At 48.6% G+C, this 143,395-nt stretch overlaps 4 protein-coding genes and 1 long non-coding RNA gene across 9 annotated transcripts; all 5 read left to right on the plus strand.

The window, feature by feature from the left end:
- The first annotated feature begins 251 nt into the window (after positions 1–251).
- LOC135378955 (solute carrier family 22 member 3-like) lies at positions 252–26,802 on the plus strand. 2 transcript variants are annotated; one of them, XM_064612142.1, is made up of 11 exons: positions 252–356; positions 2,714–3,112; positions 4,424–4,527; positions 5,346–5,500; positions 6,432–6,600; positions 7,385–7,532; positions 7,690–7,787; positions 13,236–13,441; positions 17,824–18,011; positions 18,177–18,310; positions 26,457–26,802. In XM_064612142.1, the coding sequence occupies exons 2-11, from the start codon at positions 2,750–2,752 to the stop codon at positions 26,689–26,691; spliced, it is 1,800 nt and encodes a 599-aa protein (XP_064468212.1). In that variant the 5' UTR covers positions 252–356; positions 2,714–2,749; the 3' UTR covers positions 26,692–26,802. The 2 variants fall into 2 exon arrangements, with proteins under 2 accessions (XP_064468212.1, XP_064468213.1); XM_064612143.1 differs by lacking the exons at positions 4,424–4,527; positions 7,385–7,532.
- An 8,077-nt stretch (positions 26,803–34,879) lies between these two features.
- Positions 34,880–53,031, plus strand: LOC135378957 (beta-alanine transporter-like). 2 transcript variants are annotated; one of them, XM_064612145.1, is made up of 11 exons: positions 34,880–35,077; positions 37,239–37,637; positions 39,324–39,427; positions 40,233–40,387; positions 41,216–41,384; positions 42,190–42,337; positions 42,503–42,600; positions 46,024–46,229; positions 50,030–50,217; positions 50,370–50,503; positions 52,702–53,031. In XM_064612145.1, the coding sequence occupies exons 2-11, from the start codon at positions 37,275–37,277 to the stop codon at positions 52,934–52,936; spliced, it is 1,800 nt and encodes a 599-aa protein (XP_064468215.1). In that variant the 5' UTR covers positions 34,880–35,077; positions 37,239–37,274; the 3' UTR covers positions 52,937–53,031. The 2 variants fall into 2 exon arrangements, with proteins under 2 accessions (XP_064468215.1, XP_064468216.1); XM_064612146.1 differs by lacking the exons at positions 34,880–35,077; positions 37,239–37,637 and having other exon boundaries at positions 39,389–39,427; positions 39,507–40,387.
- Positions 53,032–71,386: 18,355 nt separating this feature from the next.
- Positions 71,387–96,629, plus strand: LOC135375508 (solute carrier family 22 member 3-like). Its single transcript, XM_064608203.1, has 11 exons — positions 71,387–71,501; positions 73,298–73,696; positions 74,969–75,072; positions 75,895–76,049; positions 76,987–77,155; positions 77,924–78,071; positions 78,229–78,326; positions 84,846–85,051; positions 89,429–89,616; positions 89,783–89,916; positions 96,320–96,629. The coding sequence occupies exons 2-11, from the start codon at positions 73,334–73,336 to the stop codon at positions 96,552–96,554; spliced, it is 1,800 nt and encodes a 599-aa protein (XP_064464273.1). The 5' UTR covers positions 71,387–71,501; positions 73,298–73,333; the 3' UTR covers positions 96,555–96,629.
- LOC135375507 (uncharacterized) lies at positions 79,351–80,859 on the plus strand. Its single transcript, XR_010417259.1, has 3 exons — positions 79,351–80,007; positions 80,149–80,255; positions 80,630–80,859. It is a non-coding gene; the product is annotated as an uncharacterized LOC135375507 (long non-coding RNA).
- Positions 96,630–105,564: 8,935 nt separating the features above from the next.
- Positions 105,565–120,372, plus strand: LOC135378958 (beta-alanine transporter-like). Of its 3 annotated transcripts, XM_064612147.1 has the most exons (11): positions 105,565–105,711; positions 107,873–108,271; positions 109,915–110,018; positions 110,847–111,001; positions 111,841–112,009; positions 113,068–113,215; positions 113,381–113,478; positions 115,375–115,580; positions 118,150–118,337; positions 118,512–118,645; positions 120,115–120,372. In XM_064612147.1, exons 2-11 carry the CDS (start codon positions 107,909–107,911, stop codon positions 120,350–120,352), a joined length of 1,803 nt encoding a protein of 600 aa, XP_064468217.1. In that variant the 5' UTR covers positions 105,565–105,711; positions 107,873–107,908; the 3' UTR covers positions 120,353–120,372. The 3 variants fall into 3 exon arrangements, with proteins under 3 accessions (XP_064468217.1, XP_064468218.1, XP_064468219.1); XM_064612148.1 differs by lacking the exon at positions 105,565–105,711 and adding an exon at positions 109,762–109,823 and having other exon boundaries at positions 108,193–108,271; positions 109,915–111,001; XM_064612149.1 differs by lacking the exons at positions 105,565–105,711; positions 107,873–108,271 and having other exon boundaries at positions 109,859–110,018; positions 110,085–111,001.
- The last annotated feature ends 23,023 nt before the right edge of the window (positions 120,373–143,395 follow it).

The following is a 143,395-nucleotide window of genomic DNA, read 5'->3' on the forward strand; positions in this document are numbered from 1 at the left end:
GGTCGTAGAGCTCACAACATGGAAGGGGTAAGAAATGAATGTTCTTAAAATGCCCATTACAACTGGACGGCACGGAGCTTGTGCTGCCCACCTTGCACAGCAGGACGAGAAGACGGCACAGCCGTGTCTGATTGAGGTGTCTTTCGTCGTGCTTGTTCTTCAGGACACCCGGCACGTGACTGCAGAGAGCGCTCAGTGTCTTGGATGTGCCTTAGTGGCCATCACCTCCTTGGAAGAAGAAGTAAGTGGTCCCTGCGGGTTACGTGCGCAGGCTCCCTGGCTTATTCGTCTTCCAAGGTGGACCGTCCTTGCGAACATCTCTCTTCTGGTAGCACCCTGCTTCAGCATCAGCCGTGGTAAGAAACAGCATCAATTCTGTTGTAGCACTCGTCTTGAAGGGTTCATGAAGAGTTTCCTAAAGTCTGAGTTCTCATTGGGGGACGGCTCGCAAGGAGGCCTATTAACTGAAATATATGCCGTATTGCATTCAACGCGGACATAGTTCACGCGAAAACGAAAAAAAAAAAGAAAAAGCGTCGAATGGTCACCCGGCACACCCTCTGCAATCGAACAGACGTCGTGCACCCTTTACTCACTCCGAAGCCGTCTCTTTTCTCGACCGTAGTTTTTTGGTTAATATCTCCGTAATTCAATCCAATATTGGGTTGATGTTCCACATTTTCCAATGGAATAAACGGTTATAGTTGTTTCACTTATGAAGGATAGGAAATCTAGTCTGTCAACTACACATGCTGTTGGAAATAAGGAGGAGCAATAGGTGCGCCGGTTCTCCAGAGAGGGATGAAAAGCACTCGTATAGGCGCGTTTCCTCACCTGACTTATTCTTTCCTACTGGCTTCATTTTTGCTGTCTAGTTACCTTGTTTTTCTTCTTCATTGTACTCTTTAAAATATTGCCTAAACTGTTGGGCTTTCGGAGCCTCTTCCCTATCATTTTGTTATTATGTCCCCCATATGTTTTTCATCGGTATGCATATACGTCCTTTTAACCTCCTAGTGCCTTGGGATGTAGTTCCGTATCGGGACCACTGGCTTTTTTTAAAGAAAACCTAATAAAAACAAAAATCAAACGCATTTACATGAAAGAGGAAGTAATTGGTAACGAAATTAAACTGGAATGACCCTCGTATATTGCGTAAACCGTATAAAAATTGAATTGTAACGCCGGTTTCTTGATGGTGGCCGCCATCTTGGCTGAGGACCTTACTGACCTAACCCGAGGCACAGTCTCGACGCCCGCACCGCCTAGTGCGTGCCTGGGGGGCGGCGCCCCCCAGACCCCCCCCCAATCTGTAGAATTTAACTTAACCTAACCTCACTAAAGTGAGGTGATTTAGCCCATTTCAACGGCCCTACCTTTCGCAAGACGGCAAGTTTCGAATCCGTTAGGCTTAGCATTCCCGTGTTTCTCCTGCGCTAAAAGTGAATCAGATGGATTTGTTCAAATGCATATAAAAAACTTCTAGTACACAGAATTTTATAATTCTTACATTTTTAGATTCAGTATATGATCTTCTTCCACTTCTATCCAATATTTACTTTCCTAACCGTTTCACTAATTTTTAAAAACGAATGGTCCCGATACAGAACTACTACCCGTGCCTTGAATTATTGCCTTACTGCCATTTCCTTTAAATCATTAACGCGTGCTACTGTATACGTGTACATTACTGTAATTTGATAGTGCGCCACACCGAGGCTCTTGTGGCCGTTCATGGTTACAATTGACTCATTCACATTCATTTGCAATAAAGGACGCGACACGGAATTGAGAACCCATGCAATGTTCGCCATCGGAACTCGCAAAGACTCCCTTCAGGTCACGCTATGTTCCGACGGCTACGTCTTTAGTGATCTCTAGAAGAGTGTGGTGGAAACATTTAATACTGACCTGCTATTTACCAAACCTGTCTGTATATTGCTAAAGGAAGGGCGTCAGGAAGAGAGCGTCCAACATTTCTAGCAGAGGCTATCCTTCTGGGCACCTTCCCATTATTGGCACGGTTTTAAAGGCTCAGGGATGACGCGTTCAATGGGTATTATATAGGACGACTGGAGGCAGCGGCGTAGCTAGGGCGGTCGTCCCCTTCTTCAATCATTGGAGTTGAAGAAAACGCACCAGGAGTGGGATTCGAACACCTACACTCTGATTGCCGGTCAGAGATGGTACCGTACCCTTGGCAGTACATATGGGAGAGAGAGAACCATGCTGAAATCATCTCCTCCTTGTACCTTAGTACCCATCCTGGTGTATTCTTCTGGCTGCGCTACTGACTCGGGGGTACCGAGAGGAAAAATAGTCGCTGTTCGAAATAGCGGCGGTACACTCTTAGAAATGAACTTCACCACATTGGACGCTCCTAGCCAAGCGTCATCCCGAATGACGACATTCTCTTCCCTGATTTGTAGAAAACGGTAGGCGGGGCCTATTCTGTGCCGTGCATAATGGCCACAAAACAGGCTCCGCCTCCGGTTTTCAGCAAACCAGAGGCGAGAACGTTGTCATTTGGGTTGATGGTTGGCTAGGAGTGTGCGATATGGTGAAGTTCATCTTTAAGAGTGTACTTTTCCTTAACGTTTCCTCACCAGTTCGCTCGATTTTCTACTTTTCCACCGTCTCGATACGGTAACACTCAGTGCTGACTGTTACCTGTGCGTCTGTGTTTCAATGTTGATAACTCTTCCCTCTGCAGGAAGTCGAACCGCCTTCAGCGCCACCACCAGAGAGAATGGTGCCGCTTACGAAGGAACTAACTCCGATTTCTCCATCAACTTCTCGTGAATTTGGCTTCGTAACCAAGGACGGCATCTACCAGCGGATGACGTTACTCTATGGAAGTCTAGCAGCATTCGTAATGGCGGCAAACAACATGATGCCTCTGGTCGCCTCTCCTGGTGTGAACCATTGGTGCGCTCCCCCTGACGGCGTTCAAGTCAGTGAAGAGGACTGGAAGAACATGAGCATCCCCGTTGACGAGGACGGCAAGTACAGCCAGTGCCAGATGCTCAACGGGACGGACAACAGCTCCGTCGTGGCTTGCACGAAATGGCAGTACGAAAGCTCCCGCCATTTTGGAACCATCGTGGAAGAGGTGAGCGTAGGATCGACAGTGCTCTCGATCTTACCATATGGCGAGACATAAACAAGAGATCACAACAAATCCGAGGAGACATCGATGCCATTCGGGATGATGGTTGGCTAGGAGCGTCGTAAGCGGTTAAGTGAAGGTGGCACCCGCTGCTTTTCACGGAGAACGCTGTGCATTGCGGGCAGTTTTAAAGGCGTACTACACTCTGCACTCTACGTGATGGAAAACCGCAGAGTTTAAACCCACGACTGCTCCCAAACACGCCAGCAACCACGGTGTAGCAGCCCAGAAGAAAAAAAAAAGCACCTTTTGCCGAGGGCACAGAAACAGCGTTCGAAGGTAGGCTAGAAACGTCTCTGAGGAGAGGAAAAATAGGAGGAAGGTGAATACGACTTCCATGTAGTAGCAGATGAAGAGGCGCACCCACTGGGGGTGTCATCGACTGCCATTCTTTGATCGAAATTGTGGCATGGGTTCTTTCTTTTTTTATATTTGCATAGCATGCACACGACACCTAGCAGACGGTCATTGAAAATGTTAAGGGGTAAGCAGTATTTCAACGATTTATGCGCAGAAAAGAAACTTAGATTGGATTCGATTCGATTGGGTAGCAAGAACGGCGAGGCGGACAGGCGCTCATGCTGTAGAGGAGGTGGAGTTCCTCTACGTGAGTCCCGACCGACGGTGATGGCATGCCACGGAGAGGCGATGACGGTGGCCTATCTCCATGGCCGCGCCGGTGAGACTTCGATGCTGGCAGGAGGTATCGCCTGTGTTCAAGTCCTTTGCTCTCCTTCCGAGCAGTATATGTTGATGGACGAGTTCGCGAATTGCAGTACAGAAGATAGCGCTAAGAACAGGCGACCACAGATGTTGATGGGAGGAGAGCTCGTCCCGTCTACATCTTCCCAGTGGTCGTCTGTTCTTAGCGCTATCTTCTGTACGGAATCTTTCCTTCTGACTTCTTTCCTTAGGATTTCTATGGAAAGTGGAGGCCAGCGTAGCGTAGTGGTTAGCGCACACGACTGGCCAGTCGAGAGGTGTGTGATTGGACTCTCGCAGCTCTCTAGCTTTCTCGACGACTACTGCATTTCAATTGCTCATGTTCTTAAGCACCGTTGAAGCTCCTATTGTTTGTGTTTGTTAGTGTGTTTCAGCCTCAGAGCAGCTACTTTTCACCATGTAAACTAATACATCAGGATAGAAACCACGACAGATCATTAGCGAACTTGGCAACTCATACCCTAGAGGAACGCGTGCTTGCGGTCCGTACAGGAGGAGACACCAAATTTTGTTTTTGTTTTTCTTTGACAGTGGAACTTGGTATGCGATAGAGCGTGGTTCGTTCCAGCCACCACTGTCGTCTACCTGTTTGGAACAATTGTGGGCTTCATTATTTCTGGCATTCTATCGGACAGGTAGGTACACCAATAACCTGTCGCTACCGACACACTTTATGAAAATTGGCCCGACAATTCTGCAAGTGGAGATTCGCAGAATGACGCTCTGCAGACTTTCCAGGTTCGCTGCTCTTGTCAACTCGTGCTGCGAATATTTGGCTATAGAGATGCATTGGATCTTATCGCTGGAACATACCTTTTCTGGTAGAACACAATATTTATCTTCAGAATACATTTTTCATATCTCTCTAGGTGCGAACTTTTCACTCCGATAGCACGCGATTTCTCCTTGAATTATAAAATAAATTACATTTAATTATTACCTAGCCAGTTTGTGAAAGCTATTTAACGAGGGAAAGTCCTTCCATGGACCTTGATATCACATGGGGTACGCAGGGAGTCTGTATTCGTTTGCTCGATAAGCTCTCCCGATGTAACTCCCGACCGATCATTTAAATGAAGTTGTTAAATTTAAAGCGTTGAGCAGCGTCGGCGTTGTAACCGGCAGAGCGAACGAGGAGCGAAGCGAAAGATGAAAGTAGGGGGGAGCCTGAGGAGGAAACAAGCGGGGAACCGTTCGGGCACAGTGAAGAGGGTGCGAGGACGAGGGCACGTTTGGGAAGGCGGAACCCATCTGGATGCCGTTTGGTCAGCCGGGCTCCAAATTTGCGACTGGAACCGTGCAGCTGCAAAGTCGCGGCAGTTAACGAACTGGGATAGGAGTGCCAGCCGAAGAAAGTACTATGTGTGCGGATCTCAAGCTCAACAGTTGCACTCAAATTTCGCATTGCCGCTTACCATAATCGTCCACTGCATTTTTTCTCTCACATTTTCAGTATCGGCCGGATGCCAGTGGCCATGGTCAGTTGCATCGCGGTGATTGTGTTTTGCATCTCCATCGGCAACGCCGCCAACATCGCCCTCTATATTGTGCTTCGCTTCTTCGTGGCAAGTGCAGTGAGTGCCCTCACACTCCCTCTCTACGTGCTACGTAAGTTTCCATTCTGGTATTACTCGTTCATCTGCCACTGGTGTACCAAAAATGTTACTCGTGACCTCCTTTCTCATATCATGATAGAGCAGGATTCAACAAACCACAGAATGCAGCTTTCTTTCGTTTTTGCCCAATCTTTCTACAAACAGCACTAATAACCAAGTTATGTTTTCGGTTTTATAAGATCGTAACCATGCTACCTGTTTCGTCTATGCTCTGTACCACCCTAGCTCAATTGTAGCTTTCCATCGGTACCAATATCTTGAAGAACAGGCATAGATGACCGGCATAATGCTGCTACAAAAAAAGCCCGGTTCCAAGGGGAGGAGTGGGAACGCAACCCATGAGCGCCCAAGTGAGCCCACATGATGCCTTTACTATGCTAATCTGAAGCCTGTGTCTGTAAGTGTGTACCAAGTACTACCAAGTAACACTACGTACTCGAAGCAATTAGACCTGAAAAAATTCTGCGGGGCCCCAAGTTGCGAGCGTCACCTGACGGCGCGTTTCAGAGCCCTGTTGTCGCGTGCGCTGTCATGTTACATTTCCAGGCCATTCGGAGCTCCCACACACTCACCATAGTTTTGGCGCTGTATGGCCTTTGTTGCCTTTGTGCCATCAGACCCATAATCTCTCTCTCTCTCCCTATTCGAAGCCTTCATTTGAATAAAATACTCCGCGAGACATCTGTCAACATATTTCCTGCTGTGTAATTCTTGTATAGTATAGCCGTCATTTGTCCTGATGCGTAATTTACGTACGACACCCCGTGTACGGTTCCTATTACTTGTCTTTGAACAAAGTAACAACAACTTCCCCAATTCAGCTGCTGAGTCAGCAAGAAACAATGTCAAGCTCTTACAGGGCGTAAACGAGGGCGTCCCGACCAGTGTCCATTATGAAAGTATGAGTCTTTCACTACCTGCAGTTATCGAAGTGGTGGCAGTGTCGAACCGAGGGTTGTATGGCATCATCATAGCGGGAGGTTACGCTGCGGGTACAGCCTCTGTCCACGTAGCCCAGAGTGTGAATATTGGCTGGCGCCTCTTCCAACTGTTGCTCATGGTGCCGACAACGACGCTCGTCTTAGGATTACCGTAAGTGAACAATCAAACATGTTTTGCCCTAGATCTATACCGTTTTGACGATCCCGTCCAAGATACCATAAAGGCCCAGCCGCGTGAGGCGTTTTCTCAGCGGCGCAACGGCTCCGTTTCGTGACTGCGGCCAAGCCCGGAAGGACGCCGTCCTTGACGTTCGAGACAGACTGATCGCGATCGCAAGAGATGGAAGTGTCGCCCAGGCTTGCCCAATCAGAGAGTAGCATCAGGCTAGCATCCGGCCTGTGCACTATTGGGGTGCCCATATGGGGTGCCCCAGAATTGCCCTGGTGGATCGCGTTCGACAGAAAATCCCTGTGTAAGCGTCCATAGTTTAAGCATACAAAACACAAAGGGGAAAGTGTGCAGCAGATGGATTAAGACGTAAACTAAAACTGTACATTCGCTTCCCGTGTTTGGGTACATTGTGAAGTTGAATATCGGAACAACATTCACAGCAAATGACTCTGTAAGTATAGTACGCGTTGGTGCAACATCCTGTTCGTTATAATATGTCTTCGGTCAAAACCACCAGTGATGCTTGACATTTTCATTTCAAAAGAAAGGTGTTTATCAGGAAGTGAGGAGCTTCTTTCATTGAGAGACTATGGAAGCTCCCCGCCTTCCCGGAAGCACTGCATGCAGTTACCTTTGGGCATTTCTCACAACAGCGTCGCGTGCCGCTGGAAGAAGTCAGGCTGTCTGCCGCTCGAAAAACGCAGCCTGGGGTTGGGCCTCAAAATGGCGAACTCCTTCGTAAACCGTTCCGTCTTTGCAATAGATGGATCCAAGAATCTCCACGGTGGCTAATATCCCGTTGGAATCTGAGCAAAGCCGAAAATGTGGTTCTCACTATTGGCAGGATCAACGGAACTAAGCCCGAACGCACTATGGAGCTCTGGCGGAGCATTCGCCTTGATCTGGAAAAGGTGAGAAACGGGTGTCTCTTTTGTGCTTAGACACCTGCACAGTACACCTCATGATATGGAAAGGAATATAGTGTCGTATATGGCGTCTGCGAGGGGTCGAGAGGATTGTCAGGAACATTCACTTAAGCATACAATGAAGATGAATGTGCAATTCCAGGAAGAAGAGAAGTACTCCGAAATGTTGAGAGTGGAATTACTGAGCGTTCTTCTTGCCCCAAGTTTAAGACGAACCAACGTAATTCTTTTCTACTCTTGGTAAGTGCATGGTCTACTTTCTACTCTAATCATTCTGCCCGGGTCATTCTACTCGAATCATTGCCAATATCGATGGAGCGCTATATGTTAGTCGGAATAGCGGTAATGGTAATACATTAGGAAGACCGCAGACATTATTTGACACGCGAAATGTTCCCACACCTTCATCTCGTCACAGCTGCTCGGTATAAAGCTTATTCTACTCACTATCTTACAAGCTAAATCATTAAAGGTGTGAAACCATTTTAATACCTATGAAGGAATCACATTGTAAACATCGATTTATGTGTATTGATTTATGCACGTCAAAACACTATGCTATCCCGCGTTACGGAGCTGTTGTACTTTGAAGGTCACAGGCTGTACAAGCCCCTCCTTTCCTCTCAGATCTTCACCGCCTTCCCCGTTTTCGTACTGATGTTTTCGAGACCTCTACCCGAGAAACGTCATTATGACGTTGGTAGACAGACTGAAACCGAAACAAATCCCTAGTAAAAAAAAAAAAAAAAAAAACAGCCTGGATCCACTGTGGAACCAGCCTGGAAAAGCCATCCCAGGCTGGGGCTAGGCTGGCCAAGGCTGTTTCCATGCTGGGTCTAGTGCTGTTTGAATTTCCATTCTGAAACCATCCAACTTCCACTCGGAAACTAGGATGGTTCCCAGCTGGAGCCGAGCTGGAAATGGGATATTCCAGCTCCTACGCGACTATGCTGGAGTGTGCGAGATTGTTCACTCTGAACACCGTGAATATAATATTGGCTTATATACTGGAAAAAAAAAGCTGGAAATTAATTTCACAAATGTGTGCAAATAATTTATGCCCAAATATAATCGAATAAATAAATAAAATAATAAATTAAATACCCAAAGGTATGCAAGGTTATGCACATAACTCCACGTACATGAGTAGATTGCAAAAAAAATATTGTGGATTGGCTTCACGCTGCGAAACGTGAGCTTTCCCGGTTTGTCAAACCGAAACTTTAGCCATAATGCTCTCATTGTAAAGTGCGACCAACCGTCATCGGCATTAACTCAGAATCTGCTTTGAACTGGGAAACGTCGGTTGTTGTGTTGGCGTCTAAGGCGCGACCTGGTAATTTAGGTGTTTCCTCCTGCATTTCACCTTCGCCGACCATATAAAAGTGTGAACGTCTTTGCATTTGTGTAGTCGTGTGCTCTGTTATGCATTTTGTTCCTGAATCCGTGCACGAGCTCTATTACGACAAAGGGTAAGCGGCGGTTGATCCGCAAGTCCTAAATCTGAACCAAGAGGTGCAGTAGCGACCCGATACTTATCTATAGTTATCTGAACTGCCTTCATGATATGTCATTGTCCCGCTTGCACGGGACGGACTTTGTCGGACAGTTAATGAAAACGAGCGACTGAGAAGTGACCTTTGTGATTTCACACATGCCAAACTTTGCATCAAACTGTCACATTATCGTCTCATAGTGTTGCCAAGGGGATGAAACTCGCGAGTTCCTTTGCGGACTAAAGTGAGGCGCCGCGAGCCTTTCGCGTCATCAAACGTCATGAAACGTCAAAATTTTTACGTCGAAGCGCGAGTTCTCTACCGAGAGCATCCCATTGGCTCCTGCGGCCGCTCCCCTGGTATGCGAGCGCTCATTGGTCGGTTTGAAATTATAACCTTTTCGTGGCGCGGGAAAGCGGGCACCGCCGTGTCTGGCTGGGGTGCCGGAGCAGTTCGCCGTAAAGTTTCGAAATATGGTGCAGCAGGGACGCACGCAAAGCATCTTTGCCAGTACCGCTTTGGATGGCTTTTAGTGCCCGACGATACCGACTCTGCAAAACTCGAATCCTCTTGGATACTTCTGCAAGTAAATTCAGTGATAGATAAGTGGAAGGCGCAGGTCTGCTCCGCTTGCTTGGCGCGACAACGATTCAAGGAGGATCAATACTGTGTTTTTCCACTCGATGGCAGGTAAGTCAGTTCCTATTCCATTCTGCCGCTTAGCGTAGCATAGCATAGCACCGCACCTGTCGCATATACTCAGCATTTCGGCCGGTAGAATTTTAAGTTTTCACGTTTTCTGATCCCTGTTCTGGTCTTTCTTGCTCAGGTATCAACTAGGTACTGCTCAACTCATATCTGCTTCAGAAAAGCATCGGCATGGACGCAATAGAATGGATATGCCACTCTGAGTGGTTGGAACATCATCTTTTGGCTTAGCAGCTGCACAGGTTCCTTTGTGACGGGTCAGCCTTGGCATGTGACACTATACAAGCAGCAAAGGGATATGGACATGTTTCCTGTCATGCTGGATTTGTGAATGTGTGTGCCTGTGCAGTGAATTTACTGATCTACTGTGAAGTCTTACTCGAACTTCAGAAACAATGTTCATGTCAAGTTCGTGTTTGGCGCAGATACAGAAGACTGCATATGTGTGATTTGTAAATACCAATCCCGAAAAATAAAGCACCTTGTGCAACAGAAAGAGTCAACGCTTCCGCGTTTTATTTATTTCAGTGGATGCGAACGAAAATCCAGAACCGCCAAAGCGGGGAGAGAACAGAGGGGAAAGGGAAAGAGAACCCCTCGGCAGCGTGGCTTTACGTCACGCGTCACCCATGGAGACAAAATAAAATAAAGCAAAAAAACTACTCTACCGAGGCCCAACGATTGGCCCGACGTCTGAGGTCACGTGAGTTTTTCCCGACAATAGAAATATACTACACGTTCATTCCCCTGGTGTTGCCACTGGTGCTGCATGTACACTATTTGTAGTATGTCTATTATCATACCTGTTATGGGGTGTTAGTTATTGTTGTTAAAATAAATATTTGAATTTATTGCTGATTGTCACTTTATTGATTCGTTATAGTGTTTTTCCAGTTTCTGCTTTATGCATCAATTTATCTTGTATAAGCTGCTTCTACTTGAGCGGAACCTCCTGCCTTGGAACATAAGTTCCAGCAGAAGGTACAGGCTGAAGTGGAAGCACTCCTACATCGGGACCCGATAATCCGGCTGGAAACACGCTGCGTATCCAGCCTTGTTCCGGCCTGCGTCCACTGTGAAACCAGTTCTAGACCAGTCTTTCTCCGGCTGGATGCAGCCTGTTTCTAGCCTGGCACAAGCCCGTTTACAGGCTAGATCCAGTCAAATTCCAGGCCGGAACCAGCCTGTTTCCAGGCTAGATCCAGTCATATTCCAGGCTGGAACCAGTCCAATAATCCAGCAGGAATTGCCACTGCATTTCCAGCTGGAATTTTTACTAGGGATCGGAACAGGAGGGCTGGGTCCCACGAATGGCACTTGTTCTCTGCTTCCTTTCGGTTGCGTCCCTATCATGAACCATCGTAATCCCCACAAGACCGTGGCTTTCAGACGCGATGTTGTTCGCCCCTAGCTTTGAGGGCAGTCGAACACTATGACATCGTTTGTTTACGAACGGGGAGAGGTCTATTGCGGAGAAAGGAAGTGGGTAGCTTTCTGTTTCCACGACGATCGTAATAGCTTGTAGAGACGGAAGCGTTCACTGTGGAACGGGCATGCACGGATAAAACGTCACTTCCTGTTGTCTTCCCCCATTTGGTCAGCGCTGGTGGACGCCACCATCAATGGTGGCCCGAAAAATTCGCAGTTTTAAAATCCCAAAGTAAAAAAGGAAAACATTAGGAAAACGTAGCGAATCCAATGCCCTGCGACGGTGTACGAAACACAGCCATACATGTAGTAGGTTACATGGGGTCCTAAACTCTTTAAGCGTTCGTTTTCTATAAAGTGTGCTTTGCCGTTTGAGCTGGAGCCACAATCCTATGGTGGCCGCAAACAAGCGGCTATCATAGTGATATGGTCGTGGAAGTAATCACTCAATCGATAGATGGTTTCAAAAAAATTCCCAGAGCTCCATGCGCGCGCTTTGCATCGTGGGAGGTTATTATCATGGTGAAGGGAGAATTGTCCTTCATGTTCCGTTTTGTCTTACCTTGACACCTGGTGGACTGTAGGCCGTGAGAGGAGAAACCAAACAATTTGGATACCTTCTTCTCCTCCTGAGTTCCTGCTGAAGTTTTCCTCTGAAGTTCCTGCTGAAAGATTTTTATTTAACGAACCATGTCGTACCATATATACCGTCCTTTTTTAGGGAGGTTTGATACTACAAGATGCCTAATTACCTCAGAGTCATTAATCATCTCTGTCAAAAGTGAGAGTGCAGAAGGGTTCACAACTGTCGTTGAAACATGCATGTGCGTTGAAATATTCATAGGCGAATTTTGCAATATGCAAATAAGCCGAAACCGAAGACCCACGCGCCTCTTCGGTTTTCGCTCCTGTCGAATGTCTGCGCTGCGGCGAATGTCATGCACTCCTGACATTCGCCGCCGTCAACCTACCAGGGCTGCATAGCGTTTCCCTGTCCAACAGATTAGTACCTGCTCCAATAATCTCCATCGCTTTAAGGCACGTGGTCCCCTGATGTCGAACAAGCGCTGTCCTGATGGTTTCGGTGTCGCTACATTTGCATAAAAAATTTCGCGATGGCATATCAGAATATGTTTTCTTGCCCAACATTTTCATAGATTAAAACGAAAATTGGCTTTCAAAGACAACTGCTTCCCATTCTGTTATCTCAGTTTCGCCGAAAGCCCCTAAGTACTTGTCTGCGTCTCCTTCGTCCAGTGCGTGCTTTTGTTGCACTCACCCTTATGGAATCCCCTAATAAACGACTTAGCTATCTTTGGATAACGAGGTCAAATGCCGCAGCTACATATTCACTTAGAGTGAATGTCCGCATGGCCGCGTAACGCGTATGGACACAAAACAGCACCTATGCTGATCTCCAGCTTCTTTTTTTTTTTAAAGTGATCTATAATGAAGGTCATGGTCGGCTCATTGGTAAATCCAACGGAAATGCGTTAGCACTAAAACTTGAAAACCGTTTTGGAACTCCCATTCACAACGCTGCGCAACCCCTCAACGACTATTCACAAACGTTACACAAGCCTTGATACGACCATAGACAAAGCTGTCGCAAGACAGTATCCGCAGCCAAACGAGCCTTTCGGGCTTCCTCCGATTCAGCTTGGCTGTCTCTTGGAGGAGCCTCAGCCTTCTTTCGCCGCCGCTCCTCCGCTCCGCTTTCGTAACCCATTGTGCGCCAACGCAGGCACGTCTGAGCCTGCCGACCACCACAGCTGCACCGCCGTGCCGACGCGCCGCGTCGCGTTCCCCACGCGTCCTCTCTCTTTCGCTCCCTCTACATGACAGCGTATGCGTGCCGCGCGGTGGCTACAGATAGACCACGCCGCGGTTCTTTCGTAGCTAGGAAGCTAATGCTAACGAATTTAAAAACACACACCTCGTATGACATCGTTTGTAACGGTCCTGGACAAACTCCAGCGTGCTGCCGATCATATCCAATCATTAACGGCAGCAGATAACCGGCGATGTAATAATTTGTTCTCATTGTCCTTGCAAGGTTCACCGTCTCACTCACGTACTACGGCATTCACGTCTACATGATGATGAATCCCAGCACGACGATGATGGTGACCCTCCTCACATTCCTGCCTATTGCCATGTTGACATACTGTGGAATGGAATGCCTGGGACGCACACGGACCCTGACCTGTGCCATGTTCCTGAGCACCTTCTCCTGTTTGCTGGACGTATTCTTTCGAGGCGGTGAGTTTCGTACGCTTAGTTACAAAAAAGTAAGAACAAGAAACGCTAAAGCGATTGTCCACGCGAAGTTCTGCGCTTTTTCGCGTCCGCGTTTAGAGGTATGCGCGAACCGTTCTCGACCCGCAGTGCACGAGTTTTGGTGGAACTACCCGTACGCGAAGGTCGTTTGGGTATATCCGCATACCCGCACTACAGGGGCGGACTTGTGACACAAGTCACAAGATGCTAGAGTACTGCAGCGCAAAGAAGAAAAACACGAAAGCGTTTGTGGACGGTTAATCGCACTCTTATTTCGTACATATCAAGTGCATGATACATAATTGCTGGAAGGACGATCATCAAATTGTCATAAAACGCATTGGAAGTCCGGGTTTTTGCGCTGGGTTATTTCGCTTAAAAGCCACGGGAAAGAGGGACAGGGAGGTACATACAAACAACACATAGCCTCAAAGTGAGCATCTAGGAGTTTTTTTATCATGGACACTTATCACTCCCTCCATTGCTACCTAACCATTCTCTAAGTAACAAAGACACACTACGCTGCCTACAGGGCAACATTGTCGGGCTTTAGTCAGACTTGTGCGTAACGCGTTACTAGCAATTGCGCTACTTGTAATCAATTAGTTTTTCGAGTAATTTTTCGAGTAATCAGTTACCTTACTGTCAAAGTAGTTTTTCGAGTAATCAGTTACATTTCTGAGTAATCGATTACTCAGTAATTGATTAGTTTTCCCGCAGAGATTACCTTTCAGATGTTCTGCCCCATGTCAAGCCCCCCGTGCCGTCAACCTTTTTTTTTGGGAGTCATTACTATAACGTTCCGGGATTTCAGGGTCTCTCTCCCTAATCTCTTCCTACAACACCAGTGTGGTGGTACCTGAAGATTCGGAGGCTGAGTCATGAGGAAGATCACGTAGAAGATTGCGATGATTGCAAAAAACAGCCCCCAGATTATCGCGGAACGCAAATTCTTTTTCACGGGCACGGAAGAGGGAAGCTTCACGGGGCCCTTCACGGGGAGGGAGAGGAAGGGGATAATTCTGTTAGTAATCCGTTGATTTTACAAAGAAAATCGGAGAATTTATCAAAGCACGAAAACAACAGACAGGCAAGCAGATTTGGAAGAACTCGTTTCTGGTGTATAGCGCTCTCTTTGGTCGGTTTTTGCGGGGTGAGAGGGGTGTCACGGGTTTGCTCGAAAAAATAAAAATAAACTTCACTTGGTTGCAGTTCAGTTCCGGTCCCTGTCCTTTTTTTTATCCTATGTTCTCGTCCTACCCAGCACTGGGGTTTTTTAATTGTTTTTAATCCAATATGAACCAACCAGCCCAAACGCTTGCTCTGCTGTCATGGGGAAGTTCCACACGAGGTTCTTTCACAATCTGGTCAACGTTTTCCCGGGCGATAAATACGGTACACGTAGAGATGTACCTGTCCCGTGGTTTTGGTTTTTGTGTTGTTTTCGCTCTTTCCCTGTTTCCCCGAGGCACACAAAGACGGGCATAATTTGTGCGAATACAGAGTAACCAGGGGAGTAACGCGTTGCTTTTCTGCACCCTTAGAAATGAACTTGACCAGATAGCACGCTCCCAAGGGAGGCGGAGCGTATTCTGTGCCGTGCATAATGGGCACAAAATAGGCTCGGCCTCCCATTTTCAACGAATCAGGGTCGAGAACGTTGTCATTCGGGATTACGGTTGGCTATAGGGGCGTCCAATGTGGAGTAGTTCATTTTTTAGAGTGCACTCGTTACTCAATTACATTTGGAGTCGAGTAATTGGTAACGATAATCAATTTTCTCTTCCTAGAAGTAACGGTAATCAATTACTTTTTTCGAGAAACGAGCACAAGTCTGGCTGTGGTTGATACAAGGTGCCAACTGCGATCAGGATCGTTAAAAAACAAAGAAGTGTTATTATTACAATAATTGGATATACAGGTGCTTTTTTTTGCCTTTACAGAATTTTAATAAGGAAGCCATGAAAGGCAGCTAATAGCTGTTTTTGCAGTAGAGTTCTACGGCCAGGTGGACATACTCTGCAAGAGAGTATGTAACCAAAAGATGAATAATAACCACATATTTGATTAACTCCATGATTATGAAATTTGGGGCTAAAGCGAGATAGCAGATTGGGAGACTATCTCGTTGAACACAGTTCCACATTTCAAAAACCCTGTGACACGTACGTGCGTTAAAACATATATCCCCGAACTTTTAGAACGCAAATCAGTCGAAAGTTCTGTGGACGCTAAAAAACGCCCTGTATATTCTTGGGTAAGTGGTTCTCCTTATGGCCGCACAAGGAACCTTCTGCAGTGCTGCCCAATTCGAATTTCGCTAACGAAACTTTTTCATTAAGACATATAAAACTTTGTCCCACAGTGACAACATGTGTTCCCTCTGGTGTGCTGGTTACGTTGCCATATTAAGAAACAACGTTCGAGCCGGTATAGCACGCCACGTGGAAATTGTATTCGGAAAACGACGGATTTGAAGGCCATTTTTGTTGCAGAAACGCCCTCTTCACTTGCCGTTAAAGGGATTATCGCGACCGGAAACGTGTGTATGAGGCCCACACTTTAATGTTCCGGCGTGGTTTCACAGTCTACTTGACTAAGTTTCTCCTCTGAAAACAGATTACGTGTTAAATAAACGAGTTTTAAAGACTCGTACCTCCTCTGCAGCTAAAGGAGGCCCCAGTGATATTAACATCATGTTGATTGATGACATAAGCCAGGCACACGAGTGGGAGCGCACCGCAGGCGATTACCTCCGAGCTGCTCGGCTTCGCGTTCCCACCACAATATACGTCCCAAATGAAAAGTCATGGATAAATACGCCTACTTGGAATACAGTGTTGCGCTCCTGGCTGTACGAAGACGTCCCACGCTGACCATAAACAACATTCCACAAGCCGATCGCGGACTGTCCGCGACCTGCAGAGTCCGTTCGTCCCCTCACGCCGGCCGGTTGCAAAGTACCCTCCGCCCGCTCCCTGATATTGCCTTGCTCGCGCCGAAGGGCGGTCACTGATTGGTCTTGTCCGAGTGCCGTGTTCACTGATTTCCAGAAAGGTATACTCTCAACATCCGTAGTCTGGTCTTGCCGTGCACTGCATCAAATTGCGCTGAAAACAAAATAAAACTAATTAAGCCAACTAATAAACTTAACTAACTCAACTAATAACGCTCAACTTAACTAATTGATTATTGGGTTTAGCTCAACTCAAACTCAGAAAAGCTAATTCGCGATTTTCGACCTCATGGAACTTTTTCACACACTCATCATATCCTACCGGCTCTACAGCGAACAATGCTCTGCGTGTCAAAACAAATCCACGTGTGTAGCACAAACGACCAAAACAGCTCCGGGGTTGGACCGACGAGCTCGCGCCGACTGCGCGGTCTCATCACCGGTCCCCACTCCTGTCGTATACATACTGCGCCATCCTGTGACGACGCAAACCATCATCTCCGGCGCCTCAAGGTCATGCACATAGGTCATTGCGAAGTAGGTCCATTAACGATGAGAACCGAAGAGTAGAACGGCGCTCTAGTTTAGGAATCAAACCTCGAGGGATGCGACAGTCCCTTTAAGTCGCGAAACAACAACAGTCTCTTCATTTATTTTCCTGAAGAGCGTATTTCTTTGGGAGCCACAAAAGTGACCTCCAAATCCGAAATTTTTTTTAGGCCATTTCCGCGCGCCTTTTTCTTTTTTGCTTGACCTTTTTTCTGAAAAAAGCAAACTACAGAAATCGCAATGTACTCTTTCTATCTCACTCTCCTTCGCAAGAAGCACGAGAGACCTCTGATTGGTCTCCTCAAATGATCTACCACACGCGATGATTGGAGAAATCGTTCGTGGAGACCAATGAGAGAGCGCTCCGGCGGTGGCCCGCTGACTGTGCGTTTGCCTTGGGTGTTCGATCTCCAGACGCTGTAAGGCAAATGCCGGCACAGTTCTCCCGTAAAGTCGGCCCAGAGCGCACGGTCTCCCCCGAGCAATGTGCAGTTACAGCGGCAGGCAGATCGCTCGGTACGAACACACCACCGAGAGAGAGCGCTCCGCATTATCGACTTTTTTCGAGAAATGGAGATGGAGAGAGGAGGCAAGAGAGGAGAGGGTGATACGGGGTTAGTACAGGACCTGGTCCGACTGGGGTCCTGGAAAAGTGCGGTTCCTTTCTCTCATAAATCGTCGAACGACGCAACGGACGAATCTCGTTCGTTTTATGCCGGTTTTAAGGTAACAGCACCTTGTCAGAGCTGGCAGTTCGAAATGCCCCGGAAGCAGGAGGAAATGTCTTCGAGCAAATCCTCAGAATCCTAGAAGTCATCGAAGCGGAGCAACTATAAGCAGGTTTTGCCTTTCATTGCAGATGAAGGAAGCGCCGTTTCAGCAGCTCTGACAGACACCCTGGAAGTGTTGGGGATCACCGTTGCACAGACTGTGGTGGTGCTCGTTATCGCCGAAGTCAACCCCACAGCCGTGAGGACCATCGCTGTCTGTTGCGGTTTTGTCTGCAGCAGGAGCGGAATGATCTGCGCTGCTCTCGCGCAACATCTGGTAATGTCCTTCATATCTCCTTAAAGGTCTATATGACTTTCATTACACATGTTCTAGTGGTTGTGTTTGCAAGCGTCTATAACGTGATTGATGTGCAATTCTGAATACCGAGGTGCTTCCGTGTAAGCGAGAATGTATCCAGCAAGTTCTTTTCTTCCCGTATAGTGGACACTGCCTAGTGTCGGACCACCAGTCCTGTACGGTGTCTTCTGTCTGGTCGCTGGCATCCTCGTCACCTTCGTGCCGGAAACGAAGGCAGCCAGGTTACCGGAGGCTGTCAAGAAATTCAATATGTTCGAGTGAGTTTTCGCACCAGCAGTGGGGGTCGAACCCAGTAACCGCCGCATTCACGTGGCGTAGTAACGCGTGTGATGACATTTCCCGCAAATAAACATGCGCGTACCGTGTATTTAATAACCGATAAGCTTCTTAATTACAATTATGCACTTTTCTTAAAAATATACCTGGCGCTTGTGTCACAGTCACGTGATCACTGCTAACATGTCACAAACTCCAGTGTGACAAGAACAACAAACAAGAGTGGTTAGGTGGTTAAGAGTGTCCGTTAACAAGATGGTTAAGAGTGTCCGTGTGACAAGTGTACATATTATTCTGCTCTCCGTTCGTTCACTCATGCTTATTATTCTGCTCTCCGTTCGTCCACTCATGCTCCAGCTCAGTCGCTATATTGAGTGAGTGAGAATGATCAGGAGTGAGCTCTTGTTGATGAATGTTGCTATAACGAATTCAAACATCCCAGGGAAAGTGCTGACACCAGCAATCGAACCCGGGTCTTCTAAAGGCGAGTTCCCACATACAGCGCTTCGCTTTATAGCGCTAGAACATCGCCCTCAAAATCTTGCGCTGTTTTTCCGTCTGCCGTTCTCACATACAGCCAGAGTGTCGAACCGAAACGCCGGTTTTCGTTCCGGTTCTACCATAAACGGTCCAGTACCTGTTCTGCTCCGGAGCAAAAAAAATAACGATTCATACCGGTTTTAACCGGCTTCTGGTGGGCATATTGATTCCCAGAAAAAAAAAAGTCGATGTTGCGAAATGTAGACCCATTTATTCCGCATACATGATATTTGATACTAATAGGCAGCTCTTAAAATGGTAGTTCCTGGTTCCTGTAGGTGACTGTCTCTTCAAATAGGCTTTCTCCTTTCTTGAAGCGCATGATAAAGACGGATAAAGACGGACGGCAAACAAGGGACGCGTTGCGCGACATTACCGATAGAGAAGCCATTACGCACCCCGTTGGGTCGTTGTTTAGTTGAGGAGAGTTTGGGCGGATGAAATTAACTCGAACACTTTGGTAGAGAGCTACAACCGGTCGCATGTACCTGTAAGTATATGTGCGCGAACGATAAAACGTTACAAAGGGAGCCTAAGGGCCATAGTATACCGACATACATTGCACCGTAACCGTAACCCTCGTAAAGTACCAATGACATGACTTCAGAACGCACGACGTCAGTTTAATTCGCCTACTCGTAGTCCAAACCGGCGAAGTTTTTGCTTGGACCGGAAACCGTTAAATACATTTTTCGGTTTCCCTCCTGAGCGAAAAAAACGTATACGGTTTCGACTCCGTTCCGGTTCGCTCCAAAATAGCGTTTTTTTTTTTTCGGTTTTCGGTTCTGGTTTTCGGTTCGCTCCGATACTCTGCATACAACCGAGCACATAGCGCTGTAGCAGCAGCGTCATAATCATCACCAGCACCGCCATCGGTTACGCGCATCACTGCGCGTGACCCGAGCTTTCGTTTTCGGTTCATCGCCATTAACCGTCATTAAACCCATCAACCTCAGTAGAGCCTGGTCGCCTCATTTCTCGCTCTACAACTGGTGACCCGGACGTGATGTTTTAGCGTTCCACCATCGTGAACGGTGACCAGCACTCCACCAGCTCTTCGCCTCCCAGCCGGCCACCGCCACTTCCACCGCTTGAGGCTTCTGTGGCACCGCTCCGCCTGCCGCCCTTCTCCATCTCCGACCCTCAGCTGTGGTTCGCGCAGGCGGAGGTTCTCTTCGAAGCCGCGTCACGCCGCGTCACTTCTCAAGCCTCAGCGAAGATGGCGGACCGTATTATGGATTTTGCTGGCCTTCCATCTCCAGGAGCCGTTGCCGCCCTGGCCCCCCGCACCTCCCCTCCACCGGTAGACGTTGCAATCAATGCCATCAGCACGTCGCTCCAGCAACTCCAGACTACGGTGGCGGCCCTGGTGAACCGGGTGGACGCCATTCCCCCGCAGCGACCACGTTCCCCTCGGCGCCCGTTTTGCCGTCGCTGCTCGCCATCCCGTCAACGGTCTCCTTCGCCCTCTCAGCACCACTTCTGCTGGTATCATCGAAAATTCGGCGATGCCGCAAGGAACTGCCAGGCCCCTTGCTCGTGGCCGGGAAACGCTCCCCCCAACCATTAACGGCTGGCATGGCTGGGGGCGACAACAGCCGGCTCTTCCGGATCACGGACCGCGTGTCCGGCTGTCGCTTCCTGGTGGATACCGGGGCTGACGTGAGCGTCGTTCCACCAACCCCCGCAGAAAAACGACACCGACAACCAGACTTGGCTTTGCAGGCCGTCAACAAGTCCACCATCTCAACTTACGGTCAACGCTCCGTCACCCTCGACCTCGGCCTGCGCAGAGTATTTCGTTGGGTTTTTACCATCGCCGACCTCCCCTTCGCAATCCTTGGCGCCGACTTCCTCCACCATTTCGACCTTCTTGTGGATATTAGACGCCAGCGCCTCGTCGACAATACTACTTCTTTGCACGTTTATGGAGCCCCAGCGCATATAGCCGCCATTAGTCCCACCATACGGCTACCGTTGCCCACTGCTTTCGCCGACATTGTCACGGAGTTCCCCGCTGTCCTGCGCCAATCGCACGCCTCTTGCCCACCTCGCCACAGCGTCACTCACCACATCGTGACACGAGGCCCCCCTGTCTTCGCTCGCCCCAGACGGCTGGCTCCGGAGCGCCTCGTCATTGCCAAGAGGGAATTTGAGCACATGCTCGAACTGGGGATCATTCGGCCTTCCTCCAGCCCGTGGTCTTCCGCTCTCCACATGGTGCCCAAAGCAACACCTGGTGATTGGCGCCCATGTGGGGACTACCGTGCACTCAACATCGTCACGGTACCGGACAGATACCCGCTTCCCCATATTCAGGACTTCACCGCGAATCTTGACGGAGCGACCATCTTCTCCAAGATAGACCTCATCAAAGTCTATCACCAAATTCCCGTCCATCCCCCTGACATCCCGAAGACTGCTATAACCACCCCTTTTGGCCTCTTTGAATACGTGCGGATGCCCTTTGGCCTGCGTAATGCTGCGCAGACATTCCAACGATTCATCAACGAAGTGCTCCGCGGCCTGGACTTCGCATTCGCATACATGGATGACATCCTCGTCGCAAGTCGCATCTCCGGAGGCTCATCGCGCCCATCTGCGCGCCCTGTTCTCGCGCCTGGAGGACTACGGAGTCTCCATCAATGCAGCGAAGTGCGAGTTTGGCGTTACCACCCTTACCTTCCTGGGACACACCATCACCCCGCAAGGCATCCGGCCACTCGCATCCAAGGTCCAGGCCATCCGAGACTTTCCTGCCCCCACTTCTCGCAAAGGACTTCGTTCATTCCTCGGCCTCGTGACTTTCTACCGACGTTTTGTGCCTCGCTGTGCTGCCTTGCTCCAGCCTCTCTACGCAGCTCTCGGCGCTGACCATCCGAAAGAGGCCCGTGCTGCCCCTCTGGAGTGGACACCGGCAGCAGAACGCGCGTTCGAAGAGGTCAAGCAGGCCCTGGCAGATGCTGTGCTGCTCCACCATCCTCGTCCTGACGCCGAGACAGCGTTGTTCGTCGACGCCTCCACTGCTGCTGTCGGCGCAGTCTTGCAGCAGCGTCAGGATGGCCACTGGAAACCTCTCGGTTTCTTTTCCCAACGCCTCTCGCCAGCCGAAACACGCTACAGCACCTTCGGGCGTGAGCTCCTCGCCGCCTACCTGGCATGCAGACACTACCGCCATTTTCTCGAGGGCCGCCCGTTTGTGCTGTACACCGACCACAAGCCTCTCATGTTCGCCCTGCGATCGGCCTCCCTCAACCACTCGCCTCGTGAAACCCGCCACATGTGCTACCTCTTGGAGTTCACGACCGATGTGCGACACGTCGCAGGCGAAGACAATGCCGCTGCCGACGCACTCTCGCGGCCGGACGTCAATGCTCTCCATCCGCCCCCCGCGGTCGATTTGGACGGCATCGCCCAGGCGCAACAGGCTGATGAAGAGCTCGCCGCCCTTCGTTCATCCCCCGCCTCATCCACCACTTTTCGGGAGATCTCGCTCCCCGGTTCGACGGCAAGTCTATGGTGCGACACCTCTACTGGTACCCCGCGCCCTTTCGTTCCCCTGGCCTTCCGCCGGCATGTTTTCAACGCCCTCCACTCGCTGTCCCACCCTGGCGTGCGCGGCACGCAAAAGATCGTCGCAGAGCGCTACATATGGCCTCGCATGAATGCCGATGTCCGTGACTGGGCGCGGGCCTGCCTAGCCTGCCAGCGGTCCAAAATCTACCGCCACACCATCTCGCCTCCATCGCGGTTCCTTCCGCCAGATGCACGTTTCGACCAGGTCCACATCGACTTGGTCGGCCCGCTTCCTCTGGCCAAAGGCTACCGCTACCTGCTCTCGTGCATCGACCGCTTTACCCGCTGGCCGGAGGTAACGCCGATTCCTGACATCACGGCAGAGACGGTGGCCCACGCATTCCTCTTCTCCTGAGTTTCCCGATTCGGCGTCCCGTCCACTGTAACCACGGACAGAGGACGCCAGTTTGAATCGGCCCTCTTCGGTCACCTGTGCAGCGCCCTCGGAACCCATCACATCCGAACCACGGCCTACCATCCGGCTGCCAACGGCCTGGTCGAGCGCCTTCATCGGCAGCTCAAGGCTTCCCTCCGCGCCACTGACCACGGCGACACAACCTGGCCCGAGCGTCTACCCTTCGTCCTGCTTGGCCTTCGCGCCGCGATCCGCCAGGATGACTGCAGCGCGGCCCACATGGTCTACGGCTGCCCGCTCCGCCTTCCCGGATCATTCTTCACCCCCTCGGCCCCGCTCGTGCACGACCCTTCCTCCTACATCGACCGTCTCCGCCTGCTCTTCCGGGACCTCAAGCCCACGCCTACCCGCTCCGGTCCCGCAACACGCGTGTTCGTGAGCCCCGACCTTAATCAAGCCACCCACGTCTTCGTCCGCCGGGACGCTGTGCGCTCCAGCTTGCAGCCTCCCTATGACGGCCCCTACAGGGTCATCTCGCGAGCCGGGAAGTTTTTCCGCCTCGATCTTCCGCGGGGACCTGACACTGTGGCCATCGACAGGCTCAAGCCCGCATTCTTGGAGTCGGCACCTCTGGTATCGCCCAACCAGCCCTCCCTACGTCCGTGCTCAGCTCCTGTCTCCGGCATTCCTTCCCCTCCACGTCGAGTGCATTGGGCGCCGCAGCTCGCACACTACGAGCCGCCCGCCGCCTCGGGTCCGGCTCCTGCACTCTTTGGCCTCGGCGCCCGACCTTTCCGCCAACCTCGGCCCTCCTCGCCAGCCTTGTCATCCGCCACGTGGGGGAGCCCTGTAGCAGCAGCGTCATAATCATCACCAGCACCGCCATCGGTTACGCGCAGCACTGCGCGTGACCCGAGCTTTCGTTTTCGGTTCATCGCCATTAACCGTCATTAAACCCATCAACCTCAGTAGAGCCTGGTCGCCTCATTTCTCGCTCTACAGCGCTATCCTGCTGGGGTCACGGGATATCTCATTGCGACGTGATGCACCGGTGCTACCGTGATTACGTACTGTCGGCGTCGGGTATCCGTAGCATGATGGGCGATGACACTTTCGATGCTGTGATCGCGATACCAGACTATAGTAACCAAACACCCACGCATTGGCAAATGAAACTCGTGGCCATTTCCACGTCGTCGTCGTCGTCGCATTCCTGTCTTGCTGCTTCGAGTGATCGGAAGCAAAACAAACCCCAGCTTGCGCGACGTCACGGCTCCAGGAAGCTCACGATTGGCCAACACAGACTCACGGCTCAATATAGCGCTAATACCTTTACCCGGCTCTACTTCAACAAGAGCGGTTTTATAGCGGTTGGTAGCAATGCGAGGAGGAAAATATAGCGCAATTTTCTAGCGCTATGTAGCAAAGCGCTATATGTGGGAACTGGCCTTAGTTTCCTGTCAGGTATGCTAACCGCTAGATCACACCAGGGCACCGTTTCCCTCAAGATAGTGTGCATCATAGTATGAGCTACTACTATACTAGAGACGTGGGCATCAGCAAAGCTCCCTGCACGGAGATAATAGTTCTGGAAATCGCCGCTTCGCTGTGGGATTTGGCATTAGCTAGCGCTATTCGTTACCACGTGCTAAACTGCAGGCAAGGTATGGTGGCCTGTGTTGACAACGACGAGGTAGTACGGGAGTGGCTTAACGCCTGCTTAGCAACAACCTGTGTGGCGGACGAACGACGGTGACAATGATGATAGTAGTGGACATGTCATTTCCTCTCCCTAATAATGGCATGTGGCACTTGCAGCAGCCACTAGCGTAACTAACCAATGACCCGGGTCTCCCATAGGCGACTGCCATTCGGGTATTCGTATCGCACTTCTGGTGCTTTTTCATCGACTACTACTCGTAATGGTACTTAGCCTCCCTTTCTTGTGAAACTACGAAGTTGTGGAAAACATTTAACCAGAGAAGGCCAGGAGTAAATTTAATGCTGGCACTTGCAGAATAGACACCAGCAATGGAATATGAACTAGCACCCTCTGGTATACCACTGCGCTAGCTGCCATCTCTTCAACGCACCGAGTCACGCTAGGAAACAAGGAAACACGCGCTTTTACTCTCAACACATTTTCTGTTACATTGTTGCCAATCACACCCACATTCACGCGGACGCACACGCTCGTAGCATCTTTCTCGGGTAAACGTAGCAGTCGATGAGCCTCTTAAGCATTGAAAGACGCGCACAAAAGATGCCTCAGAACGGCCAGTTGCAAAATTTAATGGCTCATTTCCTAGGGCAGCTCGATACTAGCTTCCTTAGCATATGAAGATAACCCCGTCGTCTGCTACCAAATTTACGTCATCTTGACTCCCACGCACAGCTCGCGATGCGCGCAGACGCGCCGCAGAAGCAGCTCTGTCGTCTTGAAGATGGACACGTAATGCGCTGTTGAGAGGAGGTGGTCGGTCCGTACTTCGACGCCTCGTGACTCCTCCGGCTACCCGCTAATGAAACGCTGACATTCTACCCCCAGCCCCCAGCCATGCTGAGCTGAGTTGATCCAGCGTTCGCTTCCCACACCTCGACATATCTCTCGTCAGGATGCCGCATTGGTTCATCGAATGCGCCTCGACGTGCCCTTCGCAGCGCAGTTGCTTTACTGCTTGAGGAAAGTTGACTCTCCCCACTGCAGTCACTGCGGTGTTGTAGAAAATCTAGAGCACATACTTCTCCATTGCCTAAACTACCAATCTTCCCGAGCCGTACTCTCCGGATCCTTTAACGAGCTAGACTCTCACCCCTTCTCCCACAAACTAGCTTGGTCCCTCGCCACATCCAGCCCACTAATGCACTTAACCTTTTTGGATACCATCGGAGTTCGATACTTTTTGTGAAGGGGCTCATTATTTAATTCCCCGCATCACCACCAGCAATGGAGTAGAGTATCGCCGATGGAACTCCCCAGTGGGGAGTTCGATGAAACTCCCCACTGATGAAGTTGATGTTTGAGTAAAAAAATAGCAGAGGAGGTTTGAAAAAGTGGGTGAAATCGGCGCACAGCATTTATGCGTGGCAAGCGTGGGAGTCAATATGGTGGCTTTGCTGCATTCGCTTCTGGAAAGGGTGACTCCACCCTACACAAAGGGAGCTAGTCTTCAGGCACCGTACCGTTTTCATGTTCGCGTCGCCCCTAGCGGCGTAATGTCGAACGCCGTGCTTTCCTCCCAGTAATCATGCCGACGCTTACAAGAAACTGGCTGAAGAAACTGGCTGGCAAGAAAAATGCGGAAAAGGTGAAAGTCATTTAGGAGTAATCAAAGCGTGATCAACTTTCGACTCCGAAAGTTTGCGTAACCTCGAAGCCCATTATCTCCCCCCAACTAACATGGCGGCATGCTTTAGCTCGCTGGGCATGCGCGTACGTTTACTCGAAAAAAAGTCCATTCAATAACGGCAGTTGAAGATAACTACCATTGCTGGTGCCTCCTCTTCAACTGCTATCATTCAATATTGAAGGATACAACTGCGCGTCGTGAGGCTTGCGTTTTGTATACGTTCCCCCACGTTCAGTTGCCTCATCCACTGCTACCTTTCATAATTCGTTTCAGGCCCCATTTATTGTGGATATATTTTTGGCGCAGGATAGCCCCTCTTCCGCTTGGAAGAAAGTCGCACAGAAGAAAAGCAGAAGCAAGAAGCCCTCGTCACAGCCCCGTTCATGTGGCTCGCAGAAGTCTCGAGCCTGTGCTCAGCAAGTTGGTGGAGATATATGGATCAGAGACGACCACCCTCTCGAGCTATGGCATCAGCGATGTTCTGCTCGACATCAGAGACGTCATACAGAAGTCGTCGGACACTAATCATTCCGCACTATAATAATGATGTATGACATATAATATAGACGTGTATACCGAGTGTCGGATAGACATAAATTAGTAAATTCGCCGATTCTGTGGTATTAAAAGTACAGTAAAGATATGTAACCTATTCGATGCTATGAACCCTCGACAGAACACTGCACGGGTCGCGTTTTTAGACCCGGCCCGAGTCCGGCCTTCCCTTGATTTACCCGTCCGGGCTTGGCACGACGGCTGCATACCTAGCCAGGGCACGACGTAAACCCGAAGGATCCCAAGTTTCTCGGCCCAAGCCTGGCCCGAGCCCAAGGCCCAGTGTATGTGGCTGTAAAATTTGACCGGGGTTATCTAACAAAGGGTCAGACCTAGGCCCGGCAAGGTACGGGCCCTGTCCCATAATAAACCCGGGCCGGACCGCTGGCTGTGCTCTGATTTTCGGGTAGGCCTGCAGTGGTCTAGCCCGCAATACCGTTACATAATTCGCGGGGAAAGCAATGGCGCAACTCTGGCGCTCGGCTTCCGGATAGCCTCACAAACGCCATTAAGTGGAGACACTAAGGGTACGTTACCCTAAAAACCCGGGATACGGCGCTCGGGAGCCTGCCTAACGCGCCCAATGTATGTACGAGAGGTGTTCAAGTCAAAACTGAGTGTACAAATGGCTCGCGCTACTTCACATTTCACACGCGACAGGCCTCCGCGTTCACCACGTTAATGGTCCAAAGTTTCTGCAAACAGCAGAAGACATGTGCTGGACAAGATGGCCGACAAGAGGTGAGCGCGCACATCGAACAGCGAATTGTCATGAAGTTTCTCGTAAATCAAGGCATACAGTCGTCTGAAATTCACAGAAGACTTCAGGCACAGTATGGCAATCGATACATTGGAGGATCGCATCGCATGTATAGGATCGCATCACAAAATCGACCCTGAAACCATAAGAAGAGTCCTGACGAGTAACCACCTGAATAACCACCTGAAGGGTTTCAAACCCCAGGGGGCGATGTTCTACCCCGTTGTTTGCGGTAATGTGATCAAATCTGAAATGTGATGTGACGAGTCGCCTCGCACTGAGGACCGAAGCCATACGGTGTCCAAAAACTTGAGAAGTGACTTTAGGGCAGAACCACGGTCCTCTCTCACGGATACTCTCTCTGGTCACGAAACTCCGCCGGAGAACAATAGGTCAGGTTTGCCTAGGGCGAACCTCTGCCGCGCGCAGGCGCGGGCGTCGCTGCTTGGGGAGAAAACGCCTGCTGATACGGTGTCCCCTGCTTCTGCCTGCGTTTTGACCAATAGACGCTTCTTTCTGAAATTCACGTACGCCCTTAGACTGTGAATAGATTTCGGCTAATCTCTGCGTGCCGCGGACGTGCTGCGTTCTGACGTGCCGTTCGGGATATGATAATTCGGATGAAAAGGTCTCGTTTTTCGCGTTGCCGACCGATGCCACCGAGCGAGAGAAGTGGAAGCGTTCGATACCTCGGACAGTGTACTCACGTTTCAGCTTTGAGCCAAAGTGGACACGTGTGTGTGAACAGCACTTTGACACATCCGACATCGCCAGAGCGAACGAATTGCTAGTGACACTGGAAGCTTTGAATGGCACAACAAGCAAAGAGAAGGTCGCATTGCCTCGCGACAGGCCAAAGCTGCGTCCTGGGGCCGTGCCAAGAATTTTCGACCGTTGTCGGCAGTACATGAGCACCCCAAAACCCTAAAAGTCGTGCAACGGGGAGGCAGCCAGCAGCGAAGCCGTCCTCGAAAAGAAAACGGACGAGTACTGGCGGTACAAGCTCGGCGCCTCTCATCGACGTTGGAACAGGAGAACTCGGCGTTCAAGACCAATTAACAGCTAGGCACATCAGGTGAAACAGAAGATGCGTTCCTATTCATAGAAACCCGTTGAAACTTCTCTGTTGTACTTCACTTGACTGTAATGCAGCCAACAAGAGGCCATAATAAGACACATTCATGAATTTGCCTTTTCTAGCCTGTAGTGAAACTTGCAACAAGTCATGTCAGACTGATTCACATGTCTGCACAAAAGCACAATTTGACCGAATAAAACAGAAGCTGTGGGACACACAAAAGAAGCTGTACATCCCGGAGAGAAAGTTTCTACACGTCCGTGCAACCTGCAGGATGTCACATATACCTCACATGTATATGTCACATACCCGGGTGCTAGAGTTGGATGCAGTACGCAGTACATCCAGAAGCCAGCTGAAGTGCATATTTTCTTTCTTTTTTTTTTCTGAGATGCCGGCTGCAGTTATTTTTCCGTGAAAAGAACAAGAAGCTTAACCTGGCTACACCCAGATCACGCCGTGCCGCAGGTGTCAGGAAAGATTCACCACTGACAGCGAACAGTGCAAATAAGTCTGGCCATTCACGGCCGTAAGACATTTAGTCATTCCATGAGTTGTGTTGGAACATTGTTCTTGCCCTTTACCATAATTGATTATGAAAATTCATTGTCATTCATGGCCATTGATTTCTGCCAGTGCCACTGATTGTGATCACTGTTGTTTCGCGATTCGTAAAATGTATAATAAAATCATAAAATGTAGTTAATTAAAGCCTCCATGGTGTAGGAACCACCCTGCAATAGCGACATTGTTGAGTTCTGGTGTACCTAAAATGGTAAGTCTGCAATAAATGATGATTGGGTGCATTGCTGTAGCGCAGGTGTAGTCTTCATTTTTTCAGACATCAAACGCGATCAAAACACGTACAGATAGCGTGCCGATGAGATAATTGCCTAAATGTCGCGGTTGCAACAAAGCGACGTACCGAACGCTGCAAATTTGTGCTCAGTTCGATTTGGACATCGGCATGTGAAAGCCACTGCTCACTGAAAGTTATCTTCCGTCCGCAGCCCATTATACTGCATAGCTATATATCGTGCACCCGTGCACGTGCAAAATAAAACAAAATTCACATACCCTGAATAACCTTATTTGGTTTGTTGTGCTCAAAACCACCCAAAACGGCCAGCTCAGCCCACGCGCGAACGTAGGCTACGATGCGCCAGACGCGATCGTCACCCCCTGCTGCTTATGCGCGCGCCGCCGCGCGGCAGTTCCGGTTCCTAGGCTTACTTTCCGGCGGAGTTTCGTGACCAGGGAGGGTATCAAAGGACCTTGGCAGAACGTTGGTGGATTGGATGAATGGACCAATGAATTTTGGCATAGTGAAAGGATGAGAGGGCAAGAGTCTCGACGATTTAGAGGCTATGTAAGTGTGATATCTGAAAGGTTGCGAAGGTGGCGAAGGATGTGCTCTTCCAGATAACCCCAGTGACGGCATCTTCCGGAGTCAACATATCTCAAGCGGTAAAGCCTGAGTCACGTCTGGCGTAGCGTCTTGACGAGAGGTGTTTCACGGAAAGCAAGTGTTTGGATCAACTTTTGCAAGCGCGAATGTGGGGAGGTGTCTGTTGTCAATTGATGGGAAGCCAGGGGTGCCAGTAGACGCCGGAGAATGAATCCTCTCCGGTGCAACACTCGTTCGTCTCCGAGATGAGTGAGCTCCTTCTGCGGCGTTGTCAGTCTGTTCATTCCAAACGATACCACAATAGGCTGGAACCCAGTGGAGGACCAGCCTAACTGTGTCGAAACAAATAATTTTTTTAATCCAAATTGTTCTCAGGAGTGAGATTACACAGAAGGCTAAAGAGTTACTCGTTGGGACGGAACTTGACGTGTGGAAGTGTCTGTGTGTGTGGGGGGGGGCGGGGGGGGGGACTTTATCTCCTCGACCTTCTTGAGCATGCAGCTACAGAAAGGGTTCTACTGTTTTGGACTGGCTGCAGAGGCACATATGTGCTAAACCCTTCCCTACATGTGTCTGTGTGTAGCGAACTTTTCTCGTTCGGTTTGCCAAGTAACGCTGGTGGTCAATAAGAGTCCATTCAGAAATGCCATACTGTTCCCCTTTGACACCAGGTTCTCTCTCTCTCTCCCGGACAGGAGAGGAGGCCTGCTGAATACCTTCTTTTCGTCCTTTGTTATGTGGGCGTCTACAGTGCAGTCTCTATTTAACGAAATCGCTGTTTCTTTTTCTTTGTTTGTTTTTTTTCAAATTATCGTTTTATCCGAATTTGTCCCTGTTGAAATATATGCGTTTCGGAGCGGATTATTCGACGTACACCGCCAGCTGACTACGTTTAGTGCGAATTGTGAGCCGGCGAAAGCTCGTGCAGCACGTGCTGCGGCACTTGTTTTGTTCAAGCATTCGAATTACAACGCAGTCAAAGTGCTCCCCACCAAGGTCGGCTTGCTAACTTGCATGGGTGCTTTAAATCGGTGCGGTGCTTCCGTGGCTGCTGTCACTTTCTGTCACGCTTTATTACCGAACTCCTGCTTATATCGGCTATTCTCCTGATCCCGTTGATTACGTTATAACCAAGCTTTATTGTAGAGTCAATAACTGAGGACGGTTCGAATAACGGTTCGAAACGCAAAGCCTGTGGCTACGATGCCTCGATGCTACCAGTAAGGGGACTCGGACGTCCATTGCCACAGGGGTGGCGAGCTGAATGTTCTTCGAAGAACTTGTACACTAAGAACTTTCTTTGTATAGAAATATGGCTTAATAGAATGGCACATCGAATGGTGAATGACTCCAAATGTGTTACCGCTTACATAATTCAGTTAGTTAGGAAATGACAAGTGTTGTTCACTTATTCACCTGACGTCACTCGCAGGGGGTGGCAGCTATACGGTCACTAAATATTAGTGACTTACTGGCAGCGAACGAAGGCCGAAACCAGATACCGCCAGTGCTGGTGATGGTGGTGATGATGAATGCTCGCTAAACATATATCATGGCACTAAAATGGAAGAAGGCAGGGTAGTTGATGATTATCCATACCTGCGAAATATAGTAGCCCACACACTAGACAAGAAGGCTACGAAAGAACTACTGATGTGCAGCTGTCCGCGTTAGTAGTTTGTTCGTAACCATATTCTTTAGGGTGCGTTCCTAAACGGACCCCCGGGTAGGCCAAAGTCACGTGACCGTGTTGTACCACGTGGTCACGTGAGTAACTCACTCCTGAGTAGCTTTCGGAACGATGCAGTGGACCGTGACGGTCGGCTTACAAGCGCCATTACAGCGTGCAAACGAGTGTCAGGAACCAGAGAATAGAGAGGTAGCAAGCGAGCTGCTGGTATAGATCCATAACTTAAAACCCGATACTAGGGGAGAAAAAAAAAAAAGAAAACGACAACACAGACAAGGTCTCAAAAGACAAGGTCTTGAGACCTTGTCGGTGTTGTCGTTGTTTTTTTTTTTTGTCCCCAAGTCTCGGGTTTGTAAGTTATTGAGTGTTGAGAGGTGAAGAACGACTAAACGGGCCAAATAATCACATATTGCTTTTATACTGCGTTGTTTGTGAATAAAAATAGACGATTACAAGAAAATAAATGTGTTGTCACAGAAGGAACACTGGTACATTGTTCACAAATAAACCAATTGAAGGGCGCATAGTTGATGAGAGGTACTGGCAAAAGAATGGAAGATGGAGCAGACGACAGCTTCCGTGATGTCATTACTTGCAGGTAGCGACTGGTTATGGGAGAAACGTCTAAGTAGTACGTCGGGTTGACTCGAGTTACTTCTGTATTTTTAATTTTTTGTTAGCGCCGCGAAGCAACTGTAGCTATGTGACTGTAGCAGATGTGGACAGATGGTGAGAGGACAGCAGGAAGGAGTGGGGGGGGGGACATGGATGGGTTAGTATGCCCCCTGAGGCAACTTCGTGGGGAACTGTGCAGACGTTCGTCTGGAAGGTCTTCTGAAAAGCCGGGCAATACCTCAGACAGTACAACTGGCGGTAGGATTCGAAGCCACCATCTCGCAGTCTTCAGCTCGACCTTCCCTACCATCAACGAGTTGGACGCCTTAACTAACACCACCTAGATACAGAAAGCCTGCGCGCTCGTCGATGTGACGTAACAATTAAGAGTCAGCCAATCAGGAACTTGGTTTTTAACAGTGACAGCCAATCACGAAGGTGCCTTCAGCTGTGGTGTCTATGAAGACGAACAACCGTCGTCTGCTAGTTGTGATTGAGCGCCCCAGCGTACTAAATGGGAAAACTTGGAAGTAAAGGGCAAAGCGGTCTCAGTCTTTCTCAGAACTCATTTTCTGGAACCCGTCTTGCGCTTTGTGTCTAAATATTTAAGTCTACAGGTTCCAGGTGAGCTGCAGTCATTTGCGAGTCGTTGAATTTGCAGAACGGTGAACCGAAGTAGCAGACGAACTCTGACTGTTATGGTCCACGTAGCGCAGGAGAGAGAGGAGGCAATGAGCAGGCTTCCTGATCTAGGTGGCGTTGCCCTAACCCAGTCTGTCATGGCGCTGGTGAGTTACTTTTCTAAGATAGGTTATGACGTCACCTGGTGAGTCGATAGGTTCCATTGGTGGGAGTATGTTGCAACAGGGGGGAGGGGGGGTTGGCGCCTACTCCCAAGTCGATCGAGCAGGTTAGGAACGCACCCCGGTCTCTTGAGCTTTGTAGGGCTTTTCAAAGCCTTTCAGGCCGCAACGCAGTGCAGCGCAAGGACTTGATAACCGCGCTATCGAGATTCCGGAGGTCGTCGCGGCCGATGTTGCTGAAACATTCTGGTTTGCACACGTGCACTCGCAAGAGGGCGCGGAGGCGGAGGAACAGAGGATAAAAAAGCCCACACGGATGGTTTGGGGAATCCCCTCGGGAGCCACGGCCGGAACGGTTCCGGTAAGGTTTGCTGTGCGACGTTGAGGAGGAGCTGGCCGCGGGTACAATGGTGAGGTCACCAATAAACCTTCTTTGCTGCTTAATAGTTCTTGTGTAGTTCTTCTGGAGGGCGACTGACTCGGGGAAGCCCCGAGGGTGGGACTGTCTTTCCCCTCAATTGGCGCCCAACGTGGGTCTCGAGTCAGTGCGTTTAGAAGACCAAGTTTTACTTATGGCTTTTGGGTGTGCAGGTCGGACGGTAGGACCGGTGAGGTCTGTTCCACGCGTCGAAGCAGCTTATGTTCTTTTTATTTTTCCGTGGTCAGCTCCCCTCTCCCGATTGGTTGTAGGCCGCGACGCAGCTGCAACCTACGGAGCATGACGAGGTACCTGCAGTTCCCCAGTCCTGCTCTTCAGGGACGCCTGGTCTGGTCGCAGCAGTGCCCGCAGGGCTCATGCGACAGTCCGACGACAACTCGACGAAGTGTCGACGCCGTATCTCCCACACCTCCGCTCAGGTCGACGTCCGCAGTGCACGTGCTATCGCAACCTGATGCCGCGTCGGCTGCGCTGCCGCCACGGAGATCCGCTGCAGGCTTTGGCTGTAGCTGATGTTGAGTCATCGCATGACTGCCAGCAGCGTTAACGAACGAACTTCGCTCCCCGGACTACGAAAGCCGTTTCCCAAAGGAGCTGCATGGGCGTACTCAGCTAACGAGAGCTATGCAGAATTCGTTCGGGCTTCACTTCGGTTGTACGTAGGGTTGGTTCCTCTGCGAGCGGAGCGCGGAAGGTGGCGCGGGCTATCCGTCAGTACCACCCATGCTTTCTACCCTAATTTCGGGCCCGTCACTTCCTCAGTAAGGAAGCGATGGTGCGGGAGGTTCGTACTATCCCTGAATATCCCTGTCGACTATCATTAATTTGAGTAAATTATACACGCTCTTCACATTGGTGGGATAAAAAGTTACCTTTACTTGGTAAATTTCCGACTTTAGTTCCAAAAAATTTACATAATTAAACTTACGTTACACGACATTCACATCAGGAGGTGGCAAAAAACTAGTAAGAACAAATGCCGTTGACGGCATGATTCAAGGTAGTGTAGTTTTTTTTTATTATAATTCAATGTATGTCTCGCAGGTATATCATGGCGACGATTCCAACTTGTTGGAGGTGATACCCTCTCGATAGGTGGCGTCAGCTGAAAAACTGTACAAACAAAATATACGACGGCGTGATGAAAATTTATTGACCCATTCCTATTCGAACTCTATATTGTCATCTAAGACACAAAAAAACGAGGTGATATGGGCAGTGGGTGATCAGTGCGTTCCTGAAAATCGGTTCACGCTATAGACGACCACGATAAGTGCGATTGACGAGGAAGGAGACACCGTTGTTTGCGAAAGTATGGCGGGCTTCTTCTAGCCCGCCATAGCGAAAGTGTGCGGATCGCGGCCATCTTCCTGGGGAGAAGAAGATGATGAAGTAAGCTCAGGGCCATCATCTCCTTGGAAGAAGAAGGCCACTGTTCCTAGTGGTGGAAGAAGGAGAAGAAGAAGAAGTGGACCCCGCGGGTTACGTGTGCAGGTTCGTTGGCTTATTCGTTTTGCAAGGTGGACCGTCCTTGCGAAGAGCCCTCTTCTGGTAACACCCTGCTTCAGCATCAGCCGTGGTAAGAAACAGCACAAATTCTGTCGTAGCACTCGTCTTAGGGTTCGTAAAGGGTTCACGAAGAGATTTCCAAATATCGGAGTTCTCATTGGAGAACGGCTTCCAAAGATGTCTATGATCTGAAATATATGCCGTATTGCATTCAACGCGGGCGCAGTTCACGCGAAAAAAAAAAAAAAAAAACGTCGAACGGTCGCCCGACACACCCTCTGCAATCCAACAGACGTCATGCACTTACACCCTTTGCTCACTCCGAAGCAGTCGCCGTTCCTCGGCCGCGGTTTTTTGGTTAATATCTCCGTAATTCAAACCGATATTGGGTTGACGCTGCACATGGTGGATGGATTAGCGGCTATAGTTATGTTCAGCTTATGGAGGCAAGGAAATCTAGTCTACACAGTCTTACCAGTCTAGTCAACTACATATATCGTTGGAGATAAGGAGAAGCAATGGGTGGGGTGCGATAGGGTGCGCCGGTTCTAGAGAAAGTGGGAATAGAAGCACGCGTCTCTGCGCGTTTCCTCACCCGACTTATTTGTTCCTGCTGTCTTCATTTTTGTTGTCTAGTTGCCTTGTCTTTTCTTCATTGTGCTCGTTCAAATATTGCCTGAACTGTTGCGCTTTCGGAGCCTCTTTCCTATATAATTTTGTTATGTCCCCCATATGTTTTTCTTTGGTATGTATAATGTTCTTTTAACCTCATCGTTCCTTGAATTATTGCCTTACTTCAATTTTCTTCATATCATTAGCGTGTGTTGCTGTATATGTATACATTACTGTAGTTTGAGAGTGCGCAAGCACCAAGGCTCTTGCGGCCGTTCTAGGGCACAATAAACTCATTCACATTCATTTAGCAATAAAGGGCGCGCCACGGAATTGAGAGCCCATGCACTGTTCGCCATCGGAACTCGCAAAGGCTCCCTTCAGGTCACTAATGTCAAGCTATGTTGCGGCGGCTACGTCCTTAGCCGGCGTTCACACGGGCCAACTTTCTGCACCAACTCGGACCAACTTTGGAGTTGGTGGCAGTCGTCCGACATCACCGACCATGACCAACTCGAGTTGGTGGGAATCGGTCGCCGAGCGATAACTTCGGAGAGTTGGTGGTGGTCTAACCAATCAACGCGAGGAGCATTGCCACGTGACCCTCGAGGGCGTGAAGCGATTTCGTTTCTGTCGTACTGCCTGGCATGGGTTCAAATCGTACAGGGGTACATGTTAATTTTTTATTTATTTTTGGTTGCTAACGCCATAGAAACATATCAATAGGCATTTTTTGAGATACTGGTGACCTTCTGGCGAAGTGAAATGAATTCGTTTTGATTAATGACAGTTAAAAAGAAGTCACCAGCGGATGGACTTGAACCCATACACCCCGATTGCCGTAAGGTTGGTTGTGGGCGGAGCTAACGAGTTGGTACGTGTGAACGTGGAGACTGTACAGTCTTGAAGTTCGTCCAAAGACGTTGCTTCTGTCTTAGTTGGTGCTGAAAATCGGCCCGTGTGAACGCCCCCTTAGTGAACCATAGAAGAGTGTGGTGAAATCATTTGATATTGACCTACTATTAACCAAACCCATCTCAATTTTGCTAAAGGGAAGGGCCTCAGGAAGAGAGAGGCCGACATTTCTAGCAGTCTGTTCTTCTGGGTACCGTCTTCATTTCTGGCACGGTATTTAAAGGCTTAGGAATGACGCGTTAAATAGATCATGGGTACGATAGGACGTCTGGAGGCAGCAGCGTAGCGAGCGTGGGGGCGACGGGAGATCAACCCTCCCCCCCGAAATCGTACCTTTGTTGAATCATGACAGTTAAAGAAAAGGCACCAGCAGTGGGATTCGAACCCACACACTCTGACTGCCGGTCAGAGATGGTACCGTAGCCTTGGTAGTGCATTTTTTGAGAGGTAGTACCAGGGCGAAATGCACTCTCCCAAAGTACCCGTACGACCCCACCCGAAGTATTTTTCTGGCTACGCTACTCACTGGAGGTTACCCAGAACAAAAACAGTCACTGTTCGAAATAGCAGCGGTGCTCGTCCTTAATGTTTCCTCACAGTTCGCTCGATTTTCTACTTTTCTAGCGTCTCGATACAGTAAAACTCAGTACTGCCTGCTACCTGTATGTCTGTGTTTGAATGTCGATAACTCTTTCCCTCTGCAGGAAGTCGAACCGCGTTCAGCACCACCACCGGAGAGAATGGTGCCTCTTACGAAGGAATTAACTTCGCTTTCTCCGTCAACTTCTCGTGAAGTTGGCTTCGTAACCAAGGACGGCATCTACCAGCGGATGAGTTTACTCTATGGAAGTCTAGCAGCATTCGTAATGGGGGCAAACAACATGATGCCCCTGGTCACCTCTCCTGGTGTGAACCATTGGTGCGCTCCTCCTGACGGCATTCAAGGCAGTGAAGAGGACTGGAAGAACATGAGCATCCCCGTTGACGAGGACGGCACGTACAGCCAGTGCCAGATGTTCAACGGGTCGGACAACCGCTCCGTCGTGTCTTGTACGGAATGGCTGTACGAAAGTTCCAGCCATTTTGGAACCATCGTAGAAGAGGTGAGCGTAGGATCGACAGTGCTCTAGATCTTACCATATGACGACACATAAAGAAAAGATCACCGTGCGCGCATGTAGAATGGTTGGATCTCGGACCGGAAATCGGAGGGTGTGTGTTCGAATCCCACTGCTGGTGTCTTTTCCTCAACTGCCATTATTCGATTGAAGTACGCAAATGGGAGTTGTGTTCGACCTTCGTTTAAATGCCTCGTCTACTACTACTACTACTACTACTACTCTATCACACTCTTCAAAATGAACTTCACATCATAGCACACTCCTAGCCAACGACCATCTCGAATGACATCGTTCATTCTCCCGATTTGTTTAAAATGGGAGGCGAACGCCTATTTGTGACACTTAATGCCGTTCATATAATTGTCACAAAAAATGACTACGCCTCCCTTTTCCAGCAAATCCGAGGAGACAACGATATCATTCGGGTCATGACTGTTGTCATGATGGCATGGATGGTTGTCATGATGGCACAGCATGATGTCATAGTAGTTGTCATGATGGTTGGCTAGGAGCGTGGTATGCTATGAAGTGAAGGTGCCACCCACTGCTTTTCACGGAGTACGCTATGCATTGCGGACAGTTTTAAACGCGTACTACACTCCGCACTCCACGTGGAGGAAAACTGCAGAGTTTAAACCCACGATCACTCCCACACACGGCAGCAACCACGGTCTAGCAGTCCAGAAGAAAACAAAACCCACCTGTTGCCGAGGGAACGGAAACACGGTTCGAGGGTAGGTTAGAATGGTCTATAGCTGAGGAAAAGAAAAGTAAGGGGCGAACGAACACAACTTCCATGTAGTAGCAGCTGAAGAGGTGCACCTACTTGGGGTGTCATCAACTGCCATTCTTTGATAGAAATTGTGGCCTGGATTCTTTTTTCTTCTTTGTATTTGCATAGCATGCACACGAGACTTAGCAGGCGGATGTTAAGATGAAAGCAGTATTTCAACGATTTATGCACAAAGAAGAAACATAGATTGGATTGGATTGGGTAGCAGGAACAGCGAGGCGTACAGGCATTCATGGCCTTGAAAGGCCGTGGCCGCATCCACAGTATATCGACCATGGCGGCTGTCAGTCTGCGATGTTGGCAGGAGGTATCGCCTGTGTTCAAGTCCTTTGCTCACCCCCATTGTTGAATCTTTCCGAGCAGTATACGTTGATGGACTAGTTGGTGCATTGCAGTACAGAAGATAGCGTTAAGAACATACGACCACAGAGATGTGGATGGGAGGAGCGCTCGTCCCGTCTACATCTTTTCAGGGGTCGTCTGTTCTTAGTGATATCTTCTGTACTCAATTTTTCCTTCTGACTTCTTTCCTTATGATTTCTATGGAAAGTGGAGGCCAGCGTAGCGTAGTGGTTCACGCACGCGACTGGCCCCCGAGAGGTGTGTGATTGGACTCTCGCAGCTCTCTAGCTTTCTCGACGACTACCGCATTTCAATTGCTCATGTTCTTAAGCACCGTTGAAGCTCCTATTGTTTCTGTGTTTGTTAGTGTGTTTCAGCCTCAGAGCAGCTACTTTGCATCATGTAAACTAACACGTACGGATAGAAACGACGACAGATCGTGAGTGAACTTGGCAATTCCTGCTCTAGAGGAACGTGTGTTTCATGTCCGTACAGGAGCAGACACTAAATTTTGTTTGTTTTTTCTTTCACAGTGGAACTTGGTATGCGATAGAGCGTGGTTTGTTCCAGCCACCACTGTCGTCTACCTGCTTGGTTCCATTGTGGGCTTCATTATTTCTGGCATTCTATCGGACAGGTAGGTACACCAATAACCTGTCGTTACCGACACACTTTATGAAAATTGGCCCGACAATTCTGCCAGTGGACATTCGCAGAAGGACGGTCTGCAGCCTTTCCGGGTTCGCTGCTCTTGTCAACTCGTGCAGGGAATATTGGCTATAGACATGCATTGGACGTTATCACCTGGAACAGACCTTTTCTGGTAGAACACAATATCTATCTTCGGAATAGATTTTTGATTTCTCTCTCTCATTTCACTCAGATAGCACGCGATTTCTCCTTGAATTATAAAAAATTACATTTCATTATTACGTTGTCAGTTTGCGGTAGCTATTTAACCAGGGAAAGTCCGACGGGGGACCTTGATATAACGTGGGGTACGCAGGGAGCCTGTATGCGTTTGTCCGATAAGCCCTTTCCATGTAACTCCCCACTCATCATTTAAATGAAGTTGTTGAATTTAAAGCGCTGAGGAGCGTCGTAACCGGCAGAGCGAACGAGGAACGAAGCGAAGGATGAATATAAGGGAGAGCTTGAGGAGGAAACCAGCGGGAAAGCGTTCGGGCACAGTGAAGAGGGTATGAGGAGGAGGGCACGTTTGGGAAGGCGGAACGCATGTGGTTGCAATTTGGTGAGCCGGGCTCCAAATTTGCGACTGGAACCCTGCGGCCGCAAAATCACGGCAGTTACTTAACGAACTGGGATATGAGTGCTACCCGAAGAAAGTACTATGTGTCCAGAGGTCAAGCTCAACAGTTGCACTCAAATTTCGCATTACCGCCTGTTATAATCGTCCAGTGCATATTTTCTCACGTTTTCAGTATCGGCCGGAAGCCAGTGGCCATGGTCAGTTGCATAGCGGTCATTGTGTTTTGCATCTCCATCGGCAACGCTACCAACATCGCGTTCTATATTGTGCTTCGCTTCTTCGTGGCAAGTGCAGTGAGTGCCCTCGTACTCCCTCTCTACGTGCTACGTAAGTTCCCATTCTGGTATTTCTCGTCCACCTGCTACTTGTATACCAGAAATTCGGCACCTCCTTTCTCATATCACGATAGAGCACGATTCAACAAACCACAGAGTGCAGCTTTCTTTCGTTTTCGTCAAATCTTTCTACAAACCGCACTCATAACCAAGTTACGTTTTCGGCTTTATAATATCGTAACCATGCTACCGATCGCGAAAGGAGCTCTGTACCACCCTAGCTCACAACTGTAGCTTTCTATCGGTACCAATATCTTGAACAGGCACACAGGACTGGCACGTACAATGCTGCTACAAAGAAGCCGGATTTCAAGGGGAGGATTGGGAACGCAGCCCATGAGAGCCCACATGATGCCTTTACTATGCTAATGTAAAGCCTGTGTTTGTAAGTGAATACCAAGTACTACCAAGTAACACAACCTATACTCGGACCAGTTAGACCTGGGCAAAATTCTACGGGGCCCCAGGTTACGAGCGTCACCTGACGGCGCGCTGCAGAGCCCTGTTGTCGCGCGCGCTGTCAGGTGACATTTCGAAGCCATTCGAAGCCTTAGTTTTGAATAAAATACTCTGCCAGACATCTGTCAACATATTTCCTGCTGTGTAATTCTTTTATAGTATAGCCATCATTTCTCCTGATGCGCAACCCAATTTATGTGGGACGCCCGGTGTATGGTTCCTCTTGTCTTTGAACACAGTAACAACTTCCCCAAACCAGCTACTGAGTCAGCAAGAAACAATGTCAAGCTCTTACAGGGCGTAAATGAGGGCGTCCCGACCAGTGTTCATTATGACATTATGAGACTTTCACTACGTGCAGTTATCGAAGTGGTGGCAGTGTCGAACCGAGGGTTGCACGCCATCGTCATGGCGGGTGGTTACGGTGCGGGTACAGCCTCTGTCCGAGTAGCCCAGAGTTTGAATCTTGGCTGGCGCCTCTTCCAACTGTTGCTCATGGTGCCTACAACGACGCTTGTCTTAGGATTTCCGTAAGTCAACAATCAAACATGTTTTGCCCTAAATCGATACCTTTTTGACGATCCCGTCCAAGATACCATAAAGGCCCAGCCACGTGAGGCGTTTTCTCAGCGGCGCACGGCTGCGTTTTGCGACTGCAACAAAGCCCGGCGATGGAGAACAATAGAGACGGGAAGCGGTCCTTGACGTTTGAGACGGACAGATCTCGATCGCAAGAAGCGGAAATGTTGCCCACGCCTGCCTGCCCAATCAGAGAGTAGTATCAGGTTAATATCCGGTCGGTCTACTATTGGCGTACCCATATAGGTGGCGGCTCGCGGAATTGCCCTCATGGATCGCGTTCGACAGAAAATCCCCGTGTAAGCGTCCGTAGTTTAGGCATACAAAACACAAAGGGGAAAGTGTGCAACAGATGGATGAAGACGTCAAGCTGTTTGGGTACATTGTGAAGTTCAATAGCGGGACGACACTTGCAAGAAATGGCTCTGCGCGAATGGTACGCACTGGTGCAGTATCTTGTTGGTTATAATATGTCGTCGGTCAAAAGCACATGTCTGTTTGACGTTTTCACTTATATTAATAGCGTGTATCAGGTCGTGAGGAGTTCCTTTCGTCGAGGGGGTACGAGAACGCTCGCTTGGGACGCCGTCTACCCACCGTTGTGGAAATGTCGCATGCGGTTAGATGTAAGCGTTTCTCACAACAGGGTCGCCTGCCGCTGAGAAAAGTCTGTCGATCTGCCGCTCGAAAAACGCAGAATGCGGTTGGGCCTCAAAATGCCGAACTCCTTCATAAACCGTACCGTCTTTGCAATAGATGGATCCAAGAATCTCCACGGTGGCTCATATCCCGCTGGAATCTGAGCAAAGCCGAAAAAGTGGTTCTCACTATTGGCAGGATTAACGGAACTAAGCCCGAACATACTATGGAGCTCTGGCGGAGCATTCGCCTTGACCTTGAAAAGGTGAGAAACGGGTGTCTCTTTCGCGTTCTGTTATGGAACGCACGATAACAGTACACCTCATGATATGGCAAAGATATGGTGCAGAATGTGGGTCATCGAGGAGTCGAGAGGATTGTCAGAAACGTTCACTGTGAGCATACAGTAAATATGAATGTGCAATTACAGGAAGAAGAGAAGTACTCCGAAATGTTGAGAGTGGAATTACTGAGCGTTCTTCTTGCTCCAAGTTTAAGATGCGCAAACTTAATTCTTTTCTACTCTTGGTAAGTAGTTTGCTTTCTACTCGAATCATTCTGCCAATGTCGATGGAGCGCTATTTTTTATTCGGAATGGCGACAATGGTCATACATCAGGTAGACTGCAGACATCATTTGGCATAGGAAATGTCCTCACACATTCAGCTGGTCACAGCCGCCCAGGATGAAGGATATACTCACAATCGTACACGCTGAGCCATTTAAAGGGTTTGTGAAACCATTTCCATCCTTCGAAGAAATCACGTTTCAAATATTGAGTTACGTACGTGTATTGATTTATGCACATCAAGACGTTATGCTATCCCGGGTAACGGAGCTATTGCACTCTGAAGATCACAGATTGTGCAAGCTCCTCCGTCCCTCTCAGATCTTCACCTCCTTACCCGTTTTCCTAGTGGGAAAGGAAGTGGGACGACAGTAACAGAGACGGAGAGCTTGTAGAGACTGAGCCGGTCACCGGGGAACGGGAAAGCATGCAGGGATATTCCGCATGATTTGAGCTGACTGAACAAAGTCGCAGCGGTGCTTTGGGCGGATTGCAGCCCTCCTTCCAGTATACAGGGTGTTTTTTTTTCATATCGCGAAAGATTTTTATTTAAAAAACCATGGGAGATCAACATATATACCGTTCTTTTTTTAGGGTGGTTAAGTGGCCTCTTGGACATCCTCTCGAAGAAAGTGTGACACTCCAACATATCTAATTACCTAAAACTAATTAATCAACTCTTTAATTAGAGACTTTCGTGCAAAAGTGGACAATAGGGGACAACCATCGTTGAAAGCCATTTCATTGAAAACAAAAACCCTGGAACAAACACGTGCGTTGAAATATCTATCGACGAATTTTGCTATGCAAATAAGCCGTAACCGAGGACGCGCGCCTCACGAGCCCATGACATCCGCCGTCGGCAGCCTATCAGGATTGCATAGTGGTTCCTTTGTCCAACAGATTAGTACCTGCTCCAATCATCTCCATCGCTTTAAGGCATGTGGTCCCCTGATGTCGAAGGAGCGCTGTCGCCACATTTGAATAAAAAAATGTCGCGATGGCATATTAGAATACGCGTTCTTGTTTCAGCATTTGTAATGATTAGAAACGAAGATTGGCTTTCAAAGTAAACTGTCTCCGGTTACATCCCATTTCGCCTATTCCCATTTTGCCTAACCCGGATTATCGGATTAAAGAGGCGGGAGGGCTAACAGCCGTTAGGCGAAATGGGACTGCCGTGCAATCTCATTAGGCAAAACGGGACTGTCGGCAAGTGGGCGTTACTTACACGCTCCGTCCCGACTCCCGATGGTGACGTGTGCAAGAAATGAATGTGCTCGTCGGACAACTACCTTACGTCGTCCAAAACAAAGACCCTTTACATTTACAAATATAAGGTGTAAATATAATGTACAAATATAACAAACATTTTACACGGTGACTCCTGATGGACAGCATGACGAATGAAACAAGGCTTCGAGCCATGTTCAGTGTCACCTGAGCGATGTTAAATATGGAAACTGGTGTCACTATGGTCGTGTGTAATTTAACTCTTTTTTTTTTTTTACTTTCGTGTTAGTGCCGCGAAGCTATGAGCGACGGCGAGGTGTCTATGAGCGAGATATGGCTATGTGGAGATGAGAGGTGGCTATGAGCGACGTACAGGTGAAGACAGATGGAGAGAGGACAGCAGGAAGGAGTGAGGGGATAGGGGGTTAATATGCGTCTTGGGCAGACTTCAGGGGGAACTGTGCCGGTATTCGTCTCGAAAGTCTTCGGACAACCCAGGGAAAACCTCAGACAGCACAACCGGTGGTAGGATTCGAACCCACCGCCTCCCAGTTAGCATGACACCACCGAGCGAGACGCCTTAACCCACGTTCAACCTAACTACCGTATTTTCCGGTGTATAACGCGCGCGTAATTCGGTAAAAAGGTGCTCTGAAGAGGGCCTGCGCATTATCTAACGGTGGGAGTTATACACGGAAATATTTTCCGACAGGAATTCCTTTTCTGGTCGGTGTCGTACAAATTCTAGTCTCCTCCAGGGTGTGCTCTGAATTTCTCCCAAATCACTTAGGGTCAGTTTAAAAAGCCGGCGTAGGGCGTTGGAATTAATAAAAAGTTGTGATGATACTTAAGAATGTCATTGAGCAGTCAATAATTCAGAATGGCGAACGGGACATGGTGTCGTACCTCGATGCCGTGGGACATCTAATGCATATTGAGTAGAGCTGCAAATTTGGAAGAATTTTGAAGTGCAGAAAATAAAGCTTCCCTTTTAATTAAAAAAAAACTGTAAATGAAAACTATGTTTTCACTCTTGCACAGTCTATATTTGTGAACCAACAGATGAGGGAAGAAACCCTAGTGTAATATGAATTATAAATACAGACCTCATGCTTCAGTGAAACCAACAAGGTTGCATGTAAAGTTATATGAAGATCCGAAATTGACTTTTGGCAGCATGCCAGAGGACCGCCTTCTTTCTTACGTAACACGGATTAGTAGGCGAAGTGGGACTGTCTGCAGCATACATTAGGCCAAATGGGACCCCCTGCAGTTCGAGGTCGGTGAACCTGCTAAGGGATGGCGAGATAATCCGCTAAGAAGCATTAGGCAAAATGGGAATAGGCGAAATGGGAAGACACGCTGTCTCCCATTCTGTTATCTCAGGTTCGGCTGCAAGGCCCCAAGTGCTTGTCTTCGTCTCCTTCGTCCAGTGTGTGTTTTTGTTGCACTCAGCCTTATGGAAGCCCCTAATAAATGACTGGCCGCATAATACGTTTGGACGCAAAAAGGGCTTCTATGTGGGCTTCTTTTTTTAAACATCCGTAATAAAAAAAGCATGGTCGATTCATTGGTGTATCCGACGAAAATGCCTTGGCATGAAATCTTGGAAAACCCTTTGGGGACTCCCCTTCAGAACGCTACACAACCCTTCACAAACGTTGCATAACCCTTCACATGACCCTACACAACGCTAACGCAGGACGGTATCCGCAACAAAACGAGCCTTTCGGGCTTCCTCCGATTCAGCTTGGCGGCGCCGTCTCGCAGCCTCAGCATCCTTTCGCCGCCGATCCTCCGCGCCACTTTCATAACCCATGGCGCGCACACGCAGACACGTCTGAACCTGTCGAGCACCACAGCTGCACTGCCGTGCCGACGCGCCGCGTCGCGCTCACCACGCGTCCTCTTTCCCTACTTCCCTCTCCACTCACCGCACACGCGCGCCGCGCAGTGGCTACAGACAGACTACGCCGCGATTCCTTCGTAGCGGGGACTGTAAGGCTAACAAAAAAAAAAAAAAAACACACCTCGAATGACGTCGTTGGTAACGGCCCTGGACAAACTCCAGCGTGCTGCTCATCATATTCAATTATGAACGGCCGCAGACAACCGGCCATGTAGTAATTTGGTCTCATTATTCTTCCAAGGTTCACCGTTTCACTTACGTACTACGGCATCCACGTCTACGTCGTGAGGAATCCCAGCACGACGATGCTGGTGACTCTCCTCACCTTCCTGCCTATTGCCACGTTGACGTACTGGGGAATGGAATACCTGGGACGGACACGGACCCTGACCTGTGCCATGTTTCTAACTGCGTTCTCCTGTTCGCTGGACGTATTCTTTCGAGGCGGTGGGTTTCATAGGTTTAGTTAGAAAAAGCAAGAAGTTGCTCTTTGTACGTTGCTTTTTCGCGTCCGTGATTAGAGGTTTTCCCGAACCCTTCTCGACCCACACCCGCACGTGATTTGGTGGAACTGCCCACACCCGCGGGTCGTGCGGGTATATCCGCACACCCGCACTACAGGGGCGTGCAGCCGAGTTGCAGAAGTTACAGGACGACTACTGAAACATAAATAAGAAAAACACGTAAACGTTTGTGGACCTTTAATCGCACTTTACATTTGGTAGACATCAAGTTCATGATACATAATTGTTGAAAGGACGGTCCTCAAATTATCATTAAACGCACTGGAAGTCCGGTCTTTTGCACGTTTATTTCGCGGAAAAGCACACCTCTATTCATGATAGCGAAAACCCCGAGGGGAAAGACAAGGAAGGGCATGCACACAACACAATTCGCACAACGTCTCAAAGTCCCGCGTCTCGGGGTTTTGCTATCATGGACACTTATCACTAGCTCGCTTACTACCTAACCGTATACTTTCAGGTATCCAGGTAAGGAAGATACACTACGTTGCCCACAGGGCAACATTGTCGGGCTCTAGCAGGGCAGATGTCCATGCTAACTATGGTCAGGATCTTTAAAAAACAAATAAATGCTTCTTTTTATTAATTACAATAATATGCTATATGTTCGTGGCTAAGTGAGTCACCTTATGGCCGCACATGCGACCTTCTGCCGTGCAGCCCTGTTTAGTTTCCACTAATAAAAGGTGTTTAATTATGAAATATAGAATCTGTTCCCTTTGGTGTGCTGATGACGTCGCCGGATTCAGAAAATAGGATCGAGCTAGTATAGCACGTGGAACTGGTAGTGGAAAGACGACAGATTTGGAGGCCATTTTTGTGACGGAAACGCATACTTCACTTGCCCTTAAAGGGACTATCGCACTGGGAAACGTTTGTATGAGACCGGTACCGTAATGTTCGTCACCACTTCACAATCAACTTGACCAAGTTTCTCTTCCGAAACCAGCTGACGTATTAAATTTACTGCTTTTGAAGATTCGCACTCCTCCTGCTCCCAAGGAAGTCCCAGCGATAGTAAAATCATGATGACGTAGGTCAGGCACACGAATCAGAGCGCAGCGCAGGCGATTGCCTCCGAGGTCGTCTGCTTGGCGTTCGTACCGCAACACGCCAAGTGAAAAGCTATCGGTAAATACGCCGACTTTCGTTTAGGAGTGTAAGTTTCGACACGAGCATGTTGCGTGGAACACGGTATTACGCACCTGGCTATGCAAGCATGTACACTCTAAATCGTTTTACACCTTAAAGGGTCTAAATCAAAATGTTCATGGCGCACACCTTTTTAGGTGTATTTTAACACCCTCATGGCAATCGCGGTGTAAAGGGTGTAACGCCGAATAAAACTGCTGGGTTCGTGGCAATATGCTGGTAACTGTGTATTCACAATTACCAACATATTACATATAATCACATTGAGGTTCATATATGTATGTACATCAAGGTGATTACATGTGTGTGTAAACATGCACAGCCGACATACAGAAAAGCATGTATGGCGTGGCAGATGTGCATGGCGATGAAGCATGGCAGCTGTATATAGCTTTTCGTGAAATTGTAGACCTTCTCATGAGCAGGCACCTCCCCCATATGCATGTTTATGGCTTAGAACGTTGCATTTATTCGTTGCTTCAAGGATTTGCAGTGCTGTACTCACAAATATCTAACCCTTGTAAAATGCATTACATTGTACATTATCCGCGACTCATCAGGATGTTTTGTCCTCACCTTTCCTAGCTGTATGGTGTATGCGTTTCAAAGGAAAACACCAGCATTTTAAAGATGTTGCTAGAAAAACTCGACATTTTAAGAACATAACCCTTTCATTAGCAAGAAGACATCAATTTTATCAAATGTATGTGTGGTCGCAGCCCCTCATCAGAAATGCCACATCTACTGATGGTTCCAAGGAGATACAACTTCAGCATGCCCCAAAAACAATTCAGAGTTACATTCATTACCGTGATATTCGCGCAGAATCTATAATCTATGTGAAAAGTGCAGTTGATAATGATAACACATTTGCTGTTGGCTGTGTTGTTGCCAAGGAATCTTCCGAGGACTTACCCGTGTTCGTTGAGGTTACAGGCATATATGTTATTAACTCTGATACCATTTTTCTCATACAAACATTAAATACAGTTGAGTATGCTTCTGTCTTGCGATGAGGTGCAACGTGTTTTAAGAAATTTAAGCACTATCTCAGCAGATCTTCTAAATCTGCATACTTTACTAGATGGTAGACGTGTTGTAAATCCACGCCATGCACTTTTGTAATGTAACTTCCCGTTCCCTGTTGTATATAATTACTTTTGTTCGTGTGAACGAACATAAACATACTCCTTCCTACACCCAGGCGACACACTTATCACCATATTTCACCTGAGTGTGTAGTACACCATTGTTACACCCTCAGGAACTTCCAAAACAAAGTTGTAGGGTGTGAAAGGGGTGTGATCTTTGTTAATACACCTATTTTACACCTTTAAAGGTGTGAAACGACTTAGAGTATAGGACGCTAGCCAGAAATAACATTGCACAATCCGGTCGCAGCCTCCTCCGCGACCTGCAGACGCCGTCCCTCCCGCACGCTGATTGGTCGCCAAGGGCCCTCTGAGAACTCTCCCTTTAACCGCGCCAAAGGGCGCTCACTGATTGGCCTTGTCCGGGTGACGTGTTCTCTGATTTCCAGAGAGGGAATTCAGGCACACTTGTCTGCGCGGAAACAACTCCACTAATCCGCGTCGGATATTCGGCGTTATTGACGGTGACGAACGAGAAGTAAAACGACATTCTAGTTTCAGAATCGACCGCGATGGAGGCGACGGTCCCTCTAAGTACGCCGAAGAACGAGATTCATTTCCCTCGCACTTAAGAGGAGCGGGAGCCACAAAAATGTCCCTCATATCCGCCATTTTTCCAAGAACATTTCCACGCGGTTTTTCTTTCGGCACAATCATTTTTCTGAAAATGGCAGCGAGAGAAATCGCAATGCACGCCTTCCCTCTCCTGCTCAGGAAGCTCGAGAGGACTCTGATTGGCCTCCTCAAGCGATCTCCCTCACGGTGATTGGACAAATCGTTCGCGTAGACCAATGAGAGAGCGCTCCGCTGCAGGCCGTGCGCCCCGGACAGACTTCACACAGGAACTGTGCCGGCATTTGCCTTACCGCATCTGGAGATCGAACACCCTGGGAAAACGCCCAGAGCACGGCCTGGGCGTTTTCCCACGGCGCAGGGGGCTGAGCGGTCTCCCCGAGCAACAGGCAGATCGCTCGGTAGTAACACACCACAAAGAGAGAGCGCTCCACATTATGGTCCTTTTTAAGATGCAGAGGGAAAGTTTTTGATTCTGTTTTAGCGCCGCGAAGCAACTGTAGCTATGAGCGGCGTAGAGATGTGGACAGACGGAGAAGGGACAGCAGGAAGGAGATCGCGACACGGGGGTATAGTACGCGTCCTGGGCCGACTTCAGGGGGAACTGTGCCGACATTCGTCTGGAGAGGGAAGGTGCGGTTTCTTTTGGTCATAAATCGTCGAACGACGCAACGGACGAATCTCGTTCCTTTAATTTTTTGTGGTAAGGTAACAGCATCTTTATCAGAGCTGGCAATTCAAAATGCCACGGAAGAAAAAAAGAGGAAATGCCTCGAATCAAATTCCCTGGGTCTTACAATCCACCGAAGCTTAGCAACCTATAGGCAAGTTTTGCCTTCCATTGCAGATGAAGGAAGCGCCGTTCCAACTGCTCTGACTGACTCCCTGGAACTGTTGGGGATCGGCGTTGCACAGAGTGTGGTGGTGCTCGTCATCGCCGAAGTGAACCCCACAGCTGTGAGAACCATCGCTGTCTGTTGCGGTTTTGTCTGCAGCAGGAGCGGAATGATCTGCGCTACTCTCGCGCAACATCTGGTAATGTCCTTCGTATCGTTACGAGAAGGGTTTATGAGTTTCATTACACACATTGTAGCTGCACGCTGGTGTGTCCAAGCGACTGTGACGTGACTGACGTGCTTTTGTGTCAGCGAGGATATTTTCCGATAAGTTCTTCTCTTCCCTTATAGTGGACACTGCCTAGTGTCGGACCACCAGCCCTGTACGGTGTCTGCTGTCTGGTCGCTGGCATCCTCGTCACCTGCGTGCCGGAAACGAAGTCAGCCAGGTTACCGGAGGCTGTCAAAAAATTCAATATGTTCGAGTGAGTTTTCATATCTTAAAGAACGACGAACGTACCAGCCGTGGGGGGTCGAACCCAGTAACGGCATTATTCGCGTGACGTCAATTCGCGTGTAATGACATTTCGCCGAAATAAACATGCGCTTACCATGTACTTAATGATCGTTAAACTTAGCAATATGCTTTTTTCTTCTCATGATATACAACGTAATCACAATATATCTGGCGCTTGTGTCACAATCACATGATCACGGCTAACATGTCACAAACTCCCGTGTGACATCAACAAACTGTGGTTCACGACAACCGCGGTTTCTTCGGCTAACGGTGGTTAAGCGTAACAGCGGTTAAAGGTTGGTCCTCACTGGTGCGTTTTGACGCACAGGCATCCGTTCCGTTGGCACGCAGCCTCAGTGCTCAACGCAGCGTAATGCGTTGACATGTCCTCACTGCCACGGACCTACGTCCGTCGGTTGACGGTGGCTGACACATGGTCGACGAAGCACACCGACGTGGGTTCAGTGCATGCCCATACAGCACAGACGAAGGCGTTGCGATTGAACATCGTATTTTAAAAGCGCTTAGTTTGCGTGCAGTGGCGCCTCGATATGGAAGATACGGAAACGGTGATATCGATGCTTTCGCTGGATTTCTTGTAGCCCAGTACTCCTCGCCGGCTCTACTCTTTCAGCACAAATTGAATGAGACAAGAACACACGTTCTCACGCTGCACTGCCATTTCATAATCTAGCCTCGTCTTGTTACCTTCATTTCGCTGCATTTATTGCACTGCAATGCCAGTATGGCAGCACCACATGCACAAAACCACACAACGTTGCTCCGTTGGCCGCCATTGCTGTTTACCTACCAAGTACAAACTACGCATGCGTCAGGTTCGCCGCTCTGATTGGTCTCCTTTCTGCGTCGAACGCACTGCTGTGCGGAAAAGTTGAGCCGTTGCGAACTCTTCTGCGTCCGTGCGTGGGAGCTCTCCGTTAGCTCGTTGTCATGGTAACTGGCGGATACAGGCCAACGGAACTGATGCCTGTGCGTCAAAACGCATCAGTGAGGACCAACCTTTAGACTGCATGTGTGACAAGGGTACATACTCTGCTCTCCGTTTGTTCACTCATGCTCCGGCTCAGTTGCTATATTGAGCTTTAGCCCATGAATGCTGGTATAACGAATTCAAACAAGTCAGGGAAAAGACTGACACCAGAAATCGAACCTGGTGTCAGTGTGTGTTCTAATCTCCGGTAAGATATGCTAACCGCTATTTCTTTAATAGATAGATAATATTTCTTTAACAGGTCCCCAATAATGCTATGTGTTGCTTGCAGCGGCCACTACCGTAACTAACCCATGACCTTCATAACGTAAAAGCGCTAAAAACAGGACGAACACAAGACACGCACAACATCGAGCGCTCACTTTCAACAACTTTACTGACATGCCACATGGAAGGTCTGTTACTACTGGAAGGTTAGTCTGTCACCAACAAGCCCAAAGGAATGTTTCAATTAACCCATGACCCATAGGCGATTGCCATTTGTCCAGATCTCTAGTATAGAGGAGGAGGTGAACTCAAGCACACCACAGACACGACCGGAGGTCAGGATACCCAGGTTTCGTTCCTGGCGTCAGCACCTCTTTACCCCGTGTTGTTTGAATTCGTTAATTTCTGGGCGTGTGAGGCTTACGTGTCTGTGTCCCTAATTGTGATCCGCTGGTTGCGGAAGCTAGTATTCAAGCACCCTACCATTTCTAAATTCACATCGCCCCTAGCGGCGAAATGTTGAACGTCGTGTTTTCCCCCCAGTAATCATGGCGACGCTTATACAAAACCGGCACGCCACCTTGGAAAAGTACAGCAACGGAAGAATGAGGAAAGAGAAAGCGCGTCAAGGAGTAATCAAAGCGTAATCAAGTTTGTACCCCAAAAGCTGACGTAGCCTGGAAGCCCATTATCTTCGCCGCCTGCAGCTGGCTGCGCATGCGCGTACGTTTACTCGAAAAAAGTCAATTCAATAACGGCAGTTGGAGAAAACTGCCATTGCTGCTCCCTTCTCTTCAACTGCTATCATTCAATATTGAATGATACACGTGGGCGTCGTGAGGCTTGCGTTGTGTATACGTTCCACCGCGTTCAGTCGCCTCATCAACTGCCACGTTTCATCAGTCATTTCAGGCCCCATTTATTGTGCATACATTTTGACGCAGGATAGCCCCTCTTCCGCTTGGAAGAAAATCGCACAGAAGAAGAGCAGAAGAAAGCAGCTCTCGTCACAGCCCCGTTCATATGGGTCGCAACAGCCTCAAACCGGTGCTCAGCAAGTTGGGGGAGATATATGGATCCGAGTCGACCACCCTCTCCAGCTATGGCATCAGCGATGTTGTGCTCGACATCAGAGACATCATACAGAAGTCGTCGGACACTAACCGTTCCGCAATATAACAATTATCATGGATGATATATAATATAGACGTGTATACGGAGTGTCGGATAGACGTAAATTAGTAAATACGCCGATTCTGTGGTATTAAAAGTACCGTAAAGATGTGTAACTTAGACAAATTTACCTATTCGATACTATAAAGCCCCAATAGAACACTGCACGGGCCGCATTTTTAGACCCGGCCCGAGCCCGGCCTTCCCTCAATTTACCCGCCCGGGCTCGGCACGACGGCTGCATACCTAGCCCGGGAACGGCCCAAGCCTGAAGGATCCCAACGTTCCGGGCCAAAGCCCGGCCCGAGCCCAAGAAATGTATTGGATGCCCGGCCCAGTGTATGAGGCTGTAAAATTTGACCGTGGTTATCTAGGCTCGAGACCGACCTAGGCCTGGTCTTATAATAAAGCTTTACCCGGCTTGGCCCGTGGGCTGAGCTCTGGATTTTGGGTAAGCTCGTGCCCGTGCACTAGTCGAACCCTCAATACTCTTACACAATTTCAGTCGCAAGGAAAACAATGTATGTATTTCCCTGTGCCTACGTAAAACGTGTTTTAACACCAATTTGCGTGGCTTTGGGTAAAAACCCTCGGAATATCGCTCTTTCGACCTTGGAGAATTTCCAATTTGGTAGACTTAAGATACGCTCGAAGCTAGGGGTGAACAAGGTCGCGCCCAAAACGCACGATCTTGAGGGGATTGCGATGGTCCCTGAAAGGGACGAGACCTTCGGTCCTACTTTTCTTTCAATAGGAGGCAGCCAACAAGTGCCCATTCGTGGAACCCAGACCTCCCCTTCCGATTTGTTTCGGTTTCAGTCTAACAGCGTCATGATGACGTTTCTCCAGAGATCCATTGGCGGTAAGCCAGGGGTGCCACTAGACGCCGAAGAATGGAACGACGGTCTCCTCAGCAGTGCAATACACGTCCGTTTCCTAGATTAAAAAGGTGCTCCTGCGGCGTTGTCAGCCTGTTCATTCCCCACGACACCACAATGGACTGGAACCCACTGGACAACCAGCATAAATGTGTCAACAAATAAACAATTTAACCGAATTGTTAGACTTCGTGAAGATTTTCGGTCTATGTCTCAGGAGTCGGATTAGACAGAGGGCTGAAGAGTTGTGGATTTGGGTGGAGCTTGTTCTGTGTTCGTGGGGCGGGGGACCTCATCTCCTCCACCTGGTTGAGGCTGCCACTGCACAAATGGTTCTACTGTTTTGGACTGGCTGCAGTGTAGGGGCACATATGTGCGAAAACCCTCCCTACATCCGTCGTGTGTATGTGTGTAGCGAACTTATAATTTTCTCCCAAGGTTTCCCAAGTAGCGTTCGTGGTCTATAAAAGCCCCACTTTGGAAAATATACCCCCTTTCAATCCATCCTCCTTCTCGGACAGAAGAGAAGGCTTGCTGAATACCTTCCCTGGGCATCTACAGTGATGTCTCGATCTACAGTGTTTTTTTCTTGATTTGACGCTTTATCCAAAGTTGTCCCGGCTGAAATATATGCGTTTCGGGCAGATTCAACGTACTCCGCCAGCCGACTACGTATAGTGCGAACTGTGAACCGGCGAACGCCCGTGCAGCACGTACTGCGGTACTTGTTGTGTTCGAGCCAAAGTGCTCACCACCAAGGTCGGCTTGCTAACGTGCATGGTTGCTTTAAATCTGGTGAGGTGCTTCCGTGTCTACGCCACTTTCTGTCACGCTTTATTATCGAACTCTCGCTTATATCGACTATCTTCCAGATACCTTTGACTTCGTTATAACCAGGCTTTATTGTAGAATCGATTGCAGAGCGTGTGGCTACGGTGCCTCGCTGTTGCCCGTCGGGGCTTCGGAAGTCGATCGCCATAGGGTGACGAGCAGAAGTTCAAAGGACTGGTACAAAACTCTCTTGGTATAGAAATATTGCGTAATACAATGACACATCGAATGGTGATTACTCCAAATGTGTTATCACTTACATAATTCAGTTAGTTAGGAAATGACAAGTGTTTCTCTGTCTCACATGATGTCACTCGCAGGGGGTGGGAGTCACTGGGAGTCAATATTAGTGACTTAGTGAGAGCGAACGAAGACCGAAACCAGACTTCGCCAGTGGTGGTTGTGGTGGTGGTGGATGCTTGCCAAACATATATCGTGGCACTATAATTGTACAAGGCAGGGTAGTTGGTGATTATCCATACCTGGGAAATAGAGCAGCCGAAGAGACTAGACAAGATGGCTACGAACAAACTACTGACGTGCAGCTGTCCGCGTCAGTAGTTTGTTCGTAACCATATTGTCTAGGGTGCGTTCTTAAACGAACCCCGGGCTAGGTCGTAATCACGTAACCAGGTTGTACCACGTGATCGAATGAGTAACTCACTCCTGAGTAGCTTTCGGGACGATGCAGTGGACCGTGACTGCCGGCTTACAAGCCCCATTACAGCTGGTAAGCGAGTGTCAAGAAGTGAAGAACGACTAACCGGGTCAAGTAATCACATAATGCTTTTGTACTGCGTTGTAGGCAATAAAAATGGACGACTACAAGAAAAGAAATGTATTGTTAGAAAAGGCACACTGGTAAATTATTCACGAAAAAAAAAAAAAAACTGAAGGGAGCACTGTTGACGAGAGGTCCTCTCAAGAGGAAGATTAGCAGACGGGAGCGCCGGTGACGTCATTATTGCAGCGAACTTCCGGCTATGGGGCAGTCGTCTGAGTAGCACGTCGGGTTGACTCGAGAGAGGACAGCAGGAAGGAGTGGAGGGACATGGATAGGTTAGTATGCCTCCTGGGCCGACTTCAGGGGGACTGTGCAAACATTCGTCTCGAAAGTCTTCGGAAAACCCAGGAAAAGCCTCAGACAGTACAGCCGGTGGTAGGATTCGAACCCACCACTTCCCTGTGTTCAGGGGTGCCAGATTCGTCAAAGCTAAGTTCAAAAGATGATGTCGCGCGGAGAGGAGTGTTTGAACTTCGGAAGTTCAAGAAAAATGTTTCCCTTTCCCGGCAACTGAAGTTGGGTCTACGTCGGTGCCAATCAAAATCAGTATGCGAGCGACCCGCCCACTGGCACGAGCGTGATTGAATGAAGAACGAGAAAGCGCACCGGCGTCTGTCCGCTCCGGTGAAGAGTGGAATGCAGAGCGATACATCATTGAAGGACTTAAGGTCAAATCATACATTGTCAAATATATTTGGGCTGCGCGACCATTAGAATATTTCGGATCTCGAGGCGCATAACCCTGTTCCGAATCAAATACGCAATTATGTGTTCAATTTTGAATCGAATCAATACTTCTTCCAAACTGAATACTTACAGCAACAGCACGACTCGAGGCCTGATCCCATGGCTTCACAAAACACCCGCGCTACTGGCTAATGGCAAAGAGGAAACGGAGAACTGTTGTACGATTAACGGAAATTGCGGGCCGGGCAGTCCTCCGTCAAGTTATGCAAACGCGAAGACGAAGCACCCCGTGACGCGGCTTTTCTTGTAACCTCCTCACTGTTGCATCAGATAGCTGCGTCATTTCAAGCTTGCTGTCGTTATCAGCAGAAGCATGGAAGAGGGAACTGAAGGGAAGAGTCGTCGCTTCTTTCCACATTATTCTATATTACGTGACGGAGTAATTAACGCGGTGGAGATCTTGCGGAAAGAAAAATTGCCGCAGCTATTTTTATTGTAGTAGGGTAATGTGTTTTGTGTTGAAATTGGTTGAGAAAACGAAATGCCCTTTCTGTTTCGAACAAGAAAAAACACAAAGAAAGACAACAACACAGAAACGAAATAAAGTTGCGCTGATTTTGCACATTTCAGATTTCTATCCAGAATATTTCTCGCGACTGAAAACGGGTCAAGTGCGCGCAAGTCACAGCAAAAGTTTGTCAATGACAAACCGCAATGACACCCCGAAGTAGAATTTTACCCCTCTATTTTGTGACACATTACGTGACACACCCTCTGTATCGGCATGTGTGCTATACGTGTATCCGGCATCAGTGAACATAACAATGCTTCGGTGAAAAAAACCTATTTGTTTCGTATTTCTTTTTCAAAATTACCCTGTGTAAATTTGAGCACATGTAAACAGACTAGTGCCCGCACTGCGACGACATAATCACTTCGTGGTAAAAGGGATGGAAAAGTCGCATGTCCGAAATACCCTGGTTCCGTGCACTTGCAAGCGCTCATTTCGACGTGCTGCGCCGCTGCATAGAAGAGCACCGAGGGTTTCCAACGCCCTGCACATGCAGCGTTCATGTCTCTCTGCTGTGTGCATTTTGTGTTTAGGATGCATCTCTCAATCACAAGGAAAGCTGTTGTCCGCCTCTGCGCCTCAATAGAAAATCTCATTTTTGTACAGCAAGGAATCCACGTGAAAACAAGATGACATCACCGAACCCGCAGCCATAGAAGGTAGTGGAGAACACAGCAATCTTGCGCGCAATGATATCATTATCCGTGACGAGAAGCGCATCTTGCGTGAATCCTATACCCTCAGAACAGAACTTCACCGTATAGCACGTTGTCTGCAACGCCGTAGTCCGCCGTAGTCCGCTTCTGATTCGAAGAGCGAGGGGGGCGAATAGCAATTTGGATATATGATAATTGCTATAAAAGTGCCTATGTCCCCTTCTCTCTTCAAATCAGAAGCAATAAGCAAATCTTTCGTGGGTGCAATTGGTGCGCAACATGCTGTGCGGTGAAGTTCGGTTCTGAGAGTGTAGGCTCTGCGAACGAACAGCGTTCTTCCCCAGGCAAAAATGGAGTTCTGGAGAGGGACCACTTCGAAGTGGATTATTGAACAAGAGCCACTTGGAATGTGGAACCACTCACTGGCTGGGACCAGTTAAAAGTGGAACCAGTTTCATGGTGGTCCCACTTGAAGTGGGACCAATGGAATTTATCCAGTGGTCCCCTCTGCTAAGTGGTATCGGATCCGACCACTTAGCAGATGGGACCACTGAATGCATGACCGAAAGCAATGCGTAGAAAAGCACATACTGTTCAAGTAAATATTGTTTATTCTATTATGAGCATACACTAAGTATAAAGAAATAATCGGTACATCTCTCACGTATTTTACGCGTAATCACTCACTGCGTCTAGACTAGGCACATCTCTGTGTTGACTGTGCGATGCACTCACAGACCACAGGAAGCATGGCGTTTTGTTGACCACCTCACACCTTGTATGCTGGTACTTTTTATGACGTTCACTTTTAGATGGGAATATGAGCACGAATTGAAGTTGCAGCATACATTTTATCGAAGATGTAGATGGATAAAAAGCAATAAAAATAGATGTTACGTGTGCTAAAATACATCAAAATAATGAATCAAACAAACCACAAGCGCATATGGAAAGAGTGGACTCTTCCTCCCCTAACGGATCTCAAAGGGGAAGCTGCCCAGCTTGGAATCTCAAGTGGTTCAATCGACCATTGTGCGAACAAAATGGTACATGTGTGGCTCCCACTGTAAGTTCTGGAACCATTTGAGGCCAGAGTGGCACCACTGATTTTACCAATGTGGAACCAGCCACTCCACTTGGGAATCCAGCTGGGACCATCCAGGTTCAACTGGAACCATACCGGGACCATCCACATTCAACTGGAACCAGTCCAGATTCAACTGGAACCATGCTGGACCCAGTCCAGAGTTTTGCCTGGGACAGTTGGTAACACTGGCAAAAATCCTCGTTTGGCATTTTAAAGGATACTCATGATAAATGGGGAGTCAGAGGCGCAGCAGTAAAGGCACGGTAATAAAAGCGACCGCAATTATATATCAGTATCCTCCAGCACTTACTATCATGTTTCACATAGCATTTCCCTCATGTTTCCGCTGCATACAGCCGTTTCAAAGATTTGAGAAAACAACCCTGGTCTGCCTCACCCTTTCTTCGTCCCACTTTGCCATCTTTCCTCTTGGCTTCGCGCCGTACAGTCGTTTCTTACTGACGCTCGTCACTTTGTTTCAGAGTTACGTATTTTCCCATCTGGTGAGTATAATTTCCATTGATCATAATGTTAGCATGATACCCCTGTCGTCAGCAATTTAGGCTCCCCGAGTTGCCTTCTGCGCGTCGTAGTCCGTACTTTCGAAACCACCACGTGGGTTCCGAAACCGGGTACTACGTATTGGGGTAGTTAGACGAGAAGGGATTTTAGAGCTGTGCGGGTATATATACTCGCTGTGGCTCTCCGTATGGTTCTTTGCCTCGCATAGTGCGAGAGACTGCTCCCGTAAGGAGCACGTTGCTCTTCAACCATTGTCTTGCCTCGTGTGCGAGGCCGCCGTCCGGGGACAAAAGGATAAAAGTAACCGTATTTGCCTCGCCTTGCGCGAGAGGCCTTCCCCCTAAGGGATGTGCTGTCTTACTTCGCTGTGTGCGAGAAACCGTTCCCTATAGGAATGCACTTCTCTTCCCCCTCTGTTTTGCCTCTGCAAAGACAAACTGCCTCACAGTTGCCTCGCTTTACGTGAGAGGCCGTCCCCGTAAGGGACGAGCTGACTTCTAGTTCCCCTTGCCTTGAGCGAGCGGTCGAGCATATTTGCCTCGCGTCATATGCGACTGCCTGTCTCTGTGAGTTACGGATTTCCTCTATATTTGCCTTGCCTTGTGCCGTTCTCTTAAAGAACGAGCTGCCTGACATCCTTGCAACACTGCGTGTAAAGCCCAGTGCTTGCAGAACGAAGTTACCTTGCATCGCATTGTGCGATAGCTCCTGAGTAGCTACCTTGTCCGGGGAGCAGTTACGTAATTATTCAAGCTGTACCCTTGGACTGTATATTACCTTCTCACTGCAGTCAAGCAACACTACGTGCGTACTGACTTGCTGGCACAGGGGCAATTGCAATTCAAAACCAAAGTCCCGCCATAGACCAAGGAGAGCACTGCACCCCACCCAACTGATTTGCCCAATGTCATTCGTGTGATTTTAAGCACCAAGAGTGGTCCGCTCAGATTAAACAAGACTCAGGTTTACTGATGCTTACAGCCATCCCACTTTTTATTTTTCTCACAGTCACGATTTCTCCCAAGAAGGATGAGAAATCGCGCCTGGATTCTGTGGTGCAAGGGATGTCTTCCATGCAACAGGGAATGGCTGCAATGCAGCATGAATTGACGGGGATCTCTGCCCTTCTACATAATCTCTTTTCCAACCAGGATGTAATCATTGAGGGTCACGAAGAGGTGCCTGTAGTGGATGATGTGGCACATCAAGAAAGAAACAATGCACAGGATCAACATGACTAAGACCTCGAACTCCCGGAGCAGATCGGTGCTCCTTTTTCCAGGAGCATGTGGAGCCACCTGCAGATGACGAATCGCCAGCTGACCCACAAGAGCAGCGAGGGACAGCATTTTTGCTCCCCCAGCCTGAGGATTCCTCCACCTCTTACCCTGCAGAAGTGGCGGACTTCATCTCTCGGTCATGGATTCTGGAGGGCAGGTCGGAGAGGTCCAAGAGGCCAAAGGGCACGTCTACACTTAAATTGCCCTGCCTCCAGACCCCACTCCTGGACCGTGAAATTCAAACGTTTGGGGCCGGTCGTTGCTTCCCAGTCAACCTTTCACGGGACAGGAAGCTGCAACACATACAGGAGGCCTTCACCGAGACCCTGGAGCCTCTAGCCATGCTCCTCACAGCTACAGTGGATGGACCCCCCTCAAAGGCCACAGTGCCTGCGGCGGTGGCAAGGGCCACCGCGTTGGTGGCGCACGCCAACGCTCTGCTGATACGCGAAAGACGGGAGTGGGCCCTGGCCACATTCCCGAACTCAATGAAGAACCTTATTCCGGAGCCAGCGGGGGAGGACGCTGGCCGCTTGTTCGGCCGGCAGTTCCTAACACTTCTACAGGAGAACGCACAGTTGCTGCGCTCACTGGACACTGCAGTTGAGGCGGGCCTGCAGAGACCAGCAGGTGACACTCCCCCGGTGACCTCAAAGCGCCTGAGGCTGCCGTTCAGGAGCCAGCTGTCCCGACAGCCCTTTCCATATGCCCCACCCCCCTCGAACAAAGCTTCAGAGGGCGGGGGTATGCTCGTCGTGCCAACGGTAAGTTCTTCAACACCACCTTCCTCTCAAATCAAAACTGCGGGCTGAATAGCACAGTGCCTTCCAGAATGGTTAAGATTGTATCAGGACCCTTGGATCCTCCAAGTAGTTCAGGGTTACCGTTTGGACCTCCTTGGAGTTCCCCATCAGTCCTCCCACTCCCCAGCTCCAGCTATGTCCCTTGCTCAATCACACCTGGTCGAACAGGAGGTATTGGCGCTCATTGCAAAAGGGGCTATGTCAGTAATTCCACACAAGGAGGCCACATTTGTATCACCCCTGTTTCTTGTCCCCAAAAAAGACAGGGTTCGACCGGTCCTCAACTTCCGCCACCTGAACCCCTTCATAAGGTACGAGCACTTCAAAATGGAAGGCTGGCACACAGTGAGATCCTTAATCTTGCCGAACGACTTCATGACACAGATAGATCTAAAGGATGCCTACTTGTCGGTCCCAATCCACGTCAAGCACAGGAACCTTCTTTGCTTCAAGTGGCGAATGTGCATTTATCAATGGAACGTTCTCCCATTTGGCCTCTCCTCATTCCCAAGGGTATTCACGAAACTTCTCAAACCATTCGTGGCCTTCTTTCGATCCAAAGGAGCAAGGCTTGTGATCTATCTCGCCGATATTTTGCTCCTTCACCAAACAGCGTCAGACCTTCAACCATTAACAACGGAAGTGGTGGCAATGTTGTCCTCTCTCGGATTTCTGTTGAACATGACAAGATCGCAAATAGTACCGTGTCAGTGAATCCAATTCCTCGGATTCGTCCTAGACACACGTTTCATGCAGATATCCCTTCGTCTCGAAAAGAGGAACTTGTGTCGGATACCATAAAGGAACTTCTACAAAAGAAAGTGGCGTCCGCCAGACAACTGTCTCGAGTAACAGAGAAGCTAAATGCGACGGTCCTAGCAGTTTTTCTAGCTCCATTGTACTACAGGGCCCTCCAGCGCCTGAGGAACACCACTCTTTTGCACGGATCCTGGGACTCCCAGGTTCATCTAACCAAGGTTGCCCTGGAGGAGCTCACCTGGTGGGTGACAAATATCCACTGTTGTCAAGGTCTTGCTAGAGGACCAGATTGTTCGAGTAATTCAGTCGGACAGTTCCCTGTCTTAATGGAGAGCAGTTTGTGGGGAGCAAATGTCTCATTATGAGTTGAAAACTTCTAAAATTAAACTATGCCCTTTCCATGTGTAGTGCCTCATATGCTATGACATTATGAATAGACTGATTGTTTTTCAGTATGGCTAATGAAAACATCAAGTACATTTTGTGAATTGGATCTATGTTTATGTGTGATCTGTGCTTGTTTGATTAAGTCTGCAAAAGGAATATTTACTTATTATAATTAAGATCACATATCTTCCATTGTGTTTATGCGTAGTGCTCATCCTCATTGTATAGTGGTTAAACATTTCTGATGTCAGTTGTGTGATTCGATTCTCCCAAAATCTGATTGCAATTGTGTGCCGCGTGTTACGATGATTAGAATTGTAGACTCCGCCTGCGCGTCATGCTTGTAAGGTCCTTCACTTGCATCGCGTCATTTGATAACAGATTCCTTTCAACATGTAATGTAAACTGTCCAACTGTTTGAGAAATATATACACTGTGAAATTTAATTCATAAAATAAGCTTTCGCAAAATATTAGTGATCCTCTTTTGTAAACAAAGATTGATGCAACATGCCTCTAAATTTCCATTAGCGATTCTTCTTCTACAATTGTATCCATCGGAGGTCAGAGTGTAGTCGAGTAAAATCTCAGAGTAAAATTGTCAGCGCTAATTCCACGCGCGGATCCTTGTACGTAGTGTGGAATAAACGTCTCCTTAGCAATCTTCAATCTAGCCATACTAATAAGCTGTTTTCGTTGCGATGTGTAGAACACATTACATTGATGACCAATATTACATTTATTATTTCAGTTATACGCTTGTTTATTTCGATAAATTACAGTTCGATTCCAAACTCAGAAGTTTTCGCTTGTTGCCTTGATTGATGAATTCCGAAGACATTAAATAGCTTAGTCTGATTATTGGGCGCTTGAATCCAGCGTTGATTAACGCAGGCGATACGTTGTCGCCGTGTTTGTATTGCTTCAACAACTTGCACTTTGTCGCGATGAACTTGCACAGTCTCTGATTGATGTTTCCCTTCTTTGTATGAAGATTCTTGAATGGCGTACAAGAGAGTATTAGATGAAAATCGTCCGGTGGTCCACCGCAATTGATATGTTCGTTGAGCTTCAATAAGTGACGATACATCACACCTTGTACGCTAATATTGAACTTTTGTTCATTTGACATCATTGCAAGAACTGCAAGAAGAAGAAAAATTAACGGCGTCGGGAACTTGGCGCCCCTATCGCCCGGCAGCAGCCGCAGTAGCCCCCTCCTGCACTCACGGTTGGGTCGCCGCAGGAGGGAGACCCCCACGTATAGCTGTGCGTGGCTGTCCCGTGTCTGGGGAAAGGGGGATCCTGGTGGTTGAGTGGAACCAGAGGTTGTTTTGGACCCCTCGGGGTCCCTCTGGGAATGCAATACACCACTTTAGCCCCTGCTTCCCATAGACGGGTGGTCCTGGAAGGCCAGGCCAGGACTATTCAGCTAGTCGCCATCTCTCTTTTCATTGCTTTCTCTTTCTCTAGTTCTTCAGCCCCTCATTTCCTTTTTCGCATTCTTTGGCGGCAAGGGTCAACCTTGTGCAGTCTTTCACCCTCCAGAAGCTGCACTTGGGTATAGTGCACAGGCAAGTGTTAACGTGTGAGACACGTTCCCTTGGTTGGGGTCGATGGTGGCCGACACACCCTTTGCACTGAATTCAACATTCACTCTTTATGGATAAATCAAATTCTAAAAAAACTGATCGGCGCCCAAAGCGGCACCGCACCGAAGATTTTGCAATGAGCTTCTTTGAAAGCGGTCAAGAGCCGTGGTTTCCTAAATTCCTAGTCATCCATGCAGAGAATGAAACAAAGTCGTTTGCAGGGCTGTCCCCATTTCTTGTGGCGAAGACACTCGAACAAGTAGTCGAGAAGTCTTACAACGCCAGGAAACTGAACACCGGAGACAAACAGGTTGAGGTACAAACTAGGCAACAAAGCACAGCACTCTCCTCACTAAAGACCATTGGAGAAACCCTAGTTTCTGTCACAATACATCGTAGCTTGAACACAGTGAAAGGGGTCATATCTGCCAGTGAGTTGCTACGATGTTCTGACTCAGAGATGACGGAGGGCTTAAAGGACCATGGGGTAATCAATGCTAAGAGGATCATCATCCGCAGAGAAGGAAAAGAAATACCCACACCACTTGTCGTTCTCACCTTTGGATTCCATAAGTTGCCTTCAAGCATCAAAGCAGGTTATGTCAGCTGCCCAGTGCGACCGTACGTTGAAGTCCAACAAACGGGAAAGTCCTGCTGTTGAAATACAGCACGAGTTTGAACTTCTCAAGGAGAGCTTCGGTGGTCACACTGAAATTGGCACAGGTGCATCGAAGACCAGTTCAGCGGTAACATGTGCCATGGTGTCTGGTGACTGCACAAAATCCCATTGTCTTAGCAGTGTCTTGTCCATTTTCAGTGCAGAGATGTACGCTATTGTGATGGCACTCAACCATGACTTACCAACGCGCATAATATCTTCTGTTGTATATACGGACTCATTTAGTGCCGTGCATGCAATTAATACTATGAAAACTCAAAAATCTTGTTGTGAGGCGTGCACAATACTTAGCGAGTGTCGTAGAGGGTAGAGGTTACACATTAACATTTTGCTGGGTACCTAGCCATGTCGGCATAAGTGGAAACGAGAAAGCTGACCGCGCAGCAGCCTCTGCCCAGGGAAGCGATGTCACACCTTTTTAAGTTCCCTGATGTGATCTAGTCCGTCAGTTAAAAAGAGACATTAATAAAAAATGGCAGGACTTCTGGGAAGCACAAACAGTCAACAAGTTGCACACCGTAAAACCGCACATTGGAAAGTGCGTGCAACACTTTCAGAGCCGGCTGCACGAAGTTTTGTTTAGTCGGCTCAGATTGGGACATACTTTCTTGACCCATAGGCATTCGTTACAAGGAGAGGACCCACCAGCGTGCACAGAGTGTGAAACTGACCTGTCCATTTTGCATTTACTTATTAGCTGTCCTTCTCTCGAGGTACATCGTCAACGCGTAATTTTTCTTTCCTCTCTGAACGCTGTGTACCTCTCCATCCAGCATTGCTGCTGAGTGATGAGGCCCTCGTTTCGTTTGAAAATGTTTTTAAGTTTTTTAGAGATGTAGGGATCATTAATAAGTTGTAGTGTCACAGTTACCCTTTTATGCAGAGATTTACACACCTTTTGGATATTTGAATATTTTTTTATCCTTTTAAAACAATCAGTATATTTTTAAATTAAATTTATTTTACACATCAGAGTATTGGCACATTATGATCTTTGTTGTCGTTGCGCCACTAAACTCCTAATCATCATCATCATCATCGTCAAGAAGAAAATTGTGTAGACGCTCTAGTGGAACATATCACGTGATAAGATTTTTTATGTACTTTCCATTTCAACCGTTACGTGTAATTTCAACAAATCCGTAATGAATCGTGCGATATAGACTGCTTGTATATGATAATTTGATCTGATTGTTTTCTTGATTAATGCAGTTCCCGTTACAATGATTACAATTACATCTGGTCTAGTGTATTTCAATTCTTCATTAGCAAACCTCAAGAACTCTACCATCAATCCCAGCGGCCCTTCCGATTTTGACGTGCAAATATTTTTATAACTATTGTAGATTCTGCATACAAGTTCTTGCACGTTCAATTCCATAATTTGTACCCTATCTCCGAATGCGACCATATCTAAGACGTATGGAAATGCTGTGATAATAGAATCATTTCGTTGCTCTTCTTTTTCGAATCAGCCTTTTATCATGTCCCCCCACGACCTATGGTAAGAGTACAAAATCCATCCATCTCTTCGTTGAAACTTCCTCGTTCTGATTTCTAGTGTGCTTCTAGCCTTAATTAAATCATATAGGTGCAATATGATTTAATAAATCAATAGGTTTATTAAAAATGTATCATGATATCAGACTTAGAATGTTATTAATATCCACCTGCCGTGAGAATTATGAAAATCAATTTACAAAAAGACGTGATGAGTAAGAAAAAACGTGTGCTTTCAATGATTCTACGTACAAGACCGCGCTAGAAACCTCCCTTCCCTAACTTGATTTGCAGGAGCGAGTTTATGGTTTTCAGCTATACATTGTGTACCAAGACCATTGTAGAATTCCCATACTCCCTGCGGCCGTAACCTTAGCGAAAGTGCATGGTAACTTTATGGCTAGCGGCTTCCCTCTCTCACTTCGAATCCACTAGGGAGTCCTGAATGAAAAAGACGTGTTTCTGTGATGTATTTGTGCTGCGTGGTTAGGAAAATGTTTGCCTAAATTAATTACTACTTTTACTTTGTTTCAGATGATCACTCGATTGATATTAATAAAAAATATTCTACTAGATGGGAACGTATTTTTGATCTGTGTGCGTTGATTTCCGCTATAGAAGGCTTTTACAATAATTTGCATTTCAGATGAGTTGTTTGTTTGTGGCGTCGAATAATGCTAACATCTATTTGCGATAGTTGATCAATAAGAAATTTCGCCTTTGTGCAAACTTGACCAGACCTAAGAATATTTCCCTTTGGAGGAAAGAATGTGAAAGAGAGAGAGAGTTCCCCACCCCGTAGATTGACAAAGGACGTTTGGTTTCTTTGCTTTGGGTTGTGTATATATATATATATATATATAGCTGAAATGAAAATTGAAACACAGACCACGAAGGTGCGGGAAGTAAGAAAAAAGGGATAATTTATTTACATTTAAGATACTTGGAATGCTAAAAGGGTTGTCGACGTTTCGACAGTGGCACTGTCTTCGTCAGGACTAAAGATGCGTAGCTGATTACACATTTCTTAAATAGGTTTGCTACATGACGTCATAATCGGTACGGGCACGCCACAGGCGTTTGTCAGTGAGTCAGGTTCGGGAATATTCCAGAAGGTCAAGTCCGGGTGGTGATGTCATTCGCCGTAGGTCATTATATAGGCCTATATATATATATATATATATATATATATATATGTTTACAGTTCAAACGTGTTAAGTTTTGTATTTGTATCTGTACTTACTGGCTTTGCACTGCGGCCTCCAGAGGTGTTGCTAACACCCTGGAACATTGATGTCTTGCAGAGACACAATGTTTGTGCCGACCCAAGAGCGTGTCACATCCCTACGCTGTGCCGATGAGAGCCAAGAAGCTCGAAACGGCCGTCCACAGCTGGGATTGTGGCACGCTTGAACTGTAAACATATGCCTCACGTGCAGCCATGGAGCATTTGCTCATTTTTGTATTTGTATCTGTACTTACTGGCTTTGCACTGCGGCCACCAGAGGTGTTGCTAACACCCTGGAACATTGATGGCTTGCAGAGACACAATGTTTGTGCCGACCCAAGAGCGTGTCACATCCCTACGCTGTGCCGATGAGAGCCAAGAAGCTCGAAACGGCCGTCCACAGCTGGGATTGTGGCACGCTTGAACTGTAAACATATGCCCCACGTGCAGCCATGGAGCATTTGCTCATTTTTGTATTTGTATCTGTACTTACTGGCTTTGCACTGCGGCCTCCAGAGGTGTTGCTAACACCCTGGAACATTGATGTCTTGCAGAGACACAATGTTTGTGCCGACCCAAGAGCGTGTCACATCCCTACGCTGTGCCGATGAGAGCCAAGAAGCTCGAAACGGCCGTCCACAGCTGGGATTGTGGCACGCTTGAACTGTAAATATATGCCTCACGTGCAGCCATGGAGCATTTGCTCATTTTTGTATTTGTATCTGTACTTACTGGCTTTGCACTGCGGCCTCCAGAGGTGTTGCTAACACCCTGGAACATTGATGTCTTGCAGAGACACAATGTTTGTGCCGACCCAAGAGCGTGTCACATCCCTACGCTGTGCCGATGAGAGCCAAGAAGCTCGAAACGGCGTCCACAGCTGGGATTGTGGCACGCTTGAACTGTAAACATATGCCTCACGTGCAGCCATGGAGCATTTGCTCATTTTTGTATTTGTATCTGTACTTACTGGCTTTGCACTGCGGCCTCCAGAGGTGTTGCTAACACCCTGGAACATTGATGTCTTGCAGAGACACAATGTTTGTGCCGACCCAAGAGCGTGTCACATCCCTACGCTGTGCCGATGAGAGCCAAGAAGCTCGAAACGGCCGTCCACAGCTGGGATTGTGGCACGCTTGAACTGTAAACATATGCCCCACGTGCAGCCATGGAGCATTTGCTCATTTTTGTATTTGTATCTGTACTTACTGGCTTTGCACTGCGGCCTCCAGAGGTGTTGCTAACACCCTGAAACATTGATGTCTTGCAGAGACACAATGTTTGTGCCGACCCAAGAGCGTGTCACATCCCTACGCTGTGCCGATGAGAGCCAAGAAGCTCGAAACGGCCGTCCACAGCTGGGATTGTGGCACGCTTGAACTGTAAATATATGCCTCACGTGCAGCCATGGAGCATTTGCTCATTTTTGTATTTGTATCTGTACTTACTGGCTTTGCACTGCGGCCTCCAGAGGTGTTGCTAACACCCTGGAACATTGATGTCTTGCAGAGACACAATGTTTGTGCCGACCCAAGAGCGTGTCACATCCCTACGCTGTGCCGATGAGAGCCAAGAAGCTCGAAACGGCGTCCACAGCTGGGATTGTGGCACGCTTGAACTGTAAACATATGCCTCACGTGCAGCCATGGAGCATTTGCTCATTTTTGTATTTGTATCTGTACTTACTGGCTTTGCACTGCGGCCTCCAGAGGTGTTGCTAACACCCTGGAACATTGATGTCTTGCAGAGACACAATGTTTGTGCCGACCCAAGAGCGTGTCACATCCCTACGCTGTGCCGATGAGAGCCAAGAAGCTCGAAACGGCCGTCCACAGCTGGGATTGTGGCACGCTTGAACTGTAAACATATGCCTCACGTGCAGCCATGGAGCATTTGCTCATTTTTGTATTTGTATCTGTACTTACTGGCTTTGCACTGCGGCCACCAGAGGTGTTGCTAACACCCTGGAACATTGATGTCTTGCAGAGACACAATGTTTGTGCCGACCCAAGAGCGTGTCACATCCCTACGCTGTGCCGATGAGAGCCAAGAAGCTCGAAACGGCCGTCCACAGCTGGGATTGTGGCACGCTTGAACTGTAAACATATGCCTCACGTGCAGCCATGGAGCATTTGCTCATTTTTGTATTTGTATATATATATATATATATATATAGAGAGAGAGAGAGAGAGAGAGAGAAAGACCCCACCAGGCTCAAGTAGGAAAGATGGCTGGCTTGGTTGACTACGTGTTGGATATACCTGTGTCAAGGTAATGTTTATAGTGCCTGAGTGGGACGAAAATTGTATATTGTTCGACTAGATTAGGTCGCAAGGATGATTTTATAATAGTTCAAAAGATAGATTACTTCCATTTCAATTTATTAAATTTGTAATGTTTCTTCTTTGATAGTTTGTTTCGATATTATTTTCCTGCATGTGTCTCTTGTTTACACGTTTGCAGCTGCGCCGTTTAGAGTGTTTCTCTGCTATTCAGTGTTAAGTTCGTGCATGTTTATCGTATTGAGAGATTGTTTTTAAATTACGTGTTTGTGTTTGTCTGTTTTTGTCCCTACCATGTCTCGGGTTTTCAAGTAATGGTTTTTAAATTGTTTTCCCTTTGTGTACCTCTTGTTTACGTGTTCGATGGTGCATTGGTTTCCCGAGCAGCACAGCCCATCGGTCCGACGTCGGCGGATCATTGATTCCCAAACGGGGTTTCCCCGGGGTTCAGTACCGGGAGCGCTCCGGGAGTGCAACATCACACCCGCACCGGCCCAATATTGGCTCCCGGTACCGACGCCCGACGCGTCCCCATTACGATTTCGGTATTGGTTCCGTCGTGGTTCTGGGGGGACATTTATTGTATTTATATTTTTATATTAATGTTTTATGTATGTGTTTGCTCAGACCTTGGCAGGTGGACTCCTGTGCCTGGTTCGTTCCCCTTCAGTGGCAAGGCATGCCGCGCTATTCTGCTGGCAAATTGGCATTGGATAGTGATGCACTATCCTAAGCTATCCAATAATTATGCTCATGACAAACCGTGTAAAAAAGTAGATATAGGCGTGTTCTGATTTATTGCGTGACCCAACGTTACTAAAACCATTCAATGTTGTTCTTCGGCCGCCGTCCCCGATTTTCTTTTGCGAGCTTCACGTCCACCATCCCGGTCAGGAGCTCCAGCCAAGTAGCGTCAAATTCTCCCATCAATTTGTTGCTCGGTGACCGTCTGGTACCTCTTGAGCAACACATCTGGAAGGAAAGAAGTATGGAACGTACCCGGAATGGTAGGCGGATGCAGTTTCTGGAAACACGAAGAACAAGCTTGTATGATATTTACCAACAACGCAAGAGTAGAGTCGCAAAGACGAAGAGTTCTTTTTTTGCTGCGCTCCTTTCAGGCTGTACTCCAGTGCTACCGTGTTCCTCATCACCCGGTTCATGATCAGACGTTACAGTTTCTTGCATAGAGTTTCCACCCATGCGTGACAAAACTTCGACCTGGAAGAAAATACATGGGTCGACGTACAAATATTTGAACACCACGACCGGAAACAAAGATTTTAAAGTCCGAGAGTGTTTCATGCCTTGATGGGCAAAAAACTCAGATACTTGGGAAAATGAAATGTGACAAAACGAGAAAGTTACAGGTGGAAGAGAAACCCACCAGGTATACCTTGGCACGGTCCTCACATAGCAGTGTTTCCAACTGCAGAAGTTCATTCTCGGTGCTGACTGGAAGATATGGGAAGTTTGGTATCCCGTCAGACTTCCCTTGGCAATATGTGTCTATGAAACAATCAACTGTCTCAAGGCGCTGCTCTACCAACTTCACGCTTCTTTTAATATCAAGCAGCAAGGTGATGACGTTTCGGTCGAGCCCTGAAAGGTGATGTGTATTTTTGTTAGCTCTGTCTGTCGAGGTGTACAGTTGTATCCCTTCAACAGTGATCAGGAGGCTAAGTGACAAGCATGGGTCGTAGAGCTCACAACATGGAAGGGGTAAGAAATGAATGGTCTTAAAATGCCCATTACAACTGGACGAACACGGAGCTTGTGCTGCCCACCTTGCAGAGCAGGACGAGAAGACGGCACAGCCGTGTCTGATTGAGGTGTCTTTCGTCGTGCTTGTTCTTCAGGACACCCGGCACGTGACTGCAGAGAGCGCTCAGTGTCTTGGATGTGCCATAGTGGCCATCACCTCCTTGGAAGAAGAAGAAGTAAGTGGTCCCTGCGGGTTACGTGCGCAGGCTCTGTGGCTTATTCGTCTTCCAAGGTGGACGAACATCTCTCTTCTGGTAGCACCCTGCTTGAGCATCAGCCGTGGTAAGAAACAGCATCAATTCTGTCATAGCACTCGTCTTGAAGGGTTCATGAAGAGTTTCCTAAAGTCATAGTTCTCATTGGGGAACGGCTCGCAAGGAGGCCTATTAACTGAAATATATGCCGTATTGCATTCAACGCGGACATAGTTCACGCGAAAAAGAAAAAAAAAGAAAAAGCGTCGAATGGTCACCCGGCACAGCCTCTGCAATCGAACAGACGTCGTGCACCCTTTGCTCACTCCGAAGCAGTCTCTTTTCTCGACCGTGGTTTTTTGGTTAATATCTCCGTAATTCAAACCGATATTGGGTTGATGTTCCACGTGTTCCAATGGAATAAACGGTTATAGTTGTGTTCAACTTATGAAGGATAGGAAATCTAGTCTGTCAACTACGCATGCTGTTGGAAATAAGGAGAAGCAATAGGTGGGGTGCGATAGGGTGCGCCGGTTCTCCAGAGAGGGATGAAAAGCACTCGTATAGGCGCGTTTCCTCACCCGACTTATTCTTTCCTACTGTCTTCATTTTTGGTGTCTAGTTACCTTGTTTTTTCTTCTTCATTGTACTCTTTCAAACATTGCCTAAACTGTTCCGCTTTCGGAGCTTCTTCCCTGTCATTTTGTTATTATATCCCCCATATGTTTTTCATCGGTATCCATATACGTCCTTTTAACCTCCTAGTGCCTTGGATTATTGCTTTACTGCCGTTTCCTTTATATCATTTACGCGTGCTACTGCATACGTGTACATTACTGTAATTTGATAGTGCGCCACAGCGAGGCTCTTGTGGCCGTTCATGGTTACAATTGACTCATTCACATTCATTTAGCAATAAAAGGCGCGACACGCAATCGAGAACCCACGCAATGTTCGCCATCTGAACTCGCAAAGACTCACTTCAGGTCACTCAGGTCAAGCTATGTTCCGACGGCTACGTCCTTAGTGATCTCTAGAAGAGTGCGGTGGAAACATTTAATACTGACCTGCTATTTACCAAACCTGTCTGTATATTGCTAAGGGAAGGGCGTCAGGAAGAGAGCGTCCAACATTTCTAGCAGAGGCTATCTTTTTGGGCACCTTCCCATTATTGGCACGGTTTTAAAGGCTCAGGGATGACGCGTTCAATGGGTATTATATAGGACGACTGGAGGCAGCGGCGTAGCTAGGGCGGTCGTCCCCTTCTTGAATCATTGGAGTTGAAGAAAACGCACCAGGAGTGGGATTCGAACCCATACACTCTGATTGCCGGTCAGAGATGGTACCGTACCCTTGGCAGTACATATGGGAGAGGGAGAACCATGCTGAAATCCTCTCCTCCTTGTACCTTAGTACCCCTTCCCCTTAGTACCCCTCCTGGAGTATTCTTCTGGCTGCGCTACTGACTCGGGGGTACCGAGAGGAAAAATAGTCTCTGTTCGAAATAGCGGCGGTACACTCTTAGAAATGAACTTCACCACATTGGACGCTCCTAGCCAAGCGTCATCCCGAATGACGACATTCTCTCCCCTGATGTGTAGAAAACGGTAGGCGGGGCCTATTCTGTGCCGTGCATAATGGCCACAAAACAGGCTCCGCCTCCGGTTTTCAGCAAACCAGAGGCGAGAACGTTGTCATTTGGGTTGATGGTTGGCTAGGAGTGTGCGATATGGTGCAGTTCATCTTTAAGAGTGTACTTTCCTTAACGTTTCCTCACCAGTTCGCTCGATTTTCTACTTTTCCACCGTCTCGATACGGTAACACTCAGTGCTGACTGTTACCTGTGCGTCTGTGTTTCAATGTTGATAACTCTTCCCTCTGCAGGAAGTCGAACCGCCTTCAGCGCCACCACCAGAGAGAATGGTGCCGCTTACGAAGGAACTAACTCCGATTTCTCCATCAACTTCTCGTGAATTTGGCTTCGTAACCAAGGACGGCATCTACCAGCGGATGACGTTACTCTATGGAAGTCTAGCAGCATTCGTAATGGCGGCAAACAACATGATGCCTCTGGTCGCCTCTCCTGGTGTGAACCATTGGTGCGCTCCCCCTGACGGCGTTCAAGTCAGTGAAGAGGACTGGAAGAACATGAGCATCCCCGTTGACGAGGACGGCAAGTACAGCCAGTGCCAGATGCTCAACGGGACGGACAACAGCTCCGTCGTGGCTTGCACGAAATGGCAGTACGAAAGCTCCCGCCATTTTGGAACCATCGTGGAAGAGGTGAGCGTAGGATCGACAGTGCTCTCGATCTTACCATATGGCAAGACATAAACAAGAGATCGCAACAAATCCGAGGAGACATCGATGCCATTCGGGATGATGGTTGGCTAGGAGCGTCGTAAGCGGTTAAGTGAAGGTGGCACCCGCTGCTTTTCACGGAGAACGCTGTGCATTGCGGGCAGTTTTAAAGGCGTACTACACTCTGCACTCTACGTGATGGAAAACCGCAGAGTTTAAACCCACGACTGCTCCCAAACACGGCAGCAACCACGGTGTAGCAGCCCAGAAGAAAAAAAAAAGCACCTTTTGCCGAGGGCACAGAAACAGCGTTCGAAGGTAGGCTAGAAACGTCTCTGAGGAGAGGAAAAATAGGAGGAAGGTGAATACGACTTCCATGTAGTAGCAGATGAAGAGGCGCACCCACTGGGGGTGTCATCGACTGCCATTCTTTGATCGAAATTGTGGCATGGGTTCTTTCTTTTTTTATATTTGCATAGCATGCACACGACACCTAGCAGACGGTCATTGAAAATGTTAAGGGGTAAGCAGTATTTCAACGATTTATGCGCAGAAAAGAAACTTAGATTGGATTCGATTCGATTGGGTAGCAAGAACGGCGAGGCGGACAGGCGCTCATGCTGTAGAGGAGGTGGAGTTCTACGTGAGTCCCGACTGACGGTGATGGCATGCCACGGAGAGGCGATGACGGTGGCCTATCTCCATGGCCGCGCCGGTGAGACTTCGATGCTGGCAGGAGGTATCGCCTGTGTTCAAGTCCTTTGCTCTCCTTCCGAGCAGTATATGTTGATGGACCAGTTCGCGAATTGCAGTACAGAAGATAGCGCTAAGAACAGTCGACCACAGATGTTGATGGGAGGAGAGCTCGTCCCGTCTACATCTTCCCAGTGGTCGTCTGTTCTTAGCGCTATCTTCTGTACGGAATCTTTCCTTCTGATTTCTATAGAAAGGGGAGGCCAGCGTAGCGTAGCGGTTAGCGCACGCGACTGGCCACTCGAGAGATGCGTGAGTGGACTCTCGCCGCTCTCTGGCTTTCACGACTACCGCATTTCAATTGCTCATGTTGCTTATTGTTTACGTCTGTTTGTGTGTTTTAGCCTCAGAGCAGCTACTTTTCACCATGTAAACTAACACATCATGATAGAAACCACGACAGATCATTAGCGAACTTGGCAACTCATACCCTAGAGGAACGCGTGCTTGCGGTCCGTACAGGAGAAGACACCAAATTTTGTTTTTGTTTTTCTTTGACAGTGGAACTTGGTATGCGATAGAGCGTGGTTCGTTCCAGCCACCACTGTCGTCTACCTGTTTGGAACAATTGTGGGCTTCATTATTTCTGGCATTCTATCGGACAGGTAGGTACACCAATAACCTGTCGCTACCGACACACTTTATGAAAATTGGCCCGACAATTCTGCAAGTGGAGATTCGCAGAAGGACGCTCTGCAGACTTTCCAGGTTCGCTGCTGTTGTCAACTCGTGCTGCGAGTATTTGGCTATAGAGATGCATTGGATCTTATCGCTGGAACATACCTTTTCTGGTAGAACACAATATTTATCTTCAGAATACATTTTTCATATCTCTCTAGGTGCGAACTTTTCACTCCGATAGCACGCGATTTCTCCTTGAATTATAAAATAAATGACATTTAATTATTACCTAGCCAGTTTGTGAAAGCTATTTAACGAGGGAAAGTCCTTCCATGGACCTTGATATCACATGGGGTACGCAGGGAGCCTGTATTCGTTTGCTCGATAAGCTCTCCCGATGTAACTCCCGACCGATCACTTAAATGAAGTTGTTAAATTTAAAGCGTTGAGCAGCGTCGGCGTTGTAACCGGCAGAGCGAACGAGGAGCGAAGCGAAGGATGAAAGTAGAGGGGAGCCTGAGGAAGAAACAAGTGGGGAAGCGTTCGGGCACAGTGAAGAGGGTGCGAGGAGGAGGGCACGTTTGGGAAGGAGGAACCCATCTGGATGCAGTTTGGTCAGCCGGGCTCCAAATTTGCGACTGGAACCGTGCAGCTGCAAAATCGCGGCAGCTACTTAATGAACTGGAATAGGAGTGCCAGCCGAAGAAAGTACTATGTGTGCGGATCTCAAGCTCAACAATTGCGTTCAAATTTCGCATTGCCGCTTACCATAATCGCCCATTGCATTTTTTCTCTCACATTTTCAGTATCGGCCGGATGCCAGTGGCCATGGTCAGTTGCATCGCGGCGATTGCGTTTTGCATCTCCATCGGCAACGCTGCCAACATCGCCCTCTATATTGTGCTTCGCTTCTTCGTGGCAAGTGCAGTGAGTGCCCTCACACTCCCTCTCTACGTGCTACGTAAGTTTACATTCTGGTATTACTCGTTCTCCTGCCACTTGTGTACCAAAAATGTTACTCGTGACCTCCTTTCTCATATCATGATAGAGCAGGATTCAACAAACCACAGAGTGCAGCTTTCTTTCGTTTTTGTCCAATCTTTCTACAAACAGCACTCATAACCAAGTTATGTTTTCGGTTTTATAAAATCGTAACCATGCTACCTGTTTCGTCTATGCTCTGTACCACCCTAGCCCATAATTGTAGCTTTCCATCGGTACCAATATCTTGAAGAACAGGCATACACGACCGGCACAATGCTGCTACAAAAGAAGCCCGATTTCAAGGGGAGGACTGGGAACGCAACCCATGAGCTCCCAAGTGAGCCCACATAATGCCTTTACTATACTAATCTGAAGCCTGTGTCTGTAAGTGTGTACCAAGTACTACCAAGTAACACTACGTACTCAAAGCAGTTAGACCTGAAAAAATTGTACGGGGCCCCAAGTTGCGAGCGTCACCTGACGGCGCGTTTCAGAGCCCTGTTGTCGCGTGCGCTGTCATGTTACATTTCCAGGCCATTCGAAGCTCCCACACACTCACCATAGTTTTGGCGCTGTATGGCCTTTGTTACCTTTGTGCCATTAAACCCATAATCTCTCTCTCTCTCTCTCCCTATTCGAAGCCTTCATTTGAATAAAATACTCCGCGAGACACCTGTCAACATATTTGCTGCTGTGTAATTCTTGTATAGTATAGCCGTCATTTGTCCTGATGCGCAATTTACGTACGACACCCCGTTTACGGTTCCTGTTACTTGTCTTTGAACACAGTAACAACAACTTCCCCAATCCAGCTGCTGAGTCAGCAAGAAAGAATGTCGAGCTCTTACAGGGCGTAAACGAGGGCGTCCCGACCAGTGTCCATTATGAAAGTATGAGTCTTTCACTACCTGCAGTTATCGAAGTGGTGGCAGTGTCGAACCGAGGGTTGTATGGCATCATCATAGCGGGAGGTTACGCTGCGGGTACAGCCTCTGTCCACGTAGCCCAGAGTGTGAATATTGGCTGGCGCCTCTTCCAACTGTTGCTCATGGTGCCGACAACGACGCTCGTCTTAGGATTACCGTAAGTGAACAATCAAACATGTTTTGCCCTAGATCTATACCGTTTTGACGATCCCGTCCAAGATACCATAAAGGCCCAGCCGCGTGAGGCGTTTTCTCAGCGGCGCAACGGCTCCGTTTCGTGACTGCGGCCAAGCCCGGAAGGACGCCGTCCTTGACGTTCGAGACAGACTGATCGCGATCGCAAGAGATGGAAGTGTCGCCCAGGCTTGCCCAATCAGAGAGTAGCATCAGGCTAGCATCCGGCCTGTGCACTATTGGGGTGCCCATATGGGGTGCCCCAGAATTGCCCTGGTGGATCGCGTTCGACAGAAAATCCCTGTGTAAGCGTCCATAGTTTAAGCATACAAAACACAAAGGGGAAAGTGTGCAGCAGATGGATTAAGACGTAAACTAAAACTGTACATTCGCTTCCCGTGTTTGGGTACATTGTGAAGTTGAATATCGGAACAACATTCACAGCAAATGACTCTGTAAGTATAGTACGCGTTGGTGCAACATCCTGTTCGTTATAATATGTCTTCGGTCAAAACCACCAGTGATGCTTGACATTTTCACTTCAAAAGAAAGGTGTTTATCAGGAAGTGAGGAGCTTCTTTCATTGAGAGACTATGGAAACTCCCCGCCTTCCCGGAAGCACTGCATGCAGTTACCTTTGGGCATTTCTCACAACAGCGTCGCGTCAGGCTGTCTGCCGCTCGAAAAACGCAGCCTGGGGTTGGGCCTCAAAATGGCGAACTCCTTCGAAACCGTTCCGTCTTTGCAATAGATGGATCCAAGAATCTCCACGGTGGCTAATATCCCGCTGGAATCTGAGCAAAGCCGAAAAAGTGGTTCTCACTATTGGCAGGATCAACGGAACTAAGCCCGAACATACTATGGAGCTCTGGCGGAGCATTCGCCTTGATCTGGAAAAGGTGAGAAACGGGTGCCTCTTTTGTGCTTAGACACCTGTACAGTACACCTCATGATATGGAAAGGAATATAGTGTCGAATATGGCGTCTGCGAGGGGTCGAGAGGATTGTCAGGAACATTCACTTAAGCATACAATGAAGATGAATGTGCAATTCCAGGAAGAAGAGAAGTACTCCGAAATGTTGAGAGTGGAATTACTGAGCGTTCTTCTTGCCCCAAGTTTAAGGCGAACCAACGTAATTCTTTTCTACTCTTGGTAAGTGGTCTACTTTCTACTCTAATCATTCTGCCCGAATCATTCTACTCGAATCATTGCCAATATCGATGGAGCGCTAGATGTTAGTCGGAATAGCGGTAATGGTAATACATTAGGAAGACCGCAGACATTATTTGACACGCGAAATGTTCCCACACATTCATCTGGTCACAGCTGCTCGGGATAAAGCTTATTCTACTCACTATCCTACAAGCTAAATCATTAAAGGTGTGAAACCATTTTAATACCTATGAAGGAATCACATTGTAAACATCAATTTATGTGTATTGATTTATGCACGTCAAAACACTATGCTATCCCGCGTTACGGAGCTGTTGCACTTCGAAGGTCACAGGCTGTACAAGCCCCTCCTTTCCTCTCAGATCTTCACCTCCTTCCCCGTTTTCGTACTGATGTTTTCTAGACCTCTACCCGAGAAACGTCATTGTGACGTTGGTAGACAGACTGAAACCGAAACAAATCGGAACAGGAGGGCTGGGTCCCACGAATGGGCACTTGTTCTCTGCTTCCTTTCGGTTGCGTCCCTATCATGAACCATCGTAATCCCCACAAGACCGTGGCTTTCGGACGCGATGTTGTTCGCTCCTAGCTTTGAGGGCAGTCGAACACTATGACATCATTTGTTTACGAACGGGGAGAGGTCTATTGCGGAGAAAGGAAGTGGGTAGCTTTCTGTTTCCACGACGATGGTAAAAGCTTGTAGAGACGGAAGCGTTCACCGTGGAACGGGAAAGCATGCACGGATAAAACGTCACTTCCTGTTGTCCTCCCCCATTTTGTCAGCGCTGGTGGACGCCACCATCAATGGTGGCCCGAAAAATTCGCAGTTTTAAAATCCCAAAGTAAAAAAGGAAAACATTAGGAAAACGTAGCGAATCCAATGGCCTGCGACGTTGTACGAAACACAGCCATTCATGTAGTAGGTTACATGGGGTCCTAAAGCGTTCGTTTTCTATAAAGTGTGCTTTGTCGTTTGAGCTGGAGCCACAATCTCATGGTGGCCGCAAACAAGCGGCTATCATAGTGATATGGTCGTGGAAGTAATCAAATCGATAGATGGTTTCAAAAAATTCCCAGAGCTCCATGCGCGCGCTTTGCATCGTGGGAGGTTATTATCATGGGGAAGGGAGAATGGACCTTTTTCACTTCGAAAGAGCGCCACTAGCTGTGAATGTCCAAAACACGATTGGGGGCTCTCCGCCGATCCGCTTCTGCGTGCGTAACGCCGGATCGCTTTCCGCAATACTGCTATCGGCCAGCATCGCCCTTATTTTGACAGTCTCGGGCTGCAAATTTTGTTTGCTGCTGTTCCTTTGCTTTTTTGTAGCTTCGCGTAAATGTTTTCGGTGGATGAGCTGAAGGAATTTCTGGGTACGGGTAATGAGTGGACCAGCGATTTAACCTGCGTGCCGACGGTTTGCGAAGACACCATCGATGCCCACTTCGTCGCGTCCAATCGGCAGCTCAACAAGGGATGGATATTCAAGGAGGAGAAGTACATCCGGCGGATTGAATGCTCCGTGCTTCGGGGGACCGACCTGCTAGTGCTTAGGAGCATATGCCTTTGCTCCATGAGGTCCGGGCACTACAAACAAGTCGTGGTTGTCAAGGTGGATGTCTCAGCTGCTGTTGTACAGGCGCACTGCGACTGTGTTGCTGGGTTAGTATAAATGTTTTTCCTCCCTTCCGCTTGAGTATATTCTGCTTTAACGATACTGCGCTGCTGTAAAAATAAGCAAATGACAGTAAAGCTATTTCCACCAAAGGAAACCTGCTAACATGCGAACATTTTCTGTTATAGGTTGAGCCAAAGATGTCAGCATGTAGCCGGCCTCCTTTTTGCAGTCCGGAGTATCCAATCTCCGTCGTGCACCGATATGCCATGCAGATGGATAGCACCGACACAAGGTAAAAGCACAGCAAACCACTGAGAAAAACATCTTTATTGATTCACGTCAACAAGTTTCATGTCAAGCTCTATCAGGGCATTCATCACCTTATCTTGATATTGTAGCCAGTTTTACAACCCTATGAGGAACGGTATAGTGTATTCCATGGTGGGAAAAGCCCGAGTCTGCACAGCACCGTACACGCAACATGTGTTTATACGGTGATGCCCAGAGTCAGGATTTTCCCATAATGGGTTTCCTCCACTGGCCAGCCTGTGTGTATACTATCCTTTCGCTTCAGTACATACACAGACTCATTCTGAACACAGAAGTTTCAAACGTGACTGTGCCCTTTCTCTTACAAATATTACAAATGCATTTTCTGATTTCCAGGACAGAACAATCTACCAATGCAGCCACTGCAGGACATCACATTTAAAAAGCACGTCGTCAACAAGGTGGTACCAGCAAAACCAAAGCAGCATTCGACGACTGGGTTTTTTGTACACTACAGGGCCCGGATATGTGTCGTTTCAGAAGTACAAGGATGGGTTTTATTTTGTTACTGAACAGGATGGGGCATTCAGGTTTAAACTGAGAAAATTGGAATAAATGAAGCTCATGCTGCAAACCACAATCCATTCAAAGTTTTGCCACAGCACTGATGCTAGTCTGAATCTGCCTGCTCTGTGTCCTGTCTGTTACTTATGAGTGGTAGCCTGAAGTTCGACAGAAGAGCACATGTTGTAAACGCTGCATCTGCCAGGTCAAGCATGTTAATGGGGAAAGGTCTGTCTAGGATGTGGAACTCTTTAATTATTCTAATCACTCTCTCAATGTGCACTCTCGCACTCGCAACTTGTTTGGTTGCTTCGACATCTTTAGCACTCATTTGAGCCTCACCAGCAATGCGAAATGGGGGCATATGGAGGGTAACACCTGGGGGAAGCAGGTCATCAACTTCAAACCCCTTATCGGCCATAACTGCATCGCCAGGCTCCAGGAGATCAAGTAATGCTGACTGCTGCACAATGGCCCTGTCACTCGTACCTCCGCGGTATAGTGCGGAGACAAAGCTTACGTAACAATCTGGGGTTGCTCCTACAAGACACTTCATTGTATTTGTGTACTTGTAGTTCGAAAATGTCTGTTTTTGGGCATTAAGGCCGGAAGGCTTCTGGATACGAACTTCTGTACCATCAATGATAATACGAGTGTTTGGATACTTCCTGAAATGAGGCGGGAGATGTTGTTGGACTTCAGCAAGGCTTGGGAACCTAGTCACTGCAACAAGTGCCTTTCTCAGTGCCAGGACCCACTTCGAGAAGATACGGCTAAAGGTGGCCATGGAAATCGAAAAGTTCCGTGAGATCTCCGTCATCTGCATTCCTGTGCGCAAGCGCACCAGAACCATGAACATCTGGTCCTCGATACTGTGTGCCCCTCTCTCCTCACTTCTTAAAAGCCGTGGACTTTGTTTCAACACTAAGCCCAGAATGTGCTTGAAAACCGCTTGAGAGGGGATGCCTGTGTAATACAGCATGTCTTCAGTACATTTCATATTCTCCAGGCACAGCCTTGCAGATTTCAATTCACGGAGGCGCATCTTCCAGTACTCCGCATTCGCCGTGCTTCTTGTGAGGTTTGACTCCAGGTCAGAGCTCTTCTGCCTTTCATCTTTTAGGAAACCCTCAAGCTGCTGTATTCGTTCTAGCAGGTGATTATTGGTCTGGCAGCCGTTATCCAAGATGGTAGCATCCTGAGCTCCGTCATCTCTGGGCAAGCTGCTGGAGGAGGCCACTTCACTTTCTGGTCCTGCCGGCACCTCTTCCCTGCCCACAGTCACTGCATCAGCATGCTGCGAGTGTTGTACGCCAGGTGCTTTGGTGCTTGAAACATGGCTCGTCCGCTGAGCCTTGGCATGACCTAGATCGGAAGGTGCAGGGCAGTCAGTTTGATGTTATAGTACAGAGCAGTACATTTATGCAGATGTCTGGTGGAAAAATGGAGTGGCAACGTGCAGTGGCATACCCAGAAAAATTTTTGGGAAAGCATGAAACAGTGTCACAACCTCTCTACGTACAACTCAGTTTAAAGTCCTGAATAAGTACATGTGGATGTACCTCACTGCAGTGTGTTCTGTATGCCAGTATCATTTCACAAACATGCAATGTTCTAGTTGAAGGCAAGAGTGCAGAGTAATGCAATGCGTTGCAGATATACCACGGGGGGGGGGGGGGCATATGTTTACTATAAGGAGAGATATACCACGGGGAAAAGCACTCTGTGCATAATGTCGATAACGTACCTTGCCTCTTTCTTAATCTTTCAAAGCGTTCCAGTGCTCCAGTGCTGGTCGAACACTTGTGTTTAAAGACCGACGGCACATAATTCGGATGGTGAATTACGCGCGACGGCGCCCCTGGAACATAATACACACTTGAGCAGGCTTTCTACAGTACACTGTCATCATTTAAATATCCAAGCGCACTGTAAACATGCGACCGCGACAAGCGTCTCCCCGGTGTCATGAGATTAATGGCCGATGTTGGCACAGCGAGCTGAGTTCGGTCGCTGATTCCCAACCTCGATGATGGTGTGGTATGTAAGCTACACCTTGCTACACACGTTTCAGTTATTAAACGTACGCAATAACGGCATTTACCTGTGACGAAGTGGTCGCTGCATACGCGTGAGTTGGCTGTCGGCTCCCATGGAGATCCGTCTTCGTTTACACGTCGCATCGCTTGCACCCATTTCTTCCTTTTTGCTGCGTGAAGATTGCCCGCAGGGAATCTGAAGAAACGTTTCTTCGGTGCTTTCTTGCTAGAGTTCGTACAGCCTACAGCAGCACATCGATGAGGCATTTCTGGTCGAGAAGAGGCCGCGTACGTGAAAAGCACTCCTTCTCCGTGGGAGCCGGAGAGAAACTGGAGCCCTCAAAAGTTATGGCGCCCGCGCGCCGCCAGTCGCGCATGCGCAGACGCCGATGTGGAAAAGTTCCATTGTCCTTCATGTTCCGTTTTGTCTGACCTTGATACCTGGTGGACTGTAGGCCGTGAGAGGAGAAACCAAACAATTTGGATACCTTCTTCTCCTCCTGGGTTCCTGTTGAAGTACATACTGTGGTGAGAAGAAAGGGTGGGACGTGAAATAGGCAGTGTTGCTGTAAGTTTAAGGTCTACGTAACATCGAAACATCTGAATGATTTGAGCCTAGTGACAGAACAGAAAGCCACAGTGGTGCTCTGGACCGGCGGCCCTCCTTTCGCTATACACGTTTTTTTTTATTATCGTGAAAGATTTTTACTTAACGAACCATGTCGTACCGTATATACCGTCCTTTTTTAGGGCGGTTTGATACTACAAGATGTCTAATTACCTCAGAGTCATTAATCATCTCTGTCAAAAGTGAGAGTGCAGAAGGGGGCACAACTGTCGTTGAAATATGCATGTGCGTTGAAATATTCATAGGCGAATTTTGCAATATGCAAATAAGCCGAAACCGAAGACCCACGCGCCTCTTCGGTTTTCGCTCCTGTCGAATGTCTGCGCTGCGGCGAATGTCATGCACTCCTGACATTCGCCGTCGTCAGCCTACCAGGGCTGCATAGCCTACCAGCGCTGTCCTGATGATTTCGGTGTCGCTACATTTGCATAAAAAATTTCGCGATGGCATATCAGAACATGTTTTCTTGCCCAACATTTTCATAGATTAAAACGAAAATTGGCTTTCAAAGACAACTGCTTCCCATTCTGTTATCTCAGTTTTGCCGAAAGCCCCTAAGTACTTGTCTGCGTCTCCTTCGTCCAGTGCGTGCTTTTGTTGCACTCACCCTTATGGAAGCCCCTAATAAAAGACTTACTTATCTTTGGATAACGAGGTCAAATGCCGCAGCTACATATTCACTTAGAGTGAATGTCCGCATGGCCGCATAACGCGTCTGGACACAAAACAGCACCTATGCTGATCTCCAGCTTCTTTTTTAAAAAGTGATCTATAATGAAGGTCATGGTCGGCTCATTGGTAAATCCAACGGAAATGCGTTAGCACTATAACTTGAAAACCCTTTTGGAACTCCCATTCACAACGCTGCGCAACCCCTCAACGACTATTCACAAACGTTACACAAGCCTTGATACGACCATAGACAAAGCTGCCGCAAGACAGTATCCGCAGCCAAACGAGCCTTTCGGGCTTCCTCCGATTCAGCTTGGCTGTCTCTTGGAGGAGCCTCAGCCTTCTTTCGCCGCCGCTCCTCCGCACCGCTTTCGTAACCCATTGTGCGCCAACGCAGGCACGCCTGAGCCTGCCGACCACCACAGCTGCACCGCCGTGCTGACGCGCCGCGTCGCGTTCCCCACGCGTCCTCTCTCTTTCGCTCCCTCTACATCACGGCGCATGTGCGCCGAGCGATGGCTACAGATAGACCATACCGCGGTTCTTTCGTAGCTAGGACGCTAATGCTAACGAATTTAAAAACACACACCTCGTATGACATCGTTCGTAACGGTCCTGGACAAACTCCAGCGTGCTGCCCATCATATCCAATCACTAACGGCAGCAGACAACCGGCGATGTAATAATTTGTTCTCATTGTCCTTGCAAGGTTCACCGTCTCACTCACGTACTACGGCATCCACGTCTACATGATGATGAATCCCAGCACGACGATGATGGTGACCCTCCTCACCTTCCTGCCTATTGCCATGTTGACGTACTGTGGAATGGAATACCTGGGACGCACACGGACCCTGACCTGTGCCATGTTCCTGAGCGCGTTCTCCTGTTTGCTGGACGTATTCTTTCGAGGCGGTGAGTTTCGTACGCTTAGTTACAAAAAAGTAAGAACAAGAAACGCTAAAGCGATTGTCCACGCGAAGTTCTGCGCTTTTTCGCGTCCGCGTTTAGAGGTATGCGCGAACCGTTCTCGACCCGCAGTGCACGAGTTTTGGTGGAACTACCCGTACGCGAAGGTCGTTTGGGTATATCCGCATACCCGCACTACAGGGGCGTGCAGGTGACTTGCACAAGATGCTAGAGTACCGCAGCGCAAAGAAGAAAAACACGAAAGCGTTTGTGGATGGTTAATCGCACTCTTATTTCGTACATATCAAGTGCATGATACATAATTGCTGGAAGGACGATCATCAAATTGTCATAAAACGCATTGGAAGTCCGGTTTTTTGCGCTGGGTTATTTCGCAAAAAAGCCACGGGAAAGAGGGACACGGAGGAACATACAAACAACACATAGCCTCAAAGTGAGCTTCTAGGAGTTTTGCTATCATGAACACTTATCACTCCCTCCATTGCTACCTAACCATTCTCTAAGTAACAAAGACACACTACGCTGCCTACAGGGCAACATTGCCGGGCTTTAGTCAGACTTGTGCGTAACGCGTTACTAGCAATTGCGCTACTTGTAATCAATTAGTTTGTTGAGTAATTTTTCGAGTAATCAGTTACCTTACTGTCAAAGTAATTTTTCGAGTAATCAGTTGCATTTCTGAGTAATCGATTACTCAGTAATTGATTAGTTTTCCCGCAGAGATTAACTTTCAGATGTTCTGCCCCATGTCGAGCCCCCCGCGCCATCAGCCTTTTTTTGGGGAGTCATTACTATAACGTTCCAGAATTTCAGGGTCTCTCTCCCTAATCTCTTCCAACAACACCAGTGTGGTGGTACCTGAAGATTCGGAGGCTGGGTCATGGGGAAGATCACGTAGAAGATTGCGATAATTGCAAAAAACAGCCCCCAGATTATCGCGGAACGCAAATTCTTTTTCACGGGCGCGGAAGAGGGAAGCTTCACGGGGCCCTTCACGGGGCGGGAGGGAGGGAGGGAGCGACAGGAAGGGCATAATTGTGTTAGTATGGCATCCGTTGATTTTACAACGAAAATCGAAGAAATTATCAAAGCACGAAACAACAGACAGGCAAGCAGATTTGGAAGAACTCGTTTCTGGTGTATAGCGCTCTCTTTGGTTGGTTTTTGTGGGGTGAGAGGGGTGTCACGGGTTTGCTCGAAAAAAGAAAAATAAACTTCACTTGGTTGCAGTTCAGTGCCGGTCCCTGTCCTTTTTTTTTATCCTCTGTCCTCGTCCTACCCAGCACTGGGGGTTTTTAATTCTTTTTAATCCAATATGAACCAACCAGCCCAAACGCTTGCTCTGCTGTCATGGCGAAGTTCCACACAAGGTTCTTTCACAATCTCGTCAACGTTTTCCTGGGCGATAAATACGGTAGACGTAGAGATGTACATGTCCCGTGGTTTTGGTTTTTGTGTTGTTTTAGCTCTTTCCCTGTTTCCCTGAGGCACACAAAGACTGGTATAATTTGCGTGAATACAGAGTAACCAGTGGAGTAACGCGTTGCTTTTCTGCACCCTTAGAAATCGACTTCACCACATAGCACGCTCCCACCCAACCGTAATCCCGAATGACAACATTCTCGACCCTGATTTTTTGAAAACGGGAGGCGGAGCGTATTCTGTGCCGTGCATAATGGCGCAAAATAGGCTCGGCCTCCCATTTTCAACGCACCAGGGTCGAGAACGTTGTCATTCGGGATGACGGTTGGCTATAGGGGCGTCCTATGTGGCGAAGTTCATTTTTTAAAGTGCACTCGTTACTCAATTACATTTTGAGTCCAGTAATTGGTAACGATAATCAATTTTCTTTTCCTAGAAGTAACGGTAATTACTTTTTTCGGGAAACGGGCATAAGTCTGGCTGTGGTTGATACAAGGTGCCAACTGCGATCAGGATCGTTAAAAAACAAAGAAGTGTTATTATTACAATAATTGGATATACAGGTGCTTTTTTTTTGCCTTTACAGAATTTTAATAAGGAAGCTATGAAAGGCAGCTAATAGTTGTTTTTGCAGTAGAGTTCTACGGCCAGGTGGACATACTCTGGAAGAGAGTATGTAACCAAAAGATGAATAGTTACCACACATTTTAGTAATTAACTCCATGATTATGAAATTTGGGGCTAAAGCGAGATAGCAGATTGGGAGACTATCTCGTTGAACACAGTTCCACATTTCAAAAACCCTGTAACACGTACGTGCGTTAAAATATATATCCCCGAACTCAGTCGAAAATTCTGTGGACGCTAAAAAACGCCCTGTATATTCTTGGGTAAGTGGTTCTCCTTATGGCCGCACAAAGAACCTTCTGCAGTGCTGCTCTATTCGAGTTTCACTAACGAAACTTTTTCATTAAGACATATGAAACTTTGTCCCATTGACAACATGTGTTCCCTCTGGTGTGCTGGTTACGTTGCCATATTAAGAAACAACGTTCGAGCCGGTAGAGCACGCCACGTGGAAATCGTATTCGGAAAACGGCGGATTTGAAGGCCATTTTTGTTGCAGAAACGCACTCTTGACTTGCCGTTAAAGGGGTTATCGCGACCGGAAACGTGTGTATGAGACCCACACTTTAATGTTCCGGCGTGGTTTCACAGTCTACTTGACTAAGTTTCTCCTCTGAAAACAGATTACGTGTTAAATAAACGAGTTTTAAAGACTCGTACCCCTTCTCCAGCTAAAGGAGGCCCCAGTGATAATAACATCATGATGATTGATGACATAAGCCATGCACACGGATGTGAGCGCACCGCAGGCGATTATCTCCGAGCTGCTCGGCTTCGCGTTCCCACCACAATATACGTCCCAAATGAAGAGTCACGGATAAATACGCCTACTTGGAACACAGTGTTGCCCTCCTGGCTGTACGAAGACGTCCCACGCTGACCATAAACAACATTCCACGAGCCGATCGCGGACTGCAGAGGCCGTTCGTCCCCTCACGCCGGCCGGTTGCAAAGTACCCTCCGCCCGCTCCCTGATATTGCCTTGATCGCGCCGAAGGGCGGTCACTCATTGGTCTTGTCCGAGTGCCGTGTTCACTGATTTCCAGAAAGGTATACTCTCAACATCCGTAGTCCGGTCTTGCCGTGCACTGCATCAAATTGCGCTGAAAACAAAATAAAACAACTAATTAAGCCAACTAATAAACTCAACTAACTGAACTAACAACGCTCAACTTAACTAATTGATTATTGAGTTTAGCTCAACTCAAACTCAGATAAGCTAATTCGCGATTTTCGACGTCATGGAACTTTTTCACACACTCATCCTATCCTAGCAGCTCTACAGCGAACAATGCTCTGCGAGTCAAAACAAATCCACGCTCCGGAGTTGGACCGACGAGCTCGTGCCGATTGCGCGGTCTCATCGCTGGTCCCCACTCCTGTCGTATACATACTGCGTCATCCTGTGAAGACGCACACCATCATCTCCGGCGCCTCAAGGTCATGCGCATAGGTCATCGTGAAGTAGGTCCATTAACGATGAGAACCGAAGTGTAGAACGGCGCTCTAGTTTCGGAATCAAACCTCGAGGGATGCGACAGTCCCTTTAAGTCGCGAAACAACAACAAATTTCTTTATTTATTTTCCTGAAGAGCGTATTTCTGTGGGAGCCACAAAAGTGACCTCCAAATCCGAATTTTTTTAGGCCATTTCCGCGCGCTTTTTTTCTTCGTTGCTCGACCTTTTTTCTGAAAGAAGCAAATGACAGAAATCGCAATGTACTCTTTCTATCTCCCTCTCCTTTGCAAGAAGCACGAGAGACCTCTGATTGGTCTCCTCAAATGATCTCCCACACGATGATTGGAGAAATCGTTCGTGGAGACCAACGAGAGAGCGCTCCGGCGGTGGCCCGCTGTCTGTGCGTTTGTCCGGTGTGTTCAATCTCCAGACGCTGTAAGGCAAATGCCGGCACAGTTCTCCCGTAAAGTCGGCCCAGAGCGCATGGTCTCCCCCGAGCAATGTGCAGTTACACCGGCAGGCAGCGCGCGAGAGAGCGCTCCGCATTATCGACTTTTTTTCGAGAGATGGAGACGGAGAGAGGAGGCAAGAGAGGAGAGGGTGATACGGGGTTAGTACGGGCCCTGGTCCGACTGGGGTCCTGGAAAAGTGCGGTTCCTTTCTCTCATAAATCGTCGAACGGCGCAACGGACGAATCTCGTTCGTTTTATGCCGGTTTTAAGGTAACAGCACCTTGTCGGAGCTGGCAGTTCGAAATGGCCCGGAAGCAGAAGGAAATGTCTTCGAGCAAATCCTCAGAATCCTAGAAGCCATCGAAGCGGATCAACTATAAGCAAGTTTTGCCTTTCATTGCAGATGAAGGAAGCGCCATTTCAGCAGCTCTGACAGACACCCTGGAAGTGTTGGGGATCACCGTTGCACAGACTGTGGTGGTGCTCGTTATCGCCGAAGTGAACCCCACAGCCGTGAGGACCATCGCTGTCTGTTGCGGTTTTGTCTGCAGCAGGAGCGGAATGATCTGCGCTACTCTCGCGCAACATCTGGTAATGTCCTTCATATCGCTTGAAAAGCCAATATGACTTTCATTACACACGTTGGAGTGGTTGTGTTCGCAAGCGTCTATAACGTTATTGATGTGCGATTCTAAATATCGAAGTGATTCTGTGTCAGCGTGAATATTTTCCGACAAGTTCTTCTGTTCCCGTTTAGTGGACACTGCCAAGTGTCGGACCACCAGTCCTGTACGGTGTCTTCTGTCTGGTCGCTGGCATCCTCGTCACCTTCGTGCCGGAAACGAAGGCAGCCAGGTTACCGGAGGCTGTCAAGAAATTCAATATGTTCGAGTGAGTTTTCATATCTTAAAGAACGACGAACGCACCAGCAGTGGGGGTCGAACCCAGTAACCCCCGCATTCACGTGGCGTAGTAACGCGTGTGATGACATTTCCCGCAAATAAACATGTGCGTACCGTGTATTTAATAATCGATAAGCTTCTTAATTACAATTATGCACTTTTCTTAAAAATATACCTGGCGCTTGTGTCACAGTCACGTGATCACTGCTAACATGTCACAAACTCTAGTGTGACAACAACAAACCGTGGTTCTCGGTAACCGCGGTTTGTTCGGGTAAGGACAAGGTTAAGAGTGGTTAGGTGGTTAAGAGTCTCCGTTAACAAGATGGTTAAGAGTGTTCGTGTGACAAGTGTACATATTATTCTGCTCTCCGTTCGTTCACTCATGCTCCAGCTCAGTCGCTATATTGAGTATGAGTGAGAATGATCAGGAGTGAGCTCTTGTTGATGAATGTTGCTATAACGAATTCAAACATCTCAGGGAAAAGAAGTGCTGACACCAGCAATCGAACCTGGGTCTTCTAAAGGCGAGTTCCCACATACAGCGCTTCGCTTTATAGGCCTTGCGCATCGCTCCTGCAGCGACATCTCATCCCCTGGCGACATTCCGCAGCAACTCTAGGGGGAGTCGTCGCTATTATCAGTGCGTTCCTGCTTAGTTTCCTGGTTTCCTGTCGGTTTGTGAACACGTTGTCCCTGCACGGCACGTTGTACAAACAGTCGCGATCTTCTCACAAGAATTGCTGTATCGTCGGCTGTGGAAATACGTACGAGGATACCCCTCCGGGAACGAAATTGTACGTACCTACGACCAGCCTACTTCGAATATCAAGGTTGGGATGTATCCCAGTCACTGAAAAGCAGTGGAAGGTATAGTACAAAAAGTATTCTTCTAAGATTGGGATTACCTCCGCCAAGAACTCATTGTCCCTTGCAACGCCTACTGTAACATCCTTCTGCTTTTTGAAAAATACGTGCAGCGAGAATTTATTCAGGCCCGTGCAGTACAGAAATTGCATCTGCGTGTAGTGGCAGCTGGACTGTCTGAGCTTCAGTTTGTTCCTGTCAAAGTACAGATAGTTCACAACGCATATTTTTGCTTTAAAATCCACAATAATGTCATTTCGCCTTGAATATGGGTACTTCATTTCTAATAGTTTTACTTCGTCACCATTCATCACCGTCCATCTCATCACCCGTCACCATTCATCACCCGCATAGCCATGGTTGGTGAAGCATTGTTACAAGACTGGTTCTTGTGACCAGGACACCCTGTAGTTTCTCGAACTCTATCCGTGCAACATCTTCGTTCATTATACCATACATTGTGGGTTTGATTTGAAATTGCTTTCGGTAGAACATTCTCTTTGCACGTTCACACTTGTGACCTTTACACACTTTAATGTAGTGAGCAATAAAGCTTGATAGCCTTCCTTTCCTAAAAACATGCCAAAGAGTATAGGGTTAGATTGCTCGCATGTCATTTCCTCAATCTGTGTGCATTCTTGGTCGTCCACAACAATTCTGATGTGTAGTCTCCAACGCTCTGCTTCCAGCATTGTTGTAAAGGGACTTTGCACTGAAAATATTGGCACGGGTACGTCTTGCAGGAGGGAAATTGTGTCAACAACTGCTGGTTGGCATTGCACTTGGTTTTCAATTGCTGCAGTGCCCACTTGAATAAGGCACTCAACCCGTGCCCCCTTACTATACAGGGATGTCTCTTTTGCTAATGGTACACCCCACTTTCTTGCAGAAGAGGTACATGATGATCCTCAAGATTCACATGATGACACAATGCTGCGATATGTTTGCACTTTCCGAGGCGGCCTGCCCTTCAACTGCATTGTGTCCCGATTATTTCATATGTTGTGATGCCAACCTGGAAAATAAGGTGGTATAGCAAGCACAAAACGGTCACGCTCACCGTATGAACAGGACACACCATTATTCAAAATGAAATATAGCCAAACGCAATGAAAGATTATTGCCGAAAGACAGGAGAGTTTCGCCTTCACATTGAAAAAATATAACTGCTGTTCATGTGCTGACATGACAAAGCTTGAGGATGAAATTACTTAACAATGGGATGCACATAAACTTACTTGTATGTGCACCTTGTAAGATGCCTTCGACAGACTTGTCTGTGGTAGGCACTTGCCGGTTACTGCGCACTAATCAGACGTCCACGTCGCTGACACGTCCGAAACATGCTTGCTTTTATGCAGTCGAAGACCCTTAACCAGCACTGACTTCCGAAAGTGCCTGTCAGTACCCAGTATTTAAAAAAAAAACGCAACTCCGCTTGACAGTCCCCCCGTCGCACAAGCCCGACGAATACGAAACCACGTGGCCCGACTCCCCCACGAGTTGCTTTTTTCCGCCACAAGATGGCTCAGCGCTACCGCCACCTACAGGTGAGGTGCAAGGCCTATAGCGCTAGAACATCGCCGTCCGCCATCTTTCCGTTTGCCGTTCTCACATACAACCAGGGTGTCGAACCGAAACGTTTTTCGTTCCGTTTTTCGTTCCGGTTCTACCATAAACGGTCCGGTACCGGTTCTGCTCCGGAGCAAAAAAATAACGATTCATACCGGTTTTAACCGGCTTCTGGTGGGCATATTGATTCCCAGAAAAAAAGTCTATGTTGCGAAATGTAAACCCATTTATTCCGCATACATGGTATTTGATACTACTAGGTAGCTGTGAAATTGGTAGCTCCTGGTTCCTGTAGGTGACTGTCTCTTCAAATCGGCTTTCTCCTTTCTTGAAGCGCATGATAAAGACGGACTTATTTGTTGTGATGTCATATGTACGTACTTGCTGGATTGGTGCGATCGCATCCCATCCCAATGTCTGTTGCTGCTTCCTAGCCAGCAAGCACTACCGCACGAGTACGACGCAAATCGAGGAACATCCTCACTCACAAACGCGCTTTTTCTTCAACAACAAACAACGTTGGGCTAGTTGGTAAGGATACAGCATGGTAGAAAAGCGCACAGAAGACACGGACAAAAGAAGACAAGTGGTGTCGTCTTCTTTTGTCCGTGTCTTCTGTGCGCTTTTCTACCATGCTGCGCTTTTTCTTTTCTTCGTGTCCTGTCCACAGAAGAGGCACCACTTCGCACGCGCTTGCCACGCGGATACGTAAATGTATTCAACTTCGCTGCTCGCAAACAAGGGACGCGTTGCGCGACATTACCGATAGAGAAGCCATTACGCACCCCTTGGGTCGCTATTTAGTTGAGGAGAGTTTGGGCGGATGAAATTAAAACGAACACTACGGCACTTTGGTAGAGAGCCACAACCGGTCACATGTACCTGTAAGTATATGTGCGCGAACGATAAAACGCTACAAAGGGAGCCTAGTATATAGTATAGTAGTAGGGAGCCTAGTATATATAGAGCCTAGTATAATATACCGACATACATTGCACCGTAACCGTAACCCTCGTAAAGTATCAATGACATGACTTCAGAACGCACGACGTCAGTTTAATTCGCGTACTCGTAGTCCAAACCCGTGAAGTTTTTGCTTGGACCGAAAACCGTTAAATAAATTTTTCGGTTTCCCTCCTGAGCGAAAAAAACTTATACGGTTTCGATTCCGTTCCAGTTCGCTCCAAAATAGCGTTGTTTTCGGTTTTCGGTTCTGGTTTTCGGTTCGCTTCGACACCCTGCATACAACCGAGCACATAGCGCTGTCCTGCTGGGGTCACGGGATATCTCATTGCGACGTGATGCACCGGTGGTACCGTGATTACGTACTGTCGGCGTCGGGTATCCGTAGCATGATGGGCGATGACACTTTCGATGCTGTGATTGCGATACCAGACTATAGTAACCAAACACCCACGCATTGGCAAATGAAACTCGTGGCCGTTTCCACGTCGTCGTCGTCGTCGCATTCCCGTCTTGCTGCTTCGAGTGATCGGAAGCAAAACAAACCCCAGCTTCCGCGACGTCACGGCTCAAAGAAGCTCACGATTGGCCAACGCAGACTCAGCGCTCAATATAGCGCTAAAAAGTTTACCGGGCTCTACTTCAACAAGAGCGGTTTTATAGCGGTTCGTAGCAATGCGAGGAGGAAAATATAGCGCAATTTTCTAGCGCTATGTAGCAAAGCACTATATGTGGGAACTGGCCTTAATTTCCTGTCAGGTATGCTAACCGCTAGATCACACCAGGGCACCGTTTCCCTCAAGATAGAGTGCATCATAGTATGACCTACTACTATACTAGAGACGTGGACATCAGCAAAGCTCCCTGCACAGAGATAATAGTTCAGGCAATCGCCGCTTCGCTGTGGGATTTGGCACTAGCTAGCGCTATTCGTTACCACGTGCTAAACTGCAGGCAACGTATGGTGGCCTGTGTTGACAACGACGAGGTAGTACGGGAGAGGCTTAGCGCCTGCTTAGCAACAACCTGTGTCGCGAACGAATGACGGTGACAATGATGATAGTAGTGGACATGTCATTTCCTCTCCCTGATAATGGTATGTGGCGCTTGCAGCAGCCACTAGCGTAACTAACCCATGACCCGGGTCTCCCATAGGCGATTGCCATTCGAGTATTCGTATCGCACTTCTGGTGCTTTTTCATCGACTACTACTCGTAATGGTACTTAGCCTCCCTTTCTTGTGAAACTACGAAATTGTGGAAAACATTTAACCAGAGAAGGCCAGGAGTAAATTTAATGCTGGCACTTGCAGAATAAACACCAGCAATGGAATATGAACTAACACCCTCTGGTATGCCACTGCGCTAGCTGCCTTCTCTTCAACGCACCGAGTCACGCTAGGAAACAAGGGAACACGCGCTTTTACCCTCAACACATTTTCTGTTACATTGTTGCCAATCGCTCCCACCTTCACGCGGACGCACACGCTCGTGGCATCTTTCTCGGGTAAACGTAGCAGTTGATGAGCCTCTTAAGCATTAAAAGACGCGCACAGAACATGCCTCAGAACAGCCAGTTGCAAAATTTAATGGCTCATTTCCTAGGGCAGCTCGGTACTAGCTTCCTCAGCATATGAAGATAACCGCGTCGTCTGCTACAAAATTTACGACATCTCGACTCCCAGCACAGCTCGCGATGCGCGCAGACGCGCCGCAGAAGCCGCTCTGTCGTCTTGAAGACGGACGCGTAATGCGCTGTTGAGAGGAGGTCGTCGGCCCGTACTTCGACGCCTCGTGACTCCTCCGGGTACCCGCTAATGGACCGCTGACATTCTACCCCCAGCCCCCAGCCATGCTGAGCTGAGTTGATCCAGCGTTCGCTTCCCGCATACCTCGACATATCTCTCGTCAAGATGTCACATTGATTCATCGAATGCGCCTCGACGTGCCCTTTACAGCGCAGTTGCTTTACTGCTTGAGGAAAGTTGACTCTCCCCACTGCAGTCACTGCGGTGTTGTAGAAAATCTAGAGCACATACTTCTCCATTACCTAAACTACCAACCTTCCCGAGCCGTACTCTCCGGATCCCTTAACGAGCTAGACTCTCACCCCTTCTCTCACAAACTGGCTTGGTCCCTGGCCACATCCAGGCCACTAATGCACTTAACCTTTTTGGATACCATCGGAGTTCGATACTTATTGTGAAGTGGCTCATTATTTCATTCTCCGCATCACCACCAGCAATGGAGTAGAGTATCGCCGATGGAACTCCCCAGTGGGGAGTTCGACGAAACTCCCAGTGAGTTGAATCTCGGGCGATGAAACTCCCCAGTCATCATCGTGTAATGAAGTTGTTGTTTGAGTAAAAAAAATAGCAGAGGAGGTTTGAAAAAGTGGGTGAAGTCGGCGCACAGCATTTATGCGCGGCAAGCGAGGGAGTCAATATGGCGGCTTTGCTGCATTCGCTTCTGGAAAGGGTAACTCCACCCTACACAAAGGGAGCTAGTCTTCAGGCACCATACCGTTTTCATGTTCGCGTCGCCCCTAGCGGCGTAATCTCGAACGCAGTGTTTTCCTCCCAGTAATCATGCCGACGCTTATAAGAAACTGGCACGTCGCGTGGAAAAGCACAACAACGGAAGACTGCAAGAAAAGTGCGGAAAACGTGAAAGTCATTTAGGAGTAATCAAAGCGTGATCAAGTTTCGACCCCGAAAGTTTACGTAACCTCGAAGCCCATTATCTCCCCCCAACTAACATGGCGGCATGCTTTGAGCTCGCTGGGCATGCGCGTACGTTTACTCGAAAAAAAGTCCATTCAAAAGTCCATTGCTGGTGCCTCCTCTTCAACTGCTATCATTCAATATTGAAGGATACAACTGCGCGTCTTGAGGCTTGCGTTTTGTATACGTTCCCCCACGTTCAGTTGCCACTGCTACCTTTCATAATTCATTTCAGGCCCCATTTATTGTGGATATATTTTTGTCGCAGGATAGCCCCTCTTCCGCTTGGAAGAAAGTCGCACAGAAGAAAAGCAGAAGCAAGAAGCCCTCGTCACAGCCCCGTTCATGTGGCTCGCAGAAGTCTCGAGCCTGTGCTCAGCAAGTTGGTGGAGATATATGGATCAGAGACGACCACCTTCTCGAGCTATGGCATCAGCGATGTTGTGCTCGACATCAGAGACGTCATACAGAAGTCGTCGGACACTAATTATTCCGCACTATAATAATGATGCATGACATATAATATAGACATGTATACCGAGTGTCGGATAGACATATAAATTAGAAAATTCGCCGATTCTGTGGCATTAAGAGTACAGTAAATATATGTAACCTATTCGATGCTATGAACCCTCGACAGAACACTGCACGGGCCGCGTTTTTAGACCCGCCCCGAGCCAGGCCTTCCCTTGATTTATCCGCCCGGGCTTGGCACGACGGCTGCATACCTAGCCAGGGCACGACGTAAACCCGAAGGATCCCAAGTTTCTCGGCCCAAGCCCGGCCCGAGCCCAAGGCCCAGTGTACGAGGCTGTAAAATTTGACCGGGGTTATCTAACAAAGGGTCAGACCTAGGCCCGGCAATGTACGGGCCCTGTCCCATAATAAACCCGGACCGGCCCGCTGGCTGGGCTCCGATTTTCGTGTAGGCCTGCAGTGGTCTAACCCGCAATACCGTTACACAATTCGCAGGGAAAGCAATGGCGTTCTGGCGCTCTGCTTCCGGATAGCCTCACAAACGACATTACGTGGAGACAATAAGGGTACGTTCCCCTAAAAAACCCGGGATACGGCGCTCGGAAGCCTGCCTAACGCGCCCAATGTATGTACGAGAGGTGGTGTTCAAGTCAAAACAGTGTACAAATGGCTCGCGCTACTTACATTTCACATGCGGCAGGCCTCCGCGTTCACCACGTTAATGGTCTAAAGTTTCTGCAAGCAGCAGAAGACATGTGCTGGACAAGATGGCCGACAAGAGGTGAGCGCGCACATCGAACAGCGAATTGAAGTTTCTCGTAAATGAAGGCATAAAGTCATGTGAAATTGACAGAAGACTTCAGGCACAGTATGGCCAACGATACACTGGAGGATCGCATCACAAAATCGACCCTGAAACCATAAGAGTCCTGACGAATAACCACCTGAAGAGTTTCATCCCCAGGGGGCGATGTTCTACCCCGTTGCTTGCGGTAATGTGATCAAATCTGAAATGTGATGTGACGAGTCGCCTCGCACTGAGGACCGAAGCCATACGGTGTCCAAAAACTGACTTTAGGGCAGAACCACGGTCCTCTCTCACAGATACTCTCTGGTCACGAAACTCCGCCGGAGAACAATAGGTCAGGTTTGCCTAGGGCGAACCTCTGCCGCGCGCAGGCGCGGGCGTCGCTACTTGGGGAGAAAACGCCTGCTGATACGGTGGCCCCTGCTTCTGCCTGCGTTTTGACCAATAGACGCTTCTTTCTGAAATTCACGTACACCCTTAGACTGTGAGTAGATCGGCTAATCTCTGCGTGCCGCGGACGTGCTGTATTCTGACGTGCCGTTCGGGATATGATAATTCTGATGAAAAGGTATCGTTTTTCGCGTTGCCGACAGATGCCACCGAGCGAGAGAAGTGGAAACGTTCGATACCTCGGACAGAGTACTCACGTTTCAGCTTTGAGTCAAAGTGGACACGTGTGTGTGAACAGCACTTTGACACATCCGACATCGCCAGAGCGAACGAATTGCTCGTGACAGGGAAAGCTTTGAATGGCACAACAAGCAAAGAGAAGGTCGCATTGCCTCGCGACGGGCCGAAGCTGCGTCCTGGGGCCGTGCCACGAATTTTCGACCGTTGTCGGCAGTACTTGAGCACCCCAAACCCTAAAAGTCGTGCAACGGAGAGGCAGCCAGCAGCGAAGCCGTCCTCGAAAAGAAAACGGACGAGTAGTGGCGGTACAAGCTCGGCGCCTCTCATCGACGTTGGAAGAGGAGCACTCGGCGTTCAAGACCAATCACACAGGTGAAACAGAAGATGCGTTGCTGTTCATAGAAACCCGTTGAAACTTCTCTGTTGTACTTGACTTGACTGTAATGCAGCCAACAATAGGCCACAATAAGACACATTCATGAATTTGCCTTTTCTAGCCTGTAGTGAAACTTGCAACAAGTCATGTCAGACTGATTCACATGTCTGCACAAAAGCACAATTTGACCGAATAAAACAGAAGCTGTGGGACACACAAAAGAAGCTGTACATCCCGGAGAGAAAGTTTGTACACGTCCGTGCAACCTGCAGGATGTCACATATACCTCACATGTATATGTCACATACCCGGGTGCTAGCGTTGGATGCAGTGCGCACTACATCCAGAAGCCAGCTGAAGTGCTTATTTTCTTTCCTTTTTTTTGTGAGATGCCGGCTGCAGTTCTTTTTCCGTGAAAAGAACAAGAAGCTTAACCTGGCTACACCCAGATCACGCCCTGCTGCAGGTGTCAGGAAAGATGCACCACTGACAGCGAACAGTGCAAATAAGTCTGGCCATCCAAGGCCGTAAGACATTTTGTCATTCCATGAGTTGTCTTGGAACATTGTTCTTCCTAGTACCATAATTCATTATGAAAATTCATTAAGTCATTCATGGCCATTGATGTTCTGTGATATAAAGTCCTTACTGCCAGTGCCACTGATTGTGATCACTGTTGTTTCGCGATTCGTAAAATGTATATTAAAATCATAAAGTGTAGTTAATTAAAGCCTCCATGGTGTGGGAACCACCCTGCAATAGCGACATTGTTGAGTTCTGCTGTACCTAAAATGGCAAGTCTGCAATAAATGATGATTGGGTGCATTGCTGTAGCGCACGTAGCGCAGGTGAAGTCTTCATTTTTTCAAACATCAAACGCGATCAAAACGCGTACAGATAGCGTGCCGATGAGATAATTGCCTAAATGCAGCGTTTGTATCAAAGCGACGTACCGAACACTGCAAATTGTGCTCAGTTCGATTTGGACATCGGCATGTGAAAGCCACTGCTCACTGAAAGTTATCTTCCGTCCGCAGCCGATTATACTGCATAGCTATATATCGCTGCACACCCGTGCACGTGCAAAATAAAACAAAATTCACATACCCTGAATAACCTTACTTGGTTTGTTGTGCTCAAAACCACCCAAAACGGCCAGCTCAGCCCACGCGCGAACGTAGGGCTACGATCATGGAGGAAGGAAATACAGGAGCGGCCCTTCGAACTTTTTGCCATTGGGACGGGCGTGCCAGCTTCGCACTGCATTCTGGGATGCTCCTGTCTACCACGTGACCGCTCACGTGACCCCAAGAGCATGCGCAGGCCAGCTCCCAAAGCAGACGACAGGAGTCGTGATTGCCTTGCAGTTCAGATATCTGCATTGTCATGAACGCCACGCGTCCAGCTTTAGTTGTGTGTGTTTGGAGGTTTACTCTTGGTTTACCCTTGTACTACAAGACCGGTCAGGGTCTGCAGGACAACCACGCAGGACTAGAAACATCATTCGCGGCAGCGATGTTTGTGTGACGACGTGCCGCGTTTTGTGTGTTTGTTGCTGAAGTGGTAAAGCATGCCAGTAATCAAATTTGTACAACGATGGATGAAATCAATCGAATCTGCAGCTGCAGCACAGCGCCAGCTTGCAAAGGAACGATTCAAGATGACTCTCTTACAGAGAGGGGTACGAAACAACCGGTCAAGTACGTGCTTACGAAGGAAACGTTATTCCCGTGACAAAGCTGCTTTCTGTTGAACGACAGCCGCAACCGCGGTAAGAACACGTTAACAAAACGTTGTTTCCGCAGTGGTGCTCACATTTTAAGAGTAAGTGACTTTGGAAAAGCATAAAAGCACGAAAAGCAGCGCGAGCAACAAAGCGTTGCCAAACCGAAACTTTAGAGAGGATCACGTGGTGGACAGGAAGTAATGGCGCTTTTGACAGGAGCGACCGCCAGAGGGGTCCCACGGAAATCTGCTCTAAACGGCCGCTCCTGTGTTTCCTTCCTCCATGGCTACGATGCGCCAGACGCGATCGTCACCCCCTGCTGCTTATGCGCGCGGCAGTTCCGGTCCCTAGGCTTACTTTCCGGCGGAGTTTCGTGACCAGAGAGAGTATCAAAGGATTTTGGCAGAAAGTTGGTGGATTGGATGAATGAATCAATGAATTTTGACATAGTGAAAGGATGAGAGGGCAAGAGTCTCGATGATTTAGAGGCTATGTAAGTGTGATATCCGAAAGGTTGCGAAGGTGGCGAAGGATGTGCTCTTCCAGATAACCCCAGTGACGGCATCTTCGGGAGTCAACATATCTCAAGCGGTAAAGCCGGAGTCACGTCTGGCGTAGCGTCTTGACGAGAGGTGTTTCACGGAAAGCAAGTGTTTGGATCAACTCTTGCAAGCGCGAATGTGGGGAGGTGTCTGTTGATGGGAAGCCAGGGGTGCCAGTAGACGCCGGAGAATGAATCCTCTCCGGTGCAACACTCGTTCGTCTCCGAGATGAGTGAGCTCCTTCTGCGGCGGTGTTCATTCCAAACGATACCACAATAGGCTGGAACCCAGTGGAGGACCAGCCTAACTGTGTCGAAACAAATACTTTTTTTAATCCAAATTGTTCTCAGGAGTGAGATTACACAGAAGGCTAAAGAGTTACTCATTGGGACGGAACTTGACGTGTGGAAGTCTCTGTGTGTGTGGGTGGGGGGGGGGGGGACTTTATCTCCTCGACCTTCTTGAGCATGCCGCTACAGAAAGGGTTCTACTGTTTTGGACTGGCTGCAGAGGCACATATGTGCTAAACCCTTCCCTACATGTGTCTGTGTGTAGCGAACTTTTCTCGTTCGGTTTGCCAAGTAACGCTGGTGGTCAATAAGAGTCCATTCAGAAATGCCATACTGTTCCCCTTTGACACCAGGTTCTCTCTCTCTCTCCCGGACAGGAGAGGAGGCCTGCTGAATACCTTCTTTTCGTCCTTTGTTATGTGGGCGTCTACAGTGCAGTCTCTATTTAACGAAATCGCTGTTTCTTTTTCTTTGTCTTTTTTTTTTTCAAATTATCGTTTTATCCGAATTTGTCCCTGTTGAAATATATGCGTTTCGGAGCGGATTATTCGACGTACACCGCCAGCTGACTACGTTTAGTGCGAATTGTGAGCCGGCGAAAGCTCGTGCAGCACGTGCTGCGGCACTTGTTTTGTTCAAGCATTCGAATTACAACGCAGCCAAAGTGCTCCCCACCAAGGTCGGCTTGCTAACTTGCATGGTTGCTTTAAATCGGTGCGGTGCTTCTGTGGCTGCTGTCACTTTCTGTCACGCTTTATTACCGAACTCCTGCTTATATCGACTATTCTCCCGATCCTGTTGATTACGTTATAACCAAGCTTTATTGTAGAGTCAATAACTGAGGACGGTTCGAATAACGGTTCGAAACGCAAAGCCTGTGGCTACGATGCCTCGATGCTACCAGTAAGGGGATTCGGACGTCCATTGCTACAGGGGTGGCGAGCTGAATGTTCTTCGAAGAAGAACTTGTACACTAAGAACTTTCTTTGTATAGAAATATGGCTTAATAGAATACCACATCGAATGGTGAATGACTCCAAATGTGTTACCGCTTACATAATTCAGTTAGTTAGGAAATGTGTTTCTCTGCCTTATTCACCTGATGTCACTCGCAGGGGGTGGCAGCTACAGTCACTAAATATTAGTGACTTACTGGCAGCGAACGAAGACCGAAACCAGATACCGCCAGTGCTGGTGATGGTGGTGATGATGAATGCTTGCTAAACATATATCATGGCACTAAAATGGAACAAGGCAGGGTAGTTGATGATTATCCATACCTGCGAAATATAGTAGCCCACACACTAGACAAGAAGGCTACGAAAGAACTACTGATGTGCAGCTGTCCGCGTTAGTAGTTTGTTCGTGACCATATTCTTTAGGGTGCGTTCCTAAGCGGACCCCCGGGTAGGCCAAAGTCACGTGACCGTGTTGTACCACGTGGTCACGTGAGTAACTCACTCCTGAGTAGCTTTCGGAACGATGCAGTGGACCGTGACGGTCGGCTTACAAGCGCCATTACAGCGTGCAAACGAGTGTCAGGAACCAGGGAATAGAGAGGTAGCAAGCGAGCTGGTGGTACAGATCCATAACTTAAAGCCCGATACTAGGGGAGAAAAAAAGAAAAAAAGAAAACGGCAACACAGACAAGGTCTCAAAAGACAAGGTCTTGAGACCTTGTCGGTGTTGTCGTTTTTTTTTTGTCCCCAAGTCTCGGGTTTTTAAGTTATCCAGTGTTGAGAGGTGAAGAACGACTAAACGGGCCAAATAATCACATATTGCTTTTATACTGCGTTGTTTGTGAATAAAAATAGACGATTACAAGAAAATAAATGTGTTGTCACAGAAGGAACACTGGTACATTGTTCACAAATGAACCAGTTGAAGGGCGCATAGTTGATGAGAGGTACTGGCAAAAGGATGGAAGATGGAGCAGACGACAGCTTCCGTGATGTCATTACTTGCAGGTAGCGACTGGTTATGGGAGAAACGTCTAAGTAGTACGTCGGGTTGACTCGAGTTACTTCTGTATTTTTAATTTTGTGTTAGCGCCGCGAAGCAACTGTAGCTATGTGACTGTAGCAGATGTGGACAGATGGTGAGAGGACAGCAGGAAGGAGTGGGGGGGGGGCATGGATGGGTTAGTATGCCCCCTGAGGCAACTTCGTGGGGAACTGTGCAGACGTTCGTCTGGAAGGTCTTCTGAAAAGCCGGGCAATACCTCAGACAGTACAACTGGCGGTAGGATTCGAAGCCACCATCTCGCAGTCTTCAGCACGACCTTCCCTACCATCAACGAGTTGGACGCCTTAACTAACACCACCTAGATACAGAAAGCCTGCGCGCTCGTCGATGTGACGTAACAATTAAGAGTCAGCCAATCAGGAACTTGGTTTTTAACAGTGACAGCCAATCACAAAGGTGCCTTCAGCTGTGGCGTCTATGAAGACGAACCACCGTCGTCTGCTAGTTGTGATTGAGCGCCCCAGCGTACTAAATGGGAAAACTTGGAAGTAAAGGGCAAAGCTGTCTCAGTCTTTCTCAGAACTCATTTTCTGGAATCCGTCTTGCGCTTTTTGTCAAAATATTTAAGTCTACAGGTTCCAGGTGAGCTGCAGTCATTTGCGAGTCGTTGAACTTGAAGAACGGTGAACCGAAGTAGCAGACGAATTCTGACTCTTATAGTCCACGTAGCAAAGAAGGGAGAGGAGGCAATGAGCAGACTTTCTGTATCTAGGTGGCGTTGCCCTAACCCAGTCTGTCATGGCGCTGGTGAGTTACTTTTGTAAGATAGGTTATGACGTCACCCGGTGAGTCGATAGGTTGCATTGGTGGGAGTATGTTGCAACATGGGGGAGGGGGTGTGCGCCTACTCCCAAGTCGATCGAGCAGGTTAGGAACGCACCCCGGTCTCTTGAGCTTTGTAGGGACTTTTCGAAGCCTTTCAGGCCGCAACGCAGTGCAGCGCAAGGACTTGATAACCGCGCTATCGAGATTCCGGAGGTCGTCGCGGCCGATGTTGCTGAAACATTCTGGTTTGAACACGTGCACTCGCAAGAGGGCGCAGAGGCGGAGGAACAGAGGATAAAAAGGCCCACACGGATGGTTTGGGGAATCCCCTCGGGAGCCACGGCCGGTTTGGTTTGGCCGGTAAGGTTTGCTGTGGCGACGTTGAGGAGGAGCTGGCCGCGGGTACAATGGTGAGGTCACCAATAAACCTTCTTTGCTGCTTAATAGTTCTTGTGTAGTTCTTCCGGAGGGCGACTGACTCGGGGAAGCCCCGAGAGTGGGACTGTCTTTCCCCTCAATTGGCGCCCAACGTGGGGCTCGAGTCAGTGCGTTTAGAAGACCAAGTTTTACTTATGGTTTTTGGGTGTGCAGGTCGGACGGTAGGACCGGTGAGGTCTGTTCCACGCTTCGAAGCAGCTTATGTTCTTTTTATTTTTCCGTGGTCAGCTCCCCTCTCCCGATTGGTTGTAGGCCGTGACGCAGCTGCAACCTACGGAGCATGACGAGGTACCTGCAGTTCCCCAGTCCTGCTCTTCAGGGACGCCTGGTCTGGTCGCAGCAGTGCCCGCAGGGCTCACGCGACAGTCCGACGACAACCTGACGAAGTGTCGACGCCGTATCTCCCACACCTCCGCTCAGGTCGACGTCCGCAGTGCACGTGCTATCGCCACCTGATGCCGCGTCGGCTGCGCTGCCGCCACGGAGATCCGCTGCAGGCTTTGGCTGTAGCTGATGTTGAGTCATCGCATGACTGCCAGCAGCGTTAACGAACGAACTTCCCTCCCCGGACTACGAAAGCCGTTTCCCAAAGGAGCTGCATGGGCGTACTCAGCTAACGAGAGCTATGCAGAATTCGTTCGGGCTTCACTTCGGTTGTTTGTAGGGTTGGTTCCTCTGCGAGCGGAGCGCGGAAGGTGGCGCGGGCTATCCGTCAGTACCACCCATGCTTTCTACCCTAATTTCGGGCCCGTCACTCCCTCAGTAAGGAAGCGATGGTGCGGGAGGTTCGTACTATCCCTGAATATCCCTGTCGACTATCATTAATTTCAGTAAATTAGACACGCTCTTCACATTGGTGGGGTAAAAAGTTACCTTTACTTGGTAAATTTCCGACTTCAGTTCCAAAAAATTTACATAATTAAACTTACGTTACACGACATTCACATCAGGAGGTGGCAAAAAACTAGTAAGAACAAATGCCGTTGACCGCATGATTCAAGGTAGTGTAGTTTTTTTTTAATTATAATTCAATGTATATCTCGCAGGTATATCATGGCGACGATTCCAACTTGTTGGAGGTGATACCCTCTCGATAGGTGGCGTCAGCTGAAAAACTGTACAAACAAAATATACGACGGCGTGATGAAAATTTATTGACCCATTCCTATTCGAACTCTATATTGTCATCGAAGACACAAAAAACGAGGTGATATGGGCAGTGGGTGATCAGTGCGTTCCTGAAAATCGGTTCACGCTATAGACGACCACGATAAGTGCGATTGACGAGGAAGGAGACACCGTTGTTTGCGAAAGTATGGCGGGCTTCTTCTAGCCCGCCATAGCGAAAGTGTGCGGATCGCGGCCATCTTCCTGGGGAGAAGAAGATGATGAAGTAAGCTCAGGGCCATCATCTCCTTGGAAGAAGAAGGCCACTGTTCCTAGTGGTGGAAGAAGAAGAAGAAGAAGAAGAATTGGACCCCGCGGGTTACGTGTGCAGGTTCGTTGGCTTATTCGTTTTGCAAGGTGGACCGTCCTTGCGAAGAGCCCTCTTCTGGTAACACCCTGCTTCAGCATCAGCCGTGGTAAGAAACAGCACAAATTCTGTCGTAGCACTCGTCTTAGGGTTCGTAAAGGGTTCACGAAGAGATTTCCAAATATCGGAGTTCTCATTGGAGAACGGCTTCCAAAGATGTCTATGATCTGAAATATATGCCGTATTGCATTCAACGCGGGCGCAGTTCACGCAAAAAAAAAAAAAAAGAACCGTCGAACGGTCGCCCGACACACCCTCTGCAATCCGACAGACGTCATGCACTTACACCCTTTGCTCACTCCGAAGCAGTCGCCGTTCCTCGGCCGTGGTTTTTTGGTTAATATCTCCGTAATTCAAACCGATATTGGGTTGACGCTCCACATGGTGAATGGATTAGCGGCTATAGTTATGTTCAGCTTATGGAGGCGAGGAAATCTAGTCTACACAGTCTACCAGTCTAGTCAACTACATATACCGTTGGAGATAAGGAGAAGCAGTAGGTGGGGTGCGATAGGGTGCACCGGTTCTAGAGAAAGTGGGAATAGAAGCACGCGTCTCTGCGCGTTTCCTCACCCGACTTATTTGTTCTTGCTGTCTTCATTTTTGTTGTCTAGTTGCCTTGTGTTTTCTTCATTGTGCTCGTTCAAATATTGCCTGAACTGTTGCGCTTTCGGAGCCTCTTTCCTATATAATTTTGTTATGTCCCCCATATGTTTTTCTTTGGTATGTATAATGTTCTTTTAACCTCATCGTTCCTTGAATTATTGCCTTACTTCAATTTTCTTTATATCATTAGCGTGTGTTGCTGTATATGTATACATTACTGTAGTTTGAGAGTGCGCAAGCACCAAGGCTCTTGCGGCCGTTCTTGGGCACAATAAAGTCATTCACATTCATTTAGCAATAAAGGGCGCGCCACGGAATTGAGAGCCCATGCACTGTTCGCCATCGGAACTCGCAAATACTCCCTTCAGGTCACTAATGTCAAGCTATGTTGCGGCGGCTACGTCCTTAGCCGGCGTTCACACGGGCCAACTTTCTGCACCAACTCGGACCAACATTGGAGTTGGTGGCAGTCGTCCGACATCACCGACCATGACCAACTCGAGTTGGTGGGAATCGGTCGCCGAGCGATAACTTCGGAGAGTTGGTGGTGGTCTAACCAATCAACGCGAGGAGCATTGCCACGTGACCCTCGAGGGCGTGAAGCGATTTCGTTTCTGTCGTACTGCCTGGCATGGGTTCAAATCGTACAGGGGTACATGTTAATTTTTTTTTTATTTTTGGTTGCTAACGCCATAGAAACATATCAATAGGCATTTTTTGAGGCACTGGTGACCTTCTGGCGAAGTGAAATGAATTCGTTTTGATTAATGACAGTTAAAAAGAAGTCACCAGCGGTTGGACTTGAACCCATACACCCCGATTGCCGTAAGGTTGGTTGTGGGCGGAGCTAACGAGTTGATACGTGTGAACGTGGAGACTGTACAGTCTTGAAGTTCGTCCAAAGACGTTGCTTCACTCTGAGTTGGTGCTGAAAATCGGCCCGTGTGAACGCCCCCTTAGTGAACCATAGAAGAGTGTGGTGAAATCATTTGATACTGACCTACTATTAACCAAACCCATCTCAATTTTGCTAAAGGGAAGGGCCTCAGGAAGAGAGAGGCCGACATTTCTAGCAGTCTGTTCTTCTGGGTACCGTCTTCATTACTGGCACGGTATTTAAAGGCTTAGGAATGACGCGCTAAATAGATCATGGGTACGATAGGACGTCTGGAGGCAGCAGCGTAGCGAGCGTGGGGGCGACGGGAGATCAACCCCCCCCCCCCGAAATCGTACCCTTGTTGAATCATGACAGTTAAAGAAAAGGCACCAGCAGTGGGATTCGAACCCACACACTCTGACTGCCGGTCAGAGATGGTACCGTAGCCTTGGTAGTGCATTTTTTGAGAGGTAGTACCAGGGCGAAATGCACTCTCCCAAAGTACCCGTACGACCCCACCCGAAGTATTTTTCTGGCTACGCTACTCACTGGAGGTTACCCAGAACAAAAACAGTCACTGTTCGAAATAGCAGCGGTGCTCGTCCTTAATGTTTCCTCACAGTTCGCTCGATTTTCTACTTTTCTAGCGTCTCGATACAGTAAAACTCAGTACTGCCTGCTACCTGTATGTCTGTGTTTGAATGTCGATACCTCTTTCCCTCTGCAGGAAGCCGAACCGCGTTCAGCACCACCACCGGAGAGAATGGTGCCTCTTACGAAGGAATTAACTTCGCTTTCTCCGTCAACTTCTCGTGAAGTTGGCTTCGCAACCAAGGACGGCATCTACCAGCGGATGAGTTTACTCTATGGAAGTCTAGCAGCATTCGTAATGGGGGCAAACAACATGATGCCCCTGGTCACCTCTCCTGGTGTGAACCATTGGTGCGCTCCTCCTGACGGCATTCAAGGCAGTGAAGAGGACTGGAAGAACATGAGCATCCCCGTTGACGAGGACGGCACGTACAGCCAGTGCCAGATGTTCAACGGGTCGGACAACAGCTCCGTCGTGTCTTGTACGGAATGGCTTTACGAAAGCTCCAGCCATTTTGGAACCATCGTAGAAGAGGTGAGCGTAGGATCGACAGTGCTCTAGATCCTACCATATGACGACACATAAAGAAAAGATCACCGTGCGCGCATGTAGAATGGTTGGATCTCGGACCGGAAATCGGAGGGTGTGTGTTCGAATCCCACTGCTGGTGTCTTTTCCTCAACTGCCATTATTCGATTGAAGTACGCAAATGGGTGTTGTGTTCGACCTTCGTTTAAATGCCTCGTCTACTACTACTACTACAACTCTATCACACTCTTCAAAATCAACTTCACACCATAGCACACTCCTAGTCAACCACCATCTCGAATGACATCGTTCATTCTCCCGATTTGTTTAAAATGGGAGGCAAACGCCTATTTGTGACACTTAATGCCGTTCATATAATTGTCACAAAAAATGACTACGCCTCCCTTTTCCAGCAAATCAGAGGAGACAACGATATCATTCGGGTCATGACTGTTGTCATGATGGCATGGATGGTTGTCATGATGGCACAGCATGATATCATAGTAGTTGTCATGATGGTTGGCTAGGAGCGTGGTATGCTATGAAGTGAAGGTGCCACCCGCTGCTTTTCATGGAGTACACTCCGCACTCCACGTGGAGGAAAACTGCAGAGTTTAAACCCACGATCACTCCCACACACGGCAGCAACCACGGTGTAGCAGTCCAGAAAAAAACAAAACCCACCTGTTGCCGAGGGAACGGAAACACGGTTCGAGGGTAGGTTATAATGGTCTATAGCTGAGGAAAAGAAAAGTAAGGGGCGAACGAACACAACTACCATGTAGTAGCAGCTGAAGAGGTGCACCTACTTGGGGTGTCATCAACTGCCATTCTTTGATAGAAACTGTGGCCTGGATTCTTTTTCCTTCTTTGTATTTGCATAGCATGCACACGAGACTTAGCAGGCGGATGTTAAGATGAAAGCAGTATTTCAGCGATTTATGCACAAAGAATAAACATAGATTGGATTGGATTGGGTAGCAGGAACAGCGAGGCGTACAGGCATTCATGGCCTTGAAAGGCCGTGGCCGCATCCACCGTATATCGCCCATGGCGGCTGTCAGACTTCGATGTTGGCAGGAGGTATCGCCTGTGTTCAAGTCCTTTGCTCACCCCCATTGTTGAATCTTTCCAAGCAGTATACGTTGATGGACTAGTTGGTGCATTGCAGTACAGAAGATAGCGTTAAGAACATACGACCACAGAGAAGTGGATGGGAGGAGTGCTCGTCCCGTCTACATCTTTTCAGTGGTCGTCTGTTCTTAGTGCTATCTTCTGTACTCAATCTTTCCTTCTGACTTCTTCCCTTATGATTTCTACGGAAAGTGGAGGCCAGCGTAGTGTAGTGGTTAGCGCACGCGACTGGCCACTCGACAGGTGTCTGATGGGACTTTCGCAGCTCTCTAGCTTTCTCGACGACTACCGCATTTCAATTGCTCATGTTCTTAAGCACCGTTGAAGCTCCTATTGTTTCTGTGTTTGTTGGTGTGTTTCAGCCTCAGAGCAGCTACTTTTCATCATGTAAACTAACACGTACGGATAGAAACGACGAGAGATCGTGAGTGAACTTGGCAATTCCTGCTCTAGAGTGTGTTTCATGTCCGTACAGGAGCAGACACTAAATTTTGTTTTTGTTTTTTCTTTCACAGTGGAACTTGGTATGCGATCGAGCGTGGTTCGTTCCAGCCACCACTGTCGTCTACCTGCTTGGTTCCATTGTGGGCTTCATTATTTCTGGCATTCTATCGGACAGGTAGGTACACCAATAACCTGTCGTTACCGACACACTTTATGAAAATTGGCCCGACAATTCTGCCAGTGGACATTCCCAGAAGGACGGTCTGCAGCCTTTCCGGGTTCGCTGCTCTTGTCAACTCGTGCAGGGAATATTTGGCCATAGACGTGCATTGGACATTATCACCTGGAACAGACCTTTTCTGGTAGAACACAATATCTATCTTCGGAATAGATTTTTGATTTCTCTCTCTCATTTCACTCCGATAGCACGCGATTTCTCCTTGAATTATAAAAAATGACATTTAATTATTACGTTGTCAGTTTGTGGAAGCTATTTAACCAGGGAAAGTCCGACGGGGGACCTTGATATAACGTGGGGTACGCAGGGATCCTGTATGCGTTTGCCCGATAAGCCCTTTCCATGTAACTCCCCACTCATCATTTAAATGAAGTTGTTAAATTTAAAGCGTTGAGGAGCGTCGGTGCCGTAACCGGCAGAGCGAACGAGGAACGAAGCGAAAGATGAATGTAAGGGAGAGCTTGAGGAGGAAACCAGTGGGAAACCGTTCGGGCACAGTGAAGGTAAGTCGAGTCAGTGAAGCGAGGGTGTGAGGAGGAGGGCACGTTTGGGAAGGCGGAACGCATGTGGTTGCAATTTGGTGAGCCAGGCTCCAAATTTGCGACTGGAACCGTGCGGCCGCAAAATCGCGGAGTTAACGAACTGGGATATGAGTGCTACCCGAAGAAAGTACTATGTGTCCAGAGCTCAAGCTCAACAGTTGCACTCAAATTTCGCAATACCGCCTATTATAATCGTCCAGTGCATATTTTCTCACGTTTTCAGTATCGGCCGGAAGCCTGTGGCCATGGTCAGTTGCATAGCGGTCATTGTGTTTTGCATCTCCATCGGCAACGCTACCAACATCGCGTTCTATATTGTGCTTCGCTTCTTCGTGGCAAGTGCAGTGAGTGCCCTCGCACTCCCTCTCTACGTGCTACGTAAGCTTCCATTCTGGTATTTCTCGCCCACCTTCCACTTGTATACCAAAAATGTTACTCGGCACCTCCTTTCTCATATCACGATAGAGCACGATTCAACAAACCACAGAGTGCAGCTTTCTTTCGTTTTCGTCTAATCTTTGTACAAACCGCACTCATAACCATGTTTTCGGATTTATAATATCGTAACCATGCTACCGATCGCGAAACGAGCTCTGTACCACCCTAGCTCACAACTGTAGCTTTCCATCGGTACCAATATCTTGAAGAACAGGCACACAGGACTGGCACAATGCTGCTACAAGAAACCCCATTTCAAGGGGAGGATTGGGAACGCAGCCAATGAGAGCCCGAGTGAGCCCACATGATGCCTTTACTATGCTAATGTAAAGCCTGTGTTTGTATGTGAATACCAAGTACTACCAAGTAACACAACCTATACTCGGAGCAGTTAGACCTGGGCAAAATTCTACGGGGCCCCAGGTTGCGAGCGCCACCTGACGGCGCGCTGCAGAGCCCTGTTGTCGCGCGCGCTGTCAAGTGACATTTCGAAGCCATTCGAAGCCTTAGTTTTGAATAAAATACTCTGCCAGATATCTGTCAACATATTTCCTGCTGTTTAATTCTCGTATAATATAGCCGTCATTTCTCCTGACGCGCAACTCAATTTATGTGCGACGCCCTGTGTATGGTTCCTCTTACTTGTCTTTGAACACAGTAACAACTTCCCCATCCAGCTACTGAGTCAGCAAGAAACAATGTCAACCTCTTTCAGTGCGTAAATGAGGGCGTCCCGACCAGTATTCATTACGACATTATGAGACTTTCACTACGTGCAGTTATCGAAGTGGTGGCAGTGTCGAACCGAGGGTTGTACGCCATCGTCATGGCGGGTGGTTACGGTGCGGGTACAGCCTCTGTCCGAGTAGCCCAGAGTTTGAACCTTGGCTGGCGCCTCTTCCAACTGATGCTCATGGTGCCTACAACGACGCTCGTCTTAGGATTTCCGTAAGTCAACAATCAAACATGTTTTGCCCTAAATCGATACCGTTTTGACGATCCCGTCCAAGATACCATGAAGGCCCAGCCATGTGGGGCGTTTTCTCAGCGGCGCACGGCTGCGTTTCGTGACAGCAGCCTAGCCCGGCGGTGGAGAACAATAGACGGGAAGCGGTCCTTGACGGACAGATCTCGACCGCAAGAAGCGGAAATGTCGCCCACGCCTGCCTGCCCAATCAGAGTAGTATCAGGTTAACATCCGGTCGGTCTACAATTGGCGTACCCATATAGGTGGCGGCTCGCGGAACTGCCCTCATGGATCGCGTTCGACAGAAAATCCCCGTGTAAGCGTCCGTAGTTTAGGCATACAAAACACAAAGGGGAAAGTGTGCAACAGATGGATGAAGACGTCAAGCAGTTTTGGTACATTGTCAAGTTCAATAGCGGGACGACACTCGCAAGAAATGGCCAAGCGCGAATGGTACGTACTGGTGCAGTATCTTGTTGGTTATAATATGTCGTCGGTCAAAAGCACATGTGTGTTTGACGTTTTCACTTATAATAATAGTGTGTATCAGGTCGTGAGGAGTTCCTTTCGTCGAGGGGGTACGAGAACGCTCGCTTGGGACGCCGTCCACCCATCGTCGTGGAAATGTCGCATGCCGTTAGATGTAAGCGTTTCTCACAACAGGGTCGCGTGCGGCTGAGAAAAGTCTGTCGATCTGCCGCTCGAAAAACGCAGCATGCGGTTGGGCCTCAAAATACCGAACTCCTTCATAAACCGTCCCGTCTATGCAATAGATGGATTCACACACGTAACATGAAAAACGGTTAGGAGCAACTAATATTTATTCGAACAAGAACTTTCGTGCAAGAGACTGCACTTCTTCAGGCACTTCTTGCACTTGCACTTCTTGCACCTGAAGAAGTGCAGTCTCTTGCACGAAAGTTCTTGTTCGAATAAATATTAGTTGCTCCTAACCGTTTTTCATGTTACGTGTGTGATTCGCTCTTCGCGGGCTCCTTAACAGTGTTTTATTTTTTCCCCTTTTCGACGTATCTAATAGATGGATCCAAGAATCTCCACGGTGGCTCATCTCCCGCTGGAATCTGAGCAAAGCCGAAAAAGTGGTTCTCACTATTGGCAGGATTAACGGAACTAAGCCCGAACATACTATGGAGCTCTGGCGGAGCATTCGCCTTGACCTTGAAAAGGTGAGAAACGGGTGTCTCTTTCGTGCTCTGTTATGGAACGCACGATAACAGTACACCTCATGATATGGTAAGGATATAGTGCAGAATGTGGTTTATCGAGGACTCGAGAGGACTGTCAGAAACGTTCACGGTAAGCATACAGTAAATATGGATGTGCAATTACAGGAAGAAGAGAAGTACTCCGAAATGTTGAGAGTGGAACTACTGAGCGTTCTCCTTGCTCCAAGTTTAAGATGCGCAAACGTAATTCTTTTCTACTCTTGGTAAGTGGTTTGCTTTCTACTCGAATGATTCTTCCAATGTCGATGGAGCGCTATTTTTAATCGGAGTGGCGACAATAGGCATACATCAGGTAGACTGCAGACATCATTTGGCATAGGAAACATCCTCACACATTCAGCTGGTCACAGCCGCCCAGGATGAAAAATATACTCACAATCCTACACGCTGAGCCATTAAAGGGTTTGTGAAACCATTTCCACCCTTCCAAGAAATCACATTTCAAATATTGAGTTACGTGTATTGATTTATGCACATCAAGACGTTATGCTATCCCGGGTAACGGAGCTATTGCACTCTGAAGATCACGGGCTGTGCAAGCTCCTTCGTCCCTCTCAGATCTTCACCTCCTTACCCGTTTTCCTAGTGGGAAAGGAAGTGGGACGACGGTAACAGAGACGGAGAGCTTGTAGAGACTGAGCCGGTCACCGGGGAACGGGAAAGCATGCAGGGATATTCCGCATGATTTGAGCTGACTGACAAAACAAAGTCGCAGCGGTGCTTTGGGCGGATTGCAGCCCTCCTTCCAGTATACAGGGTGCTTTTTTTCATATCGCGAAAGATTTTTATTTAAAAAACCATGGGAGATCAACATATATACCGTTCTTTTTTTAGGGTGGTTAAGTGGCCTCTTGGACATCCTCTCGAAGAAAGTGTGACACTCCAAGATATCTAATTACCTAAAACTAATTAATCAACTCCTTAATTAGAGACTTTCGTGCAAAAGTGGACAATAGGGGACAACCATCGTTGAAAGCCATTTCATTGAAAACAAAAAACCCTGGAACAAACACGTGCGTTGAAATATCTGTCGACGAATTTTGCTATGCAAATAAGCCGTAACCGAGGACGCGCGCCTCACGAGCCCATGACATCCGCCGTCGGCAGCCTATCAGGATTGCATAGTGGTTCCTTTGTCCAACAGATTAGTACCTGCTCCAATCATCTCCATCGCTTTAAGGCATGTGGTCCCCTGATGTCGAAGGAGCGCTGTCGCCACATTTGAATAAAAAAATGTCGCGATGGCATATTAGAATACGCGTTCTTGTTTCAGCATTTGTAATGATTAGAAACGAAGATTGGCTTTCAAAGTAAACTGAATCCCATTATGTTATCTCAGGTTCGGCTGCAAGGCCCCAAGTGCTTGTCTTCGTCTCCTTCGTCCAGTGTGTGTTTTTGTTGCACTCAGCCTAATGGAAGCCCCTAATAAATGACTGGCCGCATAATACGTCTGGACGCAAAAAGGGCTTCTATGTGGGCTTCTTTTTTTAAAGATCCGTAATAAAAAAAGCATGGTCGATTCATTGGTGTATCCGACGAAAATGCCTTGTCATGAAATCTTGGAAAACCCTTTGGGGACTCCCCTTCAGAACGCTACGCAACCCTTCACAAACGTTGCATAACCCTTCACATGACCCTACACAACGCTAACGCAGGACGGTATCCGCAACAAAACGAACAATACGGGCTTCCTCCGATTCAGCTTGGCGGCGCCGTCTCGCAGCCTCAGCCTCCTTTCGCCGCCGATCCTCCGCGCCGCTTTCATAACCCATGGCGCGCACACGCAGACACGTCTGAACCTGTCGAGCACTACAGCTGCACTGCCGTGCCGACGCGACGCGTCGCGCTCTCCACGCGTCCTCTTTCCCTACTTCCCTCTCCACTCACCGCACACGCGCGCCGCGCAGTGGCTACAGACAGACTACGCCGCGATTCCTTCGTAGCGGGGACTGTAATGCTAACAAATAAAAAAAAAACACCTCGAATGACGTCGTTGGTAACGGCCCTGGACAAACTCCAGTGTGCTGCTCATCATATTCAATTATGAACGGCCGCAGACAACCGGTCATGTAGTAATTTGGTCTCATTATTCTTCCAAGGTTCACCGTTTCACTTACGTACTACGGCATCCACGTCTACGTCGTGAGGAATCCCAGCACGACGATGCTGGTGACTCTCCTCACCTTCCTGCCTATTGCCACGTTGACGTACTGGGGAATGGAATACCTGGGACGGACACGGACCCTGACCTGTGCCATGTTTCTAACTGCGTTCTCCTGTTCGCTGGACGTATTCTTTCGAGGCGGTGGGTTTCATAGGCTTAGTTAGAAAAAGCAAGATGTTGCTCTTTGTACGTTGCTTTGTCGCGTCCGTGATTAGAGGTCTTCCCGAACCCTTCTCGACCCACACCCGCACGTGATTTGGTGGAACTTCCCGCACCCGCGGGTCGTGATGGTATATCAGCACACCCGCACTAGAGGGGCGTGCAGCCGAGTTGCAGAAGTTACAGGATTCACGACTACTGAAACATAAAGAAGAAAAACGCGTAAACGTTTGTGGACGTTTAATCGCACTTTACATTTGGTAGATATCAAGTGCATGATACATAATTGTTGAAAGGACGGTCCTCAAATTATCATTAAACGCACTGGAAGTCCGGTCTTTTGTACGTTTATTTCGCGAAAAAGCACACCTCAGTTCATGATAGCGAAAACCCCGAGGGGAAAGAAAAGGAAGGGCATGCACACAACACACACAATTCGCACAACGTCTCAAAGTCCCGCGTCTCGGGGTTTTGCTATCATGGACACTTATCACTAGCTCGCTTACTACCTAACCGTATACTTTCAGGTATCCAGGTAAGGAAGATACACTACGTTGCTCACAGGGCAACATTGTCGGGCTCTAGCAGGGCAGATGTCCATGCTAACTATGGTCAGGATCTTTAAAAAAACAAATAAATGCTTCTTTTTATTAATTACAATAATATGCTATATGTTCGTGGCTAAGTGAGTCACCTTATGGCCGCACATGCGACCTTCTGCCGTGCAGCCCTGTTTAGTTTTCACTAATAAAAAGTGTTTAATTATGAAATATAGAATCTGTTCCCTTTGGTGTGCTGATGACGTCGCCGGATTCAGAAAATAGGATCGAGCTAGTATAGCACGTGGAACTGGTAGTGGAAAGACGACAGACTTGGAGGCCATTTTTGTGATGGAAACGCACACTTCACTTGCCCTTAAAGGGACTACCACATCGGGAAACGTTTGTATGAGACCGGTACCGTAATGTTCGTCACCACTTCACAATCAACTTGGCCAAGTCTTCCGAAACCAGCTGACGTATTAAATTTACTGCTTTTGAAGATTCGCGCTCCTCCTGCTCCCAAGGAAGACCCAGCGATAATAAAATCATGATGACGTAGGTCAGGCACACGAATCAGAGCGCAGCGCAGGCGATTGCCTCCGAGGTCGTCTGCATGGCGTTCGCACCGCAATACGCTAAGTGAAAAGCTATCGGTAATACGCCGACTTTCGTTTAGGAGTGTGAGCTTTTACGCGAGCATGTTGCGTGGAACACTGTATTACGCACCTGGCTATGCAAGCATGTAGGACGCTAGCCAGAAACAACATTTCACAATCCGGTCACAGACTCCTGCGCGACCTGCAGACGCCGTCCCTCCCGCACGCTGATTGGTCGCCAAGGGCCATCTGAGAACTCTCCCTTTAACCGCGCCAAAGGGCAACCTATAAGCAAGCTCACTGATTGGCCTTGTCCGAGTGACGTGTTCCCTGATTTCCAGAGAGGGAATTCAGGCATACTCTCAACACCTGTCGTCTGCGCGGACACAACTCCACTAATTCGCGTCGGATATTCGGCGTTATTGACGGTGACGAACGAAGTAAAACGACATTCTTGTTTCAGAATCGACCGCGATGGATGCGACGGTCCCTCTAAGTACGCCGAAGAACGAGATTCATTTCCCTCGCACTTAAGAGGAGCGGGAGTCACAAAAATGTCCCCCATATCCACCATTTTTCCAAGACCATTTCCTCGCGCTTTTTCTTTCGGCACAATAATTTTTTTTGAAAATTGCAGCGAGAGAAATCGCAATGCACGCCTTCCCTCTCCTGCTCAGGAAGCTCGAGAGGCCTCTGATTGGCCTCCTCAAGCGATCTCCCTCACGGTGATTGGACAAATCGTTCGCGGAGACCAATGAGAGAGCGCTCCGCTGCAGGCCGTGCTCTGGGCGTTTTCCCAGGGTGTTCGATCTCCAGATGCTGTAAGGCAAATGCCGGCGCAGTTCCTCTGTCCAGGGCGCACGGTCTCCCCAAGCAACGTGCGGTCACAACGGTGGGCAGATCGCTCGGGACACCACACACCAGTAGTAACACACCACACAGACAGTAGTAACAGTAGTAACACACCACAAAGAGAGAGCGCTCCATTTTATGGTCCTAAAAAGGACCATAAAATGGAGCGAAATGGAGGGAAAATTTTTTATTCCGTGTCAGCGCCGCGAAGCAACTATAGCTATGAGCGGCGTAGAGATGTGGACAGACGGAGAAGGGACAGCAGGAAGGAGAGCGCAACACGGGTGTATAGTAGGCGTCCTGGGCCGACTTCAGGGGGAACTGTGCCGACATTCGTCTGGAGAGGGTAGGTGCGGTTTCTTTCGCTCATAAATCGTCGAACGACGCAACGGACCAATCTCGTTCCTTTTATTTTTGTGGTAAGGTAACAGCATCTTTATCAGAGCTGGCAATTCGAAATGCCACGGAAGAAAAAAAGGGAATGTCTCGAATCAAATTCCCTGGGTCTTACAACCCACCGAGGCTTAGCAACCTATAAGCAAGTTTTGCCTTCCATTGCAGATGAAGGAAGCGCCGTTCCAACTGTTCTGACTGACGCCCTGGAACTGTTGGGGATCGGCGTTGCACAGAGTGTGGTGGTGCTCGTTATCGCCGAAGTGAACCCCACAGCTGTGAGAACCATCGCTGTCTGTTGCGGTTTTGTCTGCAGCAGGAGCGGAATGATCTGCGCTACTCTCGCGCAACATCTGGTAATGTCCTTCGTATCGTTACGAGAAGAGTTTATATGAGTTTCATTACACACGTTGTAGCTGCACGCTGGTGTGTCCAAGCGACTGTGACGTGATTGATGTGCGATTCTAAATATCGAGGTGCTTTTGTGTGAGCGAGGATATTTTCCGATAAGTTCTTCTCTTCCCTTATAGTGGACACTGCCTAGTGTCGGACCACCAGTCCTGTACGGTGTCTGCTGTCTGGTCGCTGGCATCCTCGTCACCTGCGTGCCGGAAACGAAGGCAGCCAGGTTACCGGAGGCTGTCAAAAAATTCAATATGTTCGAGTGAGTTTTCATATCTTCATTTCTTTCATATCTCAAGAACGACGAACGTCCCAGCCGTGGGGGGTCGAACCCAGTAACAGCATTATTCGCGTGACGTCAATTCGCGTGTAATGACATTTCGCCGAAATAAACATGCACGTACCGTGTACTTAATGATCGTTAAACTTTTTAATTAGCAATATGCTTTTTTCTTCTCATGATATACAACGTAATCACAATATATCTGGCGCTTGTGTCACAATCACGTGATCACGGCTGACATGTCACAAACTCCCGTGTGACATCAACAAACTGTGGTTCACGATAACCTCGGTTTCTTCGGCTAACGGTGGTTAAGCGTAACAGCGGTTAAGACTGCATGTGTGACAAGGGTACATATTCTGCTCTCCGTTTGTTCACTCATGCTCCAGCTCAGTTGCTATATCAAGCTTTAGCCTATGAATGCTGGTATAACGAATTCAAACAAGTCAGGGAAAATACTGACACCAGGAATCGAACCTGGTGTCAGTGTGTGTTCTAATCTCCGGCCAGATATGCTAGCCGCTATTTCTTTAATAGATAGATAATATTTCTTTAATAGATCCCCAATAATGCTACCGTAACTAACCCGTGACCTTCATATCGTAAAAGCGCTAAAAAACAGGACGAACACAAGACACTCACAACATCGAGCGCTCACTTTCAACAACTTTACTCACATGCCACATGGAAGGTCTGTTACTACTGGAAGGTTAGTCTGTCACCAACAAGCCCAAAGGGATGTTTTAATTAACCCATGACCCATAGGCGATTGCCATTTGTCCAGATCTCTAGTATAGAGGAGGTCGTGAACTCAAGCACACCACAGACACGACCGGAGGTCAGGATACCCAGGTTTCGTTCCTGGCGTCAGCACCTCTTTACCCCATGTTGTTTGAATTCGTTAATTTCTGGGCGCGTGAGGCTTACGTGTCTGTGTCCCTAATTGTGGTTTGCTGGTTGCGGAAGCTAGTATTCACGCACCCTACCATTTCCAAGTTCACATCGCCCGTAGCGGCGAAATGTTGAACGTCGTGTTTTCCCCCAGTAATCATGGCGACGCTTATACGAAACCGGCACGCCGCCTAGGAAAAGTACAGCAACGGAAGAATGAGGAAAGAGAGAAAACGCGTTAAGGAGTAATCAAAGCGTGATCAAGTTTGTATCGCAAAAGCTGACGTAGCCTGGAAGCCCATTATCTTCGCCGCCTGCAGCTGGCTACTCACGCGCGTACGTTTACTCGACAAAAGTCAATTCAATAACGGCAGTTGGAGAAAACTGCCATTGCTGCTCCCTTCTCTTGAACTGCTATCATTCAATATTGAATGATACACGTGGGCGTCGTGAGACTTGCGTTGTGTATACGTTTCACCGCGTTCAGTCGCCTCATCAACTGCTACGTTTCATCAGTCATTTCAGGCCCCATTTATTGTGCATACATTTTGACGCAGGATAGCCCCTCTTCCGCTTGGAAGAAAATCGCACAGAAGAATTAGAGCAGAAGAAAGCAGCTCTCGTCACAGCCCCGTTCATATGGGTCGCAACAGTCTCAAGCCCGTGCTCAGCAGGTTGGGGGAAATATATGGATCCGAGACGACCACCCTCTCGAGCTATGGCATCAGCGATGTTGTGCTCGACATCAGAGACATCATACAGAAGTCGTCGGACACTAACCGTTCCGCAATATAACAATTATCATGGATGACATAATATAGACGTGTATACGGAGTGTCGGATAGACGTAAATTAGTAAATACGCCGATTCTGTGGTATCAAAAGTACCGTAAAGATGTGTAACTTAGACAATTTACCTATTCGATGCTATAAAGCCCCAATAGAACACTGCACGGGCCGCATTTTTAGACCCAGCCCTAGCCCGGCCTTCCCTCGATTTACCCGCCCGGGCTCGGCACGACGGCTGCATACCTAGCCCGGGAACGGCCCAAGCCTGAAGGATCCCAAGTTTCCCGGCCCGAGCCCAAGAAATCAGTGTATCAGGCTGTAAAATTTGACCGTGGTTATCTAACAGAGGGGTAACAATAGGCTCGGGACCGACCTAGGCTCGGTCTTATAATAAAGCTTTACCCGGCCTGGCCCGCGGGCTGGGCTCTGGTTTTTGGGTAAGTCCGAGCCCGTGCAGTAGTCGAACCCTCAATACTCTTACACAGGTTCAGTTCAAGGAAAACAATGTATTTCCCTGTGCCTACGTAAAACGTGTTTTAACACCAATTTGCGTGACTTCTCTTTCGCCCTTCGTGGAGAATTTCCAATTTGGTAGACTTAAGATACGCTCGAAGCTAGGGGGTGAACAAGGTCGCGCCAGAAACCCACGGCCTTGAGGGGATTGCGATGGTCGGGACCTTCGGTCCTACTTTTCTTTCAATAGGAGGCAGCCAACAAGTGCCCATTCGTGGAACCCAGACCTCCCCTTCCGATTTGTTTCGGTTTCAGTCTATGACAGCGTCATGATGACGTTTCTCCAGAGATCCATTGGCGGTAAGCCAGGGGTGCCACTAGACGCAGAAGAATGTAACGACGGTCTCCTCTCAGCAGTGCAATACACGTCCGTTTCCTAGATTAAAAAGGTGCTCCTGCGGCTTGTCAGCCTGTTCATTCCCCACGACACCACAATGGACTGGAACGCACTGGACAACCAGCATAAATGTGTCAACAAATAAACAATTTTATCCGAATTGTTAGACTTCGTGAAGATTTTCGGCCTATGTCTCAGGAGTCGGATTATACAGAGTTGTGGATTTGAATGGGGCTTGTTCTGTGTGCGTGGGGCGGGGGACCTCATCTCCTCCACCTGGTTGAGGTTGCCACTGCACAAATGGTTCTACTGTTTTGGACTGACTGCAGTATAGGGGCACATATGTGCCAAAACCCTCCATACATATGTCGTGTGTATGTGTAGCGAACTTATAATTTTCTGTCGAGGTTTCCCAAGTAACGTTCATGGTATGTAATAAAGCCCCACTTTGGGAAATGTAATAGTACCCCCCTTTCGATCCATCCTCTTTCTCGGACAGGAGAGAAGGCTTGCTCAATACTTTCCCTGGGCATCTACAGGGATGTCTCGATCTTCAGCGTTTTTTCTTTGATTTGACGCTTTATCCAACGTTGTCCCGGCTACGTTTAGTGCGAACTGTGAACCGGCGAAAGCCCGTGCAGCACGTACTGCGGTACTTGTTGTGTTTGAGCCAAAGTGCTCACCACCAAGGTCGGCTTGCTAACGTGCATGGTTGCTTTAAATCTGGTGAGGTGCTTCCGTGTCTACGCCACTTTCTGTCACGCTTTATTATCGAACTCCCGCTTATATCGACGATATATTCTCCAGTTACCTTTGACTTCGTTATAACCAGGCTTTATTGTAGAATCAATTGCAGAGCGTGTGGCTACGGTGCCTCGCTGCTGCCCGTCGGGGCTTCGGAAGTCCATCGCCATAGTGTGACGAGCAGAAGTTCGAAGGACTGGTACAGTAAGAGCTTTCTAGGTACAGAAATATTGCGTAATACAATGACACATCAAATGGTGAATGACTCCAAATGTGTTATCACTTACATAATTCAGTTAGTTAGGAAACGACAAGTGTTTCTCTGTCTTACTTGTAATACTGTACGAAGACCGAAGCAACAAACGTCTTTGTTCGTCGAACAGGTGATCCACGCAGCGCGCGTGTCTCATCTTCGTCAGTCTACTACACCCCTCCTCTCATGATGGGACGTACCAGGCTGGACGTTTGCGCACCCTTCGGGGGTATCTGGGTGCTTGTGGCGCGCCATGTTCCTGGACTTGTTCCGGTGTAGCCGTCGTGACTGCTTCTGGCCACGGTAGCGGATCGTTGGTCGGAGATGGCATTTGAATTGCGTCGCGTGACTCTGTCCTACTCGGATCTTCATGTGATCAGCGTGAACCCTACGTAGGCGATTGTCAGCTGATCGAACTTTGTAAATAACCTTGCCAGATCTCCGAACTACGTTCCCCTTGACCCAATGATGCTTGTCTAAAACATCGGCAACCCATACGGAGTCTCCGACAGCAAAACTGCGTTGCCGCGAGCTACGGTCATAGTAGTAGTTCTGCCTGCTCCTTGCACCCGCCATGCACGGTTCCAAACCCAATCATGTTGGTTCGTTGTCCAGGTCAGGTCGGAGGAGATCGAGGACTAACCTGAGCTGTCTGCTTACAAGGAGCATACATGGAGACTTTTCCGTAGTTACATGTGGAGTGATTCGACACTGTAGAACGAAACTCTGTATTGCCTCTTTCCGGGTTCCTCCTCTCCGCAGTGCGTTCTTAAAAGTTCGCACAAAGTTTTCGGCTTGACCATTGGACTTCGGATGGTACGGTGGCGTTAGGATGTGCTGAATGCCATGCTGTTGCAGGAAGTCCTTGGAAACTTTGACTGGTGAATTGTGGCCCATTGTCGGTCACAAGTTGCTCGGGAAGTCCCTGGCGAATGAAGATGTCGTGCAACGTCGCTGTAGTAGCAGGAGCAGAAGTTGACGACATTACCGCAACCTCTGGCCACTTGCTGTACGCATCAATGACGATTAAGTAATGTTGATTGTGGAATTCTGCGAAGTCACAATGAAGGCGTGTCCACGGTGCATTAGGAGGTTCCCATTGGTGCAGGGGAACAGGCCGTGCTTGTTCGCTGAATTCCGCACAGCAGTCGCAACTTCTACAGAGTCCCTCAATCTCTTTGTCTATCTTAGGCCACCATACATAGGACTAGCCAACTAGCATAGGATCCTAGCCAACATTTTCATTTTAGTCTGGCCAATGTGGCCTGAATGCAAGACATCGAGGACTTGGGACTGAAACTTCTTCGGAACCAACGTTCGCAACCCCCATACAATGCAGCCCTTCACAACTGTGAGTTCCGTCTGGCGGGCTGCGAAAAGTTCGGCATCAGGCGGAACACGTGAAGGCCAACCTTCCACAATGTAACGGAAAATTCGAGAGAAGAGTGGGTCTCTTGCGGTTTCCTTGGCTATGTCATCTGCCGAAACTGGAAAGTTGGTGGTGGTAAGACGAACCGCCATGTCATCCGCGAGATCGACATCACCTTGAACGAACTCTTCGAACTGTGGATCCGGTCCCACTGCCAAGCGTGACAATCCATCGGCATTTGCAATATCTTTGGTAGACTTGTACTGAATGCTGTACGAGTAATTCATGAGAATAAGGGCCCACCTTTATAAACGGTTTGCTGCCGTCACCGGCACACCCTTGTACGGACCAAAAATTGTTGGGCTTATGATCTGTGTACAAGGTAAAATTGCGTCCCCACAGGTATTCATGAAACTTCTTGACGCCGTAAAGAACTGCTAACGCTTCCCTCTCAATCTGGGCATACCTTTTCTCTGTTGGTGTTAAGGTCTTTGAAGCATGTGCGACAGGACGTTCTTTCCCCTCGATCTTGTGGAAAATGACTGCCCCCAGTCCCTCTAAGGATGCATCAGTCGCAAGAAAGAGCGGCTTCGCAGGATCGTAATGAGCTAGCGCAGCAGGGCAAGAAAGCTTCTTCTTTACTGCCTCGAAACTCGCGACGTATCGAGAGCACCATTCCCACACGCTGTCCTTGCGGAGTAGCGCGTGAAACGGTGCACACAGATCTGGCTAATCCTGGCAAATACCGGTTGTAATGCTGAATCATGCCCAACAAGGACCGCAGTTCTGACAGGTTCTTCGGTTCGGGCATATCCAGAATTGCTGCGATCTTCTTAGGAGATGGACGAAACCCTTCCTTTGAAACGATTTGTCCCAAATACTCCACTTCGCTCTTGAAAAAGGCACACTTCTCAACCTTTAAGGTGAAGCCGAAATCACCAGGGCGCTGAAAAACCTTCCCGAGGACCGTGAGATGATGTTCAGCAGAAGTACCCGGCAGAATGATGTCATCTAAATAACAAGCTACGTATTCCAATCCCGCGATAACTTGCTCCATCACTCTCTGGAATACAGCAGGTGCTGACGCAATGCCGATAGGCATCCTGTGGAATTGAGTGTTGAGTGTGAGTGTTGATGACTAGTACCTTCTTTGCTTCGTCGTCGAGTTCCATCTGAAGATACGCTTCAGACAGGTCCAGTTTGGAAAAGATAACACCTCCATTCAATTTGGCGAAAAATTCTTCCGGGCGAGGCAAAGGATACTAAGCAATATCTAGCTGGGGATTGACTGTTACACTAAAATCTCCACATACTCTTACTGCGCCGTTGGGTTTGGGAACTTCGACAATCGTTGTAGCTCATGAAGAAGCTTCTATCGGTGTCAACACGCCATTAGCAACTTGCCGCTCCAAGTCTCGTTCAATGGCAGCGCGAATGGAAAATGGAATAGGCCGGGCTTTGAAGAACTTCGGGTGGCTGTCTTGAATTGAAGCTGAACCTTTGTCTTTGTGCAGCTTCCTAAACCTTCCCTGAACACCGCCGGATACTTCTGTAATAGACGTTCAGTAGCTTCATTAAGGTCAAGACCTTACTAACTGCACAAACGAACATCCTGTTCAAGTCAATCTCAAGCGCAGCTATCCAAGTGCGACCCAGAACGTTCACAGTGTTTGATTCCGTAAAAATCGCTTCTAACGAGAAATCACGGCCCTGCCACCTGACCTCCAAGTCTTTTCTCCCCAGAACGCTAATGGGCCTCTGGTTGAAACACTGGAGACGATAAGATACCGGACGAAGAGTAGGTGTTCCAAGCATTTCCCACGTTGCTCTGTTTAACAGAGTTGCCTGTGATCCAGTGTCGACTTGAAGACGAACATTATGGCCTTGAATCTGGCAGATGACGAACTTTTCCTCGCACCTAGAAATAGCAAGAATATTGGAGATATGGACAGCCTGCACCTTCATTGCTGAAGAGTCTCTGTTCTTCGGCTGGTGGAGTGCACGGTGTCGCTGTGCACACATGTTGGCGATATGTCTCCGCTTTCCACATTCGTGGCATGATTCATTCCGGAAACGACAATTACTTTCGTCATGGTTGCGATTTCCGCAACGAAAACACTTGTTTGCAGTTTTTGCCTTCTGCGAAACGGAAATTTTTCTGACCACCGCCGTGTCCAAGTCACCAGATCCAGCTTCAGCAGCAAGGGAGCTTTCGGCAAGCCGTAGAGAAATTTCTATGGTCAAGAAGTTCTCTAGCACGAACTTCGCTCGAATGCGCTGATCCCCAAGACCGACGATGAGAACGGTAAGTAACGAGCAGGCACGCATGTCAGATTCTGTCTCGCACTCGCAAGTCGCCACAATGCTACGCAGACGATTGAGAAAATCTTTCACGGATTCGCTGTCTTCCTGCCGAGTGGAAAAGAGTTTCGCTCTTTCCTCGAATTCCTTGAATCTTTTCGGGGCAAAGTGCTCATCTAGCGCCGAAATCAAATCTTCAAATAGAACCTCTGTAATGACTCTTGGTTGTCCGAAGTGGTACAATCGCCTAAAACCGCCGCATCCAAAGAGGCAATGAGTAAGCTGCGCTTGTCGGTTTCAGAGGTGACCCGTGCAACTTGTAAGGCATCTCCGAGCCGAATGCAATAAAACTCATCCTTCTCTGGATCGAAGATCCCGGGTCTTTTGAAGCGAAGAACAGCGGCAGCTTGAGGATACTGCTGGTCGCCTGCAGCTGAGCCAGTAGACATTCCCTCGGCAGAAGATAATCGCTCGTCGCCAATTGTAATCCTGTACGAAGACCGAAGGAACAAACGTCTTTATTCGGCTGACGCCGGACGTAGACTAACTAACTATCCCAGTCGAACAGCTGATCCACGCAGCGCTCGCGTCTCCATCTTCGTCAGTCTACTACATTACTCACATGATGTCACTCGCGGGGGGTGGGAGTCACTAAATATTAGTGACTTAGTGAGAGCGAACGAAGACCGAAACCAGACTTCGCCAGTGGTGGTGGATGCTTGCCAAACATATATCGCGGCACTATAATTGAACCTCTGTATGCAATAAGGGGATAAGTCAACTTATCCCCTTTTTACTATTTTTGCTGCGATGACATCTACATACCAGTATGCACCTGTGAATGAAAATTTAGGACGTTATTGTGATTTGCTGGCCTGCTACAGCATGGTGAAAAACAGGAAATGCATGTGTGTGAATGGGACGGACAATCAGATCAAGCCACTTTTCTCGGTTTGTGATTTTTGGGCTTATCCCCCTATTGCATACAGAGGTTCAATTGTACAGGGCAGGGTAGTTGGTGATTATCCATACGTGGGGAAATACAGCAGCCCAAGAGACTAGACAAGATGGCTACGAACAAACTACCGACGTGCAGCTGTCCGCGTCAGTAGTTTGTTCGTAACCATATTGTCCAGGGTGCGTTCCTAAACGAACCCCCAGGTAGGTTGTAGTCATGTGACCGGGTTGTACCACGTGATCGAATGAGTAACTCCCTCCTGAGTAGCTTTCGGGACGATGGAGTGGACCGTGACGGCCGGCTTACAAGCCCCATTACAGCTGGTAAGCGAGTGTCAAGAAGTGAAGAACGACTAAACGGGTCAAGTAAACACATATTGCTTTTGTACCGCGTTGCAGGGAATAAAAGAGGACGACTACAAGAAAAGAAATGTATTGTTAGAAAAGGCACACTGGTAAATTGTTCACACACAAAAAAAAAAAAAAAAAAAAGAAAAGAAAAGAAACTGAAGGGAGCACTGTTGACGAGAGGTCCTGTTACGAGGAAGATTAGCAGACGGAAGCGCCGGTGACGTCATTATTGCAGCTAACGTCCGGCTATGGGGCAGTCGTCTGAGTAGCACGTCGGGTTGACTCGAGACAGGACAGCAGGAAAAAGGGGGGGGGGGCATGGATGGGTTAGTATGCCTCCTGAGCCGACTTCAGGGAGAACTGTGCAGACATTCGTCTCGAAAGTCTTCGGAAAACCCAGGGAAAACCTCAGACAGTACAGCCGGTGGTAGGATTCGAACCCTCCACCTCCCTGTGTTCAGGGGTGCTAGACTCTTCAAAGCAGAACTAAGTTCAAAAGATGACGTAGCGCAGAGAGGAGTTTTGAACTTCGGAAGTTCAAGAAAAATGTTTCCCTTTCCCGGCAACCGAAGTTGGGTCTACGTCAGTGCCGATTAAAATCAGTATGCGAGCGACACTCCCACTGGCACGAGCGTTATAGAATGAAGAACCAGAAAGCGCACCGGCTTCTGTCCGCTCCGGTGAAGAGTGGAATGCAGAGCGATACATCATTGAAGGACTTAAGGTCAAATCATACACTGTCAAATACATATATTTGGGCTGCGCGACCATTAGAAGATTTCGGACCTCGAGGCGCATAACCCTGTTCCGAATCAAATACGGAATAATGTGTTCAATTTTGAATCGAATCAATACTTCTTCCAAACTGAATATATACAGCAACAGCATGATTCGAGGCCTGATCCCATGGCTTCACAAAACACCCGCGCTACTGGCTAATGGCAAAGAGGAAACGGAGAACTGTTGTACGATTAACGGAAATTGCGGGCCGGGCAGTCCTCCGTCAAGTTATGCAAACGCGATGACGAAGTACCCCGTGACCCGGCTTTTCTTGTAACCTCCTCACTGTTGCTTCAGATAGCTGCGTCATTTCAAGCTTGCTGTCGTTATCAGCAGAAGCATGGAAGAGGGAACTGAAGGGAAGACTCGTCGCTTCTTTCCGCATTATTCTACATTACGTGACGGAGTAATTAACGCAGTGGAGATCTTGCGGAAAGAAAAATTGCCGCAGCTATTTTTATTGTAGTAGGGTAATGTGTTTTGTGTTGAAATTGGTTGAGAAAATGAAATGCCCTTTCTGTTTCGAACAAGAAAAAACACAAAGAAAGACAACAACACAGAAACGAAATAAAGTTGCGCTGAGTTGGCACATTTCAGATTTCTATCCAGAATATTTCTCGCGACTGAAAACGGATCAAGTGCGCGCAAGTCACACCAAAAGTTTGTCGATGACAAACCCCAATGACACCCCGAAGTAGAATTTTACCCTTCTATTTTGTGACACAATACGTGACACACCCGCTGTATCGGCATGTGTGCTATACTTGTATCCGGCATCAGTGAACATAACAATGCTTCGATGAAAAAAAACTATTTGTTTCGTATTTCTTTTTCAAAATTACCCTGTGTAAATTTGAGCACATGTAAACAGACTAGTGCGCGCACTGCGACGACATAATCACTTCGTGGTAAAACGGATGGAAAAGTCGCATGCCCGAAATACCCTGGTTCCGTGCACTTTCAAGCGCTCATTTCGAGGTGCTGCGACGCTGCATAGCAGTGCACCGGAGATTTCCAACAACCTGCACATGCAGTGTTCATGTCTCTGCTGTGTGCATTTTATATTTAGGATGTATCTCTCAATCACAAGGAAAGCTGTTGTCCTCCTCTGTGTCTCAATAGAAAATCTCATTTTTGTACAGCAAGGAATCCACGTGAAAACAAGATGACATCACGGAACCCGCAGCCATGGGAGGTAGTGGAGAACACAGCAATCTTGTGCGCAATGATATCATTATCCGTGACGAGAAGCGCATCTTGCGTGAATCCTATACTCTCAGAACAGAACTTCACCGTATAGCACGTTGTCCGCAACGCCGTAGTCCGTTGCCGCTTCTGATTCGAAGAGCGATGGGGGCGTACAGCAATTTGGATATATGATAATTGCTATAAAAATGCCTATGTCCCCTTCTCTCTTCAAATCAGAAGCGATAAGCAAATCATTCGTGGCTGTAATTGGTGCACAACATGCTATTCGGTGAAGTTGTGTTCTGAGAGTGTAGGCTCTGCGTGGATGGTCACACAGCGAACGAACAGCGTTCTTCGACAGTTGGTAACACTGGCAAAAATCCTCGTTTGGCATTTTAAAGGATACTCATGCTAAATGGGGAGTCAGAGGCGCAGTAGTAAAGGCACGGTAATAAAAGCGGACGCAATCTTTCTTACAAACGTCAAAGTTCGCCATTATATATCAGTATCCTCCAGCACTTACAATCATGTTTCACACAGCATTTCCCTCATGTTTCCGCTACATACAGCCGTTTCAAAGATTTGAGAAAACGACCCTGGTCTGCCTCACCCTCTCCCTTTCTTCGTCCCACTTTCCTCATCCATCCATCTTTCCATCCATCCTTCGTCCATCTTTCCTCTTGGCTTCGCTCCGTACAGTCGTTTCTTATTGACGCTCGTCAGTTTGTTTCAGAGTTACGTATTTTCCCATCTGGTTGTGGGAAACCTAAGTGAATAGTCCCAAAACGGTAGCGGAGAAGGCTGTTTATTGTGTGGCCGTCAGAGCCAGACTGGATAGCCTCATGGCGGCCAAAACCGTCGAAGAATTTTAAAGCTCGTGCCTTGCGATGTGCTGCTGGTGGCGCATCAACTTCATCTTCTGCTGTGTGTCGCTACAGCCCCCCCCCCCACCCCCACCCCGTTGGAAACGACGAAGCGTGGTCGGTCGAAGGTCGGTCGAAGAGCGGTGACGCGCTTGGTGGAGCTGGTGGAAGCAGCGTAGACAGGCGATGGGCCGGGGAGCGACGAAGCGACAAGGTTAGGGTTCTCCAAAAAGGCTGGTTTCAGCCTATCGACGCTGACCGTATCCTGCCTGCCGTTGATGGCTATGCGGAAGGTCTTGTCCGATTTCTGAAGTACAGGATAAGGGCCGGAGTAGGGGGGGAAGATATTTCTTGATGGCGTCGGCACGGAGGAAAACGTGGGTGGGGTGGATAACTCCTGCGGAATGTAGGGCTGAGCTGAAGAGTTTGCACGCGTGGAAACTGGGCGAAGGTTATCGAAGGCATGCCGCAAGCGATCGAGCAGCGCGGAAGGCTGGAGTTCTCGTTCTTGTGGGTGAGGAACTCAGCGGGAAGGCGCAAGGTGCAGCCGTAGACGAGCTGGGCGGAGCTGCAGCTGAGGTTTGGTTTGTAGGCGGCACGGATGCCCAGAAGCACGAGTGACAAAACGGCTGTCCAGTGAGAGCGATGACCATGGGCCATCAAGGCGGCTTTCAGATGACGGTGGAGTCTTTCGACCAGGCCATTCGAAACAAGATGATATGATGTTGTTCTGATGTGAGATGTGCCAAGCAGGTTCGTGAAAGCCGTGAATAGCCTGACTTCGAACTGCGGGCCCCTGTCAGTAGATATACGAGACGGCACTCCAAAACGGGAAATCCAGGTGGAAAGGAAAGTGGAGGCAATGGTCTCAGCTGTGGTGTCCCTGATAGGTGTTGCCTCAGGCCATCGGGTATACCAATCGACGATGGTTAGCAGGTACCGGAACCCGTCGGATGGAAGCAGGGGGCCGACGATGTCCATATGAAGAGAGTCGAAACGGGCGTCTGGCAGGGCAAACTTGCAGAGCGGGGGGATGGTATGCCGCTGTATTTTGCATCGCTGGCATGCGAGGCAGGCTCGGACCCATGAACAGATGTCCGCGTTCATTGAAGGCCAGACATAACGTTCCGCTATGAGCTTCTGAGACGCTCTGCACTCTAAGAAAAAAGGAGTACTTTTACTCCTTTTGGGGAGTAATTGCATTGCCACAAAAAATAGTCCCTTTCGGGAATAAATGCACGGGAGTAAATGAATGTCACAGAGTGAAGACCGCATTTCACGCGCTGTTGTAAGAGTCCCAGGTACATAATTGGTGCGCATGCATGAATATACTTTGGAGAAAACCGTCAACCGTGATATATCGAGTGATATAAAATATTGCGCCATACTAGGACACAATTCGCGAAGAAAGATGCGCTAACTGTTTCTTACTCTGAGTGGCTGGAAAATCGCTACATTATGTGAGTTATATAGCCTTATGTCGTTCAAATTGACCAAGGGCACATATTTACGTAGACTTTTGCATTCAGGAGACCATTCGCGAAATTTAGTGACAATTTCCAGTCCTGGGGAGTAAACGTCGGGACTAAATGTTCGGTTATGGGACTAAAATGGGCAGTAATTGCAGACTAGGGGAGTAGAAGCTGCAATTACTCCACGTTTTACTCCTTTTTTTCTTAGAGTGTGGCGCCAGGATGAGAGAGGTCGTGAAGGGCGGCAAAAACTGCGCGGCGGAGCTCTGATGAGACGAACGGTCTAGAACGGCCAGTAGAAGTGTTGCAGCAGAGGCTTAAACCCGTGCCTGGCAGAGGAAAATCTTCGAACTGGAGAGAGGTTGAATGGTTGGTGCGGAGTAGAGGAAGTTCTTCGTCTGCAGTCTGCGCGACAGCTAGAGCTTCGGGAGAAATGGATGTTGACGGAACAGACAGGGGAGCGATGCGGCTGAGGGCATCTGCGGGGCCGTTCTTGCAACCGAGCACGTACTGTATATCTGTGCAGAACTCTGCGAGGAAAGATAGATGCCGAATCTCGCGGGGAGAATAACGGCTACTGGCCGACCGGAAAGCGTAGATGAGCGGTTTGTGATCCGTCAGGATAGTGAAGTTGCGGCCTTCCAGGAAGTGTCGAAAATGCCGGACTGCAAGATAGGCGGCTAACAGCTTCCGTCTGAAAGTGCTGTATTTCTGCTCAGTGGGCTTGAGAGCCTTGCTGAAGAAGGAGATTGGGTGCCAGACACCGTTGAGCTCCTGTTGCAGAGCTGCTCCAACCGCTTCGACAGACGCGTCTACCATAAGGGTAGTTGGAGCGCCATGTTTGGGATGGAAAAGGAGCGTCTGCGCAGAAAGGATGTCGCAGAAAGGATGGTCTTGATTTGGGAAAATGCAGCCTGTGCCTCTGCATTCCAAGGAAGAGGGTTAGCGCGGGTCTCCCGCTGGCTGAGGAGCGAGTCCAGGGGACGGAGGATGGTAGCACAATGCGGAATGAATCGCCGGTAGAAGTTCACGAGGCCGAGAAACCTGCGCAGCTGACGGATGGATTGGGGCTGGGGATAACTGTTAATGGCGGCAACCTTGTTGGCGATAGGGGCGATTCCGGTGCGAGAGATCAGGTGGCCGAGGAATTCAGTTGACTCAACGCCAAACTCGCACTTCTGAATGTTTATGACAATGCCATGGGCGTCCAGGCGAGTGAAGAGTTGACGGAGATGGTCTGCGTGCTCCTCGGGGGTCGAGCTTGCGACAAGAATGTCGTCAATGTAAGCGAAGACGAAAGGAAGGCCTCTTGCGACTGAATCGATAAATCGCTGAAACGTCTGCGCCGCGTTGCGTAACCCGAAAGGCATCCTTTGGAATTCAAAAAGGCCGAATGGGGTGGTAATCGCTGTCTTCGGGTGCGACGGGAATTTGATGATAGGCCTTCATTAAGTCGATTTTGCTGAACAGGGTAGCGCCGTGCAGGTTGACCGTAAAATCTTGCAACCGTGGTAGAGTTTAGCGGTTGGGAACTGTGGCGATGTTAAGTGCCCGATAATCGTCACATGGGCGCCAATCTCCGGTTTTCTTTGGCACCATATGGAATGGAGATGACCAATCACTCGAAGAGGGCCGTGCGACACCGATGGCGAGCATGTACTCAAACTCGGTGCGTGCAATTTGGAGTTTCTCGGGCGCTAGCCGCCTCAGGATGGAGGCATAGGGCGACGTCATGGCAGGAAAGGTAGAAGTGGAGGGCACGACGGGAGACGACGGGGCGCTCTTGACGAAGAGGGAAAGGTTTGTTGTCGAATCGAGAAGTCTCTTGTCTAGAACGTTGACCGTGAGACCGAAGTGTTGCAAGAAATCTGCACCCAAAATCGCGTGACCGACGCCGGCAACTAAGAACAACCAAGAGAAGCTTCGGCGCAGTCCGAGATTGAGGCGGAGGATCTGCTGTCGGAAGACCGGAATGGTGGTGCTGTTGACTGCGGTGAGATGGAACAGGGCCGGGCGGCGCCTATCAGATGGGGAAGCAGGCAGCACACTGACCTCGGCACCGGTATCGACCAAGAAAGGCATCTTGGTCACACGGTCAGTAACGTAGAACAGGCGACTGATGGAAGACGCCGGGAGACTGCTGGTCGCCGTCAGTGCTCCCCTGCCGGGTTTCCCGACCAGCCGCATGGCCGAGTGCAGTTCTCCGCACGAGCTCCGAAACGATGGTGGTACCAACACCAAGGAACTGAGGAATCTTCGGAGCGCGGAGAAGACGAGCGGCAACGGGTGCGAGAGGTCCGTCCTCGGAGCGGCGTCGGTGCGGGGAATGTTGACGGCGGGTTGTACGAGCAGAAAGAGCGTCGATGCTTTCGCGGAGGTGGGAAATGTCGGCTGACAAGGAATCAAGGCGCGCGTGCACGGGGTCGTGGCGACAACGGTCAGCATCGCAGCGGGCCAAATTGCCAAATTGCAACAAAATTCCCAAATTTTTCGCCAAATCAGCAGCGAACCATCTTCTAGCAGGCAAGGCGCACCGGGACCACTGTTTCACCGGGGACTCGCAGGGAGACCACAGCAAGCTGACTTTACGGCCTCCACCTGCTTCATGATGGTCCTCCCCGGCACTTCTCTGGCGGCAACCGGCATTCACGCTGTCGTACCGGTCGCGGTACTGTCGCCCACTCAGCAACGCACTAACCCAGCAACAATCAGCACTCAGCAACTCACTCACATAGCAACAATCAACGCTCGGCAGCAATCACTCAGCAGCACTCAGCACACTCAACAAGGGCTCAACGCACTCAGGAGACACTAAACACAACCAGCAACCACTCAAGCACCCAACCGCTCATCCAGTCGGCATTCACATTCCATCGCTGGAACCCGCACAGATCGCAGCGCTCTTGTTCCCGCCATCCCGCTGCTGCTGCATCAACAGCCACAAGCACTAGCCGTGTGCCCAGTCGTCCACCATCTACCAGCAGTCATCATTCTCCTATTCATGGTATCGACGCGAACCTCAACCGCATGCACCGCTCCGCGTCTGAGGGGGGGGGGTGATGTGGCGGCCCGTGGACGACGATGGCAAGGACGTGTGTCTGCTGGCGCGCGCCACTGCGCCTGCCAGCCAGTTCTACCGGCACCGTCCTAGCGTGAGGCCACGCACATCTGCCCGCTGGGACATTCCATCATCGCCGGTCAGGACTCATGTAGAGGAACACCACCTCCTCTACATGGTGAGTATAATCTCCATTGATCATCATGTTAGCATGATACCCCTCTCGTCAGCAATTTAGGCTCCCCGAGTTGCCTTCTGCGCGTCGTAGTCCGTACTTTCGAAACTACCACATGGGTTCCGAAACCGGGTACTACGTGTTGGGGTAGTTAGACGAGAAGGGATTTTAGAGCTGTGCGGGTATACAGTCGGACCTCGTTTTATGAACCCTCGATATACGAATTCCCTCAACTTACGAACGGCTCCACAGGGAACCAAACTTTTTCCGTGTATTTTGACCTCGTTTTACGAACCCTCGATATCCGAACTATGAACGGATTATTAGGGAACGGAACCAAAGTAGCCAAGCCATTCTGACCTCGATATACGAACGGGCGTTATGAACGTACAGAGGACAGGCCAATGGACCGGAGGATAATGAAAGTTCCTCAGTACATGCTGCCAAGGTCAAACATACAATGTTCCAACGTCGCTACGTTCCACAAACATGATTCACCATTTCCTGAAAGAATAATTCGGGCGTTTACAGCCGAACGGTTATGAGTTTGGACCAGGTCTCCGAGATGGAAACCTCTTGCCGTTCCAAGAGAAGGCGTTCAGTCCTGACAGCCGGTGACAAGCGTGATATTTGCCGTTGGAAACAGTCTCATCCGCGCGCGATACGGTACTTTGAGGACCGGGTGGATGAGTCAAGTGTCAGACTTCTGTCATCTCTTCTAAGCAGGATAGACCTTGCAGAAAGTATGGTGCAAAGCACAATTACACAGTATTTTCAAAAATAAAACTTATTCAAATCAATTTCCCGTGTTTTTGTGAGGTATTTGTGCACTGCACACCTCGGACCTCGATTTACGAATACCTCGATTTACGAACGATTTTCTGAGAAACGAAGGGCGTTCGTAAAGCGAGGTTTGACTGTATATACTCGCTGTGGCTATCCGTATGGTTCTTTGCCTCGCATAGTGCGAGAGACTGATCCCGTAAAGAGCACGCTGCTCTTCAACCTTTGTCTTGCCTCGTGTGCGAGGCCGCCCTCCAGGGACAAAAGGACAAAAGTAACCGAATTTGCCTCGCCTTTCGCGAGAGGCCTTCCCCCTAAGGGATGTGCTGCCCTACTTCGCTGTGTGCGAGAAACCGTTCCCTATAGGAATCCGCTTCTCTTCACTCTTTGTTTTGCCTCTGCAAAATCAAACTGCCTCACATTTGCCTCGCTTTATGTGAGAGGCCGTCCCCGTAAGGAACGAGCTGACTTCTAGTTTCCCTTGCCTTGAGCGAGCGGTCGAGCATATTTACCTCGCGTCATGCGACGGCCTGTCTCCGTGGGATACGGATTTCCTCTATATTTGCCTTGCCTTGTGCGAGAGGTCGTTCTCTTAAAGAACGAGCTGCCTGACATCCTTGCAACACTGCGTGTAAAGCGCAGTGCTTGCAGAACGGAGTTACATTGCATCGCATTGTGCGATAGCTACTGAGTAGCTACCTTGTCCGAGGAGCAGTTACGTAATTATTCAAGCTGTACCCTTGCACTGTATATGACATTCTCAGTGCAGTCAAGCAATGCTACGTGCGCACTGACTTGCTGGCACTGGGGCAATTGCAATTCAAAACCAAAGTCCCGCCATAGTCCGAGGAGAGCACTGCACCCCACCCAACTGAGTTGCCCAATGTCATTCGTGTGATTTTAAGCACCAAGAGTGGTCCGCTCAGATTAAACAGGACTCAGGTTTACTGGAGCTTACAGCCATCCCATTTTTTATTTTTCTCACAGTCATGATTTCTCCCAAGAAGGATGAGAAATCGCGCCTGGATTTGTGGAGCAAGGGATGTCTTCCATGCAACAGGGAATGGCTGCAATGCAGCATGAATTGACGGGCATCTCTGCCCTTCTGCATAATGTCTTGTTCAACCAGGATGTAATCATTGACGGTCACGAAGAGGTGCCTGTAGTGGATGATGTGGCACATCAGGAAAGAAACAATGCACATGATCAAGATGACCAAGACCTCGAACTCCCGGAGCAGATCCAGGAGCATGTGGAGCCACCTGCAGATGACGAATCGCCAGCTGACCCACGGGAGCAGCCAGGGACAGCATTTTTGCTCCCCCAGCCTGAGGATTTCTTCACCTCTTTCCCTGCAGAAGTGGCGGACTTCATGGCTCGGTTATGGATTCTGGATGGCAGGTCGGAGAGGTCCAAGAGGCCATAGGACACGTCTACGCTTAAATTGCCCTGCCTCCAGACCCCACTCCTGGACCGTGAAATTCAAACGTTTGAGACCGGTCGCTGCTTCCCAGACAACCTTTCACGGGACAGGAAGCTGCAGCACATACAGGAGGCCTTCACCGAGACCCTGGAGCCTCTAGCCATGCTCCTCACAGCCACAGGGGATGGACCCCCCCTCAAAGGCGGCAGTGGAAGGGGCGGTGGCAAAGGCCACCGCGTTGGTGGCGCACGCCAACGCTCTGCTGATACGGGAAAGACGGGAGTGGACCCTGGCCAAATTCCCGGAGTCAATGAAGAACCTTACTCCGGAGCCAGCGGGGAGGACGCTGGCCGCTTGTTCGGCCGGCAGTTCCTAACTCTTCTACAGGAGAACTCACAGTTGCTGCGCTCACTGGACACTGCAGTTGAGGCGGGCCTGCAGAGACCAGCAGGTGACACTCGCCTTATGACCTCCCAGCGCCTGAGGCTGCCGTTCAGGAGCCAGCTGTCCCGACAGCCCTTTCCATATGCCCTCCCCTCCAACACAGGCTTCAGAGGGCGGGGGTATGCTCGTCGTGCCAACGGTAAGTTCTTCAACACCACCTTCCTCCACAATCAAAACTGCGGGCAGAATAGCACAGTGTCTTAAGAAATGGCTAAGATTGTCTCAGGACACTTGGATCCTCCAAGTAGTTCAGGGTTACCGTTTGGACCCAATTGGGGTTCCTCACCAGTTCTCCCAGTTCCCAGCTCCAGCTATGTCCCTTGCTCAATCACACCTGGTCGAACAGGAGGTATTGGCGCTCATTGCAAAAGGGGCTATATCAGTAATTCCACACGAGGAGGCCACATTTGTATCACCCCTGTTTCTTGTCCCTAAAAAAAGACTGTGGGGTTCGACCGGTCCTCAACCTCCGCCACCTGAACCCCTTCATAAGGTACGAGCACTTCAAAATGGAAGGCTGGCACACAGTGAGATCCTTGATCTTGCCGAACGACTTCATAACACGGATAGATCTAAAGGATGCCTACTTGTCGGTCCCAAACCACGTCAAGCACAGGAACCTTCTTTGCTTCAGGTGGCGAATGTGCATTTATCAATAGTACGTCCTCCCATTTGGCCTCTCCTCATTCCCAAGGGTATTCACGAAACTTCTCAAACCATTCGTGGCCTTCTTTCGATCCAAAGGAGCAAGGCGTGTGATTTATCTCGACGATATTTTGCTCCTTCAGCAAACAGCGTCAGTCTTTCAATCATTAACCACGGAAGTGGTGGCAGTGTCGCCCTCCCTCGGATTTCCGGTGAACATGACAAAATCGTAAATAGTACCGTGTCAGCGAGTCCAATTCCTCGGATTCGTCCTAGACACACGTTTCATGCGGATATCCCTTCCTCTGGAAAAGAGGAACTTGCTGTCGGATGCCATAAAGGATCTCCGACACGTCCATAACGCACTTGTGCTGGGGCTGCTACGGTACCACCTCCCAGCGCTCCACGGGATCAGTAGGACGGGCGAGCGGGACCTCCTCAACGCCCAAGCGCGGCCTCCGGGTATGCCTTGGACTGCCACGCACGGCTGAAACCTACACCTTACTTGCGGAGGCGCAAGAGACGCCCGTGCATATTCTACGGGACCGAGAGATGCTCCGCATCTTTGCGCGCTTCCTCACGCAGCACCCTTGCCACTACCTGCTGTCCATTGAGGATGCCCGCCCCGCATCGGCCTTTGGCGGCGCCGTCAGCCGGCTTAAGGCTATCCTCCCGGAGCGCTCCTCAGGTGTATCCTACGCCCCTCCTTTATGGGCCCTTGCCAAGCCCCAGGTATTGACCAGCGTCCCTGGCCTAGGCCGAAAGAGGGAGACGCTGTTAGCCGTTGCACGCCAGCTCGTCCTCGAATACCTATCGGCGCATCATCAACAGCGTCAAGCGATCTATATAGACGGATCCGTAACACTTGATGGGGCCACTGCAGCCATCTACGTCCCACAAGGTAACATCGAGCAAGTTTTCAGGCTCTCCCATACCACCTCCACCATCGAAGCCGAGCTTTTCACAATCCACGCGGCTCCCCGGCACATCACAACATCGCCCCCGGGAACCTGGACGATCCTGTCGGACAGCAAGGCGGCACTGGAGACACTCGACTCACAATGCAGCAAAACAACGGACGACCTACACACAATGGCAATGTCCCTAGCCAACACCGCCCTTGCTTCCGGGCACAATATATGTCTCCAGTGGATACCCAGCCACATGGGCCTCGGCGGGAACGATCGAGCAGATGCTGCGGCCAGGCGCGCACACGAACAACCCGACGCCGCGGCGCGCATACCGCTCACCCCTTCGGCTTGCCGCATCCAGATCACTCGCTGGGCCGCCCAAGAGGCGCGGTGGTTCATTCGAGAATTCGCCCGTTTCAACGACTTCCTTCGCTCCATCGACCCGGCGGTGCAGTTCTCCCCACCACGACGTCTCCAAAGGCCACAAGAGACACTCCTCCACCAACTGCGGCTCAACTTGGCATACACGCCACCAGTCCAGCGCATGATGGGGAGGCATATCTCGGCCCTCTGCGATGTTTGCGAAGTGGTTGCGGACACATCGCACCTCCTGCTGATCTGCCCCAAGTATACCAACCATCGGGCTACCCTTTTCCGTTGCCTCGAACGTTTCGGGCACAACCAGCTCACGCTCGCCGCACTTCTTGGCCCTGTGCCTCAGCACCAACAGTGGGCCGTCACAACTGCTGTACTGCACTTTTTGAAGTGCACTGGCCTGGCCTCTAAGCTCTGAGCTGCGCGCTCCAGGAGTCTCACCTTCGTTTTCTTTCTTCTTTTTTTTCCTTTTTTTCTCTTTCTTCTTTCTTCGTTGCTATATTTTTCTTTTTCCCTTCTCTCTTTTCTTTTCGTTTTTGTTTTTCCTCCTTTTTACGGAGACTAACCTTTTCCTATTCGTCCTTTTGTTTCTATTTATTCTTCGTTCCCTTTTTTATTTTTATTTTTAATGGAATAGCATGCCGACCTTGGTCTAACAGACCTTTCCATTCAATAAATACATATCCCCCCCCCCCCATAAAGGAACTTCTACAAAAGAAAGTGGCGTCTGCCAGACAACTGTCTCGAGTAATGGGGAACCTAAATGCAACGGTCCTAGCAGTTTTTCCAGCTCCATTGTACTACAGGGCCCTCCAGCGCCTGAGGAACTCCACTCTTTTGCACGAATCCTGGGATTCCCAGGTTCATCTAACCAAGGTTGCCCTGGAGGAGCTCACCTGGTGGGTGACAAATATCCACTGTTGTCAAGGTCGCCTCTTCCTAGAGGACCAGATTGCTAGAGTAATTCAGTCGGACAGCTCCCTGTCTTAATGGAGAGCAGTTTGTGGGGAGGAAATGTCTCATTATGGGTTGAAAACTTCTAAAATTAAACTATGCCCTTTCCATGTGTAGTGCCTCATATGCTATGACATTATGAATACACTGGTAGTTTTTCAGTATGGCTAATGAAAACATCAAGTACATTTTGTGAATTGGATCTATGCTTATGTGTGATCTGTGCTTCTTTGATTAAGTCTGCAAAAGGAATATTTACTTATTATAATTAAGATTACATATCTTCGATTGTGTTTATGCGTAGTGCTCATCCTCATTGTATAGTGGTTAAACATTTCTGATGCCAGTTGTGTGATTCGATTCTCCCAAAATCTGATTGCAATTGTGTGCCGCGTGTTACGATGATTAGAACTGTGGACTCCGCCTGCGCGTCATCCTTGTAAGATCATTCACTTGCATGGCATCATTTGATAACAGATTCCTTTCAACATGTATTGTAAACTGTCCAACTGTTTGAGAAATATATACACTGTGAAATTTAATTCATAAAATAAGCTTTCGCAAAATATTAGTGATCCTCTTTTGTAAACAAAGATTGATGCAACATGCCTCTAAATTTCAATTAGCGATTCTTCTTCTACAATTCTATCCATCGGACGTCAGAGTGTAGTCGGGTAAAAATCTCTTAGTAAAATTTGTCAGCGCTGATTCCATGCGCGGATCCTTGTGCGTAGTGTGGAATAAACGTCTCCTTAGCAATCTTCAATCTAGCCATACTAATAAGCTGTTTTCGTTGCGATGTGTAGAACACATTACATTGATGACCAATATTACATTTATTATTTCAGTTATACGCTTGTTTATTTCGATAAATTACAGTTCTATTCCAAACTCAGAAGTTTTCGTTTATCGTCTTGATTGATGAATTCCGAAGACATCAAATAGTTTAGTCTGATTATTGGGCGCTTGAATCCAGCGTTGATTAACGCGGGCGATACGTTGTCGCCGCGTTTGCATTGCTTCAACAACTTGCACAGTCTCTGATTGATGTTTCCCTTCTTTGTATGAAGAATGAATTTGAATCTTGAATGGCGTACAAGAGAGTATTAGATGAAAATCGTCCGGTGGTCCACCGCAATTGATATGTTCGTTGAGCTTCAATAAGTGACGATACATCAGACCTTGTACGTTAATATTGAACTTTTGTTCATTCGACATCACTGCAAGAACTGCAAAAAGAAGAAAAATTCCCGGCGTCGGGAACTTGGCGCCCCCATCACCCGGTAGCAGCTGCAGTAGCCCCCTCCTGCACTCAGGGTTGGGTCGCCGCAGGAGGGAGACAACCACGTATAGCTGTGCGTGGCTGTCCCGTGTCTGGGAAAAGGGGGATCCTGGTGGTTGAGTGGAACCAGAGGTTGTTTTGGACCCCTCGGGGCCCCTCTGTGAAAGCAATACACCACTTTGGCCCCTGCTTCCCATAGACGGGTGGTACTGGAAGACCAGGCCAGGACTATTCAGCTAGTCGCCATCTCTCTTTTCATTGCTTTCTCTTTCTCTAGTTCTTCAGCCTCTCATTTCCTTTTTCACCTTCTTTGGCGGCAAGGGTCAACCTTGGGCAGTCTTTCACCCTCCAGAAGCTGCACTTGGGTATAGTGCACAGGCAAGTGTTAACGTGTGAGACACGTTCCCTTGGTTGGGGTCGGTGGTGGCCGACACACCCTTTGCACTGAATTCAACATTCACTCTTTATGGATAAATCAAATTCTAAAAAAACTGATCGGCGCCCAAAGCGGCACCGCACCGAAGACATTGCAATGAGCTTCTTTGAAAGCGGTCAAGAGCGGTGGTTTCCTAAATTCCTAGTCATCCATGCAGAGAGTGAAACAAAGTCGTTTGCAGGGCTCCATTTCTTGTGGCGAAGACACTCGAACAAGTAGTCGGGAAGTCTTACAACGCCAGGAAACTGAACACCGGAGACGTATAGGTCGAGGTACAAACTAGGCAACAATGTACAGCACTCTCCTCACTAAAGACCACTGGAGAAACCCTAGTTTCTGTCACAATACATCGTAGCTTGAACACAGTGAAAGGGGTCATATCTGCCAGTGAGTTGCTGCCATGTTCTGATTCAGAGATGACGGAGGGCTTAAAGGACCATGGAGTAATCAATGCTAAGAGGATCATCATCCGCAGAGAAGGAAAAGAAATACCCACACCACATGTCGTTCTCACCTTTGGACTCCATAAGTTGCCTTCAAGCATCAAAGCAGGTTTTGTCAGCTGCCCAGTGCGACCATACGTCCCCAACCCGAGACGCTGCTTTAAGTGTCAACGGTTTGGGCACGGTTCGCACGTCTGTCGAGGTCAGGCTGTTTGCCCAAAATGTGCAGGGACAAACCATTCTTCTGACTCGTGCCAAAATGCCTTAAAGTGCGCAAACCGTCAGGGTGCGCATGCAGTCTACTCCAGGTCGTGCCCACGTTGGCAAAAGGAGAAACAAATCTTGAGAGTAAAGGCAGAACAAAACATAACATACAGGGCGGTGAAAGCACAGGTTGAGTTTCAAAGAAAAGGTACTTTCTCTGAGGTGGTGCGCAGGGGGGTGGCACCACTCAGGGTTTCAGTGGAGACTCAAACGTCTGAGCCTCCACCTCACACCCCCCAACACGAAAAGCAGGACACGGAAGTGTCCCTTCCAAGTTCCCTGGCTTGCCAGACGAGCAGCCAGGACACTGCCTCAGCTTCCTGTGAAGCTGACGGCACGCAGTGGACGACGACGACGCTCTGTCACAGAAGTCGTCCTCCAGTATGTCAGGTGTTTCCTCTCTTGGAAAAGAACAAAGAGAGAAAACGGCTAGCAGAGGTAGGGGCAAGAAAGTAAAAGAGACACCGAAAGTGCCTCCACCGAGAATTACTCCTCCCTAAACTAAACTTTCATGCCCACACACTCCAAGTTACACATCCAAGTTATGACAAAGTCGTTGCTACTTTTTTCCTCCCTTACCTTCCTAATGGGTGCTGGCACCATACTTCAGTGGAATTGCCGAGGTCTTTTTTCTAACTTGGATGACGTTAACGACTTGTTTGAGGAACACAATGCAACTTGTTTCTGTCTGCAGGAAACCTACTTAAAGCTCAGCTCCGCCGATTTTC

The sequence above is a fragment of the Ornithodoros turicata genome, chromosome 1 (assembly GCF_037126465.1).
Source record: "Ornithodoros turicata isolate Travis chromosome 1, ASM3712646v1, whole genome shotgun sequence".
Lineage (NCBI taxonomy): Eukaryota > Metazoa > Arthropoda > Arachnida > Ixodida > Argasidae > Ornithodoros > Ornithodoros turicata.

Excerpts from the sequence above, each read along its gene's own strand:
- LOC135375508 (XM_064608203.1), top strand. The coding sequence starts at position 73,334 with ATGGTGCCGCTTACGAAGGAACTAACTCCGATTTCTCCATCAACTTCT. Across the intron at positions 75,073-75,894 it reads TCTGGCATTCTATCGGACAG|TATCGGCCGGATGCCAGTGG; the intron begins GTAGGTACACCA and ends TCACATTTTCAG. Across the intron at positions 85,052-89,428 it reads GGACGTATTCTTTCGAGGCG|ATGAAGGAAGCGCCATTTCA; the intron begins GTGAGTTTCGTA and ends CTTTCATTGCAG.
- LOC135378955 (XM_064612142.1), top strand. The coding sequence starts at position 2,750 with ATGGTGCCGCTTACGAAGGAACTAACTCCGATTTCTCCATCAACTTCT. Across the intron at positions 7,533-7,689 it reads TTCGCCTTGATCTGGAAAAG|GAAGAAGAGAAGTACTCCGA; the intron begins GTGAGAAACGGG and ends GTGCAATTCCAG. Across the intron at positions 7,788-13,235 it reads GTAATTCTTTTCTACTCTTG|GTTCACCGTCTCACTCACGT; the intron begins GTAAGTGCATGG and ends TGTCCTTGCAAG.
- LOC135378958 (XM_064612147.1), top strand. The coding sequence starts at position 107,909 with ATGGTGCCTCTTACGAAGGAATTAACTTCGCTTTCTCCGTCAACTTCT. Across the intron at positions 111,002-111,840 it reads ACTCCCTCTCTACGTGCTAC|TTATCGAAGTGGTGGCAGTG; the intron begins GTAAGCTTCCAT and ends CACTACGTGCAG. Across the intron at positions 118,646-120,114 it reads AAAAAATTCAATATGTTCGA|GATAGCCCCTCTTCCGCTTG; the intron begins GTGAGTTTTCAT and ends ATTTTGACGCAG.
- LOC135378957 (XM_064612145.1), top strand. The coding sequence starts at position 37,275 with ATGGTGCCTCTTACGAAGGAATTAACTTCGCTTTCTCCGTCAACTTCT. Across the intron at positions 42,338-42,502 it reads TTCGCCTTGACCTTGAAAAG|GAAGAAGAGAAGTACTCCGA; the intron begins GTGAGAAACGGG and ends GTGCAATTACAG. Across the intron at positions 42,601-46,023 it reads TTAATTCTTTTCTACTCTTG|GTTCACCGTTTCACTTACGT; the intron begins GTAAGTAGTTTG and ends TATTCTTCCAAG.